At 36.7% G+C, this 118,054-nt stretch overlaps 2 protein-coding genes and 1 long non-coding RNA gene across 3 annotated transcripts; 2 read left to right on the forward strand and 1 right to left on the reverse strand.

Moving 5' to 3' along the window:
* The first annotated feature begins 14,220 nt into the window (after positions 1-14,220).
* LOC148853224 (RING/U-box superfamily protein) lies at positions 14,221-67,441 on the forward strand. The gene is made up of 8 exons (XM_088944939.1): positions 14,221-15,587; positions 30,271-30,347; positions 36,326-36,494; positions 51,567-51,655; positions 51,767-51,931; positions 52,108-52,185; positions 63,562-63,665; positions 66,973-67,441. Exons 1-8 carry the CDS (start codon positions 14,921-14,923, stop codon positions 67,076-67,078), a joined length of 1,455 nt encoding a protein of 484 aa, XP_088801065.1. The 5' UTR covers positions 14,221-14,920; the 3' UTR covers positions 67,079-67,441.
* Positions 67,442-69,522: 2,081 nt separating this feature from the next.
* LOC148853225 (heat-inducible transcription repressor) lies at positions 69,523-89,714 on the reverse strand. The gene is made up of 6 exons (XM_088947354.1): positions 89,365-89,714; positions 82,918-83,094; positions 80,923-81,048; positions 72,407-72,586; positions 71,376-71,540; positions 69,523-70,137 (listed from the first exon to the last, which is right to left on the reverse strand). The coding sequence occupies exons 1-6, from the start codon at positions 89,578-89,580 to the stop codon at positions 69,718-69,720; spliced, it is 1,284 nt and encodes a 427-aa protein (XP_088803480.1). The 5' UTR covers positions 89,581-89,714; the 3' UTR covers positions 69,523-69,717.
* Positions 89,715-112,972: 23,258 nt separating this feature from the next.
* Positions 112,973-114,224, forward strand: LOC148853226 (uncharacterized). Its single transcript, XR_016098905.1, has 2 exons — positions 112,973-113,585; positions 113,731-114,224. It is a non-coding gene; the product is annotated as an uncharacterized LOC148853226 (long non-coding RNA).
* The last annotated feature ends 3,830 nt before the right edge of the window (positions 114,225-118,054 follow it).

The following is a 118,054-nucleotide window of genomic DNA, read 5'->3' on the forward strand; positions in this document are numbered from 1 at the left end:
GGAGTCTGGAATCGAAATCGAAATTGGAATGGGTTATTCCAATTCCAATTGTTTGGTTGAGCAGAATCGAAATTCCATTCCCATTTTTGTTAGAATGATATTTTTTCATTTGAGGGAATGGTCATCCTCTACTTCTCCCTTGGAAGTGAAATCCCATTCCTATTGATTCAAATTTTCATTCTCATTCCTGTCTAAACCAAACAGACTATAAGAATAGACCATTCGAATTCCAACTGTGAACCAAACAGACCCTTAGATATTGCCCATACTGCTTTGACTTGGAGATGGTTGCTTAGGCTGCACTTGGTTGCAGTACAATTTTTATTTACACTGGTATAAATGCATGGGAATACCAAAGGGCTGGGTGCAAAAATTCTGGTTTGCTTTTGCTTCATATTTGATTTTGTCTTATTTGTTTGCAAGAAGTAAAATATGGAGTAAAATGAATTCACCCCCACTTTAAATGAAAGAGAATGGAGGTAGGAGGAGGGTTATTGTCTAGAAATACTCTATAATACAAGACGATGCAATCCCCACTTTTATATGAGAATGAATTGCAGTAAGAGGAAAGGTGGTGCAAATTTTGCATCTGTTTTTTGGATGCAAAATTTGCACTACCGTAAAAGAGACAAAAACATACAAATTTTAAATCAGATTGAAATGTAGATCATAGGTCATAATTACACAGAAGTGAAAGCAAATCTGAAACAAGTAAAAAATTTGTACCTGATCAAAATTCACACTGCAACCAAATACACCCTAATGTTTTAAATTTTGGTTGAAGTACTAAATACCTCAGCGTTCTCTGTTATACACCATTTGTTTGAGCAACTTAAATTCGTCGAATCCCACCCTAAATTGGCCCCTTTCTTCGTATAAATGCATGTTGTGTAAGAAAGATTTCTCATATACAATGTCTCATTTGCTAGTCTCTTGGTTGTTTCTCATAAGTAATTCATAATGTTTATTTTTTCTCTTACCTTTTTTTGGTAAGATGAAGATGCCGTCAAATACTAATCATATTCTTTGAATACACTATTTATAGAATAGTGGCTTCACCTTATTAGTGTTTATACAATGACATTCGGTTAGAATGATCAAACTAAATGGGTGTCCGGGCTTCTAAAGAAAAAAAGTAAGGGTCCATTTGGTTCGTAGTCAAAATCAGAATCGAAATCTTTCAGAATTCTTCGGAATTGGAATTGAAATGGCCCATTCCCATAGTCTGTTTGATTCGGTCAGGAATGAGAATGAGAATTAAAATCAGTAGAAATAGGATTTTATTCCCAAGGGAGGGGCAGAGAATGGCCATTCTCTCAAATGGGGGAATGCCATGCCAGCAGAAATGAGAATGAAATTCTGATTCCACCCAACCAAACAATTGGAATCGAAAGAACCCATTCTGACTCTGATTCCAGAGCCCTATTCCTGCAAACCAGACGGACCCTAAATGGATATCAAATATGAATGATTTTATTTTTCTATCAGCAAATATAATTAGTTGGAGTTAGAATATTCCTCAATATGTATGATAATTGTTAGAGAAAATTACAGATAGCGAACATTTTGGGGTCTCAATCAAATACTCTGACTTGCCTAATACAATTAATTGACATTATGGTGACTGGTGAGTGGTAAAATTATCATATTATCCATTTTAAAATCGTTTTATAACATCTTGACAATAAATTTGTTGAACTGATTTAGGAGAATAGCTAGATATTCTGATGCAAGGTCAGTTTGATAAAACCCAAAACAGCCCCTCACTTAATAATCTTTAATCTCATATTTCCAAGGCTGATGAGAAAGATGGAGGAAACATTGTTACTCCAAAGATTGGAAGGTTTTTTTAGAAGCTCCAAAGGGGGGGTGGGGGTGGACATAGAAACTGGTCGAGTACAAGAAGTGGCATAATTGGCCATCTTCTTGTAATTCCTAGGCTTATAACTAATCACACAGTTGTTGTAGCCTGTGGATGCTTATACGTCTTATATAGTCAACAATCAGAGGTCGAATTAATGCACCAATGGTGGTTCAGAATTAGCCACGAACAAAAGCTCAACAATAGTTAATTTTCACTTCACCTTCAACTATCATGTGTGTGATATCTGAACCTCATGAGCCATCTTAAGGCCATCAAGAACCATCTCCGAAGAGCAAGGGGGGCAAAGGAACAGCTCTCACAAAGAGAAAGTATCCTCTATATATTGAATTTGTCTTGAATGATTTTAAATACAGCAGGACGTTGATATCATATGCATTGGCTTAAGATGAAGAGAAAGAGATTAGCCTCTGGCTGAATTATTTGTTTGATGATTCTCTTGATCAACATGATTGTTGTTAGGTTGTTTTCTGATTTAGCTAGCTAGTGATGGGGTCAAAAGTTAAGCCAGGGTTGACCGTCACGTAGACTGCCCCAAATTGGTGACACATGGCCTCATTGAGGATTAACACATAGCCAAAGGCCACTGTAGCGAAGAGGCCCCAATGTGGCATGACTCATTTGACCGTAAAGGGGACGTTGGTGCATGCCCCAAGTCCCTGCCAATGACACATGGAAAACGTTAACTGAACCTGCCTTGTCCAAAGGTCATTACTTGTGGATTTGAACCGAGCCGAGTCGAATAGTACGAGACTTGAGTTCGGTTCATCAAGGTTGTACAAGCCTTGAGCTCGAGTTCGATTCGAATAAAAAATTCATAAGTTCAAATTCAGTTCAGTTTGAGTTCGATTTGAGAAAAAAAATGTTTTATAAAAATAAAAAAGTATATATATATATATATATTTTTTTTTTTATTTGATATTTAAAAAATTAAGAATTATAATATTAAGAATTATAATATTTTTATTATATATATTATTTTCTATAATTATATATATTCGAGCTTGGCTCACAAGCCTCATGAACTGAGTTCTATTAGGCTTGAACTTGTTTCATTTATTAATCAAGCCTATAAATTAGACTCGAACTTGACTTGAAATTCAGTTGAAACCGAATCGAGTCGAGTCGAACTTTTCACGAGCTGAGTTCAAGTAATTAATGAAGAACTCGGCTCGTAACCACCCCTACTCTCTAAACACTCTCCCACTTTTAAATTTTCTTCTCTCTTAAGTTCTATAACTTGCTCGTCTATGACCAACTCGTCTCAATTCAATCACTTAATAACTTGAGTGTTGGAGTGCTCCTCTTCGGGGAATCACCCTCGGGCCTCTGACTATTCGTCTGTACATATTATCGAATCCAACGTAACTTGCCCAGCTCATCGGGATATTATCTGCTACTCGTCCACCTTAGCTTAGCAGCAACAATGGTCAATGTAAATATGCTCTTGGCACAAAGTAATGAATTACTGATTAATAAAAAAATAGTTGTGGTTAATTAAATTAAAAAAAAATAGTTGTGGTTAGGTGGTTATAGATTCCTAAATGGTTTATGCACATGTTGGTAAGAATTCGGAACATGTAATGCATCGAAGGGTGTTGGGGGAGGTCCTATGGTTAGTATAACAAGTATTTGTCTATCATGTTCATCATCTTTGCAATGGTGTTAGGCTTCAATTTATCCTAAACAAAGAGTTTTAAATTTTATTAACACCAACACTAACAATGTTTCCGACAAAACATCATGTGGGAATTCGAGTCACACCCCAATTTCAACTGGTGGACTTCCTCCCTAGCATGGAGATTCAATGATACCTATTTGGAAATAAAACCCCTCCTGCAAAGTGTGGTGTGTGTTGCTTCAATTATCTACTCAAACCACTTCTCTTATATGTTAGATGTCTGTTGCTTCAATGCCCTATTCATTCAAGTATGAAAATGAAAAATAGGAAAGAAAGGGTTTAGAATTAGGGCGTTAGGCACTCAACAAAGAGAGGAAAAAAAGTCTCATAAAAATTTGTGAAGGGTAGTTTTGGGATTTTAAAATGCTTCAAGATGCACATGACATGCATATAATTAATAAACAAAATGTTAATGCTAGGCTTGTGTCGATTTTTGAAAGTTGAGGATACTTGGTTGTCATACTTGAAGGCTATGTTTGGTTTCAAGGAAAAAGTAAGGAAAGGAAAGAAACGGTAAAAGAACCTTTACAAATTTTGTATAAGTTTTCTTACCTTTTTCTTCCTTTCCTTGCATTTTCCTTCAAACCAAACATAACCGAAAGTTGAGGCCCTAAGTGTCATTACCTCCAGAGTACAAGGTACCTAGTTCAACCCTAGTAGGGACAAACATTCTTAATTGGTCCTGTAAGTACATAATGATCGCTTAGACCATCAGAGTACAAAGGATATCAAATTAATATCACACAAATGCTTACAATGAGTTCATAACTCATCGGATGTCTGTGATTAGTTGTAAATTCATCGCATAACTGCAACAAACTCGTACTTGAAAACAGGTGGCGATAAACTTTGCCTAATGTAAACCTGCAATGAGTTTTAGACACGCACAAACTTGCGATGAACGTTAAACACACACAGGTTCATGATGGGTTTTAGACACGCATGGAGCTTCAATGAGTTCAAAGTCATCGCAAAGCCGTGAAATGTAAAATCACTGTAAACTAAGAATGAATATTAGTTACACATGCATATTTAATTTACGTGTGCAAAAGGACACCCCATGGGACTAGTAAAAGCGCACCTATTAAATGATGATGCCACTCGCATCATGTTGGTTAAATGGGTTACGAAATGAATTAGCACACGCGGATTATAAGAATCCTTGGACGAAAGGAAAGTTCGTCCTTAAGAAATCTCATAAAACATATGGCAAAACCCGAGCAATGCTCCCTAACAACGAACAGTGAATCAGATATTCCATTTTCTAACGGGAATCAAATGCTTTTGGCTCCTTCCTTTTGGGACCTCAAGATCCCTTCCTATAAATAGGGGTCCATCTCACAACGAAAGGATCTCATCTTATCACTCACATTTGCCCTAGCCTTTAGCCTACCCCCTACATCTAGTCTTCTTTTGTCCTTTAAAGAAACCCTCATATATAGCCTAACCACCTTACTTACAAGTCCAAGGCCAATAACTATCAATCTCACATTATGAAAATCTACCATTTAATTGCTTCCACCTTCACAAAATTAATTTTAAATATTTTTGAAACTTTATGTTTTCAAAGCAAATATTTAGACAATGACAAAGATGATAAGATCGGGTAGAATTTATTTATCCTTAATTAGGATTGCCTATGGGTCGGTCTCTTTTATTTATTTATTTTTCTATCTATTTGGATAAAATAATGAGTTCTATTGAGTGGTAAATCCATATTGATCTAATATTTTGACATATGGGGTCTCTATGATCGTAATGTTACGTTTCCGATTAAACTTTCACATAGGCACCATGGAGTGTTGGAGGAAACACCTTGCATTTATTCTAACAAGTGGTGTTTCCACTTCAAGAGTTTTATGTTGCCCTTAGTAGTGTTTGAAACTATAATAAATAGTTACAATTAGGCTATTGTTGCAGATGATTTTCTCTTTTTCAAGCACATTTTTATAGCAATTTGTTCCCTTGATGCATATCCAAACCTGAAAAGCAAGCTCAATCCTTTAACCAACGGATCTCTTTGTGGAATAATGCGCACCTTAGTGGAACAATGATGATCAAGTAAGGCCATGTTTATTTCAATTCTCATTCTTTTTTATTTTTGTACAAGATGAAATTCTAAAATGGAAAGAATGAGTAAAAATAGGCAGAATGAGAAAATACTGCTATGTACCAAATATTTTTTTTCTAAGAATTAATCATTTTCACACTGACAAGTGTCCTATATTGTTTATCTTTTATTCTTAAAAAAAATTGTATCAATATTCATAGATTGCCAACCTAGGTCTCCAACGGTCAATGTTTACCAGTTGACATAGATGTTTTATAAAAGTACTTTCATAAAGGTGCTTTCGTAACAGTGCATTTGTAAAAGTGATTTTATAAAAGTACTTTTATAAAAGTGCTTTCATAAAAGTACTTCCGCAAAAGTGTTTTTATAAAAGTACTTTCATAAAAGTGATTTTGTAAAAGTGTTTTGTTAAATTTCTTTCATAAAAATAATTTTATAAAAGTGCTTTCGTAAAAATAATTTACTTTTGTAAAAGTACTTTTCACAAATTTACTTTTATAAAAGTACTTTCATGTAAAAGTACTTTTATAAAAGTGCTTTCGTAAAAACTGCTTTCATAAGTGTTTTCGTAAAAGTACTTTCGTAAAGGTACTTTTGTAAAAGTGCTTTCGCAAAAGTAAGCATCTATGACAACAATTTTTAGGTAGAGTTTCCTCAAAGAATGAAATGAGTAAGATGGAGCATGATTATTTTTCATATGCAGGCTACTCAATTTTTGTGTTATGGAGTTGATTTTTCATTCTAAAAAGAATGTGACCTATGGCAAGAATTTTGTAGCCAAACACTCTATTGTTATTCATTCTTGCTCATTCTTATCTAGAATGAACAAGAATTAAAAGAATGAGGCCTAGAGCAGTGAACCAAATATGGCCTAGGTGGCTTGCTCTTCATTTGATTCTTTGTTGGGAAATATAGAAGGTGAAGAATAAATGGAAGTTTAATGCCAAAGATTCTTCTTCGAAGAACGTTGTCCATTGTAGCGTTTGACTCTAATTAATGACTATTTGGTTGCTTAAGAGCTTTCTCCAGACACTTTGATCTAATTCCCTCTCTAGCTCTAGCTTGGTCCCCCTTGGCTAAGTAAAATGCAACTACAATGCTTTGTTTGATTCTATTACAAAGAAGGCCTTTATAGATTTTGTTATATGGAATTCAAATAAGGAGCTTTTCAAGGCTTTTGGTCACCAAGTCCTATCTTCCTTAGCGATGACTATGCAGTGTTTTGGTATCAAGTTGACTTTCATGGAATGTCTTTTGTCTACAATTCCTAAGGTTGTGTTTGGAAACGATGCAAATAAGTGTGAATGCAAATATGTAGAGTGTAAAATAGTTTATATAAATTATAAAGTTGGGTTAGTTTTGCACCAACAATTTTACTTTCTTACCAAACAAACTTTTAGCTGTAATGGATGCAAATATGAATTTCAATAAAGCATATGCTTTTTTTTTTTTTACCAAAAGCCTACTTGAATGCAAATTTACTTCTTTTTTATTGATGTACTTTTACATCTTATCATCAATGTAAATATGCATTGGTATGTATTTTGTCAATGCATAAATGTAGTTTCGCCAAACATAGGCAAAAGTGAACCTGAGTGCAAATTTACCCTGAACCGGGATTTACACTCCATTTGCATCATTTCCAAACGCTGCCTAAGGCTCAGTTTGGAAAGAGTACAAATACAAATATGTATAGTGCAAATATATACAAAATAATACAAAACATAAGGTTTTGCACTCTACATATTTGCATTTTTACTCTTTCCAAATTGAGCCTAAATGTCTAACTTGAGATTGATGCCTTTCAAGCTATTGGCCATTTCCTCAAGGAGCATTCCAAAGATTTGTCTATATCCTATGGGCAACATTGTCCATGACATAGTAGATCTCTTATCAAGATCTCAAGATGTCTCCCTGAGTTTTAGTTACCGTTTAGAAAATTTTGCAGATCGTGAGGTGGCAAGTTGATACAAGTATAGCATTGTACTCTAGTCCTAATATCTTGGGTTGGTTGTTTTCTTTGCTCATCCAGGACTATCCTATGATATTAGCAGTGGCCTATGCAATGCACATGATGTTGTGAAAAATGAAGTAATAGTGATTCACCAAAGTTTTTTACATATAGAATAGTAGAAAAAATAATTATATTTCCTTTTTTAGTTGTTGAGCTTAAAGCTTTACTTTTTTATATAGCTTACATGAGAATCACGCAAATCAACTGCTTGCATGAGAAGTAGAACCAACTCATGGTGGCTTGGTTAATATGTTATCTAGCTAGTTGTACCAAAGACATGGGTTGGAAGGGATGGGTTACCCCCCCATTTTGTAGCCCTATAAAGCCAAAAATTTTGCTTAGAATGAGGTCAATAACCAAGTTAAAAAAGAAAAAACAATTTCAAAAATTAACTGACAAAGATAACCACATTCTCATGTTAAATTATTTTTTACTTCATTTTATCATTGAACCCGAACAATCCATGAAGCAAATCTACATTAAATTAAATTAATAAAAACAGAAAGAACAACTTGATAATCCTAGGAAATGAGAAATGATTTCTTTATATTTTTATATAAGAAGAAGATTGGTTCACCCCATGTATGGGTTGACAAATTTGGGTTTTTTGACATTAATTCAATTTCAAGGTAAGGCTCATATTTAGGTTGGTCCTTAACCAATTGGCCAAATTAAAAGATATTTAAGAGTAAACAAAGGATTTAATTTTTTTTTCTGGGGGGGGGGGAGATTTAAGAATGCCCTTATCACAGAGTAATATGAATTTTATGAAAGACAATAAAAACCCATGAGAGTCTTAATTTTGATTTGTTATATTTTTAATAATTTGATTTAAAAATAAATATACACATGAATGGAAAAGGAGAGGGACAATATATCCACTTTATTTCTTAATAAATTACTTTGCATTGTCCTCTTATGAAAAATATACATGTAAAGCTCAATTTTTAAAAAGTACAAATGCAAATATAAATACAAATATGTACAACACAAACACATACAGAATAATACAAAATACAAGGTTTTGTGCTCTTTAAATTTATATTTATACTCTTTCCAAACTGAGCCTAAAGGAAAATCTATGATACGGAGGTTTTGGTTTTCAGGTTTAGAAATTTGATTAATCAAAAAAATTGAATTAATCGAATGTTATTATCTATAACATATATACTAACATATAATACATACATAATATGTATAAATATATTATATTGTATTATATTATATATTATAATATATAATTTATTATATACATTGTATAATATATATTATATATTTAAATATACACTATAATATATATTAAAATATATATAGTGTTAAAATTCGGTTTTAACCAAAATAACCGAAAACAAACCAAAAATTTCGGTTTTGGTTTGGTTTTTTATTTAAAATTTATGTTTTAAAAATTTTGGTTTATTCGGTTTGATTTTTGACCGAATAAACCGTTTGCTCACCCCTAGCATTCTTCATGAGTCAAGCTATCAACTATCTTCTACAAGGTTTTTGAACCATGGTTGACCCAGTTAGATTTTTAACCGAATAAACCGTTTGCTCACCCCTAGCATTCTTCATGAATCAAGCTATCAACTATCCGCTACAAGGTTTTTGAACCGTGGTTGACTCGGATGGTCGAACTGTTCGGCCTAGGAACCATCCAGGCAATTGGTTCCATTTGACCCCAAATTTTGTCCTTGGCAAAAAATCATCGAAAAAAGTTAACAACCCATTAACCTGGGTAGTCGAACCATCGACCTATCGGCCCATCAACGGTTTTTGGCCATTTTTATTTTTAATTATTTTTTTACTTGTTTAATTTTTTTTGTTAGAATGGGCCATCCATTCGAATCAGATGATTGGACCATTGACTCAAAAACCTATGACCAAAACGGTTTCGTTTCTAGGTCATTTTTTAAAACCATGATCCGCTATATTCTGTCGAGGAAGTAGAGACTTTGGCCACTTTGGGTGCTCTTCAATTTGTAAAGGACCTAAGCCTTCTAAGAATCATTGCTGAAGGAAATTGTCTAGCTATCATAAAGTTGTTGTTGCCTTGGTGGGTCAACCCGCTATAGCTAGTATCATTGTAGATTGCAACGGCCTTTTACTTTGAGGTGTTCATTGCTCGGTTCAAACTACAAAACCAAACCAAACTAAATCAATTTTGTGGTTTGGTTCGGTCTATAACACCTAAAAATGGTTTGGTTTGATTTCATATTTTGCTAAATTGTGGTTTGCGATTATTGTTTGGTTTCTTGGATTTTATAAGTGAACCAAACCATAAATTGTAAGCCTTAAACCAAAATTATATATATGAATATACCATATAATTATATAAATAAATGATGTATAAATATTATATATAATATAATATATCTAAACTAAATGTATAAAATTATAAATATATAACAAACTCTTTTATTTTATAATAAAATAATAAAATAAAATTTTTAAGTTTTAATTTTTAGGGATGCTATTTGGGCATTCTAATTGGGCTAAGCCCAATAGAATCAAATAATGACCCAAAGTTCCCAAAACTGTATTAGAAACCGCACCAAACCATAATAAAATGGTTTGGTCTGATTTGGTTTCCATGCCAAAATAGTTTAATTTGATTTCAGAATTTCTTAAACCATAATTTACTGATTTATTCCGAGATCTTCTCTAAACCATACCGAACCAGACCATGAATTTCTGAAACCGTAATTTACCCTCCTTTCCTATGTGCCATTTTACATACACTCAAAGACTTTGCAATAGCTTTCGTGGCTCACTTGAACCACCTTTTATCCATGCTCGTATTGTATATGGCACTTTCTCTTAAATGAATGCTTAATTTATTCTTAGAAAACAGAAACAAAACAATGGTAATACTAAATACCACCATAATGACATTAAATATATATGTACCTACATTTTCACGTGACAATATCTCTAAGACAAAATCATTTATAATTTATGGACAGTTTTTGAATAATCATAAATGGACAATTTCGAGTATATATCCATTGCATGCTTGAAGGAAAAGAATAAAAAACATCAAATGAAAATTGCGAAAAAAAGAGACATTTATTCTTTTATAAATAATATAAATATAGATTGTAATTATTGCCTGAGGTGGGCTGGGAATAATTTTCAAAGGGTAGGGCAGGTTGGATCGATAATCCTATTCCAAATAGCCGGGTTAGGTTCGGATCGACCAAAATCCATTTCAAACCCGACTTGTTGATATCCTACACGGATTAATGGGCATTTACTGATATCTGCCACATGGAAAGTTATGAGGGCCTCAAGCCATACAGATGCCATTGGTCCCACGTCCATAGATATCAATATCCCTCGCAATTAATGTTTCTAAAATGTTCAACATCCTTATTCATTAATTGAAGAGGAAGGAGGGAATCTTTTTGGTCTGTGTCTGAAACAAAGGATCGAGGTTGCTGTGGAGACCTCCAAGCCATAGAATTATGATAAATCTCTTGACGATTTCTCTAAGGGTTTTTATTGTTCAGTCCACCTAATAAACTTTAATTCTACAGTTGGAATAGGTGTCAGACTAGAATTGATCCAAAGGTATTGATATTATAAGTGTGGTATTTAAAATTTTGAATTATTATAAATCTGCAAATGAAATTTAGAATTTTGAGATGGAATGCAGTATAATTTTTACTTTCTCTAACCTATTTCCTGAAACCAACGCGTTTAAGAATTTTATTTTGGAAAACTCTAAGACTGATTTCATACTTCAGAGCTCATTCACATATCCCCCATCAATAACGCGTTTATGACCGGAAGCCACTAAGACTTAAGGAATTTGTTTGCTATGATCACACGTCTCAATCCCCAAGTGTTTTTACCCCACCAAGAAATAATGAATCTCTTCATTCAACTTTTTCAAAAAAAAAAAAAAAAAACTATTCATTCGACTAATAATTAACCTAACTCATTGAGTGTTTTCAACCGTAATAATCCCGTTTGGTGCTTTCCTTGTTTCTTCTTGCTCTAACAGAAGGCCTCTACCTGAAGTGAAGTGAGTCAGTCAGTTTTAGGCTCTTACCCACAAGGGCTCCTTGCAACAATATTGCTCATGGAAAGAGGGTTTTATTTCTATCTATCATACAACAATGGTGGGCTTTTTTTTATTTAAGATAAGAATTTCCATTTGTTACTTTGTTTTTAATTCATTATAGTATGATTCTCTTAGGCTCATCATAACTAATACAATTGAAATATTTAAGCTCTGACTAAGTTAAGATTATTTAGTTATTGTTAGGGTTTTAATATTTTCTATCTCTACCTGACATTTATTCTTGTTATTAAACTAAAGAAATTTCAGTAACATTTGGTGTAAGCAAATGCGTTTTTCTCTTTCAGGCATAAGTCATCAACTACTTTGGACGATATGATAGGGTCAATCCATTCTGTCTTTAGATGGGATCTGACTGTTCAGTTCGTGGTCAATGGTTTAGTTAATACTTAGCAGCCAATTATGGCTCCTGCGCTTTATAGTGGACAGCGTAGCTTGTCCTCCTCAAACCAAACTATTTAATTAGATTTTTTACCAGCTAGGCCGTGTGATGCACACGTTTTGTAAGAAAAAAAATCTAATTAGATTTTTGGCTTTTTGGCCTGCGGTTACTCTTGGATAGGGGTGAGAAAAAAATCGAAAAGTCGAATTTATCAAAAAAAAAAAAAAAAACAACTAAAATCAAACCAAAAAACCGGTTAGTTTAGTTTTGGTTTTGATTAACCAATATAGAAAACCGGCGATTAATCGGACTAACCGGTATACATATATTTCTATATATATTATATATATTTAATATTTTATATATATTATAAATTAATAAATATGCATTATATATTTATAATATATGATATATTATTTATTATTTAAAATATAATATTTTATATATAATTATAATTTGTTATTATATATTTATATAATATATTGTAAAAATAAAAAAAAAACTAACAAATCGAACCGGTCAACTGATTAATTTCAGTTACCAGTTTTTGAAAAACCAGTAGTACCAGTTCGGCCACAAAAAAAGCCCTTGATTCGGTTAACCGAACCGTAAACACCCCTACTCTTGGATGCCATTGGCTGATATAATACACTATATAATTTTTTATTTTTTGACTTCATTGGAGCTATACAATGGCAAGTTAGGAATTGCGAGCTGATTCTTGCAAGACATTACAACCGCACATCAAAAATACCTCTCCATCAAAATTATAACATACAATTATGAGAGATGTTCTTAATGTATGATTGTACTGTCTCTTGGATGGTAAATCGAAACAAAAGAATAGCAAGTCACATAAACCTAAACCCCTTTCAACGTTTTTAAAATCAGTCCAGAAAGAAACCATTATGGGGACTGGTATTCGGGTCAAACAGTCCAATTGTTTGGTTTGAACGTATAGTTTGTTCTTACTTAAAAAAAATTAAAGAAAAAAAAACAGCTCAAAGCCATTGTCTGAACCAATAATTTGACCACCTGAATCAGCTAATTACTGACTAAATCGACATTTTTTTTTAGCTAAAAAGCGATTTTAGGGTGAAATGAAACCGCTTACCTGACCGGTTCCCAAATTTTCTAGTCCAATTTTTAAAACCATGGCTCCTGACCCAGGTAGCAAGGTTTAATCCTAATAAGTCTCTACTACAACATCACTTGTCTTCTCCTTACCACATTGAAAGGGTTATATAACCAATTATGAGTGAAGACCGAAGACACCGGTATTTCCTATACATGGAATACAACTGACAAGATAATTTACACTTGGGTGGTATGTAACGAAGCAAAAACATTAGTTATTTTTACAGAGGTTCAACTATAATACGGGAAAGACATGTATCAGAAAAACATGTAACCAATCAATCGTTATCGTTATTATAAAAGTGGTAATCAATTAGATTGTATTTATCAAAATTCAGAAGAAATTTTAATGTCAAAGCCCTTAAAGGTATCATGTCTTCGGACAGTATAGTTTTTTCCTATTGGCTTGGATGTACTACCCATAACAACGGTGCCCACACATATCTAAGAGATTGTGCAGCCGTATAGTCTCATCATTAAGATATTCCCGATGCACGATTCATGAGCTTTGTGAAGTGTGGTTAGCGTTTGTGGGTAGCAGATCCTCAGTCATTTTCGTAGACGTGCGAAGGAAATCTGATGGGTTGGCTAGTTGGCTTTGGTGATGAACCGATCAAAGAATGTTGGACCCAACCGGCTACCGATAAACGACGTGTGGACCCAAAACCAATGACTTGAATGTTTGACTATAGGGTTCATACTTTATACCGGAACATGCGTGTACGAATGTACATCGTCGGAATTTTTAATCACGGTCGTGAAATCATGATAGATGTTCAAGATTTCACAAATAGGAATAGGATCATGCAACCATGACCAAAAATCATTGTTGGAGACTTGGGAGTCTTCTTGAATGTCGAATCCGATCAATTGGTAGTGATCTATGATTTGAATCCAACGGTTTAGAATAATGCAACGAATGGCATTCTTGATCCTTAAAACATCACATCACTACCTCCATTAATTCACGACTTGTGCGTTCCTTTCTGTCTCAATTTTCTTCACAACGAGCGAGAAGGAGAAACAAAAGAAAGGGTCAGAGACAGACACCGTAGAAAACGAAGCCTTTTCATTTTTTCTCTATCGTAGTAGCGGAGGAACAAAGAGGGAGGGAAAGGGGAAGCCGGTGAAATGGGGAAACCTCCAAGTCCAATATTCAATTCGAGACCCTACAATGTTTGAAGGAAAAAAGTCCGTCTCTTAAATCAACATCGACGGCTTTGATCGTCTAGGGCAAATCACGGTTATTTCTCTTCCAATTTCGTCTCAGCTGATTTTCTTGTTCTCTCTATTGGAACAATCTTCGCTTTGTTTTTTCTTCAGTTGCGTTACGATTATCTGCCAGAAATGTGTTGGCCGAGTTTCGGCTCGTGAAGGTAAGGTTTTTGATTCGCTTTCGTGGAAAGCTTGTAATTCTCTGCGTAGGTTTTCGTCGGTCGTGCTCGGGAGGAGATTAAGCGCGGATCTATACGTTCTGGGGTTGTGTTTCTCTTTCGGTTTTAAGTGAAACTCACCGAGAACCGGTGAAATTTTAGGGAATTGGTTTAGTTTCCAGAGAAAGCCTTTGGGTTTTTTTTTTTTTTTTTCATTTTTTTTTCGGCGGGGAATTGGTCGTCTCTAGTTTCTCGTTTCTTTTTTCTTTCCTCCTCTTTCTTTGTTCCTTGTAAAGATGGAAGGTTCTGGCGGGAATTCGGAGACGTATAGGAATTCCACGGGTGTCGGTGGTAGTTCGAGAAGGTACGGTGTGCAGTTCTCGGCATCGAATTTTATACAGGCACCATTGTCGGCATTGTTGGAGTATTCTGGCATTCTTAGAGGCCGATCGAGTCATTTGGAAACGGAGAGTTTGGTCAGTGGAGGTGCCGCAACTGGTCTCCGCGATCACATTCAAAGCCGATTGGATGATTCAGCTGCAGGCAGTAGCGGGGACGAGGTTTCGATTAGGATAATTGGTGCCGGAGAGCAAGAACATGCCAGGGCAGGGACCGGTTTGTCAAGTTCGTCGGTTGGTGCAGGGAGAGAGGCAGGTTCTGGCGATAGCGCTGTACCGACTGAGCACGTGGCTGGATCAGCAGCAGCTATGGCGGATGAGCAGGGGGATTCTGGTAATGAAGGCGGAGTTGGAGAAGGGGATTCTTCGACATCGTCCGCTTCTATTTCGGCTGTTCATTCTGGTAATGGAAGCACGAATGGTGATGCGGGGAATGGTGCTGGAGGTAATAACAGAGATTCGTCTTACCAGAGATATGATATCCAACAGGTTGCAAGATGGATAGAGCAGATACTTCCATTTTCTTTGCTGCTGTTGGTTGTCTTCATTCGACAACATTTGCAAGGTATTTGTTTCCACTCATATATTTGTTTTGGTATCCGTTGCTGTAGCTGTTCTCATAAACCATCCATTAACATGACAAATGGAATGCATCCCATGAAATATATCTTAACAGTTAACTTGTAGATTTATTTAATCTTTGCCTAGTTTAAACTTATGCAGGATTAGTAGAGAAATGGATAAAAGAACTTAACTAGAAATCAAAGATGAGGTTTCTATGAATATCTTAGGGGCAACGAGTGCTGTTTGTTAGGTTGATGATGGGGTTATAAGCCTAAATTGCTACAGCAGGTTGTTGCTATCACTTCAGTCTAAAGGAGCAAAACTAATGGTGAAATAAAAGGGAAGCAGATATTGCTATGTAAAACTTATAAATTGAAACAATTAGTAGATAGATAGTGGAGGGTGCGGAAAGATAAGTGAGAAACTAAGAGAGGGTGGTAATTTAGCGATAAATAAATAAACACCAATAAAATAAAGGAAAGCTTAGAATAGTAATCCAAATTTAGTAAATTATTCTTTGAATGACATATCTACTGTAAATTAAACATAGGTCCTAAAAGAAAAAGGTGTTTAAATAGGTTTATATACAGGATTTAACATATCTCTTTTGAGATTAAAGTTCGTTACCCGATCTTGGTCTCAGCTATCTAGGTTTGGGGGCTTGGATTGGATACAGATCTCAACTTTGGCAATTTTTTTTTGAGAAGAGGTAAAGTAAGAATTCATTAAGAGAAAGAAAATTCCCTGTAGAACTAGAGGCTATAACAGGGAGAACAGTACAATTATACAAAAATTAAGCCACTATCCCATCAGCAATTACAAAAGGACTTACATAATCAAAAAGGGAACTGTAATCTGAACCGTTTAAGTTAAACTGAGCTGATGACCAAGAAAACAGTTTGCCCACAATTTTTTTTGCCATACATCCTCCACTTGGCTGCCTTTGTTCTGAAAGATTCTAGTGTTCCTCTCCTGCCATAAAGTCCACCATACCACTCCGGGAATCATTTTCCAAATAGCCATTCCTCTTTTCCTTAGACCTTGTAGATGCCACCCTTTCAAGAAGCTCTCCACGACACTGGGCAACAATCCTTGAAGGCAAACAAACTGTACACTTTTCACCCAGATGTTGCTTAGACCTTGTAGATGCCACCCTTTCAAGAAGCTCTCCACGACACTGGGCAACAACCCTTGAAGGCAAACAAACTGTACACTTTTCACCCAGATGCTACAATAGAATTTACAATGTAGACCTTGTAGGTGCCACCCTTTCAAGAAGCTCTCCACGACACTGGGCAACAACCCTTGAAGGCAAACAAACTGTACACTTTTCACCCAGATGCTACAATAGAACTTACAATGTAATAACAGGTGATCAACAGATTCATCTGCCCTGTTGCTGAGTACACATTCTGAAGAATCAATTCCCACACCTCTATTCAAGAGATTATCCTTAGACAAGATCTTATTAAAATAGGCAGACCAGATGAAAAAAGCAACTTTTGAGGAGTGCATTTGCACCATATTAGGCTCGTAGGGTACTCCTGATCTTTGGCATTTTTGTATGCACTAATTAGCTGTCAGATTTTGACTAGGATTTTACCATTACACCAGGCAGTTACACTTGCTAGAAGATGAATCGTCTAAATCTTCTAAATATTCATCTTGAGCATCCATTTGGATCCTGAAAAGATTTTGACTAAAAGAATCTTGAGAAAACTTGATTAGAGTTTTGTCTTTTGCATATCACACATAGTCCACATGAGTTGGTAACCAACCCCTTGGGCATACTGGAATGGACTCAATGTTGTGGGCTCTTGGGTCAATTTAACAATTTATTTGGCTTGGGCTTGCTTGAGATTATTTTCTGGCCCTTGGAATTAAGTTTACTTGCATGCGTGAAAATCTGATTACTGTCCCATCATGACAGTCACTATATGGCCCACAAAGATTTAGGGGGACAAATGGGTTTGACTTTCCTTTCCTCAATCTCTGTCTCTGCAACCTCTGGGATTTGTTGTTTAATGTGATTCTAACATTGTAGATTTGTCAGGGCAGAAATGCTAGGGCAATACAATGGTTGAAGACTTTGGACCTGTTCCATCAGTTCTCCTTTAATGATTTGGAGAAACTGGTTGGCAATAGTGTGGTGCTCTTCCATTAAGAACAGGGTAGTCCCAAGGTGGTGTCCTCTGGTTGAAGGCTCACTGAAGCTGAACTTTGATGGCAGCAGTTTGGGCAATCCAGGGCCATCTGGAATGGGGGGGGGGCTGAGGAACGAGCTTGGAGAGGTTGTTCTGTTGTACTTGGGTCCTACGGGACTTGGTGACTCTGTTAGGGCAGAAATGCTAGCTGCTGGCCTGCTGTACAAGGGATGCAGTTTGCAAACCAAATGGGGGTACAGCAACTAATTATTGAGGGGGACTCAAAGGTGGTGGTGGGCTGGTTATGTCAGGAGAGGCTGCAGCTCGCGCCTTTCCAAGGGATCTTGTATGAGACTGTAATCATGAATCAGTTTCTGTTTTAATATAATTCCATCATCATTCATCAAAAAAAATGTAGATTTGTCAGTGCGAATTCTTCAAATTGGGTACCTGGCCTGCAGCCTTTGAATTCAAATAAACATTTGTGTGGAATAACAGTAGCCAATGGTTAGAATCGCATTAAGATGCCTGTTCTAACTTTTAAGGTGGGATTAACCACTAAGCTCTCTAGTACAGGTGCCACGAGTCAGGAAGGAATAAGGCTGGGGATTTTAATTTGTAGGTTCCATGCTGGTTAAAGCCTCAAGTTTAGCAGATATAGTTTGGATGAAGACAATGATTTAAACCCTGATAATGGTTTTACCTGGATGGTTGCAGAAGGCTAGTTCAGCCTTATCAGAGAACAAGGCACATGGATTAGAAAATCCAACTTCAGTTGACCTGAACATTTGGATGAAAGACTCAAGCTAGTATTACATCCGGTTCATTATTTGACTATCCAGGTTGACCAGGCAGTTCATGCTTTCAATTATATCATATTGGGTGCAAGCTATATGGTTTGGGAGTTGTTGTCCAAGGACCATTTGGTTAAGCAATCCAGTATGGACAAAGTTTTGAGATAATTCTCAAACACCATATATATATATATATATATTTTTTTTTTTTTTCTGCAGGCTTTAAGGTAGTGATTTTGTTCCCCAGGGGAAAGTAAATGGGCACTTCTTAGTTCTTGCATCAAAGAATGTTCATCATGAACCTAATAATAATATTTACTTTCTCTTCTACCCTCAATCTTTTAATGCTGTAGGATTTGCTTTATCTTATACACTCTTTCTTCATTTTCTTTTCGGGTTTTCCGAGTAAATGCCATTTTTATCTGTTATCATGTTTCTCCCCTTATTTTTTTTTCTGTAAACCATTATTATTGTGATTGATAATGGATTAATTATTGATTGCTTATTATTCTTTGATATGTAAAGAAATTTATCATTATGAGAGTGGAAAGCCATCCTATAGAAGTTTAACAAATAACATAGTGGGCATAGCTGAATGCACAGGCACGGTAACTTTATGAAAAAAAAAAGAATCTACTGGTTATCTCTGAGAATGAATTCCAAGTTCAGAAAGAAGCTGTATGAGTTTTGGTTTTGAAAACCTTCAGGAAAAAAATAAATAAATGCATTACAGAAAATTTGACCATACCTCAATTTTGCTCTATAATATTGCACTTATTAAAATCTTGACCATTCCTTACCCTTTTTTGATCAGTAATCAAAAGATGTCTTTTATTAATATGCAAATAATGTTACATCATGCAATATAAAAGAAAATGATGAAAGGATATGTGATAGAGTTACATCTATAGAAAAGTATAAACTATTAAATACTCAATATTTTTTAGGATTCTAAATTTTATAGCTATAGAGATGGTCCAGAACTTTATTTGTTGTTACTTAACAATGGTTTCTATAAAAAATGCTATTCATTTACACTAGTGTATGGGCACGTGCTATGCATGTGTGCAATGGTAAATATATAAGTTGATATTGTGTTTTAAATTTAACTTTTATGACCTGCACCAAAACCAAGGCAAGTATGTGCTTTGTAATACTATAGATATATTAGCTATTCATTTATGCCAAATAAGCAAACTATATAAAAGAAAATGTCATGTTGAAGTGTTGATCAAGAACTCATAGAGTGTCAAAATTCAATGCATGTCTGACACAAACAACTCATCTACTTAGGAGAGTCCATTCATTAACTAGGGGTGCAACCAAATACCCAACTTGAAGAATTTATACAGCATCAGGCCCAGGCCTGGGCCCTTGGTCGGTTAGTCCAGGTCTATTTAAATTTTAGCAAATGCTCAACCCAAACCACACCCAAATTGCAGCCGTACATTGCAACATTGGTGCTAGCCATTGGCCAACAAATCATGGATTCTTTTGATAATAACATGCTTGATGACCTCAAATGAATAAATCTGTAGTGATACAGTGGACCAGACATGATGTTCCTTGTTTATGTGGTCCCATAAGTTCAGTTTATTTCTTATTTCTTGCATTTATACTTGCTTACTTGTACTATTGAACATATAAATAATACTGCCTTGGGCGGCAGTAAGTGGTTTTAGCCCATCACTCTCTTGCTTTTCCTTTGCTCTTTCTTCTCCTTTCTTTCCTCCTTTTCTCTTCTTCTCTTCTCTCTTCTTCTTCTTGATTTCTATTTTCATTTTGTACCCAGAAGTTCTGCTAACAGCAGTAACTTAAAGTTGGTATCAGAGCAGGTTTAGGTCTGCTCATGAATCTCATGTAGGCTCTTCCCAGCCGTCTACATGAGAGTTTAATATGGCTGGAGTTCTAGTTCTGTTCGTGGCCTGATTCTTGGAGATTGGTGGAGTTCGAAGCCTTGCCCAGGACGTTTCTATTCTTGGAGTTTGCCTAGCAGTCAGGAAGAATTAGAGAAAAGTTTTTGAGGTGAGATTTAGGGTTTAAATCTCAGTTTGAAGGTGCCACTCAGAAATTTCTGGGTAGTTTTCTTTCTCCTTAACCCTCCAAAGGACTATTACTGAAGGATATTCTTTTCTGATACCTCTGAGCAGTGTACGGACTGATTAGGGTTTTTGATATCTCTGAGCAGTGTGCCCATTTTTTCTAAAGTTTTTCCTGGACCGAATAGTTGTTCTTCTATTCTATCTGTTTTTTTTTTTTTTTCAAAAGGGGAGCTGAGTGTGGTATTGTTCTTTTTTGTGTTGGTTTCAGCATGGAGTTCTTTGGGGGTGAACAGAAACCTACTGGAGAGGGTGCTGAAAGGGCTGTTAGTATGACTGATAACAACCCTTTCCAGGTTACCACAATCAGATTTGATGGTTCTAATTATTTGGAGTGGTCTCAATCTGCCATGATGGCAATTGGAGGAAGGGGAAAGTTAAGTTATGTGATTGGAGATACTAAGGAACCAGCCAAGGATGACTCTTCCCATTCCAAATGGGTTCTAGAAAATTATCTTGTGATGACATGGCTGTGCAATTCGATGCAGCCTCATATTAGCAGAAATTATCTTTGGGCAAAGACTGCCAAGGATATTTGGGACAATATGAAAGAAACTTACTCCCAGCCACTTGATGTGGCTAGGGCTTTTGAGTTGAAAATGTAAGTTAACAATCCGAAGCAGGGGGAGAAACCTGTATCAATTTATTACTCCACTCCGAAGTCCCTATGGCATGAGATAGATCACCTTGAAACAATTGAGTGGAGAGTAATAAAGATGCAGCAATATATAACAAGTTGGTTGAAAGGAATAGAGTTTTTAAATTACTTGCGGGTCTGAATTCTGATTTTGACACTGTTAGACAACATCTTTTCACTAGGGAAAATGTTACCTTGTCTCAAGCCCACTCTCTAGTACATAGTGAAGAGAGTAGGAGGAAGGTTATGCTTCAAAATTCTCAGATGGATGTGGCATTAGCAGCTGCAAGACACAAGTATAGTGGTGAGAGGGAGAAAGAGATGAAGAATGAAAGAAATAAGGGTGTGTTTTGTGAGTATTGCAAGAAACCTAGGCACACAAAAGACACTTGTTGGAAGCTTCACCCGAATCTTGCGCCGGAAAGGCTTAGGAATAAGAAAGGGAATGCAAATGTTGCTGTTACATCAGATGGTTTTTCCCTTTAGGGGCCTTGATCCACTTCTCTAGATGCCATTGCTGCATTCAGGGCAGCATTGACTCGGTTGGAGAATGAAGTTGGGCTTGCAGGATCATCTCAATATGTCTCTACTACTACTGCACCTCCTTCCTCCACATCAGCACTTGCCCACTCAGGTACAAGAGACACTGCTTTTCATGCCACTACTCCAGGTAACACTAACCCTACTTGGATTATAGACTCGGGTGCATCATATGACAAGTTTGTCTTCATTATTTACTTCTTACAGCTTGTCTTTAAGTAGGGATAAAGTATCCATAGCTGATGGTTCCCTTGTTCCCATTTCTGGCAAGGGAAACCAGTGATAGGTGCACAGGCGAGGCGCATTTTGGGGCATGCGCCTCACCTAGGTCCAAGGCGCACCTCTTTCTAAAGGCACGCGCCTGGTGCACCTAGGCGTGCGCCTGATGTGCCTTGCGCCTCAACCCAAGAGTGCGCCTTTTTAAAATTTTGTCCTTTTTGCTCTTTTTTGAGTCTAACGGTTGGGCCGGGGGCTCTACTCCTAGACCCATGACCGCACCCCTCGAGGCAAGCCCGAACAAGCCTATGCTAGGGCTTGTTCGGGCTTGTTTTGAGGGGCGTGCTACAAAGGCGACTCACTGAATCAAGAACACAATATGTTTTATACCACATTAACTACATGAAGCAATGCAATTAAGGAAAAAAATGAGATTGTGGGTTTTACATGCTTGAAAATGCTTTATATGTTTGCTTTTATTTTTAAATTTTCATTTGAATACACTTTACATGTTATGTATGCATTTTAATTATAGATAATAGGTTTTTTTAATCATTTATTTTAAAATTTAAGTTTATATTTTTATTAACATCATGTTTTTTTAATTTTTTTTTTGTAATTTTGCGCCTTTATTAAAAAGGCGAGTGCCTCAGGCACAAATTGGCCCTTGTGCTTTTAAACACTGAGGGAAACATTAGAATCTTTGATGCCATTACTTTATCCTCAACTTTGCATGTACCTAAGCTTAGCACTAATCTACTTTCAGTCAGTAGCCTTACAAAAAGCCAAAATTGCTCAATAACCTTTTTACTTGACCATTGTATTTTCCAAGATCTGGTGACAAGGAAGGTGATTGGGACTGGCCATGAGATCATATCTTGGAAGTTGCAAGAATTATTATGCTGAATTCTCATGTTCCAATTCGTTTTTGAGGGGATGCTATTAATACAGCTGTGTACGTCATCAATCGAATCCCTTCCTATGTTTTGGATATGAAAACTCATTTTTCATTGTTGTATCCTGAGAAAGATTTGTACACCATCCCTCTTAAAGTTTTTTGGGTGCACTTGTTTTGTTCCAATTCTAGGACCCCATCGTTCTAAGTTTGATCCTAAAGATGCTAAATGTGTATTCCTTGGCTATGCACAAAATCAAAAGGGATATTGATGCTATGATCCTATTTTTGGTTCTCGGTTTATATCCATAGATGTTACCTTTTCTGAGGATGACCCCTATTACCTAGGTGTTTCCTTTCAAGGGGATAATAATGAGAAGGATCGTCCCCGTCCCGGAGTTCCTCTACCTACCCCAATTCTTGAAGGAGAGTTGTGTAATGAGGGTACTTATTAGAGGTGTGGGGAGTTGAGAGTTTACCATAGGAGGTGGAGGCAGGATGATTTCGGTGCTCGTAACTAGTCCAGGCCAGTTCCTCTCTCCTTTGCAGTTCCAAATTCAGGTACTTCTCCCTCCTTGCCCGTTGATGCGTTACCCTCATCTTCTGATCCTCTACCCCTTCCAGATGATCTTGACTTTCCCATTGCTGTCTGGAAGGGAAAGCGTCGGTGCACTTCATCTACTGCTCATTGCATATCTCAGTTTATCACCCATGATCATCTTTCACCATCCTATAGGTCCTTCTTGGAATCTATCTCTGCTATACGTATTCCTAGGTCTATACAAGAAGCTCTTGCAGTACCTGAGTGGAAGAATGCAATGGAAGAAGAGATGTGTGCTCTCATTAAAAATAAGACTTGGGAGCTAATTGACAAGCTAGAAGGAAAAAAACCAGTTGGGTGCAGATGGTTGTTCACTGTGAAGCATAATGCAGATGGCTCGATTGAGAGGTATACTCAGATGAATACCATTAGAGCTCTACGATCCCTTGCAACAAATTTCTCCTGGCCTTTGTTTCAACTTGATGTCAAGAATGCTTTCCTTAATGGAGACTTGCAGGAAGAGGTGTATATGGAACTACCTCTTGGTTTTTATGATGCTGCTATAGGAAAGAAAGTTTGCAAATTGCAAAAGGCTTTATATGGTTTAAAGCAATCTCCAAGAGCTTGGTTTGACAAATTTAGATCGGCTCTTGAAAGGTGGCCCACTCCGGTCATACTCTCTTCATTAAGAGAAATGGTGCTTCTCTCACCCTTCTCGTAGTGTATGTTGATGACATTGTTGTGACTAGTTGTGTTCCTGATGAGATTGATTTTCTTAAACAATTCCTTCATGAGGAATTTGAAGTGAAAGACCTTGGTGATCTATTTTATTTCTTGGGAATTGAAGTGGCCCGCTCTAGACATGGCATCTTTATTTCCCAGAGGAAATATGTCCTTGATCTTCTTGAGGATACTAGGAAACTAGGGGTTAAACTCGCAGACACCCATTAAGCTGAATCATAAGATAAGTGCTGAAGGGGGTGAGACTCTTGAAGACAAAGCAATGTACCAACGACTAGTTGGAAAGCTCCTTTATCTATGTCTCACTCGCCTTGACATCTCTTATGCTATTAGTGTGGTCAGGCAATACATGCATTCTCCTAGAACCACTCATCTATTGGCTGTGGAAAAAATCCTTGCTTACTTGAAGAAATGTCTAGGTTGGGGAATACTTTTTAAAAATATTGGTCATATGAAAATTGAAGTGTATACTGATGCTGATTGGGCCGGATGTGTTGGTGATAGAAGATCGACTTCAAGATATTGTGCTTTTGTTGGAGGTAACATTGTGTCATGGCGTAATAAGAAGCAAAATGTTGTTGCCTGTTTAAGTGTTGAGGTAGAATACAGGTCCATGGCCTTGTGGTTGAAGTGTTATGGATGAGACCTCTTCTCGAGGAACTTGGGATTTGAGTATGAGAAATCGTTGAGGTTGTATTGTGATAATCTAGTTGCCATCAATATTGCTCGTAATCCCATCCAACATGACATAACTAAACATATTGAGGTTGACCATCATTTCATCCGCGAGAAAGTTGCTTCTCAAGATGTTTGTTTGCCTTATGTCGCCTCTGATATGCAGCTTGTTGATCTCTTCACCAAAGCAGTCACCAGAGTCAAATTGGAATTTGACTTATCAAGTTGGGAATCTATTCCCAACTTGAGGGGGAGTTTAGTGAGAGAGTGGACCATACATGATGTTCCTTGTTTATGTGGTCCCATAAGTTCAGTTTATTTCTTATTTCTTGCATTTATACTTGCTTACTTGTACTATTGTAGGTAGCAGGGCATTCTTGTCTTTTTACCTAATGTTATATTGAACATATAAATAATACTGCCTTGGGCGGCAGTAAGTGATTTTAGCCCATCACTCTCTTGCTTTTCCTTTGTTCTCTCTTCTCCTTTCTTTCCTCCTTTTCTCTTCTTCTCTCTTCTCCTTCTTGATTTCTGTTTTCATTTTGTACCTAGAAGTTCTGCTAATATTAGTAACTTCAAGTAAATCTTATGATACTATGGTCCATTCAGTGTTTTAAAAGTGCAAGGCGAGCCACACACTTTTTTAAGCAATTTAAATCTTATGATACTAAGCATTTTAAAAAAATTGCAAAACAATAAAAAAATATCAAACATAATATTAATAAAAATATATAAACTTAATTTTTAAAATAAATGTTCTTAAAAACCTATTATCTAAAATAAAAGCACACATATAAAGCATTTTCAAGTATGTAAAACCCACAATTTCTTCTTTTCCTTAATTGCATTGCTTCAAGTGGTTAATGTGATGTAAAACATATTGCATTCTTGATTCTATGAGTCGCCTTTGTACCATGCCCCTCGAGGCAAGCCCGAACAAGTCTATGTTAGGGTTTGGAATTCTTATTTCTCACATAAAAAATAATGATTTTATAACTTTCGTTGCCTTCTAAGAAGATATTTTGTTATAATGAAAGAATGAACAACATTAGCAAATGGTGGGCTCTTGGAGCTTCGGTGGGCGAGGGAACCGGAGCGAAGTCGGAGTGAAGCGGCTTTGAATGTGATTGGGGGTGGAGCCGCCAACCCAACCATTAGACTCAAAAAAAAGCAAAAAGCATAAAATTTTAAAAAGGCGCACGCCTGGGCTGAGGTGCATGCGCCTAGGACTTGGGCGAGGCACATACCCCAAAATGCGCCTCACATGTGCGCCTAGGCGCGCCCTTTAAAACAAGTCCATTGATCTTTTCTACATGCTATCTATAGGTGCAGTCAAATGCTTTGAGATGTTTCTTTTCTTTTTTTTTTTTAATCAATAACAACAAATGCTTTGAGATGCTGGAGTTCTGACAATTCTTGCTATTTGGGACCATTTGCATAACAGTCAAAGCCAAGTTTGATGGACCTGTTTTACTTTTTCTTTCTTCAAAACTTGACTCTAGCTATAGCGTAGTCAAATTTCATCAGCCATATAAGGAAAACAAAGAAGAATTACACCAATCCCCTAAATTGGAACCTTTAAAGCTGCAATTTCAATCTTTCTACTCCCTTTTCTTACACAAGGACAAATTAATTTCCTACTGCACCATTTCTTCTAAGCCGGGGTTGGATTGGAACTTGGGTTTTAGATGAGGTTAAGGGAGAATAGAACTCTTTGACTTATTGAGTTACTAAAGAGTGTTTGTCTAGAATTATCTATAAAAAAAGTGTTTGTCTAGAATTTTATTTTCTTGTCCTTCTGGTTGATTCTGTTGCACTTCATTTTTTTAAAAAACTTAATACTTAATCCTCATCATCCTCGAGTCATAGATCTTTCCTTGTGAGGGTAGTGTTTTTTTTCCCGCTGGGGGGGTGATAGCTGGTGTCACCTAAAGTGAGGGCTTTTTATTGGAAGGTTGTTCACATAAAAACAAATACCTATGAGAATTTATAAAAGAGAAAGGCTGTTTTGGTGTCTATCATCTCACATGTATTTTCTTTATAGGGTAAGTTGTGAATCTACTTTTGTTGTCCTTGTGTCTTGCATACATGAGTTCATTCTTTTCTATTTTTAAATGTTAGTGGAATGCTCTAGGTGATGTGGCAAGTATTTTCACCACCTCTTTCTTCTCATCAGGAAATAAGAGGGCTGAGATCATGTAGAGATATACAAGATCAGCTTTAGTTTGGACAGTATGGGATGAAAGGAAACCAGAATTTTTAAAGATAAGCTAGACAACGGAAGCTCTAATAGAAAAAGCATCTCTAAAGATAGCTCATTGGGTGATAGGGGTGCATCTTGGGTCAGATCAGGTTGGGAATTTGTTGAACTTCAGTGTGCCTGAACCCTAATCCGAGCCCATTGTAGTTGAAATTATTCATCAGCAACCCAACTTGCAGCCCTATTGAATGAAGACTTTGGAAGTGTTCTAGCTTTCTATATCGATGATATCATTAGAAGTTGGGTATTGGTGTAGATTCATCCTTGTTGAGAACAGTTATTCCTTGTCCCCTCCAGCTATGAATCTCATCAAGTTAAACCTTGATGACTGTAGTTTGGCTAACTCAAGCACATTTAGAATTGGTGGTGTGCTTAGAGAAAAGGATGACGATATACTAGTTCTATTAAGTCTTTATTGGAGTTGGTGGCTTAATTAGGGTAGTTTTAAAAGGCACGCCTGAGGTGCATTTTGGGGTATGCGCCTCGCCCAGGTCCTAGGTGCACACCATTTGCTAATGTTGTTCATTCATTCATTGCAATAAAATATCTTCCTAAAAGGTAATGAAAGCTATAAAATCATTATTTTTTATGTGAGAAAGAAGAATTTCAGACCCTAACATAGACTTGTTCGGGCTTTCCTCGAGGGGTGTGGTATGAAGGCAACTCATAGAATCAAGAATGCAATATGTTTTACATCACATTAGCTACTTGAAGCAATGCAATTAAGAAAAAAAAAAGATTGTGGGTTTTACATGCTTGGAAATGCTTTATATGTTTGCTTTTATTTTTAAAATTTCATTTGAATACGCTTTACATGTTACATTTATATATTTTAATTTTAGATAACAGGTTTTTAAAACATTCGTTTTAAAATTTAAGTTCATATTTTTTATTAACATTATGTTTAGTATTTTTTTTGCATTTTTTTTAAATTTTCTGACATTTTTCTTTTTTTTTAGCTTTTTTTTTTTTTTGTAATTTTGTGCCTTGCTTAAAAAGGCGCACGCCTTGCCTTGTGCCTTGCTCTTTTAAAACACTGAATTAGGGCAGAATTGATGCTTGTATCGGAAGGACTAAGGTTTGGGAAAGGAGCTCCTAAGTCGTAGTAAGATAGTCAAGCAAAATAAAAGGCTGTCCGAGGATAATGGGGCAACCTTCATATGGACACAAAGGGGTGAACATAGATCATCTCCATTGGGGATGATTTGCTATGGGGGAAGTTTGTAGTCGTAAGAAGTGAAAGTGGAAACTAGCAGTGGGTAGAAATGCTTGCCTTTTCTTAGGTGTGGAAGGCACAGTTTGTATATATATCGTTCTATTATTAGTTAACATGGTGTTTGGTCTTGTTTCCGTTTATCTTAAAAATGGTGCCAATTCAGTGCCACATAGACTTTCCCCTGAAACACTGTTTGGTTAAATTGTTTATTAAATAAACATTTTTCTTGGTTTGTGTTAGAGCCATCTGTTGGGGATACTTCTTTTTAATGGTTCCCCCAACACCCAAGCATTTTTTTACTATTCAGCTTATGTGGGACCTAATGGCATCTAATGGTGCCTAACTGTCAAAAAACATCAAAAAAACGTTTTTCAACAGTTTTTTCTTGTTTTTCAAGATGAAGAAAGTACCAAATGTTTATTAAATAAACAACAACATAACCAAACGGTCCCTAATAAATTGACCATTTACTGATAAAAAAAGAACTACTCCACCCTCATTTTTTTTGATAAATAAAGAATCATATTCCATTAATTCAAAGATTGGTTACATGAAAATTCCCTTAGAGAGGCGCGAGGTGCCACCTCTCGAAACAGAAAACACATAAACTGCATCAAAGAGTACATGAATATTAAAACAAAAGTTACTTGGTTTGTGTTAGAGCCATCTGTTGGGGATACTTCTTTTTAATGGTTCCCCCAACACCCAAGCATTTTTTTACTATTCAGCTTATGTGGGACCTAATGGCATCTAATGGTGCCTAACTGTCAAAAAACATCAAAAAAACGTTTTTCAACAGTTTTTTCTTGTTTTTCAAGATGAAGAAAGTACCAAATGTTTATTAAATAAACAACAACATAACCAAACGGTCCCTAATAAATTGACCATTTACTGATAAAAAAAGAACTACTCCACCCTCATTTTTTTTGATAAATAAAGAATCATATTCCATTAATTCAAAGATTGGTTACATGAAAATTCCCTTAGAGAGGCGCGAGGTGCCACCTCTCGAAACAGAAAACACATAAACTGCATCAAAGAGTACATGAATATTAAAACAAAAGTTACAGTTGCGCCCAGAACAATGTTTCCCTATTTGTCCCTTGTTTTGCCAAGACATCAGCAAATGCATTAGCTGATCTCCCAACCCACTGTACTGTTACAGACATATTCCTTGTCGGCCATTTGAATTTCTTTAACTCATTTTTGTAGCCCATGTGACATCTTCCAGATTATTTAACCAGTCCACCACTGTCTTAGAGTCCCCTTCAATCAAAAGCTGCTCCATGCCACCCTCATTGCCATCATTTGCTTTTTAACTGTTTACCAATTTGGACTATTGTATGTTAATTTGGGCTATGTTTAGTTACAATTCTGCTCCGAGGAATCACCATTTGAAGAATGAGTTCTGAGCCAAAACAATTTTTTTTTTTGAAACTGGATTTTGTTGCTTTAAGAATCAATTCTTAGAGTTGGTTTTGAGCCTAGAAGAAGAATTAGTTCCTACAATTTCAGTAAATTCTAACATTTTGTCATGCTACTGGATTTGGTTGCTCCACCACGACTATACTTAGGCTTTACCTATTTTCATGTTCCAAGATAAAACCTACATCAGTAAGTGAAACATAAGCATGTGGGTTTCCAATGGGTATGCTTGCAAATCAAGTGGTCCTGATGATCCCCGGGGATTGGAAGGGAGACTTTTGCTTCAATTTCTCTAGTCATTTGTGTTGCCATCCGTAGAGTTTTAGAATGTTACTTTTCAATTCTATAAACATAATCGTGTGAATTTTCAATTGTATGGTTGCAAAACAAGTGGCCATGGTGATGAGTGTATGTGCTTTCCACTTCCATTTCACACTTAACCATAAAGAATGTTGTCCTTTTCGGCCTTCCTGATTTTTCCCTCTTTGTGTGGACCTACAGGTTTTTTTGTCACAATCTGGATTGCTGCAGTCATGTTCAAGTCAAATGATATTCTACGAAAGCAGACAGCTCTAAAGGTGCTCTTGTATATTTTTTGATATTTCTGTTTTGTGTTTGTGCTAATGTACCAATTATTATCTTTAAACTGTAGAATTTGTTATCAAAGTGTTTTTTAAATTAACTTTTGTATTTATAAAGTATAAACTAGTGCTTCTTCTTCCCTAGTTGAAATGCCAAATTATTTGACAAATTCTAGTTTTGGAGCATCATGGAAATCTCCATGTACATAATTTGGAAGATTATGTACACCAAAAAACCTTGAAGGGCTGACACATCAGCATAGTTTTCTCATAATTTGGAAGATTTTTTTCCTAGGGTAATAAATGAAAACAAGAGTGCCATTTAGTTCATTTCTCTGATAAGTTTGTCAGCATGTCATCAACTGACTGAACATGGGTACCCTGTCAAAAGTTTAGAGAATGGAAAGTTCTTATTAAGCTGATTATGGTTTTGCAAGTTAGTTGATTCATTTAGTCTTTTCCATCAAAGTGTGTATTCAAGGGAGGGGTTGTGTTTTGTGTCATGTGCGAAGGTCCAACTGAAAGTGGATTTTTTTATTGATAGCATCAAAAGAAAATCTCCAAATTATTGCATATGGCTAGTTTCCCCTTTAATTTTCAATTTAGTTTCTCATTGATTTTTTTTTTTTAGATAGCTTCTGTTTTATTTAAAAAAAGATCAAAGAATAGTAAGATCAAACCAGCATCCTTATTATCCGAGGCTCTGCAACCTCCTAACCCCATACTATGACTAGTTGTTCCAAACCAATATGATTCTATGTCATGCCTTCTGTTGGTTAACCATCTGACTCTTAATATCCCTTGATTATTCATATGATTTTGTTACAGATAAAGAAATTCCACGCTCTAGAACATGGATCTTTATTGATTGCCCAATCTGTATGATGGCATCATGCTTTAAAGTGTTTCTTTGAAGTATCAATTTTTTTCACCATAATCGCAAATTTCTTCAAGTATCAATTTTTAGTGGTTAAGATCAGGATGCCATTGATTTATTTTTGTTGACACAATATAGAGATTTGCCAGTGGTTAGTCAAGGTCCAATAGTGCAGCACTTAAAGAGAAATTTGTATTCTATACATTGGGCTTATATTCATTTCATAGGGAAGTGAGGTCTTTGGCATCTACCATGAGTTCTTAGTTTAGACAGATATTAAGGTCTGCAGTCAACTAACTCTCTAGCAGCTTCTCTTGCTAGAAGGTTTTCATTTCCTTTGGGTATAATATTTGTTTGGAGTCACCGGCTGGTCTCTCTTTAGTTGTTTCTGTACTTGTATCTTATCTTGTTTAGATCAATGACGTTATCAAAAGTTGCTTGATTGGTTGATGATAAAAAATGTTGCATTATGTATGTGTTAGTGGAGCATCCAATTCTAAGGCTGGTGTTGTATTGTGCCTCCATTGACAATGTAGACACTGCTGAATGGTTGCAGCATATGGTGCTGTGACTCTAAGACACTTTTTTTTTCTCCAAATTGCTAAAATTATCAAGTCTCGATCACTCTGAGACTGAAACTACAAGATGGAAAACTTATTCAAGTCACAAACGTTTATGGTCCTGTTGATGCTAACTTTCGGGTGGCTTTTTGGGCGGAATTATCAGATTTGAGAGACCCTCAGAACTGTCCTTGGGTAATTGGGGGTGATTTTAATGCAACTATTTCGGTGGATGAGAAGAATACCGGGGGTAGAAGAATTGGTTCGATGAACATGTTTGCTGACTTCATAAACAGTATGGAATTAATGGACGTCCCAATTCAGGGTAATAGATTCACTTGGACTAATAACCAATCTGTCCCGACCCTGGTTAGACTGGACAGATTCTTGGTTTCTTCAAACTGGGATGAATTCTTTCCTGATTTCAGACAGCTTACCCTTCCTAGACCGATGTCCGACCATAGCCTTATTCAGCTTGTTTGTGGTCTCCGTGAGAAAGTCAAATCCCCGTTTAAGTTTGAAAATGCTTGGTTTGAGGAGGAAAACCTTATCCCCTTAATCAGCTCTGTGTGGAATGAGTTGCAAGTGGGGAGGGCTCTAGTTCTTTCGTTATGGCATCAAAATTAAAGGCTGTCAAGGGTAAACTAAAAATTTGGAGTAAGGAGAAGAATATGAAGTGGGTTACTGATAAGAAGGCTTTGTCGAGCACCATTATAGAGATTGATAGAGCTGAAGAGGCGGGTCCCTTGTCTGAAGATCTGAGACTTAAGAGGTCAATTGCAAAAATCAGATATGATAAAATGGCAAATGCTCATGCAAATCAGATATGAGGTAGAGAGGAAGTGGAGACAAAGAGCTAAATCCATTTGGCTTAAAGAGGGGGATAAAAATACAAAGTTCTTTCACAAAATGGCAAATGCTCGTGCTAGGTTCTCTTCAATCGGCAAGCTGGTGTGGGAGGACAGGTGTGGTGAGTCTAGTTCTGAAGTTAAATCTGTGGCTACTTCTTTCTATAAGAACCTTTATAAAGAGAAGTGGGCTCAAAGACCTTTTCCCTCCGAGCTCCAATTTTATAAGTTAAATGAAGAGCAGAAAATCTGGTTAGAGAGACCATTCTCAGAAGAGGAAATTAAGGGTGTAGTAAAGAAGCTAGAAATTGATAAATCACCGGGTCCTGATGGGTTCTCTAATCTATTCTATTTAAAATGTTGGGATATTGTGAGGAGTGATCTGATGAAGGTGTTTTAGGCATTTCACACTAATGCCTCCTTTCAGAGAAGTTTGAATGCAACTTTCATCACTCTTATTCCAAAAATTGAGGGGGCTGTCAATATAAAGGACTTCAGGCCCATTAGTCTCTTGCACAGTTTCTACAAAATCTTGGCCAAGGTTTTGGTTGAAAGAATGAAGTGTGTGTTAGGCAGTGTTATCTCTTGTAACCAATGTGCTTTTGTCCCGGGTAGACAGATGGTTGACTCTGTTCTCATTGCTAATGAACTGTTGGAGAGGGGACCCCAGGTGTTCTATGTAAACTAGGTATTGAAAAAGCTTATGATCATGTTAACTGGCATTGCTTGGATCTGGTTTTGAAGAAAATGAATTTTGGGCAGCTTTGGAGAAACTAGATTAGAGTTTGTGTTAAGACTCCTAAGTTCTCCATCTTAATTAACGAGCAAAAGACGAGGCTTTTTGGAAGTTCAAGAGGTTTGAGGCAAGGTGGCCCTCTCTCTTCCCTACTCTTCATTTGTGTCATGGAAATTTTCTCTCTTTAGCAAGAAGGTTGTTGAGAATGGGCTTTGGGAGGGCTTTGCAATTGCTCCGGGGAAAGAAAAAGTCAATATTCTTCAATTTGATGATGACACCTTATGCTTGGTTGATGCTTCTCCTAATCAACTAGAGGTGTTGCTTGGAATTTTGAGTTGGTTTGAGGTGGTGTCTGGCCTTAAGGTTAATTTGAGTAAATCTCAGATTATCCCTGTAGGTATTGTTACAAATCTAGAAGTTTGTGCAGAAGTTATGGCTTGTCAGACTGCCCATCTTCCGGTCAAGTACTTGGGGCTCCCTCTGGGAGTTAAATATACTTCTTCTCAGATTTGGAATCCAGTGATTGAAAAAATGGAGAAGAAATTGGCTTCCTAGAAAGCTAATTTCTAATTTAGTTCCCTCTCGGAGCTAAATATACCTTTCTTTTGGGGGGAGAGTGATTTTGATTAAGAGTACTCTTTCTAATTTACCTACTTACTACCTCTGCCTATTTCCTATTTCTTCCAAAGTGGCTAACAGAACAGAAAAACTTTCTCTGAGAGGTTGGAAGGAGGAGAAGAAGGTTCATGCTGTAAACTGGGATCAAGTGTGTCTTCCTAAGGAAGTTGGTGGGTTGGGAATAAGAAAATTTAAGAAATTCAATTCTGCCCTCCTGTGTAAATGGCTTTGGAGATTTGTAAATGAAAGAAATGCTTGGTGGAGAAAGCTGATTGTGGACAAATATGGAGTGGACTGGGGTGATTGGAGATCCAATTCTCCTATTTCAAGAGGGATAAGTTCTATTTGGACAGGTATAATGAAGAATGCTAGTTTATTTGAGGAAGGAATCAGTTACAACTTGGGAAATGGGGAAAGAATCAAAATTTGGAAAAACTCTTGGTGTTCTGAAGTGTGTCTGAAAGATGCCTTTCCTCTCTTGTATCAAATTTCTGTAAATCAGGACTCCTCGATGGCTGAGAATTTCAATGTGGACGGTTATTCTTTCAGTTGGAACCTAACTTGTAGGAGGCGCTTCTTTGACTGGGAAATTGAGGAGTATGCAATTCTGTTGGGCCTGCTCCAGAACCAGAGGATTGACCCAAACATGGAGGATGCTTGGAGATGGAAATGGGAAGCTGATGGCATTTTGGTTAGGCAGATTTGGAGCTCATTCAGTCCTTCTAAAGTGAAGTTTTTGCTCTGGACAATGGCTTTAAATAAATGTCTATCCAAAGTTAATCTAGTGAAACATGGCATTCAGATTTCGGATATGTCATGTGGTGGTGGGGTAGTAGAAACTACTGAACATCTGGCCTTACATTGCCCAGTCTCGAATTATATTTGGGGGCATTTTCTCCAAGCTTTGGAAATCAGCTGGGTAATGCCATTTTCTGTAAAGGATTTGCTGTTGTGTTGGCAGATTGAGGGTCTCATCAAGAAAGGTATCTTGGTTTGGAAGACTATCCCGGCTGCTGTGCTTTGGACTATCTAGATTGAAAGAAATAACAGAAATTTTCAGGGCAAAGCTAAATCTTCAGAGGAAATGGTGCAGATAGCTGTGGGTAAACTTCTGTCCTGGGTGTCGGCATCTGAGTTGTTTAAAAATCAGAATTTGAGTCTGTTGTTTAGATCTCGGAACTGGTTGTATGGAAGCTCTTTGCATTTTAGCGTGAGATGTAGCAGATTTCGAGAGGTCGTTGAGAGGAAAATATCTGATCTAAGTTTTTTCGTGGTTTGGGGGGATTAGTAAAAAAACCAGAGAATGGGTAGGTTAATAGCAGTAGCAGTAGAGGTGGGGCAAGACATGGTAGAGCAGTTGGCTATTGAGGATTTTTTTGGTTGTCCTGGGAGTGGGCTTGGGAGGTGGTTTGGATGGTTACTTTGCTGTGTCAGTCTACTGTTGATTGCGATTTTTCTTTAGTTTGCTACAATGCTTTGGGTCTTGTCCGTTTTATCTTTTAGTTGTTTTGTCTGAAATTTCATCAGTTATGGGCATGAGATTGGTCTTATTATAATACATATACACATAATGCATAGGAGGAGCAGGGTTTGTCAGGATTTGTTTTTCCATTGCTTCTCTTTGTTTTTCCTTTCTTTGATAATAATTGCAAATTTTAATTAGAAAAAAAAAATTACATTCAACTGGTGGAGATAATTCACCATGTACAAAATAACAACATTGTGATGTTACAAACTTACAATCAGAAAAATATAAAAACAAGAAACTATATGCCAGCATTAACCAAATCTAATGTTGTCCATAAATTTGAACAAAGTGCCTATCTGCTAATATCTTTTTCTACTAGTCTCATTTTCTCTATTTTCTGTCTTCTTTGTTTTTTGAAGGCTAGATCTGCAAAACCTGTTACACCTTGTATTACACATCTTTCTTAAATGAATTTTATATAACAATGAAATGAAAAATCACCTGATTTGGCACATGATGGTCCTATTCCAATTTTGCTGGTGCTGATTGATTGTGTACTGCTTCATATATTCCAATTTTGAAGGTTTCTTCATTTACTGACAACCATTGTTTCACCAATCTGCTTGATGTTAATTGTAGATTCAGCATTTTGTTGATTTAAGAAGTTATGTTCCTGATTTAAGAAGTTAATTGAAGGTTTCATTAGAATGATGCTGTGCTTTTTATGCTGTTTCAGCTGCTTTCCCCCTCTACCACTTTTCATGATCAGCAGTATTTTGGTCTCTGTTATGAAGATAAATGTTGGATAAATCATGGTAGCTGTTGCCATTCTTTCTAGTTACTTATAAAATCTTATTTGTTATTGCAGGGAGAGAGAAAATTTTCTGTTCTCATTGGCATCTCTATTGTTTTCATGCTTCATGTGGTTGGTGTTTACTGGTGGTACCGGAATGATGATCTTCTATATCCATTAGTCATGCTTCCTCCAAAGGCAATACCACCTTTCTGGCATGCTATATTTATCATCATGGTGAATGGTATTGACTGAACCATCTGAATTCTATTATGTCTACATGTTTCATATCTCTATTGGTTCATTTCTTGTTGTAGTAAATAATAACTAATAATGGTGGAACGGGATACAGAAGATCTAATATTCAACAGTGTAGGTCAGTTAAGCTTAAAGTTACAATATGGAAGGAAAAAAATTGTTAAGTTCATGTTCATCACTTTACTTGCCACCAGATGGCTTGATCATGTGATCTAGGCATGAATTTTGCAAATTATGGTCAATTTACAAACAACCAATGAATCTGTGATCTAGGGATTTGTTTTTTTGTTCTTTAGAGAGGATGCAGCTCTTGCCTCTTCAGGGGAAGTTTGCATTAGAAGTTGTTTCTTTATTAGGAATTCATGTCAAAGTTGTAATTGGTGAAGAAGTCAATTTTTAGAAGCTTCTTTAGGAGTTCTAGCCAATTTTGAACTCAGACCAACCATGAGTATGAGTTAGAGTCTTGAAATTAGGGAAAATAAATCTATACAAGTTCTACATTACTGCCATAGAGGAGGAGGGCGACAATTGGACCAATGTTTTCCCGATGGCTTAGTTCTTTTTGATGTTGATGCCAAATTTTCTGATGGTGCTGATTGCCCCAAGGAGCTTTCAGGTGCTGATTCGTAATAGCTCCTCTAGACGTTCATTTGTACAAAAAGCCTAGGTGTTGATCCTAGGTTGTCTTTCTTCCTTTTTGTTAGATCAGAAAATGTTATTTTATTAAATTGTGAAAGTGGATTAGCACACTTTGATAACAAGAGTGTAACTCCCCACATAAACTAAAGTAAATTGCAAAGATGCCCAATAAAATTGCTGTTTTGTGAACCCTTGTTTTGCCAGGGCATAAGCCAGCCCATTTGCACCTTCTAACCCACTTGAAATCAGCATTCAAGTCCTTTGCTAGCCTTTCAACTTGAAAATATGTTTGAGAGTCCAAGGAATTTGTCTTTTCTTTTTCTTTTTCTTTTTTTTGTCAGCAACACAGAAAGAATTCCATTAATAATGAGAGAAACATGATTACAACAAGAAGTTGTGAAAGGAACCAGCTATAGAAGCTGTCCCAAATCAGTACTACATTTGAGCCCAAAACATATGTGTTCTATGTAACCCTTGCTTGGCTAAGCTATCTGCCAAGCTATGAACAGTCCTCCTCACCCATTTCACTCGGATTAACATGTCCTGTGACAGCCATTTGAATTTTCTGAATTCATTTCTCAAATGCCATGCGACCCCTTCCCCTCTAACCAGCCACTTAACCACAGTTTTAGAATCTCCCTCAATAATTAGCCTTCTAATACCTAGTTCTTTTGCCTTCTCAACCCCAAAAACTGCAGCCGAGAATTCTGATCTTGCCACATCACCCTGCTCCACAGGGACAGAGCATAAAGCAATTATGTTCCCCTCTTCATCCCTAATGACTCCCCCAATACATGAGGGCCATGAGTTACCCAACAGCTCCCATCAAAATTCAGTTTCTTCAACCATTTATTGGAGGAGACCAAACCTCAACGGATCTTTGTCTTGTAGTTGAGGATGCCGCAATGGTACCCCAAGCTCTGAAGAAATCTTCAATCTTGAAATCCGAAAACAACTTCAAACTTTTTGCCCAATGAGCTACCCTCAATGTTATAAATTCAACCAAGTCTTCCTTGCTTCGTTCCTTCTCTTCAAATATTCTTGCATTTCTTTCCTCCCACACAGTCCAAATTAGTGCTGCTCTAGTGCTTCTCCACAAGGTCCTACCCCTCTTTTTTGTACAACTAATGCTAGTAGGGCTAAACAAACCCTCCAACCTATCAGGAGAAGACCACCTGCATCCAAAGAGAGAAGTAAACCAATCCCAAAGAAAGGTAATAAATGGGCAGGAGATAAGATGAATCACAGTCTCACCATTCAACTTGCAAAGAATACACTAGTTGGGGGACAAACACCAGTTTAGTCTCTTCCTTTGAAGTAAACCAAATGTATTAATGCTTCCATGAAACACTTCCCAGCAGAAGGCGCTAATTTTAGGTGGATTAGGAGAACACCAGACTTCCTTGACTGGGGAAGAATAGGACGAAGAGGTGGCAACCAGAGAACAAGAGGACTTGCAAGAGAAATCCCCAATAGAATTAGGTCCCCATATTCTAGAATCCGAGCCACGTTCACACAAGAAAACTGAATTCAACAAGCTCAAAAGATCAGTCATCATAGAAAATTCAGATTCTCTAAGGTTTCTAATGAAGCCAAAATTCCAATCCAATCCTGTGGAGAAGTGATGCTGAGTAAGAAAGTCATAAATGAGCCTACCCTTAAACCTAGAAACATCAAAGAGAGAAGGGAATTTGATACCCAGAGGGGTATCCCCAATCCACACATCCTCCCAAAACCTGATTTTTTTACTAGAGGCCAAGTCATACCTGATATAATGTAAGAAGGTAGGAAGAAGATCATGGATGGCCATCCATGGGGTAGCCAAGGTAGCTCTACGAAGACATCCTACATCCCACCCATTGCTTGATATGCCATGAATACTTGCCACAACCTTGTGCCATAACTTCTCATTTTCATTAGGAAACCTCCATAACCATTTGCTGAGTAAAGCTTGATTCTTCATCTTAACATTACCTTTTCCAAGCCAACTTCTGATTTCAATTTCACCACTTTTCCCATTTGACCAAGTGGTCATTTTTTCCCCCCGGTTCCTAGAGATGTAATTCCTCTTGTGGCATCCTAGAGTTGTAATCCCTCATAAGTTTTTTAATTTTCTTCAGTACCTCCTGTGGCATCCTAAACACTGACATGTAGTACACTGGAACCCCACCCATTGAGATGTAATTCCTCTTCCACCTAGCTAATCTCTTGTCAACCCTTTCCACCATTAGGGCCCAAAAACTAGCTGATCTAGGGTTATCTCCTATAGGTAAGCCTAAGTATTTCATAGGCTACTCACCTTTCTCACAACCTAAGAAGTCTGCCAAGCTCCTCAAGAGTTCCTCATTGATATTGATTCCAACCAGGGTTCAAAGTATCGGAAAGGCAATTTTAAGATACGTATCGGGATACGCCTTGGATACGCATGTGTATTGAAGAAAAACTAAGATGCGCATAGATACGCTTGGAAACACTATAAATACTTTAATAAATTCTTAAAAATACATCAACAACACCAAATATAAGACCTCAATGAGGTATATATGCATTAAATTAATATATTTTAATGGTTTTATGAAGTAATATATTATAGCTAATTATAATTTCATTAAAAATCCTATGCTTAACTATAATTTATAAATTATAATTCTTAAGTTTTAATGTTTTATGGGATGAGAAAAACCCAATTCTCTAATCCAACCATGAAACATGCATGCGCACAACTTCTATGTGAAAATATAACAATAATTATTTATTGTTTAAATAATTATTATTTATTTATTCGTTTCCAAAATTTATAAAAAATAAATAAACATTATATATTATATTCAAAAAATAGTTATTAAAGAAGAAATTTCAATTGTGGATATGATAGATCATCCATAAAATTATAATATATTCAATCATTGTGATCAAATGATAAATTATAATTAATTAATTATTTATTTTTTAATTGTAAAAAATAAAAAATAATTATTAAAGAAGAAATTTCAATTGGTCTATGGATATGATAAATCATCCATAGAATTATAGTATATTCAATTGTTATGATCAAATGATAAAATACAATTATTTATTATTTATTTTTTAATTCTAACAATATAAAAAATAAAAAAATATTAAGGAAGAAATTTCAATTGCTCTATGGATATGATAGATAAATCCATAGATCTAAAACATATTTAGTCTTTATAGGCAAAGAAAAAACTTACATTTTCAAAATTTTTGTTAATTTATATTTTCTCTAAATATCTTCATGAAATTTCCATAAATCTATTGATAGCACAAAAAACTGTGGTTTTGAATTTAAGAAATGTAGATCAACATAAATTTAAACATTCAAGAAAAAAAAGAAATCACAAGATATTATAAAAGATTGAAAAAATTTACCTATTTTTGCCATATGTTTTCAAAAGTTGAAAAATCTTTAAAAAAGTTAACGATTCACACTTGTTTCTTGCAAAATTTTGCAAAACAAGCACTTTATGAATGAAGTTTGGAGTTTTAGAGTCATTTGGGGGGTGAAAGAAGGCTTATTTCGGGGAAAAGAAGCTTGTTTCCCCCCTTAAAAGGTATGATACGATACGATACACCCCATATCGGGCATATCGTGTCGAAATTTTAAACCTTGATTCCAACAAAAAATCAGAATATCGTCTGCAAACTGCAAATGATTGACCAAAATATTATCTCTCCCTACAAACCAACCCCTAAACAATTGCAGACAATTTGCTCTTGAGATCAGTTTGCCTAGTACTTTAGCCGCCAAGGTGAACAAAAAAGGAGAGAGAGGGTCACCTTGTCTAAGTCCCCTAAAACCCTCATGGAAATCATACACTGTCCTATTAATAATAATTGAGTAGTTAGTAGACCGCAGACAAGCCTTAATCCATTTACACCACAACTCTCCAAATCCACACATCCTCATAATATCAATTAAGAAGTTCTAGTCCACCAAGTCATAGGCTTTTTCCAAATCCAATTTGACAGCCACTCCCCTTCTCTTTAATATTTTTTGAGCCTCCACACATTCATTAGCAATAAGAATTTGGTCAATGATCTACCTATCCTGCACAAATCAATGGGGGGATCACTTTCTTAATCCTCAAAGACAACACTTTTGCTATAACCTTATAAATGCTTGTGATTAGACTAATAGGTCTATAGTCTATGGGTTGTATAGCATCGTTCTTCTTTGGAATCTACGCTAAAAAAGTAGTCTTCAACCCCACATTGATTACCCCCATTCTATGGAATTCAGAGAAGACTCTGAAAACATCTTTGATTATTATCCCAACAATTTTGATAGAATGCCATGCTGAATCCATCAGGCCCAGGGGCTTTTGATCTATTCATAGAGAAAACTGCTTCCTTGATCTCTACCTCTTCAAACCTTCTCTCCGAAAAATGTAGTTGATCCTCACCCAAAGTTTTCCACTTCAACCTTTCGACCAACCACTTTTCATTTAAAGGCCTTCTATAGATAGATTTGAAATGCTCCGAGAAAGCCTCTACAATCTCTGTCTGCTTTGCACCCCACTCTTCCCCACCATTAGTGAGCTAATCCAACTCTTCCTTCTCCTTCCATTTGCCAATGGCAAACCAAGGTAATTAAGGGGTCAGTTTGCTATGGCAAACCAAGGTAACCAGGGTATGACTTGCACTCAAGCAATCTCATTAATTTTTGGGAGCATGTTTGGATTGGGGACTCCTCGCTAAAAGACCAATTCCAACCTTTTTGCCCTTTCCACTTTTAAAAATGAACTGGTGTCTTCATTCATTGTTCCTTCTAATTCAATTTCTGGGGTCAGCTGGAACTTGGGCCTGCGAAGAGATATCAGGGACACAGAGCTTGATGGTATCTCATCACTGTTATCCATTCTTGAAGGGGTGTTCTTAGAGCCAACAAGGGCAGATAGTAGAATTTGGACTCTCACCCCCTTTGGTTCTTTCACTTGTGCCTCTTTCTTTAGCGCTCTCACACAGTATTCTTCTACGTGCTTGTCTTTCCCTGTTAAAGAGGTGTGGTGTCATCCTATACCTCCTAAGGTTGGGAGTTTTTGGAAAGAGTTAACACAACAGATTTACTTCAAAGAAAAAGACCCAATAGTTGTTTTTGTCCTCATTGGTGTGTCCTCTGTAAAGCTGATGGTGAGTTTGGACATCACTTACTAATCTCCTATCGGTTTACTAACACCATTTGGGAGTGGTGTACTTCTTTGTTTGGGTGCAGGTGGACCCCCCTCAAATGTCAAGCCTATTCACATGTATGCCGTTTCGGCCAACAAAAAGGGCCAAGTTTATGTGGAGGTGTATGAGGGCTGCAGTCTGTTGGACTATTTGGGAGGAGAGAAATTCATGAATATTTACAGATAAGGAGAGAAGTTTGGAAGCAATGCTGGAGGTCATCCACATTAGGGTTATACGCTGGCTGAAAATCTTGGCTCTGTTCGCAGAATTCTCAGTTGATGAACTGCAAAGAAAGTGGAAGATGATAGCAGAACTTGTTCCAATGAGGAAGGCCTCAAATGTTTGTTGGATCCCCCCGCTCCATGACTTTGTTAAATTGAACTTTGATGGCAACAGCTTGGGCAATCTAGGGCCATTCGGAATAGGAGTGATAAGAGATGAACAAGGAAGCTGTTAGCTATGTATTCTGGACCAGTTGGGGTGGGAGATTATTTGAGAGCTGAGATTCTTGCAGCTCTTGAAGGGGTACAAGGAATCAAAGATATGCATATTAACAAGTTGATCATAGAAGGAGATTCTGAAGTGGTGGTAAACTGGCTGAAAGAGGATAGTCTTAGACCTTGGAATTACAGTAATGAAAAGAGGAAATTCAAGTGGTTGACTAAGGACATGGAAATCCAATACAAATGGGTAAAAAGAAGTGTGATCTCTTTGGCAAATGGTCTAGCTAGACAAGGGGTGAACAGACATTCTATTTTTTGGACTGTCTTATAAATTTTGTTCTTTTGATGCTTAATGGTTGTTCTTGGGAGCTAAGATTGTTTAGCCCCCTTGCCCTGTAATTTTCTCATATTTTTAATATTAATTTAATCCACAGTTATTGATAAAAAAAAATGTGCTAGAGCTGCTGTTTGCTGGACGGTCTGGGAAGAAAGAAACCAAAGACTATTTCATGGAAAAGAAAAAAGGCAAAGAAGCCCTCATAGAACTTGTATATGTTAGGGTGGCCCACTGGGTCAAGTCTTTGAAGCATTTTGAAGCCTATTCAGTAGGAAACATCATTAGAAACTGGGAAGAAGTGGCTCGGTCAGCTCCTATGTTTAGTGATATTAGACCTGTTTGGACTCCACCAGACTTGGGTTTCATTAAACTAACTTCGATGGTAGTAGTGAAGGAAATCCAAGCCTTTCAGGCATAGGTGGTATTTCCAGGAACGAAGAAGGTCGAATTATGGCTATGTTCTCAGGACCTATTAGGCTGGGGGGACTCACTGAGAGCTGAAATCCTGGCAGTTCTAGAAGGAGCTAAAAGAGCTAAGCAGTTGAATATTAGTAAGCTGCTGGTGGAAGGAGATTCTCAACTAATTGTTAGTTGGTTGCAGAACAAAGAGTCCAGCCTGTGGAAGTTCTCAAATGAAAGAAAGAAAATCAAGCAGCTAACTCAGAACATGATTATAAGGGTTCAATGGGCTAAGAGGAGTACCAACTCCATGGCTGACACCTTGGCTAAACAGGGGATGGGAAGAACTAATTTCTTTTGGACTGTCTTGCAATATGTGTTTTCAGGTTTGAAAAGGAGGGTTAAGACATTTTACTCCTCCAATCTGATTGTAACTTACATATCTATTTCAACAAAAGTGCTGTTATTGATAAAAAAAAAATCAATAAAAGAATTAAACTGCCTCATTCTTGATGTTATCCTTTGTCTACCTCCAATTGGCTCACCCACAAATCTTATAACATTGAAGTCACCCCCAATACACTAGGGCCCTTCCCAAAGACCCCTAATGTCCCCTAGCTCTTCTCACAGTTTACTCCTTTCTCTATAAGAATTTGGCCCGTAGACATTTGTGAGGACCCATTCAAACCCATCTTGCAAATTCCTTAACTTAATAGACACTGAGAACTTACCCACTAACTCTTCCATACATTGAATTGCCTCTTCTTCGCAGATTGTTATTATTCCCCCCGAAGCTCCCCAAGAAGGAGCAAAACTCCAATTAATATTCCTCTCACCCCAAATGCTTCTTATCCGTTTCCTATCGACCACCTGAATTTTTTATTCTTGGATCAAAACAAAATCTGGTCTCTCCTTCCCTAATACCTCTTTAATTGCTCTCTTTTTGTTGCACTTCCTACCCCCCTTACATTCCAACTAATGATCTTCATAATCGCAGCAAGAACTGAACGCAAGCCCTCTACCTTATAATCCCCCCTTTCTCCTACCTCCTCTAGCGCTAAATTCCTTATCCCCTTCCACATCATTGATTAGTTTCTCCACTTCATTTAACTTCCTTCTTCTCTATCCTCCCTTATTTTTAATCTCTTTACTTTCAACCCCATCTTGTCAGCTAGCTCCATCATTGGATCCCTCTCAAATTGATGTTCCCCGCTTCTTGTATTCCTTTCCACCTCATTGGTTCCTTCCTTCTCTGTAGACCCTAATTCCCCATCCAAACCCAACCGCGCTGCTTCTTTGGTTTCCTGCAACCTATTCTCTCCAGCCTCCAGGACAAACAACCCTCCTTCCCTATCTCCAACTATTTCCTTTTCAATAAGATCTTCTTCACCCAACCCCTTTTCATCAGGCACTTCCAATGGCATATCAGTGACAAGGGTGGGGGCTGAAATATCTGTAGAACCAAGAGAAGAGGGATTAGTACCAAAAACTGAACCCATAGTGTTATAGGGGTTTACCAGAGGTTGATGAGGGCGACTGATTGTCCAACAACAATGGAGAATGAGAACCTTCAAAACCTTGATTTTCTTGTTGATTCACCAAACCCCTGTTCTTAGCTCTTACATTTTGGGAAGGTAACAAGGTATTAGCAGACTTGACCAACATTGGTATTTTGTCCCCCGCCAGAATGTTCATTGCAGTTTCCTGATTACCCTGCCGAAGCACCAACTGATCGTCTTGCCTTTGTCACTCGATTGGCTTGGTATCCTTTCCCCTTTGAAATTCTCTATTCCTTTCCTGACTCTTGGAGAACTTCTTTAAGCCGCTCCCTCAGCACAACCACACTTCACCTTCTAAACGTTTTGTAGATTGGAACTGGCTTACACTTTGCAGGCCCAAGTTGAGGTCATCAGCTTTTCCTTCCTCAAAGAGAGAGCCTACCAATGCTTGACTCATCTTCAGAAGATATGTCATCGACAGAATCTTCACAATCCACCCAATGGTCATCATAGTTGTCAAGGCGACGCCTAGGTGGGTGCCTAGGCGACAAGGCGCCCTTTGAGGCTCGCCTCACCTGATCGCCAAGCAGTTTTGTACTATTTATTGTAAAATACTTTTTTATTCTTTATTTTTTGACATTATAATTATAAAATAGGCACTATTAAACTAAAATAATTCATTTTGTGTGTTTATATACTAATTTGTTTTTATTATTTTCTTATTTGCTGGGATTTAATCAATACAAACATTGCTAAATTCTGTATTGAACCCTCAAAGACTTTAAAATCTGAATCAATAAGTACGGAAGAACTTAAAATTTTGTCTAATCAACACATTTTCTACTACTTTTTTTTTCTCTTATTTTTCTATAGAAAAATAAGTGTTCAGGCCCTATATTTTTTGAATTTTCTTATGTTGATTTTCTATACTTTAACATGAACTCTATACTTTTCTTATGAAAATTATGAATAATTATTAAGGAAATATGGCTATGGTACCTAGGGAACTACCCTAGGATCTATTTTTTCTATATAAAAAAAATCCATCGCCTAGGCAACAAGGCACCTCCCCTGACGCCCAGCCTTGCCTTGGCGCCTTGAAAACTATGGTGGTCATCCTCTTCCATTTCCTTCCATTCTGCCTTTGCCCTGTAATAGCGAGGATTAGGTCTGTCTCACTTCGCCCACTTCAACTGCGTGGAAAGAGCCTCTGTTCAGCCATCAAAGTTCAGTTCAACTGGTGGTCATCCTCAAGAGGTTTCCATTTCCAATCTTACTGCTTTTGTTCTAGACTACTATGCTACTTCCTTCCAAGTTCTTATAATGTCAATGAATAATTATAATTGGAAGCAATCCAAGGTCTTGACCCCAAAAAAGAACCTTCACTTTTATGTTTTTCCTCTTTTCCCACACCACCCAAGCCTATCCCACCAAAAAGGAACCTTCACTTTTGTTGCCTCATGAAGCTTGGGTTGAAGATATCCACCACCTCTTGAGGAGGGATCCACCTGCAACCAAAGAGAGGGCAGGAAGACTCCCAAGCACGAATCACAAAAGGACATGAGATTAATAGATGGGCAAGGATCTCTCCACTTTCCATACGGAGGAAACAAATATGAGGAGAGTGGCAACAACAAGGCCTCCTTTCCTACAGCATATCATAAGTATTTACCTTTCCAAGGAAAGTAGTTCAGCAAAAAGCTTGGATTTTTGGTGGGATAGGCTTACACCAAATTTCTTTCACGGGGAAGTCCACCCCTTGAGGGTCGGGTAAAGCTAGATGTGTGAAGAAAGAGGAGCAAGAGAAAAGTCCATCTGCGGAAACTACCTAGAGTCTAGAATCCTCCAAATTTGGGTATAGGGTAACTATCTTCAAGATTTAAGTTACTCTCTTTCTCTAAGACCTCTTCCAAAACCACGGTTCCAGTTGAGGCCTGAAGGGGAAGGAGTGCCCAAATTGGAAACAGTTTCATTTTTGAGAGTTGAGAGGGCAAAAAGTTCACGTTTGTCTTTTTCTTTTTTGTATTTTGCAGGTTTATCTTGCATCAATTTGTTATTGTAGTAGTTGATCCTGCATCAATAGTGATAGTAGAGTGTGATGCAAGGTTTGCACTTAGGATTTCAAGAAAAACTAATCTGGTTTTTGTTGGTTTGGATCTATGTTGTAATATTTTTTCCTGCATCAAGTTAGTCAAGCTTTTATTGGGTTCATAGATCAGATTCTTCTTCTTCATATTAAAGAGGCTAGATCATTAGTATTCAGGTATATGGGTATCTAGCCCTCATCGTAACCACCCAGGTTTATGGAATGCAAGGATTGAAACCATCCAAGAGAGGAATGTTACTTTGCTAGGGAAATGGCTGTGGAGATTTTTTGTTTTTTTGTTTTTTTTTTTGATGAATGAAGAAATTTATTAATTCAGAAAAAACAGTGCAGGAAACACTGAAGAGGCACGAGCTGTTACCTCTTCAGAAAAGTATTGCATCAAGTAAATCAGAATTAACCATAAATAAAATTACAAAGCAGCCCAAAATAACTGCTTCCTTGTAGCCCCCTGCTTAGCTAACCCATCCGCCACGGTGTTTGCTGATCTTCCTACCCAAAGAGAGGTAACAGTCATATTTCTTGTAAGCCAATTGACTTTTCTTAAAATCTCTGTGTTGCCACATGGTTGAAGCTGGGTCTTTCAACCATCCCACAACAATTTGAGAGTCTCCTTCAACTACCAAGTGCTGAACTCCTAATTGTTCTGCAGTCTGAATACCTTGTACTGCTGCTAAAATCTCATCTCTATTAGAGTCTCCCATTCCCACGGGGCCTGAAAACAAGGCTAATATGTTGCTGTGGAGATTACCTAAAGATAAATACAAGTTGCGGACAAAGGTTATCTTCAGTATTCATGGGCTTGTGGCTGATGTTGGGTTTTCTAGATTTTGGCTAGGGCCTCCAAAGCTTCTCGCTGGAAGTCCATTTGTGCAATTTCACCATCCTTTTGCCATTTGTCAAGTATAATCCCTGTTCTGGAAATGGTGTCAAATACTGGGGTCATGTGTGGTTGGATAATTCTCCTTTAAAAGAGCAATTTCCCTCTCCTTATGCCATTTCCAATCGTTAGAATGAGCCTATTTCTTCTTTCATTTTTTTGATTGGAAATGGTAATTTCATTAATACAACTTAAGAATAACTTTCCAGAGTCAAGTACAACTGTCAACCCCTAAATAGGTGTTGAGCCCCTAGTAATCTTTCTTACAAAACTGGCTAGAATATTCTCTCTCTCTCACAGTCCCTTGTTTAGCCAATGTGTCAGCTAAACCATTAGCTGATCTCCTTGTCCATTTGAAGCACGCACCGATCTCCCTTGTTGTGTTGAGGATTTCCCTTGTGGTCTGTATAAATCCAGACTCCCAACTTACCAAATTGCAGCCATTCAATCAACAATTTAGAGTCTCCCTCTATATCAATTTGGTGTATCCCCATCTATTTGGCATATCTTACACCTTGAAGCAAGGCCATCACCTCCGCTCTTAATGAGTCCCCCACTCCTTGGTCCTGAAAACATAGCCACAATTCTGCCATTTTCATCTCTGATTACTCCTCCTATACATGAAAGGCCCAGGTTACCCCTAGAACTCCCGTCGAAGTTCAGTTTCACTCTTTGTTGTGTTGATGGGGACCACAATTCCTGCACAGGGTTTTATGGAAGTTGTAGGTGCCACCACTTCCCAATTTCTACAATTTCCTCCTTGGATTTCTCCACTCCTTTAAAGATCCTATTGTTCCTTTCTTCCCAAACTGACCATGAGATAGCTTCTCTTGTGGCTCTCCACATTAATCTTCCACGTCTCTTTGATTTCCTGAAAAAGCTTGGGTCAAAAAGGCTTGGCATGTCCGGGGGAGGTGTCCACCTGCAACTAAAGATAGAAGAGAACTAGGCCCAAATAAAGCACAGAAGTGGACAAGAAATCCATCGTGCCTTTTAGTTCGCCATTTGGTGAGGAATTGGAAAGTTGTTGCTGACTGAACTCCTAGTAAGGTTGCGGTGAGACCAACCTAGTCCCCTCCTCCATGTGGCTTTTTTAAGCCAAAATTTGATGGAAGTAGTGAAGGAAATCTGGGTCCCTTAGGTATAGAGGGCATCTTTGGAAATGAGGAAGAATCATTGTTGGAGATTCTTTGAGGGCTGAAATAATGGCTGTGATGGAAGGTCTTCAACGGGCTGGAGAACTGAACATTCAGAAGCTAGTAATTGAGGGGGACACAAAGTTAAGTTATTGAGTGGTTGAAGAAGGAAGAGGAGGCTGGATGGTGGTGCTATATTAACGAGAAAAGGAGTACTTGGTTGTCTTGGGGAATGGAAATCAATTTGAAATGGGTGAAAATGAATGCTAATTCATTCACTGATACTTTAGCAAGTGGGGGGTGGGAAGGGATCACTATTTAAACCTACAATACATCATAACTCAGGAAAAATCCTAGATCTCAGCTGAGAACAAAGGACAGAAGCCTGAATGTCCTTTGCCACCGCCACCCAGGAAACTATCTTTCCAAATGCAAAGGCAATCAAGCAATCTATGCTAGCGGCCTTATTTTGAAAGATCCTTCTGTTTCTTTCCATCTAGACTGTGCATAAGATGGCTGCAGGCATGACACTCCAAATGCACTTCGCCAATTTTGAACCACCCTTCAGCTCCCAACTTCATATCATGTCCATAACTGAACCAGGCATACACCATTGCAGCCCTACCCCCGATAAAAAGTGATTCCATATTGCAGCTGTAACCGAACAGTGAATGAATAGGTGCCTGCCATCCTCCTCCATATCTCCACAAAGAACACACAGATGGTCCTGAATCTGAACACCCCTTCTAACCAGGGAGTCTTTCGTAAGGTATCTGTTGAGAGATGCAGTCCAAACCAAAGCATTCACTTTAGAAGGCACCGAAGGGTTCCAAATTTTCACCACTGGAAATTTAGGATGCACAGCTTCATTTAGAACCTCCGCAAAAGAGCTAACCGAGAAATTACCATCCACACTAAACTTCCAGATCCAAGAGTCCTCAGACGACGAGTCAATGGACTGCCTGTGAAGCAGCCCCAAGAGATATTCAACTTTCCCAATTTCCCAGTCCTGAAATGACCTTCTAAAAGAAGGGCTCCAAATAATAGTGCCCCCACTCACTTCAAATTGACTAGCCACCGATCCATTCTGATTTTCCACAATCTGAAACAACTAAGGGAATGTATTGTAATTTTGCTTTTTGTATTTGGGAGAGTTAAGACAGATTCTCTCTCCCCTTATCCCCTTTGTACACTTTCTTTATTATTATAATAAATCAGTTCCTGTTATTCAAAGAAAAAAGAATGCAAGGATTGAAACTATCACAATACCAGGATGACAAGGGTGAAAACAGCCATGTGAGCCTCAACAATCCTTGGAGCTGAGAAGTTGATGCAACATGTTTGAAAAGCCTGAAGTGGGTGAGGTTCAATCTATCTGCGTGGAAGACATTAATCACTCTATATTTGGTGGGAAGACTTTTATACTCAGCCACTCAAGAGTTTGTTTCATATTGGGAAGTACAAGAATGCCAATGACAGCTTTGTTATCCTATAGAAGTTCTTGAAAAGGAATAGATGCTCCATAGGTTATTGGAGTTCCATGCTGATTGGGTGGTGGTCGTTGGCTCGGAGTATCATTAATGATAATTATTCTTTGTTGATTTGGATTAATGTTGTTGGATCCCCTATACACTTGGTGTATTTAGACCTCCAAGGTAATCGGTGATGTTTGTGGGCAATTCATTGCTCTATGTTAAGGACACATCATGGATTTCCATCAAACAAGCAAGGGTTATTGTTATGATCGAGGATATGCACATTTTTCCTTTAGATATGGATTTAAGTTTTGCTGGAGAAAAAAAATACGAGATTAGGATCTTGATTTAAGGGGAGGATTTCAGTACTTTTTTTTTTTAATTTTTCTAGTTCAAGAACAATCCAATCTTCTTTAAAATACCTGTAAGTATCTCCAAAAACCAAAAATAGAATAGAGTTGCCATGATTTAATCAAGAGAGAGTAGTGAAAAGAGAAAAAAAATCAGAAGAGCAAGTTGCAGTAATTTTTCTTCAAGAATCTGAAAATAACAGCAATACCCTAGCAATTATCTGGTTTGCCTCACTATAGATGTTTGCTGGTGCTTGGTATAGCTTAAAATTACCTTGTATTAGTTTATATGTTATAGGAGTTCCTGTATTAGTAATGCACATTGAATATTTCTTCAAGAACATGTAGGGAAAAGCCATCAAAATTGTTCCCTCTTGATGAGGGATTGATCAAAGTTGGTGCTTTTATTTTAGTTTTAGTTTTTTATTTTTTTATGAGTGCATTTTTAGTTACTTTCTCTTGTTTATGGCTGTTGAGCATACCTCTCCCTCATCAGCCTTATCTTTATGGTTATTAATGAAATCCTTGCTATTTCTCATAAAAAAAGAAAAATGAGTACATTTGTAGTTTCAAGAGTATTTTCTTAAGAGTTGGTTTGCTCTTCAGATACAATGGTGCGGCAGGCAGCAATGGTCATAAAGTGCATACTGCTAATGTATCACAAGAATAGTAGAGGCAGAAATTATCGGAAACAGGTAATATTTTTTTATCAGAATATGATATGCAATTAACCCCCTTTTGTATGTTGGGGACATTCATGGTGTAGAAGACCAGCCTTAGGATCTATTTGGAATTTTGGATTTCAGGGTCAAATGTTAACTTTAGTTGAATATCTGCTGCTGCTTTACCGTGCCTTGTTACCAACACCTGTCTGGTACCGGTTCTTCTTGAACAAGGAATATGGAAGCCTTTTTTCATCACTAACTACGGGATTGTACCTAACCTTCAAGCTTACTTCTGTTGTTGAGAAGGTAGTATTTTCTGCCAACTATTATTTATATCTGTGCTGTGGCTATTTAATGCTTGTCCTGCAACTGATTTTGAAGAACATAATTGACTTTATAGTGAGCAGACTTTCTCTTTATATATTTTCTTTTTTTTTTTGTTCAATTTGTTTCTTATTTTTTCTGGGTTCTTTAATTTTCAGGTCCAGTCCTTCTTTGCGGCTTTGAAGGCACTGTCACGTAAAGAGGTCCATTATGGATCTTATGCTACATCTGAACAGGTATACTATTTTACCCCCTGAAATATATTTTTTACTTCTCCAGTTTTGAAGTTGGAAACTGCACCATAGGGAATTGAAAATGCAGTCCTTTAGTGGATTTCAGATATTGAATCGATTAAAAAAGTATTTCATGTTTTGCTTATTTCATAGTAGTGCAACAGCTGCTTTTGAGTTAATATGTAGATGAAAGGATGTACAATCAAAACAGAGAAAAAACTTCTATGGCAAATTTGGACAAAAGTCGTGTAGCAGGGACTAATATGGAGGAGAGTGTCCTAAGTTTGGTAGAGGATGGCATATTCCTTTGACCTACTTGGGACTTCCCCTAGGAGCCAACCCTAAGGAAAGCAAATTCCGGAACCCAGTTGTAGAAAGATGTGAAAAGAGACTGGCTGCTTGGAAGAGGAGTTACACCTCTTTGGGAGGGAGGATTACCTTGATAAGATCTACTTTGGCTAACTTACCTATCTATTCCCTCTCTATTTTTAGAATCCCTCCAAGGGAAGAAGAGAAGTTAGAAAAAATTATGAGGGATTTCCTTTGGGAGCCAGGAGAGACAAGAAAGGACAATTTAATCAATTGGGGGAATTGTGTGTAAAAGTAAGGAAGAGGGTGGAGTAGGTCTTGGGAATGTGAGAGAAAAACATGGCTCTTTTAAGAAAATGGTTATGGAGGTGGTCGCTTGAGCAGGAAAACTTGTGGGCTAAAGTAGTGGATAGTATTTGCGAGATTGGAGAGTGGCTAGGATGCTGGGGTATCACATCAGGCTACTTTGGCAACACCTTGGAAAGCAATCCACAATGTGCTTCTTCAATTCCTCAGTTTTATCAGGTATGGTGCTTGTTCAGGAAACCTAATCCGCTTTTGGGAAGACATTTAGTTTGGTCACTGACCCCTAAAGGACTTGTTTCTTTCTTTGTACTCCATTTCCTTGTACAAAAATAAGGCGATTTTGAGCTTTCTAGTTCTTTCTACTTCACCTTTGAATCTTGATTGGGATTTTGGGTTTCGAAGGGGGCTGAGGGATGAAGAAGCCACCTTTTTGACAACGCTTCTCTTTCTTATGGATAAAGTTTGCCTAGAACCCTCTAAACCAGATAGGAGAATTTGGTGTCCAAATCCCAAAGGTTTCTTCTCTTGTGCCTCTTTCTTTAAAGCTCTTTGCTAGTCCTCTTCCTCTTTGTTTTTTCCTTGAAAGGAAGTTCGGTATTAGCTGATCCCTCCTAAAATCAAGGCTTTCTGTTGGGAAGTGGTATATAGGAAAATTAACACTTTGGACTATTTATAAAAGAAGCGGCCTTTATTGAGTATTTCCCCAAATTAGTGCACTCTATGTAAATTTGATGGTGAATCTTGTTATCATTTATATATTTCTTGTTCGTTTGCTGCAGAAATTTGGGAGTGGATTTTCTCTTTGTTTGGGTACAGGTGGAATATGCCATTGGAGATTAAATTGATGTTCAATCCATCTACATATACTTAGCCGAAGAAAAGGGGGAAGAACAATGTGGAGATATTCTAGAAAAGGGGGAAGAACAAGGTGGAATATGCCATTGGAGATTAAATTGGTTTGGACTTCATGGGAAGAAGAAATGCCAGAATCTTCCAAGGGGAGAGAAGTAAACAACAAATTATGGATTATGTCATGGCTAAAACTATACATTGGCTTCAAACAGTGGAACCGTTTAAATGTTTCTCCTCTGATGACATTTGGAGGAATTGGTTTTCAGTAGCTTCTAGTTCAGTGCAGAAGGCTAAAACACAACTGATTTGGACACCACCCATGGAAGGCTTTATAAAACTAAACTTTGATGGGAGTAGTCGAGGCAACACAGGCCTATCTGGAATTGGAGGAACCATTAGAGACGAGGATGGGAATCTGAGAGCACTCTACTCAGAACCGATGGGGAATGGAGACTCGTTAAGGTTCAGTTTGGAATGAGTACAAATACAAATATGTACAGTACATATGCATACAGGATAATACAAAATACAAGGTTTTACACTCAACATATTTGTATTTGTACTCCTTTCAAACTGAACCTAAGGGCTGAACTGTATGCAGCCCTACAAGGTGTACAGAATGCAAGAGAGATAGGTGTGGAGTGTTTGGTGATAGAAGGGGACTCCTAGGTGGTGATGGGTTGGCTTAGAGATACAGAATCAGTGGTATGGAGCTATAGAAATGAATTGAAGAAGTTCAGATGGGCAACACAACATATGAATTTAATCATACAATGGGTGGGAAGGGAGGCTAATTCATTTGCTAATTGTTTAGCCAAACAAGGAGTAACTAGGGATCAGTTGTATTGGGACCAGTTGTAATCTTTGTGCTGCTTCTTTTCTTTTAAAGGGTGAGGCTGCACCTTGCGTCTCCTGTTCGGATGCTTGTAACAGTCTATCTTTCGTTGATAATGAATTCTTAATGAACTTTTATTTATCAAAAAAAAAATCTTTACATTGGAAATGAATCAACACTATACAAAAAAATCCCTATCCACCACTTGTTTAGCTTAGGAATCTGCCATCAAGCTCAAAACCCTTGTAATCTGTCTGAAAGAGAAGTTCAAAGGAGCTGACATGTCACGGACCTCATAAATAAGGTGAGCCAGCCTCCAAAGGCCAAGCCCAAGATCCAAGCTGGAAGCTAATCTAATAGTGTTCCTAGAATCACCTTCTACAGCAAGAGTATTCAATAACGACTTAGCAACCCTCAGAACAACCAGCAGGGCTTTAACTTCTGCTTTGGAAGCATCTGCTATACCAACAGACCTGCTGTAAGCCCAAATCACACTACCTTCCATATTGATAACAAGGCCATCAATTCCAGCCGCCCCTCCGTTCTTCTTCCATCCACAGTTGGAATTCTTGAATTTTATCAGAAAACGCCGTCCAACCTTCTCTCTCCCTTCCTTCTGGGATTCAAGCCAACTGCTTCCTGTTTTCACCAAAGTTTTCTGTTACAACAATGAACCACCCTTTCATATTTTTCCTCATTTCTACTTCATACCCTTTTCCCATTATGCCCAAAGAGGTCTTCCATCCCTATTTTTTGACTGAATATACTTCTCCTTCCACAAACCCTTTCAGCCAACAGCTTCACCCACTAGAAATATTGTCACTCTCTTTATCTTCCCTAAACTTCAGAGCAGCAGCACCTCCATTCTTCCCTTCCTCAAACACAAACTTTTTTTGCTTTGACCTTTAGCGCTCTTCTCCATCTCATTGTCTCTCAGTACTCTCCATCTCCCATCCTTGTCAATAAACGAAACTATCCCAGGAAGAATTGCAACAAGGATCTAGCAACCATACAGTTTATGAGGAGATGATCGATGGATTTTCCATCCTTCATGTTCATAATGCAAATGTGAGGAGACACAAAGCTGGATCACCTATATTAATGTTTCCTCAAGAGGCCTCCTAAACAAAAAAGGAAACCTTTAGAGGAACAAAAGGGAGACAAATTCTTCTAACTAGAAGAAATGGAGGCAAAGAGCTCACAAAGAGCTGATGAAAGAAACCTTCAAGGGTTGTACATTTTTTTATCATTAACAGAATTAATTCATTAGTGATTAAAAGAAAGAATATACATTACTATCAGAAAAGGGAGAGATAAACTCTCTTAGCTCTCCCCAAGAAATTTAAATTACAACATAGCCCCAAAAAAAATGATCTCTTCCCACCCCTTGTTTAGCCAATTCATCAGCAAAGGAGTTTGCATCTCTTTTTACCCATTGAAGTCTAATTTCCTTACAAGTGTCATCCATTTAAATCTCCTCTTCTCATTAACATAGTTCACCGACTCACCTCCTTTTGCAACCAGCCTATCACTAACTTTGAATCACCTTCTATAATCAATCTCCATATATTCAAATCCTTTCTGTTTTTCATAAAAAAAAATCCTTGGTCATTAGAACACCTTCCATTAGATCATTACAGCCAAGGTTTCAGCCCTTAAAGAATCACCAACATCAATTGGACCTGAAAAGAAAGCATGTATTCTTCCTTCATCATTCCTTAAAAACCCTTCAATGCCTGAGGGACCAGTGTTTTCTTCACTACTACCACCAAAGTTCCAATTGATGAATCCACCAATTGGCGGGGACCAAGAATACCTGATAACAGCAGCATAAGAGGCTGGATCAGCCACTTCCTTCCACTTTCTATGCAGGTCATCTGCAGATTTATCCTCAAAAAGCAGGGATTTCACCCAATGGACCATCCTGATGGTAATAGTTTCAAGGCTTCTCTGCTTCTCTCCTTCCCTGAAAAATTCACATCTTCCATTATCCATCAAGCCGCAGCTCTTGTTTACCACCATAAGATTCTTTCCTGTTTCTTAGGCCAACTGAAAAAAGTACAAGCAAACAAGCTTTGTACATTTGGCAAGGGTTTCCACCTACACCCAAACAAAACAAGTGTTATGCATTATTTAAAATATTCAATATTACAAACTTAAGTCTTTCTTGGAAAATATGGGGTTGGTCGTTCAGATGGTATATGCATCAACAACCTGCTGGTATATTTTTTTTTCCTTCACCTTTAATGTGCCTATTAAAGTGATGACAAAAATTGAGAAGATAATTAGGACTTTTTGGTGCACTCTGGAGACAACAATCATCTAGTTGACTGACATACCATTTACCTTGGAAAAAAATATGAAAAATTACCTGGAAAGGAAGATGAAATGCTGAGAATGGGTAAATAAAAGACAAAAGGATTTCCTTACATGGGACTATGATACTCGGATACCTATGCATGTTTAGCAATCTGATGTCAGATGAGATACCAGATGCTGCATGGATACATCTAGATGTACTTTATGGCATTGACACTTATAAAATATGTTAAATGGTTTGTTTTAACAAATTATACTATAAAAAGATCCAAAGATGTTAGGAAAAAGGACAGCTCAGTGCATGAGGCTCCCACCAAATTTAGCTAAATATGAAAAGGCATAAGTCTTGAAAAATGACATTTAGCTTTAAAATCTAGATCCGAAAGCGTGATATAAACATATAATATGGGATACCCATACCTATATTTTTGTCCAGAATTGTAGGACAGTAGAAGATAGCGTCATTATCCACATTTCCTGTTTTCATGTTTGTGTCCATATCTGTATCTGGGCATCATAGCATGAGAAGTGGCTTTGGAGGTTCCAAAGAGGGTATAGACCTTGTTGGTTAATGGGGGTGTGGCATAAAACCTTGGAAATCCTGGGACATGGCTCGTGCATCTTTTGATAGAGTTTTCAGGCATGACCTCATTTTGAGCTCTATGATCAAACTTTCAGAAGAGCTTCAGTGGAGGAACATACCAATTTGTCTTATATACCATGTTTTTACTCCATACCGCTGTATAAGTTATGTTTGGTTGCTTGCTTCCCTTGTTTCTCATTTTCCATTTGAACTTTCTGGGGCTTTCCTTTTAGAAGGAGCCTAAAGGATTATGATAGTGAGGAAGTGGTGCTTACTTTTAGATTTGATGAAGGATGTCTTTTTGATTCCAGGGGGTGGGGTGTTGACTTTTAGAGTGTGGTGGGTGGGTTAAGCTGTTCTTTCTTTTGTTGGAAACCAATTCAGTACAGGGGCATCAGAAAGGTGTTGGCAAAGATCAGCTAACTGAAAATTCAGGTGGCTGACTAGAAACATTTTAGTCAAAGTTCAATGGGTACAATGATCAATTAAGTGCATGGCTGATACTTTAGCAAAACAAATGGGAAACTAGGGATTAGTTTTTTGGGCTTGATTGTAAAGCAAATTTAATTGCGGTGTACAAGGAAAAAATGTAAAGCAAATTTAGTGCCTTATTGTGCAGGGTTTTGTATATGTTATGTTTTATCAATTTAATGAAATACTTTACCTTATGTAAAAGCAAACTTAATTGGGAGAGATTGTAAAAGATATGCTGTCCATTGTGTATACTAATTTGTATGCTTGCTGTTTATATTAATAAAAGGAATTGTTACTCATAAAAAAGATAATATGGAATTCTTTGAAGAATTCAACCCCAAAATTACCTTTGAAAGGTGCTTAAATACTACTACTCTAACATTGATTCTAAAGAATGGAACAATGGATCTAGAAGATTGTTGTCCAATTAGGCTAAGTGGTAGTGCATTAGGTCACTTAGGTGTTGGAAAAATGAATGAAGGTTATGGGGTCCATCATATGGAATTTACAAGGGACATTTGTGAAGGGCCAAACAAATGAATTTGGAAGTTTCTATTTATGCTTTGAAATGGATGAATTTCAAATCAAAGTGGATGAATTCAATCAAAGCATGTATCACTATAATTCTTCTCAATAGTTATCAATGGGGCATCTCTAGGATTACTAGACAGAGATCAATTTCTCCATTTCTTCCTAGTTTCCACTCATTTGCATCACCACGGTCCTAACTAGAATATCTTCATCAGGATGTTTTATTCAATGTTTACAGGCTGGAAAGGATCAAATGACAATTCCTCTGCTACAATTTATTTATTTATTTTTTATTTCTTTTGAAGGGCTATACAACCCAGGGGACAGGAGTAGCCCATCCCCCAACCCAGGTGTAGGCGGGATTTGATCCCAAGTCTCCTCTACCACCAGCAGGAGACCTTACCAACCACAGCTGGTTGGCACCTTGCTCCTCTACTACAATTTATTGATGACACTCTCTCTTTTTTATAAGGCATCCCAAGACCAAATGGTGCATCTTTTTTGTATCTTTAGATGGTTCAATGCAGTTTCTTCTCTATGCATAAACGTGCACAAGTAATGGTGGTAGGACTATAGGAGAGACATCAAAGTTGGAACAAATGGTGACTGTGCTAGGGTGTAATGTTGGAAAACTATCTACAAAGTATTCAGGTTTGCCATTAGGGGTAAGATGTGTCTCAAGGCTTTTATCTGATGGTTGAATGTTTTCATAAAAAACTGGCTTCATGGGAGACGAAATACTTATCTAAGGGACGTAAGCTCCTTATCAGAAGTGTGGTTGTCACCACTTCCCAATATTTCTTATTGCTTTTCTCCTTGTTGTCGAGTGTAGTGAACAACTAGAAAGGGGAATTTAGGAAAAAAAAAGGAAAGGGTGGAAAGAGGTCAAATTTCACTTGCCGAAGTGGAACAAGGTGCACACCAAAAAAAATGTTTGAGAACTAGGTCTAAGAAGATTGGAGACAGTAAGCATTGTTCTTCAAAATAAATGGTGTTTTGGAGGTTCAATGAACAGTCAGGGATTTTATGTAGACACATCACGGTAATCAAATATGGAACAAGGAGCATGAATTGTAACCTAGTGGAAGAAATTCTACCAGAAATTTTGAAATCCAAAAAAAAAAAATTCTACCAGAAATTTCTAAAGGGTATTAGATATAAAATTTGAGATGGCTCTAGGGTGAGATTTTGGAAAAAAAACATGGAGTGTTTAGAGATGATGGCAATTCACAACTACTGAAGAAGATATAACATGTGAAACCCTGTTGTGGGTTAGGTCTGAATAATGCACAGTTTGGTCTTTCTTCAAACAATTGAGCTTTCCATTAGCAGGTACCTTTTTTTTTTATAAGTAAAAGATTCTTTAAAATTTCACTAAATCAGAAAAGATAACCAATTGTTACAACCTTCCCCAATGGAGGCACAAGATGCAGCCTCACTCATAAAGAAAAGACAGCACAAAAATTACAACTGAGCCCAAAACAATTGATCCCTAGGTACCCCTTGCTTAGTTAATGAATCAGCCATACCATTTGTCTCCCTTCCCACCCTTTGTATAGTTAATCTCATCTGCTGGGTTAACCATTTGAATTTCTTCATTTCATCTCGATAGCACCATTATCACTGAATCCGGGTCTTTTAATCAGCCCACCACAACCTTGGAATCCCCCTTCAATCTCCAAGTTTTCCAAGTTCATTCCTTTTGCAATCTGAACACCCTGTAGGACTGCAAACAGTTAAGACCCTTATAGAGTCTCCATTCCCCACCGGTCCTAAAAAAAAGTGCTATCAAATTTAATTTCAAAAAACCTTCACTGGGAGATGCCCATTACAACCTTGTTTTTGTCTTCTGTGCAGAACTAGAAGCCACTGATGACCAATTCCTCCAAATATGGTCGAAGGAGAACTGTCTAAGAAATCCACAGTTAGTAGCCAAATATCATCGAAGGAGAACTCTGGTCAAAACACAATCCATAATTTCTTGTTTGCTTCTCGGCTTCTCTTGGAAAATCCTAGCATTTCTTTCTGACCATAAGGTCCAAATCACTGCTACTCTAGTGCATCTCCACATTATTCATCCCCTTCTTTTTGGCCACACAAAGGTAGCTGGATCAAACAGCATCTTAATCTCCATTGGCATGTTCCACCTGCACCCAATCAAAGAGAAAAACCACTCCCAAATATCTGCAAAAAAGGAGCAAGAGATTAGTAAGTGGTAACAAGACTCACCATCCAATTTACATAAAGTGCACCAGTTCGAGGAAATACATAGAAATGGCCTCTTCTTTTGTAGGTAATCCAGTGTGTTAACATTCCCATAAGCCACTTCCCAACAAAAAGCTTTAATTTTTGGAGGAATCTGTTGACACGAAACTTCCTTAGTAGGAAAGGAAAAAGGGATAGGGGACTGGCAAAGATTACTAAAAAAAGAGGCACAGGAAAAGAAACCTTTAGGACTTGGACACCAAACCCATCTGTCCGGTTTTGGAGTCTCTAAGTAGACTCTTTCAAGAAGCAACAACAACTCTAACATACAAATGGCTTGCTCATCACTCAATCCCCTTCAAAACCCAAAATCCCAATAATGACCCAGAGGCAAAATAGGTGGTTCTAGAAAAAAAAGAGACGCTCTCATTTTTATACAAGGAGATGGAATACAAGGAAGGAAACAAATCCTTTAGAGGCCTAAATAAGTCAACGGACACTCAAAGCAATCCGCTACCAAGTTTAAATCATTGTCTTCCATGTTAACCCCTACTATGCAACTCTTACCTAAGTTGATTTTCAGGGTTGAGATTCCTTCAAACTTCTTGATCAATTCTTTTAGGCCTCGTCCGTTTAGAAAGAGGCCATTTACCTAGGTAAGTGTTTCCCAAGAAAGATTTACTCGGGTAAGTGTATTTACCCATGTTCTTTTTTGTCAAATTTACTCGGGTAAATGCGACCTTTCAACTTTCCCATGTTCTTTTGCCTCACCCACTTTCCCAGGTAAGTGGTTAATTTTTCTATGTTTTGTCATTCTTTTCCTTGGGTCCAGGTCCATGCTTTTTGAATTATATTTTTATGGCATTTTTGACATATTTTATTTTGAGCATTTACTCTCCACTTGAAAGTTAACTTTCCCAAGTGGGAGAAGGGTAACACTTTCCCAGGTAAGTGATACCCAAGGGAAAGGCATTTACCATGGGTCCCACCTAAATCTTGAAAAAGAACATGGGAGAGTTGGTTAATGGGAATCAAAATCCCATTGACCAACTTTCTCCCCTTCCAAAATTTGCAAAACAAACGAGGCCTTAATCTCCTCACCCTCCTAATATCACACTATCGCCCCTTCACAAAAAATGATGTCATATGCAAATTGAAGGTGAGAAATTGGAACACTATTTCTGCCCACTCTCCAACCCCTAATCTCGTCTTCCCTATCAGCTTTAGAGAGGAGTCAACTAAACACATCGGCCACTAAAGTAAAGAGGAAGGGTGAGAAAGGATCCCCTTCCCTTGGTCCTCTAGAAGCTGGGAAGAAGTCTTTCACCACTCCATTAACAATGATAGAGAAGTGACAAGACCGAATACAGCCAAACACCCAATGACACCATCTCTCCCCAAACCCACGTTGATGCATCACCAAATCATGAGCCTTTTCTAAGTCCAATTTGCACACAAAACTTTCCTTCCCGGATTTCTTCAATTCCTCTACACATTCATTGGCTATTAGGATTTGGTCGGTTATTTGTTTTCCTTGAACAAAAGCTCCATGAACTAACTTATGAGAGAGGGCAGTACTACCTTAATCCTCAAAGACATGACCTTAGCAATTATTTTGTAGATACTGTTAACCAAACTAATGGGTCGGGAATCCTTGGATTGGCTCGCATCAGGTTTTTTTTGGAATTGGGTCCAAAAAAGTTGCATTAACTCCAGGACTAACAATATGTGTATTCGAGAATTCCTTAAAGATTTCAATTAATTCATCTTTCACCACTTCCCAACAATCCTGAAGTCCTAATAAAAAGCCATTGTTAAACCATCTGGACCCGGTGCTTTAAATTTGCCCATAGAAAAGACTACCCTTTTTATTTCTTCTTACCCAAAATCCTTTTCTAGCCACCTTGCTGCATCCTCTTCTAATAAAGTCCATTCTAACCTTTCTATGTTCAATCTTTCTCCCAAGTCCCAATTCTATACAAGGATTTGAAATGAAAGATCCTAGCTATCTCATCCTGGTTAGATGTCACTTGCCCATTTACTTCCAGCCTAGCCACAAAATTCATCCGCCTTCTACCATTGGCCATCACATGAAAAAAATTTGTATTTCCATCCCCTTCCTTGATCCATTTGTCTTGACTTTTGTCTCCAACAGATTTCCTCCCTATTAATGAGTTCTTCCAATTCCTTTTTCAACTTCCCTCTCAGCTCTCTATCTTCCAACTTTTCCTATCTAAAGAATTTGGTGATCTTCATTTTTGTCAAAAGTGGTCAACCTAGAGAGCAGCTTTAGAAAAATGTCAAAACAGCTGATATTCTGACAAGCAGGGGTATGATACTAAACAACAGTGTTTGGGACATGATACAATTTACAATTTTTTGGTCTATATAGGTCAAAATGAACGTGAGAACCTGATGATAAGATCAACACTAGTGATATGGTAGTAAGGAAGATCTATGGCACTCCATGCTCCTTTCTGGCCATAAACTCTTTTTTTACTTTTCTTTTTTTAAGTGTAAAGTGTTGTATTTGATTTATAATAATATGCAAAAAGAAAGTACATTTGGGACCCTTTTTATATAGTGAAATTATATTTTACCTCTTCTCAAAAAAAAAAAAGAAAAGAAAACACATCAGCATACACAAGATTTTCAGTGGAGTTTATTACTATTCTTTATTTATTTATTTTTATTGTAAAAGCTTCACTTGTGAACAATCAATCCTTCTGATATTGTTGTTTTTGTATATTCATGTTGTTCAGTGCTTAATTGTACACGGGTACTAATATAACCACTCTGATGCATGTAGCCAGCCCTATATAATTGGGATAAGGCTTGGATAATGATGATGATTTTAATTAACAGCATGCTTTACCTTTTGAAAAAAAGAAGACTGATGTTCTTTTTTCTTTTTTTTTCTGAGTAAAATTTCTCCAAGCGGCTAATTTCTGGTGATTTGATGAAGGTGAATGCAGCAGGTGATCTCTGTGCTATTTGCCAGGAGAAGATGCATGCTCCAATCTTACTTCGCTGTAAACATATCTTCTGTGAAGACTGTGTATCAGAATGGTTAGTTTTATTTCCTTCCATTTGTAACCTTGTTTTTTTTTTTTTTTTTTTTTTTTTTTTGCTCTAGCTGTTTAAATAGCAGGACATGATAATGTGGTTTCATGCATTGCCTGTTTGATAAGGTGTAGTTGAATGTTTAAATAGTAGTACATGATAATATGCTTTTTCATGCATTACCTCTTTGATAGGGTGTAGTTGAATTTTTTTTACTGTGCCATGTCCTGCATCTATGACTAGATTCTGTAGTTTGTAACTTGTACTGTTGGTGGAACTTGATCTGAGTTAGCAAGGTTTGCAAGGTAATGGAATTCTCTGAGGACTGAATTCTTAAATAGCAATTTTGCAAGGTTTGCAAGGTAACTTGTACTGTAGTTGAATTCTTAAATAGCAATTTTTTTACTGTGCCATTTCTAAGGACTGAACTTGGAATTCTCTTGACTAATGGGAATCTGATAGTAGGTTTGCAAGGTAATGGAAGTTGGAGCAACATAATACATGTTCAGAGGCAAGAAATTAATTGTTTCAGAGATAATATTTGTGATAATGTTGCTCCCAATAGTGTTGCATGCGTGCAAGCTTTTCATATTTACAATGATGCTTTTAGTGTTTACACAAAGTACACATATTTTACAATCTATGAATAAGTCTTACATATACGTGCACTGATGCAAGCATGTTGGTACACAAACATGTATTATGCACTCATGTATATTCAGAGAGCTCTCTATGCCTGGAGGAAAATTTGATTTTAGCATTTACAATCTCATCCAGATTGGTTCCTTTCCAGGCTCTGGTCTCTTGGCCTTTTTTGATGACACTGGGGTTTCCAATTACCTTAGATTGCAGCACTATAAGACCCCGGTGAAGGCAGGGTTTGATCCCAAGTCTCCACTACAACCAGCCAGAGATCTTACCAACAACCCCATTGCACCTTCAATATTGACTAGAAACTTAAATCTCAAAAGAAAAAATATTTTCCTGTGTAGCCAAAAAAAATTGGTTATAAGGCAAAACTCTGACATCCATTTGTGTCTCACTCATAAAAATTAGATTTGGCCAGTTGTTGGTTAAGATATTAGAAGCTGCTATTCATCCTAGATTTGAATGCATATTCAGATCTATGCTACTTTAAACCTTTTCTGTGGATGCAATGTCTGTAGTTTTCTATTATATCCAGATATGGATGCCAACAAGGACAAGGATCTTACCAAACAAATACAAGGTTAACAATACAGGAAATGGGGATACGGCTCCCATGTCTTCCTGGATACAAGTATGAGTATGGGCATCTCACTAACAGTGCTTTAAAAGTGCAAGGTGCAAGGTGAGGAATACACCTTTTTTAAGCAAGCTACAAAAATTTAAAAAAAAAATTGCTAAAAAATAAAAAACTCAAGAAAAATGCAAAAAAAAATACTAACACAATATTAATAAAAAATATAAACTTAAATTTTTATAATAAATGTTTTTTTTTTTTTTGAAAACAGTAAGGTAAAGTATTTCATTAATCAAAAAGCTTATACAAAGAAACCCCTGTACAATGAGAAATTGAACAGAGGATGTACAGATTTGCCCATAACAGCCAAACAAAACCCCAAAAAGACTTGAACCATTCCTTACAAAAAAGAGATCAAACTTGAAAAAAGAGTTACATGTCTGGATCTAAATAGAGGATGGACAGCCAGCCACGAATGAACCATATCAATATTTTGCTTAGAATTTCTTCCTTTGAGTGCTGATTTCCTTCAAACACTACGCTATTCCTCTCATTCCATACAGCCCAGGATACTGCTGTAGGGATGATGCTCCAAGCAACCTTTCCAGCCCTGCTTAAGCCTGCAAGATACCACGCCTCTATTAATCCCCTCACATCCGCTGGTATAAACCCGACATTTTTAACCAAATCCAGAGAGAAAACTGACAGTGGATCCAGATGTCTAGATGACTCCATGATGACATCGCATAAGGGACAAGCCAGATCTGCCACTTCTAGGCCTTTATTAACCAGGTTCTCTATAGTTAGAATGTTTTAAAAAATGTAAAAAACCTATTATCTAAAATTAAAATACATAAATATAACATGTAAAGCATATTCAAATGAAAATTTAAAACTAAAATCAAACATATAAAACATTTTCAAGCATGTAAAACCCACAATCTCTTTTTTTCCTCAATTGCATTACTTAAAGTAGCTAATGTGATGTAAAACATATTACATTCCTGATTTTATGAGCCGCCAAGCCCAAACAAGTCCATGTTAGGGTTTTAAATTCTTAATTCTCACAAAAATTAATGATTTTAAATTTTAATTGCTTTTTAAGAATATACTTTTTTAAGATGAATGAATGAACAACATTACCAAATAGAGGGTTCTCGGATGAATGAATGAACAACATTACTAAAAAATAATGATTTTATAATTTTAATCACTTTTTAATAAGATATTTTATTAGCATGAATGAATGAACATCATAAAAATTATAAAATCATTATTTTCTGTGTGAGAACTAAGAATTTGACCCTAACATGGACTTGTTTGGGCTTGCGTTGAGGGGTGTGGCACGGGGGTTCAGGGGTGGCCCAACCGCTAGGTTAAAAAAAAAGCAAAAAAGCATCAAATTTTCAAAAGGCGCACGCCTGAGCCGAGGCACAAGGCGCATCAGGCACATGCCTAGGTGCACCAGGTGTGCTCTTTTTGAAAGGGCTGTACCTAGGACCTAGGCGAGGTGCATACCCCAAAATGTGCCTCCCTTGTGCGCCTAGGCACGCCTTTTACACCACTGCTCATATTATGTTTCTTTCATGCTTTTGTATCCAGTTTTCAAATTTAATCAAGCTTCCAACATATAGAGGTTTTTAAGGAATCTCAAACTTAAATAGACGAGCATCTTGTTCCCACAGCAAGATCTTGTCTGGGCTGAGCTTCATCACCATTGCCAAGCTAAATTGAGACAGGATTATCTCTTCCTTAATCTCTAATTCTGGAGTTTGAACCCAGTGTAGAACTCGTAGTTACTAGGTCAATTAGTTACTTCCATGCATCAAGGTTGTAGAAAAAATGCTTACAAGGTGAAAAGTTGTATGTACTAAGCATTTTTAAGTGACCTCTGTAGCTTGAAATTATGAAATGCATCACCTCTGTAGCTGCAGTGTATAAGAAGACAGGCATCTATTCTCCATCTGCTGCACATAGATAACAAGCATGACTGTTATTATCTTTATTTTTCCATTTTTCTGACATTCCTTTATCTTGTAACTTTTTTTTTTTTTGGGGGGTGGGGGGGGGGGGTGCATTTCATGTTTTCAGGTTTGAGAGAGAACGTACATGCCCACTGTGCAGGGCGTTGGTTAAACCTGCGGATCTGAGGTCATTTGGTGATGGGTCAACCAGTTTGTTTTTCCAATTATTTTGAGATTGTACTTCATTGAAGAGGAAGACTCGATATTTTGAAGCTGGGAACCCTTCTTCGGAGGAGCTTTCTTCACTGGATCACATCATTCCCACCTGAGAAATTCTGAATGTATTGTTTTTGCATCACCATATTCTTACGCCGTTTCAGGAAATCTACTGAAGGTGCTATGAAAAAGGATGGCTGGCTTTATGTTCATATGCGCTGTAATCATGAGTATCTCATGGATCCCTTGCTCTTTTGGGAAATTGTCAAACTTTAAGATAAATGGGTCTTCGGGTCTTATTATATATATACATATATATACAGGTTGATTTGATTATAGTGAAAGATATTCAAGTTGGTCTTGAGCATTTATGAAGCAAATTCTTAAGCGTCATTGAGGTTTGATCATAGTCGGTGCGGCTGAACTAAGTAGTATTTGACAGAATATACAATTTAGCCATCAAAGTAACTAATCTGCTTAATAATTTATTATTCACTAAAAGAAGTTCAAAAAGTCATTCAATTGATCCACTTGTGCCATTATGAAATGGCCCCGAGAACATGTCAACGTTGAATTGATAATAAACACGTACCATTAAGTTTACGGATAAGTACCGACATGCCCATTGAGATTTCCGAATTCTATTGCAGACCTATAAACATTCAAATGTTTTATATACCAATACCATAGGCATCAATTCCAAGTTGGCATTTTTCGAACTTGGATTATATGAGGATAGATCACCTAGGCCTTTTTCTTAATTAAAATTCCTTATCCTGATTGGACTGTTTCAGCCACAATCTATTGCAACTTGCAAGATGTAAAAGGGAAATAGGTCGTCGTTTATGCCAAATATCCTAAACAAAGGATCATTTTATTCTTCCTACAAAATGAACTGGCAAGTAAATTTTCTTATATCGGGTATTGGAGATGTTGTCATGGATTATGTATTTATGCCAAAAATAGCTGTCGCAATTTGCAAGTGCAAGTGCGAGGGCCGTAGCAGTTATCCAGTTCATGGTTTTCAAAATTGGACTGGACTGGACAGTCAGATCGGAAAAACCAACTGGTAAGGTTTACAGCTCTGTTTTCCCTTAAAACCGGATTCTAATAAAAAACCATTGATTTTGGTCAGTAAACCGTTGAGCTGGGCGATTAACCATCTGAACCGTTCGAACGATTTTGACTACTTTTTTTTTTTTATTTGTCAAAACGGGCCAACTGTTCAACCCCATAACCAGACCCCTGACCGGTTTAGTCTCTGGGTCAGTTTTAAAAACTATGATCCAACTGTCCCAAGAAGGATAGAACTATAAAGTACAGCGGGGGACAAACTTCAAAAAGGACAACGGTGAGATGATTTGGTGGCTTCGGCCATGTAAATAACCATTTAACTGCACCACAAAGGGTTGATTTCGTGCAAAGATTAAGAACAGAAAAAAGATCTGGCAACAAAATTAAAATAAAATAAAAGAATTATCCTATCATTTGACAGCAGACATGGCTCTCAATAGAGTGGCAGGGTAGGACAACTGACGCTTCCTTAACGGGAAGATGGCAATTGACCAACTAGATTACACATGGTTATTGGCGGTTAAGCATGAAATCAGATTTGGATTCAGAATTTTAGCAGTTTCAGCTAATGTTTTAAAACGCGGAGGCGTGACGCGAGACGTTCCACTACCTAGAGGTATGAGGCGTAGTTCAGAACACAAAAAGTGTAAGCCTCCTGAACACAGGAGGCATAAACCTCCTTAAGAGGGGTCAGGAGGATGAAAAATAATGGAAGATCTCATTTTTTCTTTATTTTTAATAAAAGTATTTTATATTAAAAAGAATAAAGATGCATAATATTAGTTAAAAGGGGGCGTCTGTCAAAACGGAGGCGAGCGGGAGCGAGGGAGCCTAAGGGGCGAAACCCCCCAGCCGAAAGGACAAACCACTTTCTTTCCCCTCATCTTTTCTTCCCTTCCCTTTCCTATGCCTCTAACACGACTTGTGAAAAAACACAAGAAGAGTACACCTCAGAGGTGTCGGTGCCTCTAAGCATTTGCCAATGGCGTTTTGGGAGCACCTCTAGGCGTACACTTTCCACGCCTTTTAAAACATTGATTTCAGTTCCATTATTACATACATTTGAAATCAATTTAAGGATTAAAATCCAACACCAAGCCGAAGTTAGAAACCACAATTACAATTACCGTGCCGTTTGACTTCCAAATGACACCGGGCAGTGAAATAAAATTAGACCAAGCATTCAATCACGACCATTCATTGGATTGGAACAAGGGATGAAAATACAGTGGATTGTGGGCATTTTTCTTCTTGTTAATGAAGATCCATATTCAACCCAAAAAGAAGATTTATTTTCGAAGGGTGGGGTCTTAGAACACAAGCTTAGACGGGACGGATCACGAATAATGCGTTTAAGTCACGGGTAAGCCCAAATCAAGCCATGAGATACAACCACTCAACCAGATCATTATCATATTATTACAGTAAAACAAGCACCCAAAATTCTAATACACAGTTCCAGATGCCAAAAGAATGATAAAATACAATAAGAAAAAGCACAGAAATAAAAATGAAATAATTTAAAAATAATGTTACATACACCAATGATCAACCCCCGATGAAAACAAAAGGCAACTTTGGTTCAGACAGATGAAACAGAGGACTGTCGTTTCAGTTCATCCACAGGAAAAGGTGGGAAGGAATTTGATGAGGCCAAACCGCGGGTAACCTGTGTGTCCACTGCAGGTGTTGGGGGCACAGGGAAGATGTCCTTGGTCAAAACGGGGCTTACATTCGGAAGCAACTCATGGGGTAGGGGAGGGGGTGGAGGCGGGGGCGGTTTGGGGATGGAACGTCCTTCTGTGGATGACGACATGGGGATTGAGATGGGACAAACTTCTGTGACCTCTTCAATGCCTTCATCCACGTAGACAACATCTTGCATGGTGAGCTGGTGGTATTCCACAATTTCCCTTAGGAAGCGGTTTTCACGGGCATATATCGAGTTGTCATGCGCTAAACGAGCCTTCTCAGCCAAAAGTGTTTCAAGTTGGAGCCGTATCTAGGATGCAAACATAATATCAGAGTATGTCAAGGTTCAATGCAATAATAGTTGCTTGCAGTGCCACAAAATCCTTGGAGAAAAAATAAAAAAGCAATTATAGTTGCAGAGCCTGCTAATTTCAGATTCTCAATCCCATATTTTGCCAAACATTCATAATGTATGCAACTATGCAAGTATATAAAGCAAGTAATAATTTTTTATTAATAACCAAACATTCAAAATGAACCAAGTGATATTGAAATATAGACTAACTCATGATAAATCAAATATTGCTGACTAGTGATGAACATACATGACATCAAATTAGCCAAATGTGTAAACTGCAGCTAAATATTAATGAATTAATTATATTAGGAATTCCCTATGAATTAATCATTGGGTCTTTCTCTAGGAAGTCACACGTTATATAAATCAATTAATCATCCTACACCAATGAATAAGAAAAAGAAGTCCCAGTGAACTACGCCTCTGTTATTTATCAAAAAAAAGAGTCCCAGTGAACTTGTTACTTGCTATTAATTATAATGCATCCAAAAGAGAGGGAAGGGGCGTATTTGTATGTACCCTACTTTCTTAAAATGCATCTAACACATTCTTTATATACTGCATATTCAGCACCATCCTCTTAACAGATTTGTAGAAGATTTTAGCATGAAATGGTGGCAAGGGTGACTACAAAAGTCTAGACAGCTAATAAGGCTACGAATACTGTACTTCAACTGGCCATTGTGTGAGCCATACTTGGAGATCTGTACAACGGTAATCATTGTTGTCAGATGCTAAAATATTTTTACGTTAGGTTCCATATCCTACAGGACCCTACACATTGTCCAACCATGGCCTTGATATATTAATAACATAGCAAGTAATCTGAGGAGAAAATCCCTTGGGACATCTGAGCTTCTTCCCTTGAAATAGTGCTTAGGAAATTAGTCGGCACAGCATCCTCAGGGGTGGTGGCATCCACAAGGACTTCAGAAAAGTACCTTGTTTTTACTTTTCTTTTAATTCCTTGTATGAATCATATATAATATCTTGGTTTCATATGTCCAACACCTTTTGTAAGTCCCATGTAACGGTAACTTATTGTACAAGCTTGATGTTTACCATTTTACTAAGCATAGAAAAAAGCAAACTTCATAAAGAAATGACATAAATCAGACAGTTTCAGTTACTGATTTTTTTTTCGATAATTGTTTAGTTACTGATAAAATTATGATCATAAAAAAACATACCAGATCATCATCATCAGGGTTGTCTCCCTTTTCATGGCTCTGCCTAAGAATTCTGTTCTCCTCCTCCAGCTGGGCACATCGTGCCTTTTCAAAAGCAAGATCTGCTTTAACAGTTTTCAGTTCACGTAAAAGAAGCTTAGTTTTGGCAGCCATTGCCATTGCAACCTGCAACTCAAAAAAGAGGGCCAATCATGCATTTCAACAGAGAGATGCATTTGAAAGACAAAAATTAACATATAGCAACAAAGAAAATAAGCAGAAGCATGTAAAAGTTTTAAGTGAAACTCCATAAAAAGGAAAAAAATACAACTAAATAAAGATTTTGCACTTTGTAGGTGTAGCAAAATCAACAAAACACTTGGGAATATACAAGCAATAGAGTAGTCCTAATGCTTGGGCACTCAATTCATTTCATGGAAAGATCTAGGGCTTTCATAAGTTCAAAATATCATAACAAAAGCAAGCAAGCCATTAAATGTGTTCTTTACACATTATCAAATATCACTTATAACATGGCCTGCTGATTGCATCTTTGAGCCTAAGTGATCAATTGCCTAGACTTGGTGAGTGTCCATGTAGCTGTTCTCTGCAATTACAGCGCAGAGTTTAAGATTAGCCAAAATTTTAAAAAATAGAAATACCTTAAAAATCCATTTAACCTTAAAAAGGATATTGGTAATGACAAAAAAAAACACCAGAGACTAAACCACACTAACAAAAACTGAAAAGAAGAGCAGAACTCCAAACTGTCAGTCTATTGACATGGATAAACTTGTGAGACATTTTGATGGTGAAGGTCCACAACCAAGCACCTCTACTATCACCAGGTGTAGTTCATGAACAGGTTTTAACCAGTGGCACACAAGATTTAGTAAAGTTGCATGCACAAGTATCAATGAAATCAAACATACTGCTGAGCTCATAAATTTGATTGTCTGGCAATTTTATAACTAATTTGAGTGGAAGAAAAGCAAACAAAGCATGCAAAATTTTTCCACTATTGATCCAGTGATACACAGTTGCCACCTTACGTCGCGGGATGCCTTCAGTTGGATTTCAAGGTCAGTTTGCATCTGGGGTTGCTGCAATGAAGAGGACGCATTTGCAGTTGGACTCTGTGCATAGGAGCCACTTGCCTTTCTCCGCATATTTATTTTACGTGTTTCTTGGATAATATCTGCAGTCTTATTCTCTACTATGGAAAAACCCTCCTGCAGAGGAGAACAGTACAATTGGTGAAAAACAAAGGGCAAGTACAAAATAGGCAGTAGGTTAATGGGATGCTTATCTAATGATAATGAGAAAATAAACCTACTCCCCAATTTTGTAGACAAAAAAGGATAAAATGAAATATGAAACAAATCAAACAATAAACAGTTAAGACATAGCAAATAGGTCTCAAAATATCAAATAAATTTGATAACTCACTTGATGTAATTTTTTTTATTTTATTTATTGGTAACTGATCGATAGAGGTGGCAATTAGATCTGTTCACAAGATCTTGTAAACCAACCAAACCGGACTGACATGACCCAAGATGATCGTTTCTAAAATCAGTTGGTTTCGGTTTCAAAAATGATAAAACTTAATAACTCAGGATTCATGTAGCCGACCCCATATAGTTGGGATAAGGCATGTATGATGGTGATGATTTAAATGGATACATGACTAACAAAAGTGGTAGTTCAAGGAAGGAAAGAAATTAGAGAAGTGGTTGGCAGCTGGCTGACAGAACTAGAAAAAGAATTCTTTACACTAGATTTGATTCAGCAAATGAAGATTACAACATACTCGGTTAAGAAGGAAAGGCATGTGAAATTTACAGCTACATGTATATAAATTAGAGAAAATGTTAGCTGTTCATCCAGGACTTCAAACATGGATTTCTGTTTGGTTAAACCAACATCAAGCAAAACAAAAATTTGAAGTCAGTTTTGCCTCATTGGTAGTCTGCAACCAAACCAAACCGTGAACAACTCAAGTGGCATTTTCTGTCCCAACCCACTTGACCCATCCAACTCATCCAGTGGTAACCCATCCACCCATTTAAGATGTAGATTGAATATGGGTTTAGTCAGCCCAAGGCTCAAAGCTTGAACCCACATTTTTTTGTTTTAGTTTTTTTAATTGGTCAGGGAGTCGGTCTTAGGTAGGCCTACCCCCAGAAAATGGGCTAAACCCCCAAACCCTTTATTTGGTGTATCAGGTACCTGACAATACAACACAGTACACCTGAGTCAGCCATTAGTTCATGCAAATATGGATCGAGTTTGGTTGAGTTATATAGGTATCCATTTGGGTCACAGCTATATGAAAGGAATTCTTTTGGTAGTACATGATAATTTTCTTTTTCTTTTGTGCAAGTATTACATAAAAACAATGAAGGATGCCACCCTCTCCTCACCTTGTGTTTCCCTCTCCACTTTCACTCTTCTTTTTTTTTTTTGATAAATGACTTCAAATTTTAATAAGACTTGAGGTAATAAACATTACAAGCATCCCTTAAAGAGGCACAAGATGCTGTATCTCTATACTTAATAAAAAAACATTACATAAGCCCAAAACAAACGAGCCCTATTCACCCTTGCTTGGCTAAAGCATCCACCATGCCATTTGCCAATCTTCTTACCAATCGTATCCTCAAGTTCATGCTCCTAGTAATATCCATTAGAATTTTTTTCATCTCACTCCTATAACACCCATATTACACTACTATGGATCATTTAGCCAACCCACCACCAATTTTGAGTCCCCTTTAATCACCACATTAGTTATATTCATTAGAAATCTGTACTCCTTGTAATGTCTCAAGTAGTTCTGGCTTGAGAGAATCCCCAACCCTACAGGGCCAAAAAACAAAGCTATAAGTTCACCTTCTAAATTTCACAAAACCACTCCTATACAAGAAAGGCCTGGATTACCCCTGCTACTCCCATCAAAGTTCGACTTCACAAAGCCTTTAGGTGGAGGTAGACAAGCAATACTAGATCTTTCCCTTCTAGAAGATCTTCTACCACCTACTTCCCAATTCCGCTAAATATCATTAGAGGAGAATTAAGAAAACAGCTTCAAAGTCTTGATCTAGTGAAGCACCATGTCCAACACACAATCCCTTATCTCTTCCTCGCTTCTTTCCTTTTCTGAGAATATTCTTGTGTTACTCTCTTCCCAAATGGTCCAAACCAAGGCTACTCTAACACACTTCCACATTACTCTTCCCCTCTTTTTTGGCCAAGTAAACGTAGAAGGACCAAATAGCATATTAACCTTTTGCTAGTAAAATCCACCTGCACCCATGAAGGAGCTGCCATTATTCTATTTTGGTTAATGGAACTGTGGTTGATTTCTTCTAGGTGACCCACTTTCCCCTTTTTTGTTCACCTTGGTTGTAGATGTTCTTGGAAGACTGATTCAAAGAGCTAATTTGAGGAATTTACTGAGAGGCTAGAGAGTAGGAAGGGAGGAAGTTCCACTCGCACACTTGCAATTTGCAGATGATACTATCCTTTTTGTGAAGGTAGTGACATAAATTGGATTAGGAGTTTAAAATTGGCAATACAACTCTTCGGGCAAATGTCTAATCTCAAGATGAACTTTGATAAGAGTTGTATCGTGGGGGTGAACATGAATGAGAGGGATTTAAGAGAATGTGCAGGTGTGCTAGGTTGTGAAGTTTCATATTAGCCTTTGAATTATTTAGGCCTCCCTTTAGGAGATAATCCCAAGAAAGAAAGTGTTTGGAACCCGATGGCGGAAAGATTTGAAAAGAAACTTGCTTCTTGGAGGAGAAATGGGGGGGATAACTCTGATTAGGTCTACCCTAGCTAATTTACCTATTTACTTCATGTTTGTGTTTAAGATCCCCATAAAGGTCTCAAATAGGTTGGAAAAATTGATGAGAGGGATTTCTTGTGGAAGCCAGGTGATGAGAGAAGGGGCCATAGAATGGGTTGGGAAGTAGTTATAGAAAAGAAATATGGCCTTGCTAGGGAAATGGTTGTGGAGGTTTCCTTTGGAAAATGATAAATTATGGACAAAGGTTGTGGCTAGAATTCATGGGCTCAAGGACAATGGTTGGGATCCTAGAATTCTGGCAAGGACTATATGTGCATCTCCTTGAACAGCCATCCATGACATCCTTCCAGCTTTCTCCCCTTGTATCAAGTATGGCTTGAACTCAAGTAACCTAATAAAGTTTTGGGAACAAACTTCAGTTGGGGATTCCCCTCTGATAGAATAGTTTCCCTCTTTGTATGCTCTGTTAGACCTCAAAAATGAAGCTATCTCTTCTTTTCCTGTTCCATCAGACTCTTCTTCTGGGTTCGGGTGGAACATAGGTTTGAGAAGGGCCATCAAGGATACAAATTTGGGATCTTTGGTGACCTTGTTAAATATCCTTGAAAATGTTTTTTTTACTCCTCCAAGGAAGACATTAGATTTTGGGCCCCCTCTTCCTCAAACACCTTCTCCCGTGCCTTGTTCTTTGATACCTTACCTCAGCCTCATGCTCCTCTTGGGCTGCCCTTCCTTGTTATCGAGATATGGAGCAAGCCCATTCCTCCTCGGGTTGGTAGTTTTGTTGGGAAACTTTCCAAGAAAGAATCAACACAAATGACTTGCTTCAAAGAAAGAGGTTGAATCTTTGTTTATCCCCTATGTTCCCTTTGCAAAGTTAATAAGGTAACGGGCTACCACCTTTTGGTTACTTGCCTTTTTGCTATGACTAATTGGGAGTGGGGTTTTTCCCTTTTTAGGCATAATTGGGTTCCCCCTGTGGATGTGCAAACCTTGTTTTCTCCTTCTTTAGTTGGCCTAAGAAAAGGGGGAGAATTATGTGGAGATGCATCAAAGCAGCAGTTTGTTGGTCACTGTGGGAAGAAAGAAACTTACATATTTTTTTCAGACAAGGAAAGAACCTTTGAGAGCTTAACATAACTGATTCTAATAAGGGTGGTCCATTGGATGAAATTTAGGGACCTATTCACAGATTTTTCACTGGTTGACTTGATGAGAAACTGGAAAGAGATAGCTAACATTGTCCAATTTAAGAGGATTTCTAGCCCCTCTTGGACTTTCCCACCTTTTGGATTTATAAAACTGAATTTTGATGGTTGTGGTGTGGGGAATCCAGGTCCTTCTGGAATTGGGGGTGTGTTCAGGAATGAGAGGTTTATTTTAGCTTTGTTTTCACGCCCTATTGGAGAAGGAGACTCGCTCAGGGCTGAGATCTTTGCGGCTCTGGAAGGAATCCAAAAGGCTAGGGAGCTGAACATAAAAAATTTGGTCCTTGAAGGTGATTCAGAGGTGGTAATTAGATGGCTAAAGGTAGATAACAATAGCATGTGGAGGTTTAGCAATGAAAGGAAGAAATTCAAATGGCTTACAAGGGGTATTGAGGTGAAGTACAGTTGGGTGAAAAGAAATGCCAACCTACTTGCCGATGGACTAGCCAAACAAAGGGTGAATAGGGATTCTTTATTTTGGGCTAATTTCTAAGTCTTTTCGTGTTTTCTAATGGTGGAAGTTAAGACATTTTATCTTCCCCCTTTCTTGTATTTTTCACATCTTTAATAAAGGTTCTCAGTTATTGATCAAAGAAAGAATCCACCTGCACCCAAACAAGGAAAAAAAAAACCAATTCCCAATATCTGGCAACAAAAGAACAAGCAATCAGTAAGTGCAAGCAACTCTCATTATTAGATCTACACAAGACAAACCAGTTTGGAGAGAGACATGAATAGGATCTTCTCTTTTGTAGCATATCCAAAGTACTAATCTTCCCGTGAACTACTTCCCAACAAAAAGCTCTTATTTTAGGGGGGATGGATTTACACCAGAACTCTCTACTCTCACTCTTCCTCAACTTTCTCTGCCCTTTCCTCTCTCTCCTTCCTATTCTCTCTAGACAAACCAGTTTGGAGAGAGACATGAATAGGATCTTCTCTTTTGTAGCATATCCAAAGTACTAATCTTCCCGTGAACTACTTCCCAACAAAAAGCTCTTATTTTAGGGGGGATGGATTTACACCAGAACTCTCTACTCTCACTCTTCCTCAACTTTCTCTGCCCTTTCCTCTCTCTCCTTCCTATTCTCTCTCTCTTCTCTCTTTTCTCTGTAATCTCATCTCCTACTCTCTCCTCTCTCTTCACTCTCATCTCTTCTATCTCCTCTTCTCTCCCTCATTCCCACTTTTCTATCTCCTCCATTTCTCTTGTTCACTCTCTTCCCTTTCCCTTCTTTGTTCTATGTTTCTGTCTTTCTCTCTTCTTCCCCCTCTTCCTACTCTCTCATCTTGGTTATGTGGCTTTATCTCCTTTCTCTCTCTCTATTTTTTTATCTAATGAAGTCTAATTTTTATGTTTTAAGTTAAACCACTTAGGCCTGTGAATAATACCTAAAAATTTATGGCCCGATCCAACATCTGATTCAATTATCTTAGAATCGGATGTGCTCTATAACTATCGGATTAAATTTGGATGTAACCCCCATTCCCATCTGATATGATAAAAATCTGACTCCAATTACTATGCTTATTTATTAATTTATTAAATATATAATACTAAAAATCTAAACCACCCAACACAATTTTCAAATCAACTCTTTGCAGTATTGTAATATATAATAAAATCTAAGGGTAAAAGAGGAAAATCCATTTCCTCAAATCTTAATGCCTAATTTCCCTGATTTCCTTTTCCCATCAGCATTCAAAAAGAGAAACCTAAATCCTATTCATTTCATTTCCCTCCCAACCCCTTCCACCGATGAAAACCACTTCAATCTTCTCTTCACCTACCATTGGCCGTGAAACTTTTAGTGTGCATTGTTTAATTGCCGTTGCTTGAGATGTGAAATGGCATTTCTTCTCTCCTAACCCTTGCCGCTGTTAATAGTGTTTTGGTTCTATTTCATGGTGTCTTAGAATAGAAACCAGGAAAAGTTGCAGATGTCAAAGCAAAAAAATGACCTTAAAAAATGATAATTGTCTCTACCTATTTTTCGATTTCATGGTGGACTTTTCTCTCCCTATCTCATAACTCATACGATGTCTAAAGCGAGGAAAAGTTGCAGCAACCGGAATAGAAAGTGGGAATAGGTGGATGACCTCTAAAAATGATGCACAAGTTTGTTTTGGGACCCACCAATAGCACCTCAAAATGATGAACAGGTTAGAGATGTTTTCTTTGTTTTCTATCTGCTGGGGTTTTATTTTCAACTTGGTATTCAAGGGTTTAGTTTTGGTTCTTATCCTAGGGTTATTTTTTTCTTCCCATTCCCTAGACCCTTCATTTCTCTTTTGTTCCGTTCTATCAAACTTGGATGATATCCAAAATCCAATGCATTCAATCGACCTTGAATTCGAATTTACCCCCAATGCATCTTATCGGATTTTGGGTCAAATTTGGATGAGAGAATTTCATTGCTGAATTGAAGTAGGATTAATGTACATCTGATCCAAGTTCAATCCAATTACAGGCCTAGAACCAATTAGGTAAAGGCACATGGCACCTAAACCCCTTTTTTCTCATTTTTCAGCAACCACTACAAGTTAACCATTCAGAACAGCTGATTCCTTGTTAATTAAATTTGACAGTTAAAAAACAGGTGATCCCTATTCATCCCTGTTTAGTTACTTTGTCAGCTAAACTTTTTTTATCAGTAACAGAAAATTTATTAATTAATTGACAAGTGAACAGGTAGTCAGGTACAACAAGGATATCCTTGGTTACCCCCCTGTAAACAACACCAGTGATCCGAAGAACACATTTTGTTTCTGATCTTACAACTGAGCCCAGAAACAATGGTCCCCATTGATCCCTTTGTCAGCTAAACTATTAGCAGATCATTGAATCCATCAAAAGCTAGTTCCCACTTCCTTTGCCTGTTGTTTCACTTTTCACTTAATGTTAATTGTTTTGTTCAGGGTGATGATAAAAATTGATTACATTAGTTCTTTGCAAGTTTGCAATGAATACTACACTACTATTGATATTTGAAACTTATAGATCTTTAGATGTAATGGAAGGGTCCATCCAGAGTCCAAATGATAGTAGAATACCACTTGGGCTAAAATGAAAATTTTATTTAAAAAACAAAAGTTATAAGGTCAGTCATATTATTTAGAGCTGATTACTCAGAAGTCAAGAAATAGCATATCCTTGATGATCAAAGAAGGGAAGGAAATAGCATGTCCAAAAAATGAGTGTGGCTTAAATACAATGTTGAGATGAATGAGTGGGAAAATTAGAAATGGTGGGTTCAGAAATGAACTTGTTGGAAGGAACCTAGGAGTAACTCCAATAAGTTATAAAATGACAGAAAGTAGACTAAAATGGGTTAGTCATGTCCAGAAAAGATCATTTACAGCATTAGTGAGAAGTAATATGTCACAAGGGTCTGAAGAGCCAGGTGACTTAAGGAGAAATTGGGAAGCAGTGGCTTCTACAGGCTCCACCAAGAACAAATTACAAGTTGAATGGAAACCCCCACCGAAGGGAGTGGTAAAATTGAACTTTGATGGTAGCTGCCAAGGTAACCCAGGGCCATCCAGAATTGGAGGGATTTTGAGAGACAAAGACAGCATTATGTTGTCTCTTTTCTCAGGACCAGTGGGTGAAGGTGATTCTGTAAGGGCAGAGCTACTAGCAGCGGTACAAGGAATACAGATGGCTAGTCAATCAGGAGTGAGCAATTTGTTAGTAGAAGGGGACTCTAAGGTAGTATCAGGCTGGCTGAATAGCCCAGACACAGTTTGTTGGGGCTACAGGGATCTGGTAAAGAAAGTTAAATGGATGACAAGAAATGTGACTGTTAGGTTCCAGTGGGTTAGCAGATCAGCAAATGTAATGGCTTATTCTCTGGCCAAGCAAGGGGTGTCAAGGGGTGATCTGTTTTGGGCTAATTTGTAATTTGATTCTCAGGTTTGGGCATGTTTTAGTGCTTATGATTCAGTCCTTGGGGGAGGTAACATCTCATGCCTCTTCCTAGGCTGCATGTATTTCTGATACTCTTTCAATAAAATTACTCTCATTTATCAACAAAAAAAGGGTCTGAAGAGCCAAGGGCAGAACATGGACATTAAACAGAGCAAAATGGAAGAACAGGATTCATGCAGCTAACCCCATATAATTGGAACAAGGCTTAATTAAATAGACATAGTTACCAAAGATAAAAGTGTCGGCACCAAGACATAATGCCACTATTCTGAACTTTTTTTGAGAGAAGGTAAAATTGTATTAGCTGATCAAAAAAGGGACAAATTACATCAGAATTATGAGAAGAACAGTGGCACTGGACAGAACAGAATTGTGAAACAGGATTCATGTATTGACCCCATATAGTTGGGACTTGGGACAAGGATTAAAAGATGATGGAATTCTGACAAAAACAAACTACCTCATCAAGAAAAATATAAGTGAAAAACAGAAGAACATGAAGAGTTGAACTGATGAATTGAGGGATTTAGACATGAACATAAAGGCAAACATAATAATTAAATCCCCAAAACTTTTAAACCATCATGAAAGAAATTCTGATAAGAAGCTTACTTCAAAAGCATTTCCTATCGTATCACCAATGTAATTAAGGGAAGAAGTAATTGCATCTAAACCCTTCTGAAATCTGGGACTCTCTATTTTCTGAGAGCCCTTTGGTGATTGGTGTGACTGACGAAGCTGCAATTAGAAGATAAAAGAATAAGAAACTAAGGTCATAAAAATAGGTGATAAATAAAAAGCAATTGACAACAAAGAAACTGCTTGATTTGGAATATTGAAAACTATTTTAAATACATAAAAATGTTTGTCAGCATTCCTTATGAAAGCATTTAAAATTAAAGGGAAAAAAAGTCATGTTATAAACTCTGATTTTTTGTTGGTATCCATTTACACCGTTTCAGCTCATGGACCAAGTTCACTGAAATCAGGAACTATAAAGCGTACTTGGTGTTTCTAAAGGTGAGTTGGAGGCCAATACTATAAAGGGAGATCACATAACATTATTAGGAGGATAATGATATTCAAGGTAGTCTCTGGAAACTGAGAGCCTTGTATGCATGAAGAGAAAGGCTATATATCTCTTCATCTCATTCAGATGTATACTATGATCTGCCAAATCTATGGGTAATGGGCTTAACATAGTTGGTATCTATTTTGGGGAACAGAAATCTTGTGTGCTGATTTTTTGCATTTTTTCCCTATTGTCATTTTCTAGTCCTTATATTGCAAGACAAGTTGCTTTTCCCCATCCCTTGTAGAGCAGAAGGTTTGTATTTCTTCCCTTTTTTCATCAATAAAATTAATACAGGAATGTAATTTGAATACTTATCATTTTGGTTTTCAATAGCATCAAGTAGGTACCAGCTGATGTTTGACTTTCTCTATTACATCATTCTCTTCTCCAACCAAAAGAGGGAAGATAATATGGAGGTCTACTAGCTTCTTGGTCCCTTAGGAAATAGAGTAATGCCAGCATTTTTCAAGAAAAGCAAACTAGCCGGAAACATTTATGAGCTTATCCATTTATAGGTGGCATATTAGATCCTTCCAAGTTCCAAATGAGGAATATACTGATTTTTCAGTGGATGATGTTTTATGTAAGTGATACTTTTTTCCTCTGAAAACTCTTATGTAAAGATGATCTGGCGACTCTGGCCCTTTTTGAGCCATACACTTTTTGTTTAATTTTCTCTTTGTGACAAGAAGTGTTTGAATATCCATTAAAAAAGGGGAAAAGAAAAGCATAATTACAGAATTTTGTCCTGATATGCCACAATATGCATGTTAATGGTAATTTTAAGTCTTTTTATGGAGTTATTTTCGTTGCCTTTTAAGAAAATGACATAAAAGGACCGAACCAGAACCATTCTCTTGGATCTTTGTAGTTTTCTATATCAGTACTGAAAATGTGTCCAGAACAGTGGAAGCTATGTCATTGAACTCAGGAGTAGAACCAAGATTCATTAATACACACACACACACAAAGTTTAATGCAAGTCTGGTTTCAAAACTTGGGGAGACCATGCTCATTATCCAGTCTCACACTATTAAACTATATCCATGATCTTGTTAAGCTAATCTCATTGTTGAACATTTTCATTTTGACCACCATATAACATTTTTTCTGCCTATTAGCAATGCATGTTGTCTGGCTGATAAAACAAGATACATACATCATTTCTATGTATATGAGAAATTCCAAGAGGGAATACCAATGAATGATTTCCATTGTTTCCATGATGTTTTCATGACTTAGAACCTGTACAATTCTATAGGCCTGAATAAAATTGCAGAACATTTTTTACCGATCAAAACAACAAAAAAAAAATCCAGAACATTTTTCAACATCTGAATCGATGGAAGTTTAGTATAGCATTTTTTCAACATCTGATGATGATGATGAATAGATGGAGGTTTAGCATGGCCTTCATATTTCAAACCATTAATCAACACCAAAGGCATTAGCAATTTAACTTGAGCAATTGGTAATAAAACAAAAAACAAATATCAAGTTCCATAAACTCTCAGATGCTATCTCTAGAATACCTGTCCACCTGTTGATATATCATGCATTTGTGGCCTTGTTTTACCAGGAGTTTCAAGTTGGTTAGTCATGCTATCATCTTCAAGAATCGATTTAGCTTTTCTGGCTAGGACACCCCAAAATCCAAATTTTGATTCATTTGGACTTTTCATGGACGTATATTCATAGGATGGTGTATCCTACAGAGACAAGCATGCCAAGCCATTAGTATCTAGTCTAGAAGAAAAAAAGAAAAAGAATTCTTCATTTTAACTACAGAAACTAGCAAGAGATAGCTCACAAGGATACAGATACTTCCACTTGAATCAGAAAACAATATTTGGCTTCTAGATCTTGCAGAAAGCATTCTCACAAATTTGACAAGTATAGTGATAAGAACCTCTTCCATAATCAAATACATCCCCATCCCTGCTGAACATGCATCAACACAGGGAGCAATTGCCAACTCCTAACTGCTAAATGATTTGATACATCAAATTATGTTGCGTAACCAACTACCCATCTTAAATATATATAATCATATAGTCACTAAGCTCTGAAAACAAGATTTCACAAGGTCAACCTATAGTCTTTGCATTTATGCCCCACCTAACATATTTAAAAAAAAAAAAAGTATAGCTAAGATGAAGATGCTACAAAGATGAGAAAGGAGAGAACGGGGATGGTTTGGAAAGGATTTAGGAGTGGCCCCAATTAGTGGAATATAAGATGAAGTCAACTGAGATGGTTTGGTTGTGTGCATAGACAATTAGTGACTGCAGTTGTGAGAAAAAGTATTAAGTGCAAATAGAAGGTTCTAAAAGAGAAAGGAGAGCACAGAAAACATTGGCCTGAAATCAAAAGAAATGATTGACTTAAATTTGATAGAAGCATGGGTCTTGGCATAGCAAAATGGCAGAAGAGTATTCACATAAGCCAAGCCCCACTAGTTGGGGTTATGGTTGAGTTGAGATAACAAGCAGTTAATAGAACAAGTGAAATGTAAAGATATGCTCTTAAGAATGATAAACCTTATCCCAAATCCATCAACCACTATCAATGAGGGCTGGCTCGTTGGTGTGTTAGCTTATTTGTTCCAGCATCGACGCGGAATCAAATCCCGCAACCAGCACTTTGGAGAAAAAGGGGTCAGGGGGAAGTATGGTGCATAGCATCGAATACCAAAAAAAAAAATCCATCAACCACTTAAACCTGAGACCTCTTATAATCCTTTCTATTCTCAGAGCTCAATGCATTGCCTTAGGAGGTTGGCAATAGTTCTCAATAAAAAATATTAGATAAAAAATTTGCTAGACATCCCCCTCAAATGAGAATGTCAATGCATGGCTGGTACATCTTGGGGTGGATAAGGGGAACCTTCAAAGGGCGTCCTAGAAACATACATATTAGCATAGTTTATACAGCTACCAAATCACCATATCAGTCTCTAAAACAATTCAAAGTTTCAAACAAAGGCAACAAAATACTCCACTTCTCTGCAATCACATCTTCCCCTTTCCTTTTGTCTCTGAGCACATAACTATTTTTTTTTTTTGATGAATGATAATATTTTTGTAGCACAACAGTTCTACTTATCTAATGAAACTAATGAAAGATTAAATACAAAAATTATCTTATGGACAAATGCCTTTGAATAACAACAACAACAACAACAACAACAACAACAACAATAATAATAAGAAGAAGTAGGATTAAAACTAATAATAATAACTGAAAATCAGGGTACACTAAGAATTGGAGACCAAGAGATAACTCAATGTGACCTTTTTTATTACCTTGGTTTGATAATTCATAACGAGAGAAAGATTGAAGAGAATGTTGCCCATAGAATATGAGCAAGATAGGCAAAATAGAGAGACGCATCCAGAGTTTTATGTGATAGGAGAATACTACTTAGATTAAAAGGAAGATTCTATAAAATAGTTGTAAGGCCAGTTATACTGTATAGAGTGTGAAGTGTTGGGCAGTCAAGAAACATGTCCAACAAATGAGCATAACAAAAATGCATATGCTGAGATGGATGAGCGGAAAACTAGAAAATAATGGATAAGAAATAGTCATTCATATGAATAGGTGATAAAGTATGAAAAAATAGACTAAGATGGTTTGTTCACAGTATATAAGACCATCAACAGAACCAGTAAAAAGACATGATTTGTTGCAAGTTGAAGGGGCAAGAAAAGCTAGGGGTAGATCAGAAAGGACATGGGTAGGTAGAAGTAAAAAGAAATGATTAAGCATAAATAATTTAACAATGGATATGACATTAAAAAGAATGGATGATGAAACAGGATTCATCCAACCTACCCCATATAGTTCGGATGAGACTTGGATGATGATGATGAGAGTTAAAGAAGCATTGAAGGGGAAAAGGCAACCACAAACTGTCTTAATCTTTTTCCTTCTTTCAAGACAGCTTTTCCACCCTTTCCCTTTCTTCCTTTTGTTAAAGGCCATACCCCCGTATGATGGTAAAATCTTGTATCAAAAAGTATGAAAAATGCAGGACTTGAGTGTTGAGTCTGAGACAAAGTGACGAACCAACAAAAAATTCTTGGCAGGACTATAAGATCCTTGTAGGTGTTTGGAGAATGTTGGTGTTCCATAGCAACAATAGGGGCAATACTACCATCTTGGAAGATTGAGGAATTAAGCAAGAAAGGCTATCAGAGTGGTGCAGTGGGTAAAATCATTAGAGTTGTTTAAAGATATATCTACGGAGGTAATGATTAGAAACTAGAAGCAGGTGGTTAATTAAGCTCCAGCCCAAATGAAAACCAGCCCCTGGATTTATCAAATTAAACTTTGATGGGAGCAGTGAAGGTAACCCAGGACCTTCAGGTATTGGAGGAACCTTCAGGGATGAGGAAGGGAAAGTTATTGCAATGTACTCCAGACTTATTGGGGGTGGGAAGTTCTCTTAGAGCTGAAATCATGGCAGTATTGGAAGGACTAAAGAAGTGTTTTAAAAGCACAAGGTGCAAAAAAAGCGCAAGGGCCAATATGCGCCTGGGGCGCAAGGCCAAGGTGAGGCGCACGCCTTTTTCAAGCAAGGTGCAAAATTACAAAAAATGCTAAAAATTAAAAAAAATGTCAGAAAATTCAGAAAATGCAAAAAAAATCAAAAATATTAAACATAATGTTAATAATAAATATTAACTTAAATTTTAAAATAAATGTTTTAAAAAACCTATTATCTAAAATTAAAATACATAAACATATCATGTAAAGTGTATTCAAATGAAAATTTAAAAATAAAAGAAAATATAAAAAGCATTTTTTATGAGAATATATATAAAGCATTTTCAAGCATGTAAAACCCACAATCTCTTTTTTTCCTCAATTGCATTACTTCAAGTAGCTAATGTGATGTAAAGCATATTGCATTCTTGATTCTATGAGTTGCCCCTCAAGGTACACAAACATATTGCATTCTTGCTCCAAGAACCCCCTATTTGCTAATGTTGTTCATTCATTCATTCCAATAAAATATCTTCTTAAAAGGCAACTAAAGTAATAAAATCATTATTTTTATGTGGGAAATAAGAATTTAAAACCCTAACATAGACTTGTTCGAGCTAGCCTCAAGGGGCATAGGCGGGTCCGGAGGCATTAGGTGTGCACCTAGGACCTGGGCGAGGTGCATACCCTAAAATGCACCTCGCCTGTGCGCCTAGGCGCACCTTTTAAATCATTGGGCTAAAGAAAGCTAAGGAATTGCATATACAACAAGTTATTGTTGAAGGATACTCTGTGGTGGTTATAGAATGGTTGCAAAAGGAAATGAACAGAATATGGAAATTTGCTAATGAAAAGGAGTTTAAATGGTTAGCTCACGGAGTAGAGATTCAGATTCAATAGGTGAAGAGAAGCTCTGAGAACCCCCAATATGGTAATGTTGTTCATTCATTCATCCTAATAAAATGTCCTCTTAAAAAGTAATTAAAACTATAAAATCATTATTTTTTGTGTAAAAACTAAGAATTTAAGACCTACTGTGGACTTGTTTGGGCTTGCCTCGAGGGGCGTGGCACAAAGGCGGCCCGTACAATCAGGAACGTAATATGTTTTACAGTACATTAGCTACTTGAAGTAATGCAATTGAGTGAAAAAAGAGATTAGAGGTTTTACATGCTTGAAAATGTTTTATATGTTTGATTTTATTTTTAAATTCTCATTTGAATATGCTTTACATCTTATGTTTATGTATTTTAATTTTAGATAATAGGTTTTTTAAAACATTTATTTTAATTTTTAGGTTTATATTTTTTATTACTATTATGTTTAATATTTTTTTATTTTTTTGAATTTTTTGGCAATCTTTTAATTTATATTATGCTTTACATATTAGTTTATATTTTGTTTTATATGTTTAACTTTTTAGTTTTTTTTTGTATTTTTGCATCTTGCTTCAAAAAGGCACGCACCTCGCCTTGTGCCTCAGGCACAATTTGACCCCTATGCCTTTTTTGCGCCTTGCACTTTTAAAACACTGCCCCTAATGGATGTTGCATATGTGAAGTTTTTTTATCAGCATTTCATATGTGAGGGTTTCTTTTCCTTTTGCTTTTCAAATTTTCTTGTTTGAGGGTTTCTTTTCTTTTGTATCCAGAACTCCATATTCAATTCTTCTTCGTCTTGCCCCTAACCTTCATCCTCTTGATTTCCCAGTGATAAAAGAAATGATGGCAAAGAATGCCATTGTTTGTCCATACCTTGTGCCTGAAATTCTTAAGTCTCACCTTTGTCTCAAAATAGTGTGTTCAGACTTGGACCAAACCAAATGTGAAATTATTTGCTATTTTATAAATTTTCTCTTCTTTTTGTTTATTTTTTATTTGAGCAAGTCAAAAAGATCAGTTGGATGATTGAACTGTTCTACCTGTGACTCAGTCACCAAAACAGATTTATGTCCAGTCCAAGTCTGACAACAATGCCTCAAAAATGTCCACGACATAGACTGGAGGAGTGTGGAATGGGAAACACAGAGAATAACAAGGATGATTGCAGCTCAAAATAGCACCCACCCCACCCCACCCCCATCCCCAAAAAATAATGAAAAGGGAAACTAAATTGCATTTAAGTAGAAAGATAGCATAAATCCTTGGAAATGTTATAAAAAAAAGTAATGGTGTAAAATCATAAATTATTTGCATTCCCCAAACAGGGATGGCATGGAGCAGGTTAGGGGTAACATCAGTAGGACAAACGTTGGAATAACTGCAACCAGTTCCAAGCAAGGTTCAAAATTCCATATGTATTGGATGATACTGTATGTTATCCCCCCCCCCCCCCCCGTTGAAATTTTGAAATCAAAAAATCAATCTGATAAGGCCATACTAATATCACAACTTTTGGCTTTTGCAAAGTAACTAATTCTCTATCAACCGTGTAATGATAGCACAATATAAGGACTTTCACTACATCTGGTTAAGTTTCTATGTGAACCATTCAATATAAGGACTTTAACTAATGGAATAACAAACAACATGACACTTTTTATACATGTAGCATAACCTCATATTCTCATAAAGGGTCACAGTTTGGTGCAATGGTAAAAATCTCAAGTGATAAGTGTGAGAACGCAGCTTTGAATCTAAGAGCAGACATATCATGCAAGAAAACACTAAAGGTTAGGTCTGCATCCAGTCCACCCCTCCCAAGACCCCATACGGACAGGACCAACATTGGGTATTGGCCCTTCTTTAGCATGCTCACCACAAAAACGCCGCCTAGGGGGTTGAGCTACCTGATGTAAGTCGTTTCCACTGAGAGATGCTACTTTGTGCCAAAAGAAATGCATGGAGGTCAGGCCAGTATCCAGTCTATCCCTCCCAAAACCCTGGATAGCCAGGACGGAATTCGGTAATGGATGCAGGGCAGGTAGGTTCCAATTTGTAAGCTCTCTATTCGAAATAAAACCTACGTGACCAAAACCTTTAATAAAAACGAGATGCACAATGGTCACGGTTTGTCATCAGATCTCAACCCTCTCCATAACACATTTAAGGTGGTGAAATCTGGAAATAATCATAATACTTGTACTCGGCTACTCATAAGCTCAATTACTGCATTACAGAGGTTACCTACAATCTCATCGCCGAGATAGAAAATAAAAAAATAAAAAAATAAGGAAAGAAACCCATGAATGTAACCAACCCAATACAAGGAGAATCCTAATAAAAAAAAAACAAATATGTGATACTTTGATAACCCTTCATCCAAGGGGCCAAAGGTTAATTTTCGCCGAAACATAAAAATATATATCCAAGATTCGTCGTTCAATCAATGATACAGAATATTCCGGAAAGAAAACCCAGAAAATTTTCCAAATAAAACATTGACCTACAAGAAAACCCTAAAATTTCAAAACGTGTATGAAGATCCATTTGGTCATTAACATATAAAATTCCAAAAAAACGAAAGACAGGATTGAGAACAAAACCAACCTGTCTGGACGGAGAAGATCGGTGGCGGTTTGATTCTCGGCGAGCGGAGGCAAGTGCAGATTCTCCATAAGCAAATGATAGAGACGATTCAAGATGAGCAGATGAGGCTCGGATCGCTTGAGCGGCAAGAGACGAAGAAGGGCTATCCGGTGAGTGTCGAATTTCTTCTTTGAAGGTCGATGCCTTTGAAAGCCCTTGTTTTCTTCGATATGCCATGTAACGCAACGAACACAGAAGATCTTTAAGCGAGGGACCGAGCGAGGCTAACCTGCAATTCCAATTCCGTTAACGAACCTAACTCTCCTCTTTATTTATATGCAATACACCTCGAAGGCTCAAAGTGACCCTAAATTCCAAAACCAAATTTCCCTATCCCGCTATATTTGGTACTTTTCGTAATTCCGCTCTCGCTTTTTTTTTTTTTCTTTTTCTTTCTTTGTAAAATTATTTTCTCTAAGAAGCACTTCTCCATGCCGCTCCAAATGAACATGTGCATTTCTAAGCTTCTAATTACCTTATGTGAACAATGAAAAATAACTAAAAAATTATAATTTTGTTCAAGGGGCAATTTTACCCTTTTAATTTTAGTTTTTTACTATTATTGATTCTTCTGAACATTTTTGCCTTGGGGATGTCAATGGATAAAAAGTTAAATGGTAAACTCGGCTTGACCTGATTATTTGGTTTAGGGTTGGGTTAGGGTTTTGATTCACAACCTGAATCAAGTTCAGATTTTGACTGACTAGTCCTAGGGGTCATGATATCTTGCATATATATAAAGTATTCTTTTAATTTTTTAATTTCTAACTTTTTAGCCTTAAAGTTTAAGATATATTTACATGTTAATTTTGATTTTCTTCTTTTTTTAATGGAAAGAGTGACACCTTAAAATCTATAAAACAATTTCCTAACTTAAATTAGCGGACTTTATGTATTTAATACGTATTTAAAACATGCAATTGAAATGTTACGGTCTGGTTAGTATCGGGTTAGACCCTATAGGGTACAGTTAATTTTGGGAATCATGCATTTTAAAGTCAAGTCGGGGCACTAGAGGTTCAGTCTAGGGTTTAGGCAAACCCATGCCAAACCCGGCCCATTGACATTCCTATTTGCCATGTACAAGCTATCATCTTTATTTATGCCTACGAATTATTTTCTTTTGGTAGAGAGAATTATTTACTTATTACAAGAAGCCACCTATATTTAGAGGGTTGTAATACTCAGCCCCTTTGAATTTCTTGATTCTAATACTTTGCCCTCATTGTCAACATTTTATTAATTAAATTCGTAGAATATTTATTTAAATATTTCCAAAACCCAAAATTATATACCTTTATGTTATTTTATGTGATTATTTTACCTTTTAACTTATTTGATTTCTAAAATCTTAATTACCTCGTAGGGATTCAAACGGATCAGATCATATTCGAATCATGGTACATTTGAATCCGATCCAAATATCCAATTGGATCTAATGGAACTCGATCTGAATTTGAATCCTATCGAATTTTTTATTTATTTAATTTGATCCGACTTGTTTTCTTTAAAAATTAATAAATTATTAAAAAAAGTATACTAATTTAAATAAAGAAAAAACAAGAGATACAAGTATTTAATAAATCATTTTCATCATAAATATATGTGTTTTTATATAAAATAAATAATATAACAAATTTATAAAAATATAATGTAAATAAATAAATAGCATATATATATATATATAACATATCAAATCGGAAAGGGGGTGAATCGAATCCAATCCGATTTTTTGATGAGATCATAGGATCTGATCCGAATATCCAACCAGGTGTGATCCAAATTCGACCAAATAGGATCAGCTCATGATCCGATCCATTTGCACCCCTATTTCATCGTGTTTCTCTCAACTTCCTTTCAACAAAGTTCATATTTAAGAACGCCTTGTGAATGATTGGTTCATCAATGCCTTGAGAACAATATGTGCTTTAGAATGGTTATCTTTAATTTATCATTTTTTTGAAAACTCTTACATATAGTAAATAATACATCAATTTTAGGGCAAATTACAAATAGGTACCATAGACTTTCAATTGCAACCCTTAAGTACCCTAAACTCTCAAAAATAGACACTTGGGTCCATCCGTTAGTATTTCATCAATTAAACATTGCACAATGTAAAAAATACCTTTTTCTCGTGTGTTTTTTAAATTATTCTACAAAATAAAATCATCACCATAGAATGTTGTCATCGAAATTTTTGAATATGTTATTGGTTGTCCATGTGAGAACATCATCGTGATGAGATGTTCTTTTACCCAATAATGATCTCATAAATACATGAGAAGTGTATTTTTGGGATTATCTAACATTTAACTAGTGGAATACTAATTGATGGACCCAAGTGTCTATTTTTTGAGAGTTTAGGGTACTCAAGTATTGCAATTGAAAGCTTAGGGCACCTATCTATGAGATCACATCTCTGCATCACAATGAGTTGCCCCACAGCACGAGACCGGATCTACTCCTCACAACTGGCACCTCACAAGCACATCCTATCATGCATTGGGAACATCTCCTATACTTATTAATAAATATTCATGGGAGATGTTCCCAATACATGGTAGATGTGTGTGTGAGGCACCCATTTGTGAGGAATAGATCCCGTCACCCACAACACATCCCTGTCATGTATTGGGAACATCTCCTGATGATAGTATCAGTCCTGATGATGTCAACATTGGGAGATGTTCCCAATACACGGCGAGGATGTGCTATGGGACAGATATGTGACCTCCCTATTTGTTACTACCCCAATGTACTAGGTTTCTATTTATAATTTACCCTTAAATCTATTGCTTATAATATTTTATCCATTATTTCATCATAGCTTAAAACCCCACCTTTGCTTTTTCTAATGGACAAATATGATTTAAGATATACACTTTTGAAAACTAAGAAGCTTACAAGTTACACACTTTTCTCGTTCGCTTTTTTGTTTTTTGTTTTTTTGTATTTTATTGCATTTTCTCAATTTCCTTTTTCCCAATTTTCATGTTCTCTAGAGTTCCCTATTTTTTTCTGTTCTTTTTGTATTTTATTTTATTTTATTTTTTGTTGCATTTATGGTATTTTCTGCAAACTCTGACTTTTCCTTTGTTTTTTGTTGTATCTTATCAGTTTTCGTCAAAATGGTCTCATAAATGATATAAAGGCAGTTTGAGTTTAAATGTTGAAATATGCACATGACAATTACATAAGAATATTTTCTAAATTTATTAATTAACAGAATGGTAACAGTGGGGTCAAAGTTCTAGAATATGAAAATTCAAGTGGATCTTTGTGGCAAATGAAGGCCTGGGGTAAAGTATCACTACCCCAAAGTACAAGGCTGCATCCTGTAATTTACCCTAATAATTAATTCTACCAATAAGTTTACTATTACAATTTAGCCCTCAATTAGAATACCATAAATGCTATTGTTAATTTGTAATGGTTTTTCCCCAATTTTCTTTTCTTTAGATTTTGAAATGTCAACTTTTGCTATATCTTTCATGGTGCAAGATAAATCTTTCATTTCTGACTATCTTGGATCGGCCATTTGATTAATTAATCGCACTGAATCACCATTTATACATACCTACTAGGTGAAATGTAAAATAGTACATCCACACATAAATAAATAAATACTAAATGGTCTATGTGGACAACATTATGGATATTGACTCTCAATAATGGGTAATGAATCATGGGATTTGCAACACCACGGGCTGTTTTAATAGAGAAAGGCTCGTTGTACTCAAAATCTACAACCACCACCATGGATTATTTGCATTTGCACTAAGGAAAATCCCAGTAAAGCTACTCCAACCTTGAAAGATTGGTTGCCTAGATGATGAAAAAAAAGCATTTGACTTCAATTTGAAGAGAAGAGGAAGAGTCTATATTATTTCAAGGCGTAATTGTACAAATTCATCACAGTTTTGAAAAAAAAAAAATCCACATCCTATTAAGACCATTTGATGAGAAATAATTTGGCCCATCAAATGATGTGATGACACGTGGAGTCATAGAACAATGAAGTGACACCTCAACAACCTTAGTGACTTCAGTGATCCCAGTCACCTTGCACACCTCAGGTCACCCAGTTAGACCGAGACTTGAATAGCTCAACTATATGCACCAATCTGTCGAGATGCCACATAACCTTTATCCAGAAGCAAACCAATTTGTCTCCGATCTCATCGGGATCACAACACCATGTCAACGGAGTTCATCCTCTCCCCGCTCAATTTGGATGGACCTGGATAAGCCTTATCAGCTTATACGGAGTCTTCTTCAGGTGCAAAACCAACCCCAGACTAGATGAGCCAAGGATCTCGAACATGCATCGTGAGGCCCATGGAAGCTTGCCTATATAAAGGCCTCACCTTCAACCTCACAAGGTACGTGAGATTCAGCTCTTTCAATACTCTAGCAATATTGCTTTCAGCTCTCTCAAAAACCTCTAGTTCGCTAACTTAAGCATCGGGATGCCCACACCAGGTAAACCCAATCACTCTAGCCTCTTTTTCTTGCAGCTTGACTAGGCGACCTCGCTAGCCTAACGTCCAAGATGTCCTCCAGTAGGGAGCACCAGATCGCACATCACTACCATTCAAAAAGTTAATTAATGTCCATATTTGTATGTAGAGGTGTCAATGGATTGGTTTTGGATTGGACCACGTCAAAACCAAAACCAATTTGGACGGATTGGATGGACCAACAAGACATATTAAATTGGACTAGTCCGGGCTTAATGGTCCAAAGTATCTTATTGGATTGGATTGGATTTGGTCCATATGTAATGAATTTATATTGGATTAGGTTGGATTGAGCCAATATTTGATCCATTGATAGAATATAAGAGCATAGGTGTCAATGGATCAGGTTTGGATTATAATTAATCTAAATTTAAAAAAATTGGGTAGTCTAGACATTGAATTGGACCGGTCCAAAAATGGTTCAAAGTATTAATTGGATTGGATTAGACCTGGTCCATTTGTTATGGCCTCACTTTGGATTGGACCAAATGCAGTCCAAGTGACATCCCTATTCGTATAAGCTATGGAGGAAGTCAAGGATAGAATATCATAAACTCCAAGAAAAAGAAGCAAACTGAGTGCAGCCACCTAAAAACTTTACCAAGGTGTCATTTGGCAAGTTTGTTTTGGAAGATTTTCTAAAAGCTCTAACTATCAAAAGATGTAGTGGGCTTTTGCATAAAGATCTTGGTAGCCTATAGACCATTTGGCAAGTCTGTTTTGGAAAATTCTTGATCAATATCCTATACTTTGGCTCGAGTGACAATTTGGTCATTGAACTTTAAGATGCGACAATTCAGTACATGAACTTTCAAAATGTGACAATCTAATACCCAATCTTTCAAACTATGATAATCCAATACTTGTCATTAACTAATCCACTAATCAACCGTTAAGTGACATTTGAAAAGTAAAAAATTCCCTAAGAATGCCATATAATTCTCTTTATCAACCATCCAAACATTGACAATAAAAGAGGCTAGGATTTGGGATTGTTCAGTTTTTGTCAACCTTTAGATGGTTGATAAAGAGAAGTAGATGGCATTTGAAAGATATTTTTGACTTTTCAAATGTCACTTAAAAAACTTATTAACGGACTGATTAATAATAGGTACTGGTTTGTCACATTTTGAAAATTCTGGTACTGGATTGTCACATTTTAAAAGTTTAGGAACAAATTGTCACTTGAACCAAAATACAGAATACTGATCGAGAATTTTCCTAACTTATAAATGTTTCAATTGGATAGATGAGTCTTTTTGTTTTACCAAAATAGTGAGAAATAAATACCACTTGAAAATTTGAGATAAAAAACGAAGAGAAAATAAAAGAAAAGCAAACTATATGCTTAATTTTCACAATTCGTGCGCTATTGTTTGAACTCTTAAAGTGATTCTGTACAAAAAGCAACTCAACAATGAGTGCTAATTTAAATGATCTTTTAGTAGAATAAAATGACGAGAATTTAATTATAGATTTATAAAGAAAATTATGTTTAAACTTTAAACTGTTTCTCTTGTTGAACACTGAGTGCTCATACCAGCGTAAATTGAAGAATCGATCTAGATTAGAAAAAGGGAGAGGCGGAATACAAACAACTAGAAATATATAATCTAATAAGAGACTTGCAGGCTTAAGCTCGTATATTCTTTTAAAAGGATTGCTTGAATTACAAGGTCAGTGATCTAGCTTCAGATCCTACCCCAGCTAATGGATTAGAATTTAGAAATGGTAGTGGAAAACAAAGTTTCCTTGTAGAAGGGAAGGAAATAAACAAAGACAAAAACTACCTCGACCACAATTAAATGAATCACCACTTTGGGGGGGGGGGGGGGGGGGGGTGCTCTAGTGATTTTTGGATTTCAGACCTCTTGCCACTATAGAGAGAGCCCGGATTGGCTCATCACAGCACATCTCAACATGTGTAGGGGATGTTTCCAATGCATGTTAAGATGTGATGTGGGGCATGTTTTGTGGGAATGCCAATGCAATTGAGTTACGATCTACTACTAACATGTTTCAACTATCACATCTGCAAACCATATATTGGGAATATCTCCTCATGGTTAGGTCGTTTAGTTTTGGTCTGTTTACAAATGGCCAAAGTGAAATTAATCTAACTTGGTCAAATTGTGAAATATTTGAATCAAAACTGACCTAAAATACTAGAAAATTGACCAACTCGGGTCAAGTTGATCGGGTTTGTCGGTTTCATCAGTTTGATGAATAAACCTAATTGAAATTAATTATTGTTATTTTTGTATTAAAAAAATTATTAAAAGTAGTATATAAAATATGAATAATTATTAATTATTTAAAAAGTTGAAAATACAAAACAATTGTATACTCTTATGAGTTCACATATAGACCCACAAGGGGTGCCCCACAACATCCCACATCACATCTCCATTGTGTATTGTGAACATCTCTTGATCGCACCCCCTTGTGGGGCATAGATGTGAACTCTACTCTTATGTGTTTTTATTATGGTCATTTATTATAACACACCTTATAGTTTTACATATTTACTTAAACCACCTTATACTTTTCATTTTACTAAAACATCCCATATGTTTTACAACTTATTTACTTAATCAATATTTCATTATTGAGTGCTTGTTTTGCCATTAGGCCCACAATTTTTTTATTCCAAAAATACCCTTGACACTTTTTTTGTACATAAAACAAAAATGACCAAATATAGCCAATAGAGTGGTTGACCATGTTTATTAAGGGCAAAAATGGTATTTTTATTTTTATTTTCTTTTGATTAAATTTTTTTAAATGAACACTATGGTCAGTATTGTCATTTTCCATTGTCATCTAATGGAAGATTGAATAAATCCATTGCAAAGTATAAGTGGTGTTTTAGTAAAATGCTAACTATATGGTAGATTTTAGTAAATCCATGAAACTATAAGGGTATTTTAATAAATGACCATTTCTATTATTTATCTTTCACTTAATAAATCCCATGCATCTCATGGGTCTCCACTAGTAAATGTGTAAAATAAGGTTTTTTAAAGGGTAAATTACAAAGACCTCCCCTGTACTATGGGGTCTATGACAAAGACCCCTTGTACTATGACCATGAGACAAAGACCCCCTTCTATTAGCTTTCCGTTGAAATCTTCCGTTACCATATTTTTTAATCCTCATACTATCCTTGTAATAACTATTGGGACAATTGGGAGAAAAGCACTCTTCATCTTCCCCAATCTCATGATACACGAATAGCATCTCTAAACATTTTTAAATTTTATTCAACCACTTTTGTTGGTTTTTCATCCGTTCACACTGCTTTCTAACCTTTTCCCATTTTCCCCCGTTAATTCCAAAACTTTTTTCTCTGATCTTAAACTCTTAATTGACTTTCAAAAGACTTTTATTCCTTTTTGTTTTTCTATGATCACCATTAGCGACAATTGAGCATTCCTGTGTCAATTCTCTCCAAATTCTAGCCTCTAATTTACCTTCTTGATTTGTCTGGAGAGTCGTCATTGACAATGCCATTTGTGCTAATGCGATTGTAGTGAAGGTATGATTCTTCCAACCACTCCACCCCTTCCAAAAATTTTAAAAAATAATAATAGAAATTCTCTTTGAGATAGAAATAATTCATGAGAAGTTTCGAAAAAGAGAAACCCTAGAAACCCTAGAAACCTAGAAATCAAACCAATCCCCTCTTTGTTTTTCAGTGTTTCAGGTTAATAGCGCAAGAAAACATGAAATCCTTTTGGAGGCCATTCAAGTTCTCACGGATCTGAACCTTTGCATTAAGAAGGCTAAAATTTGCTTCCTTCAATGCTTCCATTGCTAAAGTGTACCAGACCTAGAGCTTACTATAGCAGCTTTTCATGATTGATTTAAAGTTTTAAACCCCTTGTTCCTTTTGCCTTGAATGTTCCCAAATCTCACTATCTTAACTTTTATCCACAATTTTCCATTTGACCGATCAAAATGGAAGCAAACTCACGGATGAGTGCATTGTCAGCTATATTGAACAGGTAAAAGGGATTATCACCATTGCTATTTGTGTATGTGAGGTTGGGGAAGATGAACTGTGTTTTTTTTTCAAGCTGTCCGAATAATTATTACAAGGGTAATATGGGTATTAAAAAAATATTATAATGGTCTTTTTAAACAGAAGGATAACGAAAGGGGGTCCTTGTCTCATAGTTATAGTACAGGGGTCTTTATCACAAAACAAAGTATAGGGGTCTTTGTCACAGATTCCATAATGCAGGGGGCTCTTTATAATTTACCCTTATTTTAATTAAATGTTTATCAACTTCTATAAACACCCACGCAATTAAAACAAACTTTATAAAGTAACAAACATGCCTAAAAGTAAAACATCTACGACCGGAATTAGAACAAAACATATAAGAGGATCACTTATGACAACTAATGATTCGTTATCGATTGAGTGCCCTTTGTTTATTTTTCGTCATCTGTTACTCCAATTTATAGAGAACGTGCTGATTAGCTCCACCATTTTTCATTAGTTAATTCCACTCCAGACTACAATTCGTTGCAGACAATATTTTACGTAGTGTTTGCTCACCTTAGCAGTACCGGACAATCCACTATTTTGCAACTTCAAGATAATATTATTGATGAACTTTTTCTTCATCAATATAATTAATGGAGATTATATAAAAAAGCATGATTTTTAAAATCGGACCGAAAAAACTGGAAATTGGTCACTTTCGTTTTTTCTTAAAACCGCTTTTTTTTTTTTAAACCATTTATTTTGGTCAACAAACTACTGAACCGACCGATTAATCATTTGAACCGTTCGAATGGTTTTGACTATTTTTCAATATATATATTTTTTAATTTTATTATTTTTTGTCAGCACGGGCCGACCATTTGGGTTGAATGATCGGATCATTCAAACTGATAATCGGACCCCTGACCGGTTCAGTCACCAGTTCGTTTTTAAAAACCATGCAGAAAAGCATCATATCAGTCTCTTCAATATGGGTCTCCCACAAGGAGATCTCATACCACTTATCCCTATATCTTACCCTTGAACCCTGAACATTAATCAATAGCATGATGCTAGAGCTAATCTCATCAGTTCCTACGTACATTTTTGGAGCAATAGGTTACAGCATGGTTTTCAAAACTGAACTAGATGGGACGGTCGGACTGGAAAAACTGGGAGTCGATTCTGTTTTTCACTAAAACCGGATTTTTGTCAAAAATGTTGATTTGGTCAATAAACTGCTGACCCGAGTTTTTGAATCATTCAATGGTTTTGATTTTTTTTGTTTGAACGGGGCCGACTGTTTTACCCGAAAACTGGACCCTAACCGGTTCATTATTCGGGTTGGTTTTAAAAACCTTGGGTTACAAACATTTGTGTAATACATTAATGACAACACACATGCACAATATTAAGGCCCTGTTCGTGCTTTTCGGTAAGTTATTTATCCGGGTAAATGCACTTATCCAGGTAAGCGTTTTCTAGGAAAGAATTATCTTAGTAAGTGCATTTATTCATGTTCTTTTATTTCTCATGTAACTAAGGCAATGACCATTTTATTCTTAAAATTCCATTATTAAAAGGGACATTTTTGTCCCATTCAAGTATCAACAACTTCCCCCAAGGTGAGAAAGTTATTTACCCAAATAGGTGATGACTATCATTGGTCCAGGTAAATGGTACATAGGAAAATAAACTTTTCCTAACCCCACATAAATCTAAAAAAAAAAGAATATAAAATTGACCAACTTCCCCCTCTCCAAATGTAGAAAAAGAACGCACCCTAATTATCATCTATCTCATGGGGTAAAGGATTTAATCCTTTGACGTCTTTGATTAATCCTTTCATTTCGACAATCGGCAGGGATCACTTTCAATAGGGGCTGAAGCACTTTCAATACCATGCAATCCTTGCGTTTTGCTTGACTCGTTTAGCCTTTTTTGCTAAATGCAATCTGTGACTTAACAGCTCCCCTTAAAATATTGCAACAAAGGAAAAAAAAAAAAAAGGCTCTAATGGCTCAAAAATGTAAATTTATTTTTCAGCATGTTCTCAAAATTCAAGTCATTCATCAAATGATCGGGTCAAACAGTGCTAATCTCCCAATTAATGGAGACAAAGTTGGTTTAGCCTTATAAATTGATAGCTGCAGAAATGAACTATAATATTTCCCCCTGCTTAGGCTTCGTTTGTATGTAGTTTAAACTCAGAATGGATCTTAAATTCTTAACCCTAGATAACCAGGTTTACTGTATTCTTCACACTCCAAGGTGACATGTTTGACATCGATAATGCATCTAGGAATTAGTGATTTTTGAAAAATTACCAAAATTTATTGTTTGGTATCACTTATGTCATATGAGCAGTTTATTTAGTACTATTGTACTAATTCTTAAGGATGATTATTTTTTCTTGAAATCTTCTTTTCCTGAAAACATGCCGAATCACCTAAAAATCGGAGAACCACTAAAAAATAATGATCCTAATTTCAGAAATTGTTTTTCTGACAGTCCCTAAAAAATCACGGAAATCGACCAATAAAACTGGAGATTGAAAATCACTTATTCTTCTTTATTTCATGTGGCTCCACTTGATGCCAATTTTTGGAAAATCAGCATGGATGCAAGTATGCAACATGCAAACATCACCCAAATCTTTGGATTATCAACAGATCATCCGGCCCATGCCTATATGATGATCAAGAAGGATATGCCCAAAGAAAGAAGTAACTTTGGAAGGCTCAACTCAGGGTTTGACGCAAAATTCTCTCTTGTTCACACAGTCACTCAGTCAGTTAAGTACTGATGTTGTGTACCCACAAACATCCCAATACAAAATGAAGGACGATAGTCACGATACCATTTCCAATAATATAAAATTTGTTCGAACAAATTAAAAGTTAAAAAAAAATACTATATCTCCAGTCCAATTGTGTCACCTTTTATTTATTTTTTTAATGTAGTGCATCAGTCGCAATGAAACTAAAGCTCGTATATATCTCTGAGCAAGATAGAAGATTCCAACTTCTTTTATATTGATCCCAAATAATTCCCAGGGTGTGGTATGGCAATAGAAAGCCCTCTGTTAACCATATCATCACTTCATTTGAATTATAAATTATTCTGGAGAAAGACTTCAACAATGGGCTGGAAACTGATGTTGAAGCCAATACGGAGAATACGTTTTTTTTTGCTGAAATATTTAGGGTACATTTTATTTGCAGTTGGAATCATGGTTCTCATAAATGGACCAGAAAAACTGGAAATCTGTCCATTTTTCCAAAAAATTGGTTTTTACCTCAAAAATGTTGATTTTGGTCAACAAACAGCAGAATTGGGCAGTAATGGATTGAACGGCTTTGATCTTTTTTCTTTTTGTCGAATGAAAATGGGATTCTGATTCTATCCAACCAAACAGTTACAATCAGCTACATTCCGATTCAAATCATTCCAAACCCCTATTCTTATGAGCTAAATATGCCTATCTCACAAGTCACAACGCATCATGGTAGAAAAACTTTTAACTGTTGAGAGAACTTCTGGAAATGCCACGTTATCATGGAAATGGATAAATTAATAATTATAAATTAATTTACTTTTACTAATAACCAAAACATGAACATGAATCGGTGAACCACACAAAACGTACCGGTCAGGTCCCAACAGCCACCCGGCATGGTGGGAGGAACATGGATGACGTATTGTTGTCAACCGGCCGATGGTCATGCACTGAAGAAGGCTAAGCGAGAGCTCCTTTTGACGGGGCAATTTCTTTGCATGGAAGCACATGAGTGTTTGATTAGACATAGACATAATTGATCCCCCAGCTTAGTTAACTTTTGAGTTAGCAATCTTGATTAAATATAGTTATCATATCTCTTTTTAAGGAAAAATATACTATAAAATATATAGGTTGGGATGTTCTTTGAAGAAATCTAGATCAGATAGATCTCGAAGAGTGATAAATAAATAAGTTAATCAATAAATAATATTTAGCCCATCATCAAATTCATGCAGTAACTGCCAAATATTTGAATTGATGACTTTAAGAAGTTACAAATTACTTTCTTTTTATAGATAAAAATATAGATTAACACTAACAAGCAACATAATTACAAACAGTTAAATCCAGCCAGCTTGGGGGGTTGAGCCAAACAAAATAATCTCCATCCCCATTTAAAAAGCTTTCTTATGAGCGGTTTGGTCTACAGGACGATTTCTAAAAATTCATTTACTAGCTATTTACCACACGGAAAAGCTCAAAAGCTTCTTGATGATTTTAATTTTTTCAAGGTGTTGTTTGGTGCGTCTTTTCGTTTAGGTTATCAGATTTTCATAAATTCGGAAGCCCATGTTTTCGTTTTTTCTTTTCTTTTTTTTTTTTTTTTGTTGGGAAAAGATCTAATCATGGTTTTTAAAATCGGACTAACTCGGACAGTCGGATAAAAAAACTCGAGAATTGATCAGGTGATCGGTTTTGGTTTTTCCCAAAACCGTTGATTTTGGTCAGCAAACTATTGACCCGGGCATTCGAATGGTTTTGACTGTTTTTATTTTTCTATTTTTTTATCATAACGGGCTGACCGTTTGACCTGGTAATCGGACCCTTGACCGTTTGGTCTCTGGGTCATTTTTAAAAACCATAGATCTAACTGTTAAAAGACGTAGTCTCGAAAAGACTCGAGAATCCCATTTTGAGCTATTTTCAAGAAGTTCCAAATGGAGCTTAATTTTAAACTTATTTCATTTTGTTTTTCGTGTGGAAAGATGCACGAAAAGACATGCTTCCAACCAAACGAATTATGCGCTGCCAAGATCTTTATATGAAAACCTACTACATCTTTTGGCTGTTAGATCTTTTAACAAAGACTTGCCAAACAACACCCAAGTATTTCTAAGCGCACATCCTTTAGTTCTCTTGATTTTCTCTTAAGAAATGGAAAAATACCATTTTCAGTCTAAGCCTATAAGACTGCACAGAAAGCCAAAAAAACATGCCAAATGCTGCCTAGAGAAAATGCTTGTGCTGTTTGGCATGTCTTTTTGCACGGTCTTTCTGCTTCTTACAAGCCAAAAAGACTGAAAATCAATCTATTCTCGTTTGGCGTGCGGAAGATCTAGCTGCCAAAAGACGCGCGAAGCCCATTTTGGGCTGATTTCGGGAAGTTCCAAATGAAGCTTCTTGCATCTTTCACGTTTTAATCTCGCGCGGAAAGACCCAAAAGCTCAATGTGTCTATTGATTGTTAGAGCTACAAGAATATCTTCTCAAAAAGACTTGCCAAATGGGCCCTCAATGTCTTGGGTCTAGGATCACCGAATTAATCAAAAGATGGTCTATGGCCCACATACAACTTGCCAGCTGTACTATTTGGGCCAAAATCAGCATGTTAGATGATTTTGACCTCTGATTTGAGAATTGACTGTATGTATGCTGTAGAACAATAGATGTACTAAAATCAGGTGCATGCTATATATATACGCTGTATTTGGTTGCAATACAAATAAATTTGCACTGATGCAAAACTATAGTAGTGTAAATGATTTGAGTGTAAATTCTAGTAGAATAAAGTAAAACCCAAAATAAAATTAAATGATAATTTATATATTTTTTTATTTGCACCCCCTTACATTTGTACTAATGCAAATAAAATTATAGTGCGACCAAATACAGCCACAGGAACAATAGTGTCTTTCGCATTCTAGTTTCTGATTCGAGTCCAACTTGAAGGACAAGGTAGAAAGTTATAGGGAGACCTGTTTGCAATTTGGTGGCAAAACAGTCAGTGTGGGGGAAGTACATGTTTAATTCGCTCTCAACAATAAAAGATCCAGTCAAACTTTCTGACAAAATAATTCAAACTTCAAAGTATAAAAAACGGTAAAATATGTGTTCTAGTATAATCCACTTATTTTAAAAATTCAAAATGAAAAGTTAACCTTTTTAATGGATAATTTGTTCTGCGATTTATTAAATTTATGTATATATGCGACTATTTATATATAAATTATATAAATAAATACATAATAAAACAAAAAATTCCTTATTTTTGACCAGCATGATTATTCACATTCCCAAATAATTATTGATTTTTTTGTCACAGTTCTGAAAAAAAAATCATAAAATTAGTGGAATTTATATATAAAAAAAATGATGAAATCCACAAATTATTCACTATCAATGCTAGCAATGGGAGGCAAGGCAACAGGTCCAAACTGTCAATGCTAAGCTTGGGAGTGCTTAAAAGTATATGCTTATTCGAATAATTACTTATTTCTTTTTTAGCCTATTTTGACCCACCACATCATTTTAAAATGCCTATATTATTCTTGTTTAAAATAAATGCTTTTTCACCAAATACTTATAAGTAATTTATTAAAATAAATATTTATTCAATAAACACTTGTTTTTCAATTAAACATTTCCAAACTTGGCCCTATACGGCTATACCCAATACGAAGACTGCTAAGCAAGAGCTGTCTTATAAGGACTTAAATGAGGGTTCCTTCATTTAAAGGGCACAGAGCTGCGTGCGCCCCTTTATGACGGTTATACACCATGGGATTAGTCTAGGGTGTCAATTGGATTGGATTTGGTCCAATCCGATCCAATCCAATGTGAGTCATTATAAATGAATCAGGTCTAATCCAATTTAATGAATATTTTGGACCAGTACAACTCAATGTATGGACCATCCAATCTATTCAAATTTATTTTGATTTAGATTGATTTTAATCCAAACCTGGTCCATTGACACTTATATTCTTATTTTATATCAATGGATCGGATATTGGCTTAATCCAACCCAATCCAATATAAATTTATTATGGATAGGCCAGGTTCAATCCAATCTAATAAATATTTTGGACCGAATTGGTCTAATCGAATATGTTTTATTAGTCCGCCTAATCCGTCCAAATTGATTTTAGAGTGGACGGGGTCCAATCCAAAACCGGTCCATTGACACCCTTAGATTAATCCTATGTTAAAATTGGCTACATCAAAATTGATCAATATGATCATACGATTATTTCAGAAGCATTCTTAATTGATGGATGGCATTGAAATGAAATTTTTTCTTTAAAAGAAAAGAAATAAAAAGGAAACAAAACAAAACAAAGAAATCAGAATCAAATGGTTAAAGGGTCATGCTATTATATGTGGAAATAAATCACTGTCTTAAAAGTGAGAAACCTTGGCTACAAACTACATGGGACCCATTTGGGATCAGGTATCATTATGGGGAACACGTGCCAATATCCAAGGGGGTTATGTTTATGTGGTTACAATTCATTCTCATATTATAAATTTCCACGTACTAACATTTGCCATGGTTTAAAGTTACTTTTCTTGCTTTCCCCATTCTACATTTAAAATTTTAAACTGGCTCATTTGATTGTGACTTGTGAGTTTGAACCTTATATGATGACATACATGGCAAGTGGGAAGGAATCTTGTTTTTTTTTTTTTTTCTTATATTATTCACATCAAGTTCAAAATATGGATATAACGGGTGTTTCAATACTTATTTTTTTTTACTTTCTTTTTTTTTTTTAAAGGGGGCCAATTTAAGACCCCTCAATCCCTTAAATTGGTCAGACCCCTGATACAATTACTATAGGGGAGTATCGGAAGGGTCCAGGAATGATACGTATCAGCTAATACGTAATGATACTTTAAACCTTGATTCACACTCTTTTTGACATTGTTCATAAAAATATAGGTGTGAGAAAAAAATATTCATTTTGAGCTAAACAGATAAAATTAGAAAAACATAGAAGAATTTTCTAGGTAGTATTTATTCTGCCATATTTTTATTAGTTTTTGGTCAATAATATTATCTAAGTAAACAACATAAATCCTCTTCAATTTGCATTATTTTAATCAAAAGACTCACTTAGAATACCTTTTTATGCACGAAATTGGTTGGACCAAATGATTCTAATCATCTTGCTTTATTAACTTTTGACCCTATCTTTTAACTTTAGCCATTCGAAGAGAAAAAGAATGTGACTATTTGGGAACTAGGATCATCCATGGGCCTGATTATGACCTAACTAACTTTCTTATCGAGACCCAAAAACTAATTTTTGGATTGACAAGGTTACATGTCCTATTATAAGATAAGCTTCATTGGCTTTAGACTTGAGTATATGACGGTAATAGGGCTATGAAATTCATGCTTTATGGTGGTTTCTTTTTTCTTAACGATTATCTAGTTAGATGGATACCTTAATTCAGTTCTTTTTTTTTTTTTTTTTTTTCAAATTTTATGTATGTGCTTTTGGGTCAGTTAGTGAAAAATATAAATAAAAGAGAAAGATATCAACTTACTGGTTTTATAAAAGAAATATTTATCTCTGTGAATTATTATCCTGTGTCATAAGCAAAACCTTAGTTATGTGGTAATTCCACTTAATCCCACATTTTTTTTTTGGTACTCTTCCTCTTCTACAAGCATAAAGTCATTCAGTTTACATTTTTTTTACGCTTTCAGGCATAAAGTCATTCATTAACACTATTCAGGGAATATATCAAAATTTAAGGCCTCTCCCAAAGGAAGGGAGGACCATTCAAGTTGTAGTCATTGAATGTCTAAACAACCATGACAAAATCATTTCAATCAAAATTTCTTGATCAATTTGTCAATCGGGCTAATACTACCCTTTTTTCCAATGTTTCATATCTAATTCTATCTTTTTAGCGTCTGTTATCGATCAAAAAAAGAAAAGAAAATCTATTTTTTTAGCTAGTATTGCATTAGTCCATTTAAGCTTCCAGTCAGAGTCTGGATTCTTTAGAATTGGAATAGGAATGGCCAATTCCCCTTAGTCATTTGGTTAACTAAAACTGGTTGGAATAGACTCTCATTCTCAGGAAAGGGAGAGGGATTGACTATTCCCTCAAATGGGAGAATGTCATTCCACCAAGAATGGGAATGAAATGAGATTCTAATTCCCCTCAATCAAACAGTTAGAATTGATCCTAAACCCCTATTTTCTCAAATGAAATAGACCCTAATTTTCTCTCTGATTATTTTTTAGAACTTACGAGATACTAAAGCCGAGTATCATAACGCTCAAGCTTGGCTCAAGTAACTACTCCGTTGAAGTCAAGCTCTACTCGACTCAATAAGCTCGGCTGGCTTACACCCCTAACCCCTAATAAGAAGGTTTATGTGCTGCAGATATTTCTCTTTCCTTGGTTGCCGCGAGAGACAAAGCGATATGGTGAACTTTTGTTTGTTTTGAGAAGAAGGCTTGAATATTGGTGGCAGTACTTTGATGCCAAGAAAATATATTTAATGGAAGCTAGGCCAGCCTAGAGCCCTAGGCTACTTGGTAAAGTCTCAATTTGTCGTCCACGAGACCTGGGTTTTGATCCTGTCGACACAATTGAAAGAGTTAGAGACTGGCCGGGGATGGAAATGCGTAAAAATCTTTTCTTATAATTTTGCCAAAACAACAATAATAAATTTATAAATTATTGGTTTCGCCTACCAAGAATGCATCCTATCTATCTCCAAGAAACTTGATCTTCACCCATTTTTATATTCTTAACATACACCGTAGTTTGCATGAAAATGATCAGAAATAAATTCAGACATAAAATTAAAATAACAAGGGATTATGGTTGATAAACGCAATTTTTGATTTCTAATATCAATAAAAATAATATTTTTAATATAATTTTTAAACTAGGTTACTTTAAAAATATATATATACATAAAAAATGAGTATCCAAGCCCTGCGAACTTCAGTGACCACCATCGGCTAGTGCCATTGCGCCTCCGCCCACCTCTAGCAATGACATGCCTCTACTACACCAATCTTTGGGTCTTTGCCCCCACTTGGTGTCTGCAATGTCATCGGTCAAGATCTCTAGATTGACCTCCGCTCCGATGACCAAGAAGATGAAGATCTCTTCCCCTCTTAGTGCCTCCACATGAAACCATTTTTCTTTTGGAGGAAATATAATTCAAAGAGAATCCACATCAACGATCCAATGAAGAAGAATGTTGAAATCTATTGGGATCTCACCAAGCCAAGTTTGTCGCCTGCAGTCCTAAACCCCAATCTGGGTTCTACGTTGTTGTCATTGTTAATGGTGTGATGACCCTTTTTGTTGGCAATTCTCAGAGGGAGGCGGCAGCGTGGTGGCGCTAGTGGGTGGTGGCCATTGAAGTTTGCAGGGCTGGGGTGGGTTGGAAGAGAAAAAAGATGAACATTATTTTTTTCCTCTTTTTGATATATTTAAAAAAAAAATTAATCTATTTTAAAAATTACTTTTATTGATATTAGGACTGAAAATTTACCGTTATCCCTTAAAACAATTAATTGATTAAAGGAAAGAAAGGAAGTTAGCTTAAGGATTAAGGTATAGACCAGCCCAACAAAACATCTTATGCCATCACCTTTTAATCGGATTTCGTGGATAAAATGGCTAACCACGGGTTTTACTTTTACAATGATAATTAATTATGCTATTTCATTTTCATGAGAAAGAAAAAATAATAAAACCCTCTCTCTCTCTCTCTATTTTTTTCATTTTGGCAGTTTTGCATGATTCAGCCGTGCATTCAGGAGCATTTAAAGAAATGACCCATCATGTCTGAACCATGCTTCACCAATTGGGAACAGCTATTCTTTACTTGACGCTGACTGCCGCCGGGTTCTATCTTCATCACAAAAACCTACCTAGCTAACGTGAGCTTGCTTTGCCAATGCCTTTAACTGAAGTATTAATTCTTAAGGACTAAAAAGTTAAAAAAAAAAAACTTTGCATCTATAGTAAGAGGCAGTTCGAGACTACGAGGACGTAAATCAGAGGACAAACCCCCCTCAACCACCTTTTACTGTTTTGTTTTTATTAATTAACTCGCATATTACTGGGAGTGTGAGCAACCTGATCAGATGTTCATACAAGAAAAGTTTATCCAAATGGGTCATCTACAGTTCTTCCGAAAAGGACTTGTCCAGGATTCCAGTTTCATTCATATGAGAGGAATGACTTGGCCGTAATACAGCAGAGACGACTTTTTTTTTTTTTGGCTGGCCACGTTGGTTGTTTCTGTGTGTGTGATTTTTAAGGCCACTCCATCTCCATGACTCCACACAAGTGAAGTGACTGAGGTTTCAAATGTTTTAATTTAGAAAATAAGGACTTTTGTTGAATTAGGGCGCCTGACACGAGGGGACAGTTCTATCTTAACAGAAGAGATAACATTAAAGGCCGAAAGCCTATCTAGCTTGTAGTCTTTCCTCATTCAATTCAACAAAGTGATGAATGAATTGAAACCCTTAGCGTCTGTTTGGCGTTGATGCCGTTGTTTCAGAAAATGGTGATACATCATGTCATATTGGAAAAAACAGTGTTCTAGGAAATGCTAACATATTTAAAATTGAAAAAACTGTGTTCTAAATTATGTTTTAGAAATTGAAAAGGCATAATTTGGAGCAACGCTAAATTTTAAATTTGGCATTGCTTAAAACATATACGAAGCACTAATACCAAACAGAATTTGTTGCTATTGTTCCATGAAACGTCCTATCCCACAGCAACTTTTTCAAACCAAAAAATGAAACTGATGCTTCCAATCCACACATTAACACCTTATAATTTTCTCTGTATCTGCATCATTGATGCCAAACATATACTTAATTAGTTCATTTAGAAAAATAGGTTCCGTTCTGTTTGGAAATAATATAAATACAAATTTGTAGAATACAAAACTTTACATTTTATATTATTTTATATACATTTGCACTGTACTTATTTTTATTTGCACTCCTTCCAAACTGAACCATAGAGTGAAAATAAAATACAAAACGTATTTGTGTTGATACTTGATACTCCTTCCAAACTGAGCCAGCCTTCGAGGATGACTCCATTGGCAGAAAAAAGAGACGATAAAAGTTAGGAACAATGTCGTTACAGGCTAGAGAGCATTATAATTGGCGTTTTGCACGCTCCATGTGGCCTTTGTCTTGCATGGCCCCATTTACAGTACTTGATGATCAGCACAAACAATATGATGGCAAAGGATGACTGACAACCCCAGCCCAGAACGGGTCGGTCGTCCTGATGGCTCTTCAGCCCACAAACACATAATGCATATGCACACTGGAAGACAGGTAATTAGGTAGCAATATATCATATAGATAGTGGTGTTTCCAGAGGTTCAGAAGCTTGTAATTGGTTTCATATTCATCAACATGGAGCTGCAAGTCGCTTAGCTGTGTGCGCTGATTGGACTCTGGTCTGGTATTTGTGTCTACGAAAGAAAATTGGTAGGAAAGACAGCATGACCATGTGTGGAAAGACAGCATGATTTGCATGGATAAAGGAGAACACCCAGAATCCTTAAAAAGAAAAGCTACATCTTCCTAGAACTAAGAGTTAACGATGAGTGGACGACTCTCTCTCCCACAGAGATACCAACCCAGCTCCACTTACAGGGAGGATATATATACACGGGATGTGTACAGATAACAGTGTATTAGACTCACTTTTTAGCAATATATAAAGACTACTACATACACTTGCCTTTGTTTGTTTGTTCAACACAGCAAGCGTCAAGACACATAAAAACCTGTACACTACATGAAATTCCTACTTGGTGGCACAGTCAATGAGACACATACCACCCTTATCTTGTGTAATCTGTCCCTGTCCATATCTATAGAGAACCGTATATGCCCCTTAAGTAAATGCACACACACCTCCATCCACCTCAGTACTTCAATGAATAGGCAATGAAATAATGAACCCTTTTTTTGGACAATGCACGTAACTGTGAATCTGTAACCAACCCCAGCTTGGTATTCGGATTAATTTCGGATGGATTAATTAGTTGAACCAGGCTCACACCTTGATCACTGGAGTCAAACTGTGGTTAATGAAAAAGGTAGAGGGCATTTTGGGACACTTAATGATCATGCCATGTAAATATATCTATCTCTGATTCAGTGATTTTACTCTACAACTGTTTCCTACCGCGTTTTCTCATAGTTTTTTATTTTATTACATTGATAATGGTAATGACTAATGACTGGTGGGTAAAGGGTGAGAGTGTGGGAGAGGACACTGGAGACTGGAGACTGGAGAGACATCTCTATCTATCTAATCCTCAAAAGCATTAATGCTTAAAGTTAAACCACACAGCCTGTTTCTCCCTATAGGTGCAGTTTGGACTCTGTAGACAAGAGAGAGTTGTGAGAGGGAAGAGTGCCTTATTTAAACAGATCCACTCGTATCCCCTCTTTGCAACATCCGAAAGATCTCCTGCGGAAAGAAAAGAAAATCTCTCTCTCTCTCTCTCTCTCTCTCTCTCTCTCTGATTTGCTAGATTTGTAGAAATATTCAGTCGTTGTCCTGTCTCTGACTCTCATGACGAAAATGACACATCCTCGCCCTCTGTTTAAAACAACTTCTCTTCCGTGATTTGTGCAAGTCTCTTTTTATTTTATTTTTAAATAAATTTTCTTATACCATTAGTGCTATTCTTATGCACCATCTTTTGTTCAATGTGGTCTTTACCCATCTAGTGCAGGTAAGGGGAAAAAGTGAACAAATAGGATTTTGGGTTTGTAAAGGTGGAATTTTGGGCATCATCATCAGTCGAGAATTAGGGTTTCTATAACTGGAAACACTAGCAGCACGAGATGTAAGCCACCGTTACTCCTCTCTCCTTCTTTCTTCTTTTCTCTTTTCCGAGTTGCCCTATGAGAAGAATTTACGTAAAGTTCTTTTCTTTTTTCATTTTCACCTTGATCTGGTTTTCTTTTGCTGTTTTTCCTTCTTCTTTCTTCATTTCTTTTCCTAATATTTTGCTTAAATCTATTTGTTTGTTTGGGCTTCGATTCTAGTAACGGCTTCTACGTGATAGTTTTTCTTCGTCCTTTTGGGTTTTGGTTGAGATCACACTACTCCCTCTTTTTCTTTTGTTATTGGTTAGAGGGGAAACGATTTCCCTTGGTTGGTTTTACGTGACTTCAGTTCTTATAGATCTGCGTGATTCGATCTGATTTCTTTCTTTTACCATTCTTTTCTTTTGAGTGTTTTCTTTGCTTTTTGTTTTGGGAGGGTGTGGTGGCGGTGGATTTGATCCGGTGATTGTTAACCAATGTTCAAATGAGTAATAGGTTTATTTATTTATTTATTTTTCTAACTTTGTTTATTTATTTATTTTTTCGTTTAATTGTGATGTAAAGAAGTTCTCATAGTTTTCTTTGCTAAGTAAGATGTCTTTATTTGGATTGAGGTTTACATAAATTAGGGTTAGGGTTCATGACAGGATCCTTTAGCTTATTTTAACACAGATACTGTATTAGGGCCTTCAAAATGGGTCATCAGTTTTAGTTAATGTTCGAGGATTTGCAAATAATTTAAGATTACTCATGATGTTCCTCTCCTATTGAAAATATTAGATTTGATTGCATCAGAGTCCAGAATATACAACATACAAGATAGTTATCTTTGATGTTTGAAATTCTTACAAGGTGATCTTCAAAGAAGGGGAGGATGACAAGGTGATATACTTCTTTTCCCCCCTTTCGCTGGAAATATGATGCTTGTAAATCGTTTTGATTGCATAAGAGGCCATTCTGTGGTCTTGATTTATTTCTGAAGCTTGGATTGGTATTTAGATCAGTGCTCATAAGAAGAAAATCGAAGCTTTTTTTTTCTTATGTTTCTTCTGTTTAATATTTTAACTCTGAGACTAAAGTAGAAAATAATGACTCAAGCACTTCTCAAAATAATGATGGTGATGATGATATAAGCTTCAAACCTAGGAAATGGAATATTATCAGCAATGGTATATATAATAAGTTAACTATGGTGATTATTTGTTCATGCTTTGATGCACGATGTTGTTGATTTTTTTTGGTTGGGGTTGCACTGATAGGTTTACCAAGTTTTGCTGCTTTAGAAAATGCACCATGTAAGTTCTTAAATTGTTGCTCCCTTCGTTCTTTTTCTTCTCTTTTGGTAGCAAGGTTCTAATCTTGTAACTTTCTTTCCATTTGTATTTTAATGGCTGGAGTTGGATTTTCCTTGTTTATACGATTAGGAAATAATTACTATGATCATTTGATTTTCCCTTGTTACAAAATAAAAATCATCTTTTAAAAAAAAGTTCCATTATGTGTTGATTTTCTCTTCTGGATTATCAAGTTAATGGTGTGTATTTGTTTTTCTGGACAGATGAACCCTTCATGTAAGAAAGACTTGAGAGTAGTATGCAGCACTGAGAAACGGCTTGAGAGAGCTTCCTTCAGTCCACTCATGGATGGGCTAAGGTGTTGAATTAGCTGCCGACTCATTCATTCAAACACTCAGTAGAAAGGGAATATTTTTTACTACTGTGAATGTGTGAATGATGCGGGAGATAATTGCCATTCTTCCTCCTCTATGCTTGGACTGAAGGGAGCTCCCTTTTTCCGTTTCTTTCATTCCTCTCTCTCTCTGAGCTTCTTTATCTAACCGGAAAATCTTTTGACACTTGTCTGTTTCTTGATTTCTTCAGTTAGATTATCTACTTGAATGATCTTTACACTTTTTTTCCATAGTTTCAACTTTCAAGCTTCACAAGCTGCCGCTGTCGGTTCCGCTGCCCCCGCCGCGGCCTCATCCAGTTTCTTATCACCTGCACTGCTTCTAAAGTTAATTATCTGTTTATTTTCTTTGCCAGAGAGGCATCTCTTAATTATAACTGAGCTACTGTTCTTTTCCATTTTCGTTTTCTGTTAATACCATATAAAGAAGATTTTCTTATGGAGATTTTTTTGGTAATCTTTTCTTATGGAGATTGGACCTGGCAGCCACGTTAAAACGTGACACTCGTTATACAAAAAATTCGATCATACTCGCACTCACGTTGTTACAGGTTGTAAGTCTGTACAGGTAAGCATTCTTTTAATTTTTATTTTGCTGAATACACTGGTAAGAGTAAGAGTGGAAGGAGATCGGATTCTCAGTCCTCACAATAAGACCTGACTAGTTATTATCTTTACCTGTTTACTATATATTTCTTTCTTAATTTTAACTAATTATATGTTTTGTTGGAGGATTGGTCATTTGAAGTTGTGTAACTGCGTAGAGGAGAAGAGAAACCATTTTCATTTGTGTTGCTTTAATTTTATGTATTTTATTGTAAAAATCTGTGGAATAAACACATGTCAAGCTGCTGCAATAAAATTCAACTTGGGTCTGTTTCCACAAACCTCGACTGCTATAGGCTAACAGAGGTTTGAAAGTTGGAGCCAATATATGATATATGTTTGTTGACATTTTTGGGCTTATTTCCTTGAAATCACACAACTTGAGGTTGTATTTTTTTATTCGTAAAAAGGAGCAGCTTGCCGAACAACCAACAAATAAGACGCAAGCACCATTCAGTTCACACACCTCGAAATGAGATAAATGTACGGTCGTTACAGCAACAAAGTCATAAACACCACATACTTCACTTCTTTTCTTGACTATGCGATTATTAAAATAAACCCACTTTAATCTGCTTGTCTGTATAAAGTACTAATATGAAAAGACTTAAAAAGCTCAGTTGTTTGTGTTGATCGAGAGTACAAGTACACTCAAGCCTGATTTTTCTACTCTCTATTTGTTTTATTTGTATTTAGTTTAATTCTTTTACTCATCTCAAGGCGTGCCAATCTCTGAACTTGATGGTTATTTTATGTAGTTGTGTGGTCATTTCCCTTCATGATGCGGTTCTTGTGGTGCTATATACAACATGCTATTTTCCCTTTTTTTCTGTTTAAAATTTAACGAGTTTTTTTAATCCATATTTTATTTGAGGGATTGAGTAGGGGGTTCTGTTTAAACATTTGCTTTGCTAAATATGGACATGGGGACCTGTATGGCTGAATTGCCTTTTATAGAAATAAGGTTAGGAGTGTGGAGGTTAGGAGGTGTAGGCGATGAAAGAAATCCAAAAAAGGTTTAGGATTTGTGGATTGACACTTGTTCATGGTGGTTAAATATATATATATATATATATATATCATTTCATCTGCAAACGTTTCAGTCGTCTTTTTGACAAATTAAAGCCCTCTTCTGCAAACATTGGCTAGCTTTTAAATTTGATACGTTGCTTTTTGATTGAATTGATGCTGGGTTTGCCATTTCTTTAAGAAACCAGCTCATTTCTGTTTCTTTAATTTATTTTCCCTTCATTCAACACCATACAGTAATAACTTGTTTGTACGAGACGAGCGTGAGAGAGAGGGAAGATCGATGAGGCCCTTTCTAAATGCTCCTGTAGATGATTCCTTGTTTTTTGTCTCTGGGTGTTTGTTGTTACACTTGCAATGTTCTACCTTGTTCCATCTTCCATGCAAAGAAGATCAACAATTTGACATCATATGATTTGCCGTGCTAACATGTAAAGCCCAGGGTGAATTGATTCTTTCCACCTCTGAACTTTGGAGTTGCTGTGGTTGAAGAGAAAGATTGTTTGCGAGCAGTGTTCATTCATTAATAAAAGGGCCACAGTCTAAGTTTGCAAACCAAAGTGCTAGTTTCAAATCCATCAAAAAAAAAAAGGAAAAAAGAAAAAATCCCCAAGCTTCTGTTTAAAGTCGGGATATTTGATTCACCTCGCAAAGGCAAAGCTGCCCCCCCCCAATCTACGTGATGGGCTGAAAATCTCAACTCTTTATTATTCTTTTGAATAATGTTTTCATTCTTGAATCTAGAGTCTTTTATTTTGTATTGGTTTCTGGTTTGGAAGCGATCCTTCTGACATGTTTTTAAAGAGAGAAGCAAATGAAAAGCTAGAATTGAAACAAAATGCTCCTAGCTACCCATCCTGGAAAAAAGGAAAGAAAAAATAATAAGAAATGAAGGATTTGCAGTGAATTTAAGTCCTTACAAATGGGGTCGGTAGATGGGATCGATGATTTGGCTTTGGATACCTTCAGCTTCTAGTTGTGTGCTAGACATTCATGGTCGTACATACAACTCTTCCACCGGTTGATTTGATTAATGGCCGTCCGTCTTCCGGCCGCTTTCATTCATTACGAGTTATTGGATGTGGATGATGGTTATGGCCACGGAGGGAGAGTGGGGCTTTCCCCTTGCCAATTCCCACTCTCAAATTGTTGTTTCAGCCTTGATCTTGGGAGTTGCGTCTGGGAAAGTATGAAGATGATATGGGTATTGAAAGGAATAAATAATTAAGAAGGGAAACAATTATCGCATCATATGGCGTGATGTGATTCTGACTTACCCCATCACCTTTCTATTCTATGGTTTTTTCGATGTGGACAGCGCCAATATCCGGGCGGTTACTGTTGGACAGGGAGAAGACCGACGATACCTCTGCCCTCTGGCCGTGACTGACGCGGACACAAGCCAGGATGGCAGAGCAGAAATGAAAATTAATTACGTAGTGACTTGCTAGGATGTACGTAGTGACCAAAGGAATGCTCTTATGTCTCATCTTATCTCATGTAACGACTACATCTCAGCGTATATTTGTATGGTATATGTAGGTAGTCACATTGACATAGTGTCTTCAAACGCGCTTTAAGAGTTTTTCTTCCAAGTTTTAGTAATCACATTTTTCCTACAATTTGTCCACAGGGTAGATTTGGGTTTGGGCCTTTGGGGAGATGAAATCACATTTCCGTCCATGTACCAGGAAGATATTCTTCAGTATGTTAATTATGAAATATGAGAATATTTTCATTTGAATAAAAAGAAATAATGTGGTTTTTCAAATTAAGATATAGAAAAAAAGTACTTTGAAAATCGTATATTCAATCACCGGCCATAGACGTACCAAGCCGCACATGGATATCTGGTTGAATAAATATACATACAGTAATGGAGTGGATGTGCTGCTGCGTAAGACGGAAAGAGTAATTAATGAAGTAAAAAAAAAAATCAATTTCAATGCGTGAAGAAATAAAAGAGAAAGGTCATCTTGGTGCGGTTGGTATATATATAGTATTATAGTTGATAGCGTTGCAGGGGGTAACATCCTATTGCATTAAAGATATTAATTCGTACATACTCCATCAATGGTCTGAATGTATCCCATCTTTTTATGTTATTCGCAGATTTTGCATGTGTTTAGGGAAGCCAATATCTAGCGCGGAAAACTGGTTGGCCAACGTAGGTAGGTCACGAGAACTAGGGAACCGTCATGTTCTGGTCAGTCTTGTGATTCGATCGTTAGATAGAGAGCTAGGGTCAGTCATTTAGCTACGGAAAAGGTTATTATGTCTCATGTTTAAACGTTATTAAAACCCCAAAAATGAATATTCTAAAAATATTTTTTTTTCTCGTTTATTTTAAGGGAAATAGGGCGATGAGATGGAAAAAATAAAGTAGGATGCGAGATCTTAAAATTGCTTAATCAGGGTCATGCTAAAATCGTGCGACCTCAGTGTAAAATTTCAAGAAAAATCAAGTTTCATCTTCACCCTTGCCACCACTCGTAATCACTGTTGCCCTTTTACCTTTTGCCGCCGCCATCGCTGTTGGTAATCGCCTTTGCCCTTCTCGATGCTGTCGCCAGCACTGTTACTGGTAATTGCCGTTGCCTTTCTATCTTCTACCCTCTTTATAAGAAACTGACAACAGATGGTTTCAGTGTTAGACAGTTTTTGTATGCCCTTAGCTTTAATTTGATTTGATGTACTTTTGTTATTTAGTGGAAATAAATAAAGTGCATGTTTGATTCATGTTGTTTGGTTTAATTCTGTGTAAAACCCTAAAACTGGACATTTATAGAGACTCATGTTAGTTTTAAATGTTCACAGCCGTTGGATAAGTTTGGGGAGATTTATCCTGCTAAGGTTGATGGTGGTGTGCCACCAAGTGTTGGGATGACCTGTCTCAGCCATCAGGGTAAGACCCGAGGCACATGCAGTATGAGATTACTTGAATCCTTGAACTGGACCAGATTTCCAGTCTTGCCCCGGACCTTGGAGATAGATGGGCAAAACTGGAAAGTTACACCTGACCCCTAGACTCGATTATGACACTTCACTAGGTGTTGGATCAGACTGCCTTTGATATGCCAATCAGTGAGATTCTTAGCGGGGATCAAAACCTGGGTATGTTGGGGCAGTTTGAGAATTCATCTGAGTGGGTGATCATAGTG

This window comes from Nelumbo lutea, chromosome 5 (assembly GCF_056320005.1).
Source record: "Nelumbo lutea isolate HS-2025 chromosome 5, American lotus-T2T, whole genome shotgun sequence".
NCBI lineage: Eukaryota > Viridiplantae > Streptophyta > Magnoliopsida > Proteales > Nelumbonaceae > Nelumbo > Nelumbo lutea.

Coding starts and splice junctions, on each gene's coding strand:
- LOC148853224 (XM_088944939.1), top strand. CDS start 14,921: ATGGAAGGTTCTGGCGGGAATTCGGAGACGTATAGGAATTCCACGGGT. Junction 15,588..30,270: donor CATTCGACAACATTTGCAAG/GTATTTGTTTCC, acceptor GTGGACCTACAG/GTTTTTTTGTCACAATCTGG. Junction 51,932..52,107: donor TTACTTCTGTTGTTGAGAAG/GTAGTATTTTCT, acceptor TTTAATTTTCAG/GTCCAGTCCTTCTTTGCGGC.
- LOC148853225 (XM_088947354.1), bottom strand. CDS start 89,580: ATGGCATATCGAAGAAAACAAGGGCTTTCAAAGGCATCGACCTTCAAA. Junction 83,095..89,364: donor GATCTTCTCCGTCCAGACAG/GTTGGTTTTGTT, acceptor TTGTCTCTGTAG/GATACACCATCCTATGAATA. Junction 72,587..80,922: donor CGATAGGAAATGCTTTTGAA/GTAAGCTTCTTA, acceptor TCTCCTCTGCAG/GAGGGTTTTTCCATAGTAGA.